We start from the raw sequence: 144,179 nt of genomic DNA, 5'->3' as shown, positions 1-144,179 counted from the left end.
AGAAAATGTACTACATTTTTAAATTAGTTCCAATAAATTACCTGCAGATTCTTTTCGATTTTCACATACACAATTATATATCTATGAGAATGGCATTTTTATTGTTTTCTTTTAAACCTCTTGTACTTTTTTTCTTTGTCTTGCTCTTCTGCACTATCTAGAACCTCCAGAATAGTGGTGAATGTAAAAATAGAAATCAGACATTTTGTGCTGCAATTACTCTGAGAGAGCAGCTTTCAATACTTCACTGTTATGTATGAATTTGTTGAAACTTTTATGTAGCTACCTTCTGGGCTTGCTATGAACTTTTGTCAAGAATAGATGCTGAGGAAGCCAGCCCTGTGGCAGAGTGGTTAAGTTCACGTGCTCTGCTTCGGTGGCCCATGATTCACTGGTCCAGATCCCGGGCGTGGACCTCTACACTGCTCATCAAGCCATGCTGTGGTGGCATCCCACACAGAAGAACTAGAACAACTTGCAACTAGGATATACAACTATGTACTGGGGCTTTAGGAGGAGAAAAAAATAAAGAATAGATGTTGAATTTTGTCAAATGCTTTTCTTCATCTATTCATATGATTATACAATGTTTTTTCTTCTATACATGTGGCAAATTAATTGATAGATTTTTTGTTATTAAATGAACCTTGAATTTTTGTAATGAAGCCAACTTGAATGTGGTTCATTATTCTTTCACTGTGTTGCTAGAATCCATTTGTTACTGTTTTGTTTGGGACTTTGCATGTATATTAATAAGTGAAACTGAATGGTAATATTCATTTTTTATACCATCCTTGTCAGATTTTGGTATCCAGACTATGTTGACTTTAAAACAACAAATTGGAAAGTGCTCCCTCTTTCTATTTTTTGGAATAGTTTGTGTAAGTTTGGCATTATTCCTTACCTAAATGCTCAGTAGAATTACTCATGGAAACCATTTTGAACTTGAGTTTTTTTATTTTGTGTTTTGCACTTATATGATTTCTTACTATTTACTCTTTTTTCCTTTCCTTACTTTATCTGATTTGTCTTTTTTATTCCATTATTTCCCTCTTGTGATTTTTTTAGTTCTACTGTGTATTTCTATTTTACTAATGGTTAGTTTTAAACATATAGCAAATGCACTTAAACCTATCCAAATACAGATTTTAAAAAGTTAGATCCTAATTATGCTTATATTCCCTCTAGAAGAATGCTTTCCCTCACTCTATCCCCCTTTTGTCTGTTAACATGATTGGAATTTTAGCTCTGAGTTGTTAAAATATTTATTTCACTATTCCTCTTCTATTTTAAGAAACGATTTATATTTAAAAAAGAGATTTACTGGATTCATTGAAAATCAGTATTTTTCTTACATACTTCATCTTTCCCAATCTGATCACTTTTTCTTGATTAAATTTTAACTTAGAAGGCATATTTCTTCAATTCCTTTGTAAGACATTTGTCGGTACAAACTTTTTGAATCCGTGCAGTCTTTGGAAAACCAAAGGAATCACAGTCCTTTTCCACTGATATTTTTAAAATATTTCCCAATATCTTCTAGATTCCAGTGTTGCAGATAAGAGCTCTAATGTCAAATTATTCTCTTTCTCCTTGTCAGTAACTTGTTCTCTCTTTTAACATTTGTAAAATGTGCTTTTTATTCCTGGAAATTAAAATTTCACCAGAAAATGCTTGTTTGCATTATTTTTATTAATCATGTATATAATTCTGTGACTTTTAATCCAAAAATGTTGATCTTTATTCAGCTCTGGGAAATGTAAAAGAAAATTTTTTATTATTGTTTCTCCATTCTTTCCTTTTTTTCCTCTGGGGCTGCCTGTCCTTGTCAATTATATATCCTTTGTCTATCCTCCATTTCTGTTTTATTTTTACTAATAATTTTAATTGGTTTGTCTTTTTCCCTCTATATTCTGGAGTATATTTTTAAGTCTATCTTTTAGATCACTAATTCAGTTTTCAGTCCCTCCACATATTTTCACTCCTTCTATAGATTGTTTTAATTTCAGAAATGTTTTTAAAATTATTTTTATTCATTTTTGAGGGTTCTTTCTTATCATCAGCTTTCTCTTCCATAATTTCTTCCTGACTCTCATTGAAACTTTGTATCAAAGAGTTCTCATTCTTGTTTTCTCTTTTCTCCACTCTATTGAAACAGGCTTGACTTTATTTTTGATGTGCCTCCCTTTAGGCTTCTCATTCTCTCAAATTTCTGTATTTATTTCTTCTCCTTCTTCTTTTGTATTTTCGTTCTTATGAACACAGGCCTAGACCTGCCGGCACCGTCATTGCAAATTCCCTCCACACTATTAAGGCTGGGCTGTTGGGGACTTGAAAGCATTGGACCCTTTCCAAGTAGATCAACAGCAACAAGAAGACTGGCTAGGATTCCTGAATTAGGAAGGGGGAAGGCCATTGGGCTCGCGAGCTTGTCCAGGTTCATGGGAGGGAAAAGGGGACAGTGGAAAAGAGCAGTGCCCCTCGGGAGGCCTGGCCCATAGGATAGCTCATGCCAACAGGGCCAAGCTCCTGAGAGGGCTGTGAACACCACACTAACTGGAAGGCCAGCTGCTCCTGGGCTTTGCTTTCTCTCTGAGATGTAAGCCATCGCCCACTGCAGGCAGATCCCAGTGGTTGCCTGAATCATCTCCATGGAAACTGAGGCTTCAGTCAGGCAGGTGGGACCTCTTCCAGGCTTCCTTTCTTCCCTAGACTTTGGCCATGGGGTAAGCCATCTCAAAGGAGTACTGAGACAGGGGGCGAGTTCAAAATATATGGTTAGAGTATTTCATTTCCCTTCGATACTTTTAGAAAACACACGCTACTATTTAAAATGTGGAAGGTATAAACAACTGTTATTTTTAAAAAGGGAACTCACAGGATCATGGAAGTCACCTCATGTGTGGAGTGGGAGATGCTGTGCAAGTTCATAGCTTGGAGCCAGCCAGGCCCGTGCTCCTCAGCAGTGAAGCAGGGGTGAGAGAACAGCCCTGGGCCTCTCCCCAGCAACCTAGTGAAAACCACATGTGAAGCAAATCACTGTGAGAATGCAAGCTGATGTTACTATTAATATCACCAAGAAATAGAGTTACAATGTTAAAAATAGGTTGCCTCATGTAGCAATAAAACTCTCTGTCATTGGAAAAATTCATGAGGAAGTGGCACAACCCTCTCTCAGAGATGTTTGGGGAGATGTATGTGTTGGACTTTAGAATTGTTAATCTCCAAGTCCCTTTTCAATTTTCTAAAAGTCTGTGATTCATCCAGCACTTGGACGTGTCATAGGGCTGGGAACCAAAATTTCCCTGAAGTTAAACTCAACTCCATAAATTTGAAATCAAGTTGGAGCAAATACATGTTCTAAATTGGGGTAAAGTATGGTCTCAATAAATGGCTGATGCACACAGACTTCTCTTTCACTAATGACAGAAAAAAAAATTACAATGGGAATTGTCTAGTAAAAGTACTAGCTGTAGTCCATTGTCATCATCCTGGCAGGCTGAGGGAGAGATGAATCCCAGACTTAATTACCAAAATTGACAAATTCTCTCTCAAGCCCTAAGCTCCAAGGCCACCTGCTCCTGCTGCCTCCTAGGCCCAGACTTTCAAATCTCCAGTCAGTGCCTAGATGTGGTATAAAGGGATGAGGTCACAAGCTACGAGTTATCAAGAAAACACATCCGCCCATACTCAAATGAAACTGAGCGAGAACCGCATCTCTGTCAGTTATCACATCCAATACATTCTGAAAACTAATGAGTCTTGTTAGACTTCCACTGGAAACTGACAGTAGTGCCCCATTCTCATGAAACCAAGTATCAGCATGCAAAATAAAAGAGAAAATCGAATCTGGCTCTGATTTGAATCTGGCCTTTCTTGATTCATTAATTCAACCAACACTTACCAAGAATCCTTTTTGTGCTGAGGCACTTGGCTTAGCACCATGGAGGGGATCCAGAAAAGAACTGGTGACATGTTCTGTCCCTAAGATAGCTATGGTAATAGGTGCTAACAAACTATGACAAAGTAGACAATGACCGGGATAAGCAGAAATAGTTGGCTCTGTTAAGTGGTGAGAGGGATGTGGGAAGGTTATTTCTTACCAAGAGAATCAAAGAACTTTTCCTGGTTAATCAGTGTTTGAGCTCAATCTTGAGGAATGGGAAGAATACTGATGTGCCAGGATGAAAGCAAGCCAAGGCCCAGAGGCAGGTAAGTGTGAGGAATATTCATGGGGCAGGAAGCTAATACATGGCATTTATCAAGTGCTTACTGTATGCCAGGTGCTGTATAAATCTCTGTAAACAAATTATTTCACTCAGTTGAGAAAACTGATGCACAGAGAAGTTGAGTAGCTTCTTCAAAGTCACACAGCTTAGAAGTGATAGAATTGGTATGTTTGGTGGTGGTTATAGGAGGATGTGTAAAAGCCACTGATACGAGATCAAGAGGATATTGGATGCCAAGCTTAGAAAACCAATGCCAGCTCTTGAGATAGTCTCTCTAGATTTGTTATTGAAAATATTCAATGTATTTGTTATTGACTAAATTTCCCACTCATCACAGTGGTCTGGGAAATCTTGAAAATTTAGACTTCTTTGACGGAGGGAAAGTGGTCAACTGCTATTCCTTTCGTCACAATGTGGTTCTTAGCTCTGAATTCAGCAGAACTCTGAGGCGATCTTGGCAAAGCCTTACTATAAGTTGGAGCCACTTTACTCTGGCAGAGGAGGAGGAAGGAGCCTTGAGAAAGTCCCTTCAAGAGATTGGCAACTGAGTGGTATAGAATGGAGTGCCACCACTCACTCCAAACTGAATGAGAAAGTCCTATTCTGTGGAGAACAGATACAATAAACTGGAACAAGGATCAACAAACCCAGCAGACCAAACTCAGCTTGCCACCTGTTTTTGTAAATAACTTTTTATTGAGACAAAATCATGCTCATTCATTCACTTATTGCTACTTTCATGCAATAATAGCAGTGCTGAGTAGTGGCTGCAGAGACTGTGTGCTATGCAGACACTAAAATATCTGGCCCTTTACAGAAAAACCTTGCCGACCTTTGAAATAGAAAAATCAGAGAATTCTAGCATATTCAGATTGGAAAGAAGAATGGAGATTATTTAATCCATTTCCTTTTCCCCTCTTCATCTCCGACACACAGATAAAGAGGCTGAGCCGCAGAGAAAGACAGAGATTTACCTAAAATCACAAAACTGATGAGGGACCATAATTGGGGTCACTAACCATTAGACTCGTGTTGCTTTTAACACATTGATCCTGAAAGACTAAAGGAACTTGTTTTCTAGACAGTTATTCAGTAAGGAATTCCTGAGATGCTGGGTGCTGAGATCCATGCTTTCTCGGGATTCTGTGGGAGATGAGACGAGGAGAAGGCTTGGTGTCTTCCCATCGTGTGGTCCACACTAGAAGTGGTCATAGACCTCACACAGCGGAGTTGTACCTGAACACCCTCTAAGGTCGGCGTATGAGGGAAAATCAAACAGCACCAAAATTTCCCTTTAAACTCCCTCAGGAAGGCCCCACAATGCAAACTGGCTTATTGTCTCTCATTCAGTCCACCAGCTGACCCTTCAAGGCTCAAACTGATTTGTGCCTTTTGGTGATGCGTCAGAAGAAGTAGCTGACTTGTGTTCCGCAGCCATGTAATTCCAGATGCGTTAAACTCCAAGCAGCACACAGAATAAGACATAGTGAGGAGATGGCAGGCTCTCCCCTCCCATCGCACAATCAGCGGGCCTGGGCCCTCTGCTTATGGAGTGGAGACCAGGTGGCACCCCACATCATTCAAATCTCTTTCCTGCCCTCCTTCCCCCCTCAAGCTTGTATAGTTGAGTAAGTGTAAGCTGTGCCTCCACCAGGTATTTGAAGCAATTTGAGGCAGTGTGTGGTGAAGTTCTCTGTGTCTAGGAGAGACAGTGTTGGGAGCGTGTGTGGAGTGTTTGTGTGTGTGCATGTAGGGGATTTGGGCACAAATGTTCAGAGAAGTGAGAGATTTTCCCAAACAGGAAAGTCTTCTTGGAAATGGTGAAACTTGATGTAAAAATTTGGTATCAGAGATTTAGAGGATCTTGAAATTAGAATGTCATTTGAGGGTCAAAGACTCCCAGGCCATGCCCAGTGCAGGAACTGCACCTGCAGCATCTTGAACAGACAGCCTCTGCCTGAATCTTCAGGTGGCACACTCATTATTTCCTGGGGAACCCACCGTGTGCTCAAACAACTTCAACTGTCGAATAATTATTCTGTATATTAAAATGAACTTAGTAGATTCTAGTCCTGCTTCCCAAAGCCACACAGAATAAGAGTCTTCTCCTTTTCCTCATGATGGTTCTTAGGTTGCTTGCAAGTCAATCAGATCCCCTTCCTGCCCCATCTTCTGTCCTCCTGGTCACGGAGCGGCATGGATGGATGGTGTGCATATGTGCACGTGTGTGTGTGTGTGTGCACATGTACGTATGTGCTGGGATGTGTAAGGGAGGGAGAGGAGGACAGAACTCCAGCAGTTCTGAATCAGTAAGTTATAAAAACCAAGTGAAAGAGGGCGTGGAAGAGTAAACAGGCCATACGGCACAGGGCATTATATGCCAAACTGAGGCGATTGGGGTTTAAGGAGGAGAGTAACACAGCCTGAGTGGTAGTTTAGGAAGATTCTCCTGCCTATATAGAGAGGAAACATTTTAGAGAAGGCACATTAAGAAAATACTGTAGGAGTCCAAATGAGAGACGAAGAGGCCTGAGCAAATTATAGGGCACAAAGATGAGGAGACAAAGACACTTTCGAGAAAAGTTCAGGAGAGAACTGAAGACTTGGTGACTGATTTAGACTTTGAGGTGGAGAGAGGGACCAGGGATGATGCCAAGGGGTGATGGGACAGTCAACAGATGGAACATCTCCAAAAGGCTACCACGATCAGAAATTTTCATTCCATGGCCTTGGAGCACACGCTCCCCCCGCCCCAAGGAGTCTCTGCAAAGAGAGAAATGATACATTAACTGCAAGAGCTGGCAAGAAGCGAGGAACAGGAAACACTAATTACAGGCCAAGATAATTAACCAGCAGGTCTGGGATCAGCTGCATGTAACCTCAGCTCATCTGCTCCTGCAAATGGCCAAGGGAGGATGCGAGGGGAAGAGTGTGGGCAGGACGTTTTGCAAATGTTAAGGGAACAGCTGAGCTCAGACCTTGGTGACACTTGAGTTTGATGTGCTTGGCACTTTGGCTCCGGTTTCTGGAGCCCTTGGGGTGCCAAATGCACTGCAGCCAGCCGGCCAGTTGTCCAAACGTCACTTATGCCTCAAGGCCACTAATTACTGGGCTCCCCTTTAGCCTTATTGCTAGACTCCATTAGGGGCTTGTTGGTGACATGTACAGGAAATGGATTGAAGGCCATTAGACCATCCAGGTTGAGAAAGGTCAGGTCTGGCCTCTTGGGAGAAAAGGCTGAACTCTAGTTTTATAGTCTGGTGTTTGAAGCAGGAGAAAGATCTCAGGACTGAGAAAGAGAAATATGGTTTTGTCCCAGGCCAGCCATATGGCCTTGAGTGAGCAAATTGTTTCACTTCACACAGCCTCTGTTTGCTTATCTGTTGCTGGGTCATAAATAATCCCTGAATGTGAAGATTAGATGATGTCAGAGGCATGAGAAGAAACATCTAAGGAGCTATTGTTACTGCTGTGGATGTTAATTGCTAACCTGAACATTTAGGTACATTGGACTGGGAATGGAGAAACAGAGTTTTCATCCTATTTCTGCTAGTATATTGTATGACCTGGGGCGAGTCACTTCTTCTCTCTAGGCCTCCATTTCTTCATCTGAAAACTGAAGGAATTGATCTAGATCAGTGATTCTTAACCAGAAATGTACACTAGAATTGCCTGTGGAGCTTCTTAAAAATGCAGGCACTCACATTTTACCCCAGATATATTGAAGTCAATTCTCAGGGGATATTAGAATCTCATGCTCACTGAGAAGCATTGGAATGGACAGTCAGGCCCTGCCTGCCTCCCACTTCTGCTCCCCCGACACCTGGAACTAGGTGATCCCCACCCGCAGGTTAAGCCTGCCCACAGCCTCCAGCATGGATCCTGTCCTCAGGCCAATGCTATGGACCTCAGCATCAAATCCTCCTCTTGCTAAACTGGCTCTGACCTCCTGTTTCAGTTGTGCCTTGAGCCCTGGCCAGCTGTCAAGATGTGGTCTCACCTTCTTCCCTGGGGGAGCTACATTGCTGGGCTTATCCTCATTAGCAGGGTAATGTCTTGCTTTTCTCAGAGTCTGGGGTCCCATTCCCAAACGCCAGGGTAATGGGAGGAGACCTGCTATTGGCCGAACAATTGCTTACTCTGGACCACCTGCTAGAATCATCCCAAATGGCCCCTGCTCTTGGACCCCTCCTTTTGTCATGCCACACATCTCTGTCTGCCTCACAGAGAACCCCCCACCCAACCAAGATTCATGTTGGACACTGTGATGTGGCTTCCCAGGACTACATGTGGCCTGTTGCCCAACCAAGCAGGTAACATTTTCTGCCTGCAACCTGCCTTAGGCCTATGGCTTCATTCCTGCCCCATGCCAATCTGATTCCTACTGGGTCCGACTGCAGCCAAAATCATTTTGACCAGTTCTGCTCTACCATGCGATTTCAGTGGTTTCTAATACTCCTTCTAGCTGAAAAGTCAGAACCAAAGTGGTTGCTTCGGACCTTAGGAAAAGCACTGGGCCTCTCTGGGCCTGTTTGCTCATCTGTAAATCAGGAGCACCAATATCTGCCTTATAGCAGTATTATCCCTGACTTGAATGCTCCTCCCTATCTATTAACTGAACTAAGTCTTACTTGTCCTCAGGCCTTAGACCTGAGACATTGCTTCATAAAACAGGTTTCCCTTACCAACATTCCTTCACCACTGTTATGTGTCCCAATAGCAACATGTACTTTTCCTTTGCAACTCTTTAAACTCATGAAATTAATTGTTAATTATCAGCTTAAAGTATCTTTCCGCCACTAAATCATAAAGTCCATGAGGGCAGAAACTACCTTGCTCACCAACATTGAGTCGCCCATGCCTGACACATAGTAGACATGAGACATGGCTCTGATGACTGACAGGTGAGATGTTGGATGCATCTGGCAACATAGCACGTGCTCAGCAAGAAATATTGCTTCCTCTCTGCTCCTAGAAAACACAACTAAGCTAATCCCAGGGTGTGAGCCAGCAGCACAGGGGAGCACCAGGGCAGAGCTGAGCTTATTCCTAAGGTCTATGCCGGCCTTCCTTCTGGGCCTTCCTTCTGTGGCAACCCACAACCCTGGCAGGAGCCACAAGCAACTAGAAGTCTAGTGAGAATGATGTCCACATTAGCAGTTATCACCCCTGAAATTCTCAACGTTAAAAGAATCCCATCTGAGGATATTTTTTAAAATACCAGTGCCTGTGCCCAATCCATAGAAACTTTGTTTTAATTCATCTGGAATGTGGCCTGGGCTTTGGTATTGTTCAATAGTTTTCCCAGGTGATTCAAATATGTGGCCATGGATGAGACAGTTTATCTGGTCCAAGGACCATTGTTCAGATATGAAGGTGAAGCACAGGAAGGAAAGGCATTAACCCAAGGATCCACAGTAGTTACGGCAGAGCTGGAGCTAGAACTTAGAAGAGCTCACTTTCCCCCCACAGCTCCTCCCACTGCAGCAAGTAACAAATTGCAATCCCTTTATTAATGGCAGAGGCGGCTTTCCCGGCATCAGACAAGGCTGGGGGCAGAGAGCTTGTTTTTTCCACCCTGGAAAATCTGTTATTAAAAGCCTGTTTATGCAAGAAGGATATAATTAAAAGTGAATGAGTGTAATCCCTTTATCGCAATGAATATTAATTAAAGGTAAACACAGCATCAATATTCATTTAGAGGAAGATGGAGGCTGAACTGCAGATTGCTCATACCAGGGTTGTCAATCACATCAGAAAGTAGCAAGATAGTAGGACCCCAGTAGCTAGTGTTTCTCTATTTTCCTCTAATCCTCTTGGATTTAGAAGTTAGCCAAAATGCAAATCTACTGTCAGCATGGGCTCCATGACCTTGCACTCTGTGTGGGCACAGGTCTGCCTTGCTCAGGACACAGCCCTCAGAAAGTTTTAAGCTGTAAAGACTCTTCCTTATGTGGGGTTGGCATGCTGGAAGGACAACTGTTCTCTTCAGCCATCCTGGAGAGAGAGGGGCCAAACAGACTCATGGGCAACCATGTTATTGTGGACTGTGAGCACTGGGAGAATAGTAGAAGCACTTAATTTCCCAAGGAAGAATCCCCATGGCCACGGCAGGTCCCCAGTTGTGACAAATCAGACTCAGCTGGGGAGGCTATTGAAAACGTGGATTGCCAGGCCTCACCCTGGTCCTACCGAATCAAAACCTTTTTGGACTGAAGACTGGGAACAAGCATTTTAACAAACTCTCATGTAAATTCTACTTTGTAGCCAAGCTCAAGATCTTGGTTTTACCAGGTCAGCTAGGGTCTTAAATCATTTCATTCATCGATTCATTCATTCACCTGATAAATATTTACAAATCATTAGGCACTGTGCTGGTCATAGGTGAAGACATAGACCAGTACTCTGTTTTCTAGTTCCTTCTGGTCTAGCAAAAAAAAATAACACATAAGAAATATAGTACCCAGTGACGACTGCAATCACAAAGGGAGGAAAACAATAGCATAGGAGAACAGAGACAGGTAAACTCAACTCTGAATGGGGAGACAGGAAGATTTCACAGAGAAGATCAATGGAGAACCCGTGTGAGTAGCATGTTCTCCCAGGAGTGAAGGTACGGTGCCTTGGAGACACAGTTGGCGAATGGATTTAACTGGAAGGAGGAGAGAGAGGTTTTTCATAAGGCTGATGAAAACTAGATTGTGAAGAGTGTGAATACCACACAAAGGCATTTGGATTTCATCGTGTCAAAGAGAAAAAGAGACTCAGGAGGCTAACATAGACATTGGAGGGTTATGGTGGGAACGCATTCAGAGACTGCAGATTTAAATGCCTCTTCATCATATCAGACTTAGGATCAGACAAGCGTTTGGAGGATTTTAAAAAGAAATGACAAATAGGAGATTAACATCTATTTAGGAGCCAACACAGTAAGTGTTTGCCAGGAGTTGAGAGAAAGAAGTGACATCTTCCTACAGAAGCTGGAAGTGTCCTGAATAGGTGAGGAGGAGAAGAGAAGGTATTTTAACATTCTATTTGGCAAGGCTTGGCACTGGGACCAGAGCAGTGCTGAGCAAGGGCACTAACCACTATCGTAGGCCAAGAAGGTCTTGATAGGCTTTTTAAGCTATGGCCATGGCAGCCAGCTAACAAGTTCTTAATGAGAAGCTGGCCATGTTTGGCTACAACAGCACAAACAGAGCAACAGCAAGGGGGCCAGCTCTGACAACCAGGAAGGGGTGAGCTCTGTACTCATACAGGTCCCATGTGGGACATTTTAGAAGGGAGTAAACACATTCTCTTCTTTCTGAGACTGATTTTATAGAATCAGAGTTCCTCGGCTTTGGCAGGGCCCATAGAACTCTACCTTACTGACTCTTGCAGCTCAGAGATGAACAAAATGAATGTCTAAGGGTGCAAGGACCCTCCCACGGTCACTCTGTCATCTAATCCCACCTGAAGTGTGACCTTCTTCCTTGAAGTACCTGTCCTCTATGCCCCTGGTTAGCAAACTCAGCTGCACATCAGAGTCACCTGGGGAGTTTTAAAAACTATTGATGCCTGGGTGCCACCCTCAGAGATGCTGACTTAATTAATGTGGAGCGGGGCCTGGGTATTGAGAGTTATAAACACTGCCAAGGTGATTGCAGTGTGCAGCAAAGCTTGAGAGCCACAGCTCCGTTCTTACTCTTAGTTACACAGTCAACTAACAAGCGTTATGAGGAAATTAAGCAGTGATTCCGTAACTGAGGGGTTAGCTATGAGTGCTATTCCCATTTTGTCGGAGGATTCTTTTTTTCTCCTTTTATACATATCTTGCTGATATTCCTTTCAAAGTCTGAAAGCAATTCACACTTATTGCTGCAGTCCAAACAATGCAATAAATGTATTTTTCTATAATCTAAAATTAAACTATATCTGTGTTCTCCCCTATTGATAGCAACAAAAATGTTAAACTCCTCTTCCCCCACGTTATACATAGGGTTCATTTTGGATTTGGGATCTAGAATAATATTGATTTATTTTTTTATAGTCAACAATTATTAAGATTTAATTTAAAATTTCCTTTGCTTCTTTACTCAAGGGTGTTTCTCTTTCTAATGATTTTCTCGTGTATTCCTTTTTTATTTTGCTAGACTAGAGCATTCAGAAATTCCTATAGGGAGAGTTGTTGTACAGACTTTGTATGTCTAAAATGCTTTTATTTTGACCTTACGTTCTAATGACCATTTGAGTCATTATACAATTCTAGGCTCAAAATCATTTCCTCTCCTAACATTGAAGATAATGTTCCATTATCGTTTGTAGCCATTATTGACAATCAGAAGCCTATTGTTTATCTGATTCTTTCTTCTTTGTTGATGGTGTTTGTTTTCTTCCTGAAAACTTTTGGATTGTTTTTTCTCTTTATTTTCCAAAATTTTGCTAGGATGTGTCTAGGGTTGATTTTTTTTTTTTTTCATTTATTCTGCTCAGAGGTCTGGTGTACCCTTTCAAACTAAAAACACATCTTTCTCCAGCACTGGGATATTTTCTTCTAGTATATCTTGGATTTTCTTTCATTTGTCTTGTCCATTCTCTCCATCTTGAACTCTTATTTTATAGATACTGCACTTTTGACTCTGTCCTCAAGTCTCTCAACTTTCTCTACATGTTTTACGTCCTGGTCCTTCTGTTCTAAGAAGTGGCAGAATTGCTCACCACCATCTTACAACACACTCATTTTGTCTTCAGTTATGTTCAGTGTGCTCTGCACACCAATTATTGACATTTTCTTTTCAGTAAGCATCTTTTAAAATAGTTCTAAGATCTCTAAAATCTCTAATTTTCATAACATCTTGTTCTTATTTCATAAATGTAAGTATTAACTACATTTTCCTGTTTTAATTGATTCTATTTTCTCTTTCTTAGGATACTAATTTTTCTGTTTGTTGAGTTTGGTTTCTTTTTTACACAATGCTTTCCTTAAATCTTAAGCCACTCTTGGCAACATTTTCAACTTTGTGTTAGAGATTGCTTTTAATGCCATCTGAGAGTTCTTTTTATTTGCCAAAATCTGACTCTAGTCCTACGATGGAGGGATGGGATGTGTTCTAGATGATGAGTTGTACCTGTGTCCAGTCTTCTGGATGTGCGGGCTCCCAGTTACGCCTGGATGTCACAGATACTGCCCTCTCTCTGCAGCCCCAGTCCTCAGAGGCACCATCCTGTTCTAAGGAGACTCACCTATACAGGTCACCATCTGGCTTAGTGAAGGGAGGATGTGAAGACCATAGCACTAGCAGTGGGTCTTGAGACCGTCCAGATCTAGGGAAGTCTACTGCTGATGCTCACATGAAGAGGAACTGTGCCTCTCTTTGAATTTTATTAGCACTGGGCTCAAATGGGATATATATAGAACCAGCCAGAACTTGACTCAAAGTCAAGGGGACCTTAAGCACTTCACTATATTGCCCCTCCTTATCCTACAGATATATCTATATCTATGCTATCTCTCTCTCTATTTCTATATATCTATATATAGATGTATACTATATCTATAAGTCCATATATTTATATATGCTAGATATCTCTCTCTATATATATCCTTATATCTGTATATACTGATATATACTGTATAGAGATCTATATAGCTCTATAGGAATATATATAAATAAGAATGTACAGTGTTTTCCACCAGACCTGGCACGCAATAAACGAGAACTACTATGAAAAAGCATTGTTAACTGAATGTGTTACTCTCAGCAAAAGTCATATACTCTATGATTATTTTCTCTGTCTCTACTCTTTCTTTCTTTAAAATCAGACTTTGAGCTGAAATGAGTCTCAGAAGCCATTTATTTTAATCCCTTCATTTTCACTTTTTAAAGGTTAATTAATTCATTAGCATTTTAAGGTTAATTAAAACATTCTCATTGTAGAAAATATGGAAATTACAGAAAAGGTAAAATAATATAAAGAAACAATTCATCCATAAGCTCATCACAATTAGCAGTATCAGTTCCATAATTTATAAACTGTGACCCAGGCAGGAGAAATGGTTGGCCCACAATCTATCAGTGAGCAAGTCATTGGTTGATCTCCTCCACACCAGTCCTCTGTGCTTCTCTCTGAAGCAGGAAGACTTTGTTTTTTCCTATTGGTTAGAGGAACACAAGATTGACTACCAGCCTGGATAGAATTATCATCTCAAACCAAAAGCCCAGATAAACTCTCAATTCTGCCTACTCATGCCTTCTTTTCTGCCTGTAATCAGGTTGGTCACAGCTATGTTTGTCTCTTGAATTCTATGGCCCCTCAGAGTTAAAGAAATCATTCTGCTCTTCACTTGTCTTAAAGTATTAGTGTGACACATGTTTTCTCATTACAGGCGTGGAGGCCATGCTAAGATCAGTCTTGTGGAGAGGAAAGGAGAGAACTGTGGGGGCTGTGCAATTAGTCCCCTGCACTGCCTGGAAAACGTCTCTAAGAAACGGAAATATACCTCCAACTTGATGTCCTTCTTCTGCCCAGGCGTTTGCTCAGTCCCAGCTCTATGCTCTTAGTCTTAGTATATACCTCCATATAGAATTTATAGGGTATTTGTTTACAGATCTGCCTTACCTGATGGACTATGAATTTCCTAAAGGCAAGGAGCCAACACCTAGCACAGTTTCAGGCACATAGCAGAGGCTTAATAAAAGTTTGATGAATGAATGAATGTTTGAATAAATAAATTTTACTAAGGAGTTTTACCAAATATTTCAGAAGCACCTTTGTTGATATAGAAAGACAGCCCCAAGAACAAATAAGGTAACTTCATCTACCATACTAAACATGATGTAAACAACAGTGTACTTCACAACTAAATCATTTTAACGAGCCTTTCTTCTATTAACATAGACATTTACTCCATGACTTACTCCAGAGTTAAGAGTGGAAGACATGTGGGTGGTCATTTCCTTTAACACCACGATTATTGCTTGAGTTTATTCTACAGAATCCCAGGAGGGTGCTAATCTACATTCCCGAACGTCCCCCATGTCAGGGATACACCTGCTGTCCAATTCACTCTATTCCAAATTCAGGAAAATTCACTATTTTTAAAGACCATAACTTAGGAGATACAAAGAGAATTGGATTTAACATTAAAAGTTTAGATTTGAAGCCCAGGTCTGCCATTAACCAGTTGTGGGGTTCATCTCTTTACTATTCTAAGCCTTATTTTCCTATCTTGAAAATAGGAATAGGTGGAGGAAGTCACTGGAATTGTGGAATGTTGTCTTACAGGGGACAGGAATGCCTTGCTTATGGGCGTGAGGCTAGTCAGTGGAGAGACCAGTCTCGTAACTCTAATCTGATGCCTCATCCTTCCTGCCTCTTTCCTCCCATCTTTCTGGTCCTGTCTCTAAGAACACAGGTTCTGAGCCACCCTGCCTGGGTTTGGATTCGGTTCTGCCATTGATTGACCCCCACAAGTACTTCACTTCTTTGCCCATCACTTTCCTCATCTGCAAATCAGAGTAATCATAGTATCTCCACATAGGGTCCTCTCTTCCTCCTATTCAATTTTATTTCCACAGTCTATCGTCATAATGTCCTTGTATTTACTCTCAGTTCACTTACCCCCCTTCTCTTCTGTGTGCTGTACTCACTTTGCAAAACCACAACCCTAGTGTATCACAGCTCCTCCTACACTCTCTGCCTGTCCCCATGCAGCTGAGTGGAGCTTGAGAAAAATTCACAACCACACGGACTACCCTGCTTTAGATACAGAACCAAGGACCACAGATGTGCCCTTAAGGCTAAGCAACTGCCATATTATATTTCCTTAGACCACTCTCTCTCCCACCCTGCTAAAAACAACTTCACAACTCCCCTCCCCTCAGTCCACCTTCGCCCCCACTCTCAGCTAATAACCTTGCTTTCCACATGTCTGAGAAAACTGAAGCAATCAGAAGAGCATTTCCAAGGTCTTCTGCAAATATATCTATAAACCTGCCAGCATTTTCAAACAAGTCCTCTCCCTTCTCTCCTGTTACTAAAGAAAAATTGTTCATCTCCTATCTAAAGCTGCTACAGGTTGGATTGTGCCCTCCAAAAATTTATATGCTGAAATCTTAACCCCTGGCACCTCAGAATGTGACCTGATTTAGAAATAGGGTTATTGCAGATGTAATTAATTAAGATGAGGTCATTCTGGTGTAGGGTGGGCCCCTAATTCAGTACGACGGGTGTCCTTCCACAAAGGGAAATTTGTTCACAGACATGCACACAGGAAGAATGCCATGTGAACAAGAAGGCAAGACCAGGGTGATGTGCCTACGAGTCAAGAAATGACAGAGTTCCAACAAACCACCAGAAGCTAGGGGAGAGGTCAGGGACAGATTCTCCTTCCCAGCCCTCAGAAGGAGCCAACCCTGCCAACACCTTGACCTTGGACTTCTAGTCTCTGGGACTGTGAGGCAATGCATTTCTGTTGCTTAAGCCACACAGTTTGTGGTACTTTGTTATGACAGCCTCAGGAAACTGTGACAGTAGCCAAGCCCCCGGTCACCTGCAGTGACTAGATTCTGCCCCGTTTAGGCTACCCAGCAGTACTCCCTTTCTCTCTTAGAGCGTTTGTTTTCCCTTTTCTACTGTATCATTCTCATTAGCATCCACACAAGCTGTTATTTGTCCAGTCTCAAAAACAAAATATTTTTTAACTTCCCCTGACCCTGCTTCCTCTACCTTCTGCCACCTCTCTTCTCCGCAACACTTTACAGGAAAATATTTATGTTGATGTACTTACTGTCTCCAATTCCTCTCCTCCTATTTTTTCTTAAACACTCCATACTAGGCTTTCATGCGCATTACTCCACACATAGCATTTTTGTCAAGGTTACCAACAACTTCCCCATTGCTAAACCCGATGGCCATTTCTCACTTTTGTTCCTATCTGAGCCATCAGTGACATTTGACACAGCAGGTCATTGCTGCCTTCTTGAGGCACTTCCTTCCCTTGGCTTCTAGGATAGCACAGTCTTGGCTTAGTCCTTCTTCTCTGACTATTACTTCTCATTCTCCTTGGGTGGTTCCTCATCTTCTCCCAGACTCAGGATGTGGGAGACCCAGGGCCCTGTCCTTGGTCCTCCTCTCTATCTACACACATTCCCTTGGTGAGGTTACCCAAGCTCAAGGTTTTAACTACCATCTATCTGTCAAAGATACCTAAGTTTGTACCTCCAGCCAAGCCTCTCTCCTGAACTCTAGAATCACATATCCAACTGCCCACTCCAATAGATAGCACAAAAGTAACATGTCCCGGAGTGAACTCCTGAGCGTCCTCCGAAAGCTTGTTCACCGGCATTCCTCTCCATCTCTGCAAAGGGCAACTGCACTCTTCCAGGTGCTCAGTCCAAAACCTGCTATTCATTTTCAACTCCTTGCTTTCTCTCATGTCACAGGTCCAAGTCCTATTGACTACATTTAAAATATATCTGGAATCAAAATGTTTCTCACTCCCTCTGCCGAGCTATCAGCCATCTCTCACCAAGATTACTGCCATAGCCTCCTAAATGGTCTCCCTACTTCTTCCCTTGTACTCTATGCTCTATTCTCAACACAGCAGTCAGAGAGCTCCTGCATAGCATGAGTCACACTAAGTCAGCTTCCTCTCAAAGTCCTCCAGTGGCTCCCTACTTGATTAGAGAGAAAGCCAAGCCCTTTCAGTGGCCCCCTTGGCCCTTCATGGCCTCTGCCCTCCTTTATATCTCTGACCTCATCTGCTCCATCCTCCCCATCCCTTCACTCCAGCCATGGGACTCCTCGCTGGTCCTAGAGCATCCAGGTTGCTCTCACCTCAGAGTCTTTGCACTGGCTGGTCCCTCTGCCTGGAACCCTGGTCCTCCAGGTAACCGCATGGATAATTTCCTTACCAACTCCCCCTCCACTCGCATGCCACTTCCTCAATGAGGCCTACCTGGACCAATTATACAATAAATAATTTTTATTTATTTATATAGTAAATAAATTTTATATATATAAAATTGTGATCCCTACTTTCAAATACTCCCTCTCCCTTCCCCTGCCCCATCACTTCCTAATACACAATAGAGTTTACTTATTCATTATGGTTATCACATATTTTCTGTCTTCCTGTACCAGAATGCAAACTTTGGAAGACAGGGATTTATTTTCTGTTTTGTTTGTTTATGTATGTGTTAAGTGCCCAATAACTATTTGCTGAATGAGTGAATAAATAAATGGCCAAATGTAAAGTGTTTAGAATAGTGTCTGGCCCAAAGTAAGTGCTTAATAATTAGTAGCTATCATCAATATTACCTCCCATTATTCAGATCAGATTTTGCAGCCTGAAGATCTAGGAACCTGGCTTGCAGAGCACCCCTTGAAGGAAAGACATGGCGGGATGGGTGGGGAGAGCTTGCAGATTGATGAAACTTGTCCAAGGCTCATTTGTTTCCAATTGACTGTGTGTGGGCCCTTTTGGTTTTCCTCCTGCTGCCCTCTCGTGGTCGTCCTGGGTGGATCCCTTGGACCTACCCTGACAGGGCCCTGCTAAAGCCTCTGCTCTGCACTTCGCAGGAGAACTTCAGGTCCACGTCAGCCAGTGAGAAATGAAAATTAGTAACCCCAAAGAAATCTTAGTCTATTTCCGCTGGTACCTCATTTACAGGATTTTTTAGTCCTTTAAGGGGAAATAAGAGAATTAGGCCCAAACCCAAGAGCCGGTAATAGTTAATGCTAGAGCTGGTAGTAGTTAATGCTATTGAACAAAGATGCATAGATTCCGCACAGCCTGGCGAGTCATTCCGATGATCAGTAGAGAATACAAATAGCTTTTAATTTTTTTTTTTTTTTTGATGGAAGGGTTTTCAAGGGAACTGACTTAATGTGGTTTTACAGGACCACTCTGGCTGTAAATTTGAAAACAGAGGGTAGGGTGCAACAGTAAAAGTAGGGAGACCAGTCAGGGGACAATTGCAATAATCCTGGTAGGAGAATCTGATAGCTCAGAACACGGTGGCAGCAGTAGAAGAGGTGAGAAATGGTTGGATTCTAAATACGTTTTGAAAGTAGAGTCAGTAGAATTTCCTGACTGGTCGGATCTGTGGCATAAGAGAAAGAGATGGGTCAAAAATGACAGCACGGTTTGGGACTGAGCACCTGGAAGGATGGGAGCCTTCACAGCATCTCACAGAACCCATGGACACTCTTGCATTTAGAAAGTATGTGTGAGAGGGTCCGGGGGGCAGGGGAAAGTTGTATTAAATAAATTGTTTTGTACACAAACATTGCATCTATGGCTTCTGTAAAGCAGAACAGACCAATGTTCTTGAATTTTCTCAGAAACAAGAAAGCAGTGTTCGTCCTGAGAATCATTCATTCATTCATTCCTTCTTTCCCTGCTTTTTTACCCTGCCCAGGAAAATTCGTTTTTTGAATAATTTCCATAGAACATAACAGCTCAAGTCTAACATATTCTTCAATGAAAATGCGATTTTAGTGACGTCCATAAGTCCACACCCCCCTGAGTGAACTTAGACCCTCAACATTCAGGTCTTGTCTGAAAGCCCTAGAGTTGGTTGAAAGCCCGCTTAGCAAGAGGGGTGGGTATTTAAATGGCTGAGCGGAGTACTGGGGAGAGGAGAGGGATTGTATTTAACATTTCCAAAAACTTGGGTGAGGAGGAACGCTGTCTTCTGGTCCAGAGCCCTCAGAGCTTTTGGGCTTCCTGCCCACTGGCAGCATCTCACCCAGAGACAGAGCCTGACCTGGAGGGAGGGCTTTGTTGGCGATGAAAAGGGGGCAAGAGCAGCAAATGGGGATCAGGGGCCTCCCATCCCCTCATTACTAATATGAATTTACCTTGTATGTGTAACTTATGATTATGGGAATTTGGGGCCACACGAAGCAGCAAGATCAAACGGAAACCTTGAACTGGTTGTTTCAGAGATCAATTTGCCTGGAAGACTCAGGGCACTGTAGAGAAGAACACCGATGATGTAAAAGCACGGCTGTCGTCAGCACCCAGGACCCCAAAATGGGCTAAGTTATGGCTGGGAGAGAGCCAAGAGCTCTACCCTGCGACCCTTAAAAAAGTTTGTGCGAGGCCACGAGCATGCTGTGGCCGCGCTCAGAGGGAAGCAGTGTTAGAAAGCTTTCCAATGACTCACTCCTGTCTAAATCAAAGTGCCACCAAGGTTGCTCCTTTGATAATGTCACCCTCATCTCCTTCCCATTTGCCTTCTTAAAGGAGCAAAAGAAGTAGAATTAAAGCTTCAAGAAGCTAGCCCAGGAGCATAGCAGTTAAGTTTGCATGTTCTGCTTCGATAGCCCAGGGTTCACTGATTTGGATCCTGGGTGCAGACATGGCACCGCTTGGCAAGCCACGCTGTGGCAGGTGTCCCACATATAAAATAGAGGAAGATAGGCATGGATGTTAGCTCAGGGCCAATCTTCCTCACCAAAAAGAGGAGGATTGATGGCAGATGTTAGCTCGGGGTTAATCTTCCTCAAAAATAAAAGCTTCACATCCAGCAAGTGGGCTTCATATGTCATGTGTGTGATCACTATAAAGGTTAGAGACAGCTGTCTGAGGATGTAGTGGCTGGCCTGTCAGACCAAGAGGGACCCAGGCTATCTCTGAACACAGCCAGAGGAAGCAGAGGAAGCCTGGACTGAGTGATGGGGGAGCTATAGTTTTCTAAGGGTGTCACTGGAACTGGGCAATCACACATCCGTCACCTTTGACATTTGGGGAGAGACACTTGAACTTTCAAAATGCTCCTCAGTGAATAAAGAGGGTAGACATTTGCTCCCAGGAGACCTAGCATGGGATGGACAATAGAATGTGAGATGGGAATGAGTTACTCTGACCAGGAAGCAGATTTCCAGTGCAGAGAAAGAGGCTCAAACATAGAGTCCAGAGATTTTGATTCCATTCTTGGGGCTGACTGCAGCTGCCACTGAGTCTTTGTGATGTGAACAGGTCATTTCCATGCCTAGGACTCAGTTTCCTCATCTGTGAAATGGACAAGATGAACCTCATGGCCTCTTCAGATAATAATTCAGTTCAGTCCAGTGGTAACATGAGCAGATCACTCTGGCATCTGAGTGGAGGCTGGGCTGGAAGAATATTGCTTGAAGGCCAGAAGATGAGTTACCATTGAATTACCAAAGAATTACCATCACCATGGCCTGAGAAAGACATGGTAATGGTCTGAGTAACACAGTTGTATCAGCTAGGTACTGCTGAGTAACAAGTCACCCTAAAACTTGCCATCTATTATTTTTCATAAATGTACAGGTCACCTGGAGGTTCTGCTGATCTGGGCTGACTCAGTCTCGACTGGGCTAACTCACCTGTCTGTTTTTGGTCAGCAGGCAGGTGGCTGGGGACTCTCTGGTCAGCTCTCCTCCACGTATCTGTCACATCTCTCTAGCTGCGTGGCCCAAACATGTTCTTATGGCAGTGGGAGAGGTCCAAGAGAGAAATCAAGTGTTTCTTAAAGCCTCTGCTCACATAGAGTTTGTCACTGTTCCATTTTCCAAAGTGAGCGTCCTAGCTGAGCTGAAATTCCATGTGAGAGACACAACCAGAGGGCACAGATACAGGGAGGCAGGAAAAGTGACGTTATCAGTCCTCTATGGAGGCGGGCTAAAGAGAGAAGTCAGACACAAGAAACACCAGGGAGAAAGACAGAAGGTGACTTCAAACCAGTTGGGACCTCAGCGCATCTCAAAAACTTGGACTGGGTGAAGAAGATCTGAGCAGAGGAAAGCACTAGTTTCAGATCATTTGGAGTTTGTCCCTGAATAGAGTCAGGTTGCCCCAAGTCTGAGTGACTAGGAAACAAGGTGGGACCTGGAAACCACTTCACACAGAGTCAGTGAGGGGACTCACATGGAAGATGCTAGGCCGACTGGGAGTCGAGGTGGGTGCTGGGGAGCAGATATTCCTGGAGAAGAGAATTCAGAGCCCCCTGCCACAGATTCTTCTGCTCAAAACCCTCTTCTCTAAAAACATGCCTCACTTTGTACAGCTTGTCATTTTCTTTTTTATTTCCCCTCATTTTTCAACAAAGTTCTTTCCCAACGTCATACTGAATCAGTTACACTAAAAAAAATAACAATAAAAACAAGAGGTGAGGGCTCAGGATGGGGGAGGGCATGAAGCCGGGCAGCCAGATCAGACAGAGAAACACTCGATGGATGTGAGATTCCAAGGGTGCCCTGGGATGCTACAGTGCGCCAGCAACATCCTGCCTACGTTCTCTGCAAGATCCTGTCTATCTGTGCAGACCTCAGTGGAGGACTTTGTGTTTTGTTTAAATAATTCTGGTCCCAGTTCCACCAACTTACCTTCCAGGAGAAGGACTGTGAGAGAGGAATGAGGATGGACATGACCAGCCCCACTGCAATTTCCCATTCACCGGGGTTGAGGTCCACCAGTGCTGCTGGGAGGTAACTTTCCCATATTTGCGATGTTTGTAACCCTGAGTCTGTGTCTCCTGCCATAATAGGCCATAAAACCATTTAGACAAAAACAACAGGAAGAGTGTACGTCAGCAGAGCTCTTCGTAGTTAACAGAAGGTGTTCAGATGTGTTTCTTCATTTGATTCTTAAACTACCCTGGACTGTCAGCTTTACCAGGACAGAGAAATCAGGTCTGTCTCATTCATTGTATGCACAATGCTTGGAGCAGTGAGTGGCACATAACAGACACTCAGTGCAGATTTGAATAAATGAAACTTATGAGGCAAGAAAAAAGAGTCATTATCCCCTTTTATATTTGCTGCCCAGAGTCTCAAAGTGGCAAATAACAGAACAAGGACCAGACCGAGACTCCCAATCCCAAGGTCATTGCTAGATATTTTGTCCTATGATGCTTCTAGGTCACTGGCCTCAGGGAGCAACGAACCCCAAAAGCATGAGTGTGTGGAGCAGCCGTGCAGTGCACCGAAAGCAGGCAGATTCCCTGGAGCTTTCCAGCACAGAGAAAGATTTATGGAAAAAAAAAACCCTCAGGACAGAGATGTGGGTGCGTAGCTGGCAAGAAGCTCCACGTCCTCGCTGTGCAGTAAAGGTGCGTTCCCAGTAGGCAGGCACTGGCAGGAACCTATGCAGCTCTTCAGCCTCCCCTGCAGCAGAGTTTCAAAATGCAGCTTCTCTGCGCCGCTAAAGCACTCAGCAGAAAACCCAGATCCAAACACATCATGGTTGTATCTAACTGATCCTTGCATGGTCCACTGTTTAGGTACTGGCCATGGTTAGACTCGGGACTCATCACTCCCACGACTTCTTCTCTAGAGGAAGTAACCAAGCGCTTAGTGTTACTACAAATCAGGAGGCTAATGTACATAGCCGGCCATTGAGAGTGACTACACAACATTAGGTTCTTAAGGCTGATAGGAACTCTGAGGGGTCCACAGCCTAGGTCCCTAGACATGAGGTCTGAGGAGCTGCTGAGATGACGTGCATATCATGAGTGCTCTGGAGGAGAGGGTCCTTGGGTTTCATCAGATCCTCGCAGGGGTCTCTGATTCAAATCCAGACACACAAGGATCCGGAACTACCTCTTCAGGCCCCCAACTGCCCAGCTTTGCTCAAAGCCCCGAGGATGGGATATAGGTCCTTTGCAAGGCAGCCCAGGCCATCTCCTGTCATCAAAGGCTGCCCCTCACAGAGAGTGAGGGGTGGGGAGGTTGTCCCTCGTAGTACCCGAACAAAACGTCTCCCTCCAGGTGTCCAGCATATGGGATGAGAAGCAGAGCTGTAGCATAGGGATGCTGGGACAGCCTCCAAAGTGCATCAGCAGACAGCAAAGCAACTGCTTTTTAAATGTGTGCATTTAAAGACTAGAATTTAATTTATTTAATGTGTTTAAAGGTGTGTATTTAATGCCTATTTCCCCCAAAGTGAGGTTTTTTAAAATGAGAATTTCTGCTCATCAGTCTCAGATCAGCCTTACATAGAGGCCAGGCCTAGAGCTGGTGGCATCTGTCAGCCCCAAATTCTAGTGGACCACCCCCAGGATGAGGTTTCAGTAATGATGGCAAAGCCCCCAAGTTTGTGCTGAAAGGGATCCTCTAGTGCCATCTGGTGGCTGACATGTGTCAATGCATGTTTCACAACACATCCGTACCAAGTTTATTACTTCTGACCTTTTCAAGGATTTCAAAACTGAACTCAGTTCAAATTCCTCCCTTTTCCTACATGTCAGTTGCGCCTCCAGGATGGTATAAGCAATGTGCCACGCAGCTTATCAGTGGCAGAGCCAAGACTGAGACACGTTTTCACACACTCCTTCCCAAGTGTTTTCCCATTCTGTGCAATGTTGTTGTTTGACCTTTCTGCCCACTTCATTCCTTCCCTGGACAGGAATCTCCCGAAGGAAACCAAGGTCTGGGCTGACTGCCCTCCTCTGTGCTCCCACAGTTCCTTCCACCTTCCTCCGTCACAGCATTCTCTTGCCAGGTTACCCTGACCAACTTTTCTGTGTCCTTCCCTCAACAAAAGCAGAGACTGTTTACACTCTGCACCCCAGGGCCCAGCCTGGAGCCTGGACCACATGAAGGGATGTGTGAAGTCACCCCTCACCCAGGCAAGTGGCACAGCATGTGTCTGGGCCAGGGGTACCCTTGCTGTACCTGTCACTATGACCACTGTCCTCCTATTCTGTGCCATGGATCCCATGCGCTCCCAGGGTCCTGAAAGAGCAAGACGTGGTCCCCTTTGGATGGAGCTCCAGCCAGGTGGGAGGCCTGGCAAGGTCAATCATTGAACACAATACCGAGCGGGGCATCTTACACATGGGTGCCCTAAGGACAAAGAGAAAACACTGAGGTGAGGCTGTGAAACTCAAGGTAGTTTCAGAGCAGGATGTTCACGTAGCTTCTGAGACTTGAAGGTGAATTCAGCAGACCTTGGCAGAGGGCATTTGGGCAGCAGGAACAGCCAGGCCCAGAGGTGTGAGCAAGCAGGTATGCTAAGGGTATACCTGGAGAACAGGGAACATTAGTGGATTGTTGTGGGGAGCGGGGAGGGAGCCCAACCTCAGAGCCGCACAGGGCCTTTAATGGCCTTTAGTGCCAGGATATGGAAGCTTAGCTTCTGTTTCTAGGACTGAGATCCCTGTGAAGGATTTTAAGGAAGGAAACAGTGAGATGGGGTCTAGGCAGCAGTGGGGATGATGAATCGGGAGACATTCAAATAAAGAACACGGTGCAGGGAAGATGGTAGAGCCATTATTCTCAAACTTTAGTGTGCATTAGACTCTCCAGGAGAGACAGTTTATAATGCAGGTCCCCAGGTCCCCTCCAGAGATTTGATTCAATGGGTCTGGGCTAGGGCCACAGAAATCTGCACTTTCAGCAGGAAGCAAGCTGTTTGGGTGCTTCCAACATAGATGGTTCGAAGGCTACACTAGGAACCACTGGAGAATGAGAGCAGGAGAGAGCCAAGAACAGAAGGTGGCAAGTAAGGAACGTGAAGTGAAAGAGACACCTGGAGGTGGTGGCTGAGTAGGAAGTCCGAGGGGTGGGAGGGGCAAAGGGAACAGCAGTGGTGCCTGAGAAAGACTGTGTAAGGAGCAGAGACTGGTTCCCCAAAGCAAACTCATCAGGAAGGTTAAATTAGGCTTGAGCAGAAAAGGGGTTGATTGGATTTGGGCCACCTGATCTTTAATGGCTCCACCCAGCAGTGGTTTTACTGGAACAGAGGGAATAGAAGCCAGACAACAGAGGGTAAGAAGTAACTGAAGAAGAGAAATACTGATGCTCAAGAGATATTCCTGCCTCCAGAAGCTTGACTGAGAAAGAAAATGAGAAAAAGGATGGAAGTTGTATAGGAAGGGAAATACTGTGCCACAGAAGGATTTTGTTTTTTAGATGAATACCTTTCTATGTTATGGAGGAGGAGTGGGCTGAGGTCACAAGCAGAGGGTCTAGGAGAGAGGGGTGTTGGAGGAGGGACGCTCCTGGAGAGCAAGCAGAAGTTTGGGAGAGGTCCCAAGCCCCACGAGGTAGGAGGAGGGACACCCCCCTTCCTGAGGCAGGTGGTAAGAGGAAGGGGAAAGCGCAAGTGAAAATAGGTTTGCAGGTTGATTAAAGTCAGGGGCAAAGAAAACAAATATAAATATATCCACTCCGTCAAAATTTGAGTTGATATAAGACTGGGAGAAACAATGAATTCATTAAATAACTGAACAAAGAGTCGAAAAGACATTAAGAGTCTAGAGTGAAGAGCTAGAAACCAGCTTTAATAGTGCAAATGTAAATTCTGCACTGGGTTTAAAAATTAGCTTCCACAAATACAGGAGGACAACTTGACCCAATAGCAGTCAACAATTAGAAAAGAATAATTGATGATATTCCCCATTTGACTAAAAAGGATTATGAGACTTTTAAAAGCTAAGAATTTTGGGTTATCAATCTGGGATCGTGGGGATTGGCAGAATTCTAGCCTACCAACTGTGGCTCCACCCCTTTCTAAGGATATGAGGGCGAGGAAGAGTGGGTGATATGATTGTCGTGACAACTTAGCCTAGACTCTGCTTTATAAATTTCTTTTTGAAGTCACTCATTTGCAAACCTTGATATTTTAACTACAATTGGAAATCAGTTCTTTGTGGTCTATCTCAAAACAGATTACACTGATTTCACCAAGTGACACTCACAAATCTCCCTGATCACCTGGGAAATCTTTGCAAGATTCAAGATTCCTGAGACCTCCCCAGCTCAGAGATTCTCATTGTGCAGGTCTTGGGGGTTGGCGGGAGCTGTCAGTGGATCATTCTGATGGTCACTTAGGTTTGGAAGCCACTGAACAGGTTAGGAAATCTCTGGAGGTGTCTGGTTCCTATCCTAAGAGACTAAAGAGACACAACATTCTTCCTTGTGCATCACAAGCATTCAGAACCATTAGATTGTGCCTTTAGCGGGTATGACAACTTACATGCTTGAAACTGCGGTTAATTATGGTCTACTAGTGGCATTTGTTGGTATTGCACATAAAAATGTAGGAAAACTTGCTTAGATTTGTAAACTCCCTTGCTTAAAGAGTTTAGTTTTCAATATAAATCCAATCACCAGGTATCTAGTTTTCTAATTTTTTCAAATGACTAGTCATTTGTGAGCAGTGTATCTATGCCTAATGATGCCCTGGATGTCACAAAGAGAGACTAATAAAGTAATAAGTGGTGGTTTGGAAGCAACTCATCATACACGAAGAACACAACACAAACAAATCCCCTTTTGTCTTTATCCTTCAGGTTTAATTTTATTAGTTGTCATGTCTCTTTGAGTTATAATTTACATACCATGAAATTCACCCATTATAAGTGTACAGTTGGATGATTTTTAGAAAATTTATACAGCTTTGCAACCATGACCACAGTTGTAGAACACTGCCGTCACCTGACAAAATTCCCTCACGCCTGTTAGCAGCTTTACAGCCCAAGGGACCCTCTGATTTGCTTTTGGTCTCTAGTGTTTTGCCTTTTCTAGAAATTTCATGCAAATGGGAACACAAAATATTTAGTCTTTCATATCTGACTTCTTTCACTTAGCATAACGTTTGTGAGGATTATCCCTGTTGTTACATATACGAGTAGTTCAAACCTTAGTTTTGCTCTTAGATTTCAGTCTATGATCCACTTTTTAATTCATTTTTGTGTATGCTGTGAAGTAAGGGTCTAAGTTTATGTATTTTTGTATGTGCGTATTTTTGCATATGGATATCCAATTGTGCCACCACCACTTTAAAGGCTGTCTTTCTCCATTGAATTGTCTGGGCATCTTTGTTGGAAATCAATTGACCATAAATGTGTGGGTTTATTTCTAAACTCTGTCTTCTGTTCCATTGATGAACATGTTTCTCCTTGTAGGAAGGGTGAGTAATGATTTGCGAAAATTTTGTTTCAGTTATATTTACTAGGTTGCTGTATAAAATGTGTTTATTGTGGCAAGAACATTCTCTTGAAAAATATTTATCTAGGCAGTGCCAGATAATATTCACAATAAGACACAAAAAGAAGGATCCTAAAATAGGCTATCGGGATCCACAAGGATTGTGGAACAGAGTATAGACTCATTCTTCTCAGAAGGGGAAACTGAGGCTCAAGGGGAGGAAGTAACTTATCCAAGATTATGCCCAGATCCAAACCCAGGTGCCCTTCCTGGAAGCCCCCATATTCTTGCTGCACCACCTGTCCCTCCCTGCTCTTTAGCACCTCCTTAAACTTTCTCCACCTCTCGCTGCATTAGCGCTGTCCTGCTGACAGCAGCTGGCAGAGCCCACGAAGACACACAGCTGGGCAGGAGTCCCAGGCGCACAGCCCACTGGTGCTCTTATCTTCTCCCAAATCCTCAACCTCCCCTTTAAGACTCACCATAAACAATCTCCCCCAAACACTGCATTGCCCCCCCACCCTACCCCCAGGCGGGTCTGGCCCCAGATGACTGTTCCCTGGCCTCCTGCCCCTCCCTCTTCAGGGACAGTGGAGTTGGCTTCTCTTCAGGGACTCTTCTCAGAATGGAAAACAGAAAGCAGCACCATCAACTTCAAAAGGCTCTTACACAACGGCGGCATCTTACTGAGAATCATGTAAATAACCCGGAACATACGGATTGAATTTCGGTCAACTTGCCCAGGAATGTAGTAAGTCAGGGGGTGGATAAAGGCTGCCCCTGGGCCCAGGCACTCAGATCACTCCAAAGAGTCATCTGCCCACTGTAGGGAGCTCTCCTGTCCCTCTCCACTTCCAGGGACTCCTACCCTTAGCAAGGCACAGGCACACTTGACTCCGTCCCTGACAGGCTGCGCTCCGTCATGATGGCAGTGTCCCAGGCAGCTCCCCGTCCCCTTCCTTCAGAAGAAGACGATGCTTTCAACCCAGCAAACGGGGCAGAATGTGTGCTCATTACTTCATTCATTCATCCACTCATTCAACTGGTATTTATTGAACACTGTGTGGGGTACGAGGGGGATAGGAAAATAACAGTCAACAAGACAGCACAGTCCTGCTTTCATGTCTAGTGAGAGAACTCCAAGTTATCTGAGTTTTCGAATAGAAGTAAGTTCCCAGCACTGGCAGTGTTCAAGCAGAAGCTTATAGAGACTCAAGCATCCAGTGGAGAGTTGGGTGGCTGACCTCCAGGACCCCTCCCAAGTACAAAGTTCCATGAAGTTCGAAGTTCCTGGAACTGTGTCGCTGCTCCCCTCCTGCCTCCTGCCTGCACGGTGCTCTGGGAAGCTTTGGTTGGAAGGCATGAGCACTCCCCAGAGAAGCAACAGTGGGTCCAGAAAGAGCAGATGCCCATCTTTCCTGCTGAGAAAACCGTTATCATTCTTATTTCTTTCTATTTTCTCTCTTCTCTTTACCCTCAGAAGACAGCTGAGAACTTCCTCTCGAGTGAGGATGAACCTGAAGAATAAAACAAAAACAGCTAAACAAACATAAAAGTTCTAATAAAATATTCCCATTGGGAAAGCTGCAGAAAAGATACATGAGAACTCTCTGTATTATTTCTTATAACTGAATGCAAATCTACAATTACCTCAAAATAAAAGGTTTAATTAAACCCCCTAAAAGTTGTTGATAATTCGATGGTGAATACCTAACATGTTACCTTTAGGGGAAGAGAGTGAGAGATGTAAGGAAAATCTATACTATTTTTCCAACTTTTCTGTAGATCTGTAATTGCTCCAAAATAAAAAGTTTAAAAACAATTTTTAAAAACACAAGAAACTGCTCACTGATAGAGAGGGAACCAGAGCACTGGATTAGGAATTAGTAGACACTGACTTTCTATGTGACTTTGGGCAAGTCCTTTCTCCTCTCTGACCGTCAGTTTCCCCATCTTTAAGATGAAGGTGTTTGACAAGACGATCTTCATCTAGTGTCCTATCCCACCCGTGGCCTGATCTGTGGTCCTATATCTTTATCACTCTCACCTGCTCTTCACCCTTTTCCCAACCCAACTTCTCAGATTCCCCATCTGCAATGTAACGACAAACAACATTCACTTCAAAAAATTGTTAAATTAAAAATGAAACAGTGGATGCCAAGCGCCTAGGGCATAGTAGATACTCAGTAAGCAGTAAGCGTGGGGTCCCTGCCCCTTTGCCCCTTTGACCCTTCTTTCCCACAGAGCAGAGCTCCTCTCTTAGTTCCTCCACCCCTCCCCCACCGCACCCCTTCTACTGGGAGCAAGCCGCAGCCTTTAACAAAAACTTGGGAGGTTGTCACTGTGCTAGGCAAGAGGCAAAGTGGAATGCTCATGTCCTCACCTTTCTTTTCCGTTGTTTCACCAGAACAGTGGGTTTCACACTTTGAGTGCATCTGAATTGCCTGGGGAAGCACAGATGGCTGGGCCCCACGCACCGCGTTCTCATTCAGTAGGTCTAGTGCAGACTTCAGAGAATGTGCGACTCCAGCAAGCTCTCGGGTGATAATGCTGCTAACCTGGCTTCTCTGCAAGCTAAGAGGACACCCACACACCCCATGTTCCAGAGGAAAAGCAGACGTTCCAGGGAGCTTGGCCCCCAGGGCTGGAGCCAAGGAGGAGAAGGAGTTGCAGGCCTGGGGGGACTGTGACATTTGGGAGGGGGTCTGGGAGATCAGAGCAGGGACCACTCCCACAGAGGAGTAGAGGGAGGAATCGCCCCAGCTTTTCCTCTTTTTTCTCCCTTCCCACCCAAAATGAGGCAGTGCCCCACCCTCCCCATCCCTCAACCGCCATCCATCAACTCCCCCCAACCCCCCGCACTCCTCACCCCCACCCCTAGGAAGGCTCCAGAGCCAGATGAGGTTGGGCTCAGGCTGAAGTACTGACTGCGAGGGCAGAGAAAGGGAAGGAAAACAGTGGAGGAAAAGTTCCAAGGCCCAGGACACACAAGCTGGGCGGGAAGTGGAAATTGAGTCAATTCCAGACTGGTTTGTTGGGGAAATGTTCCTGGGTGGTTTGGGAGAAGTGCGTAAATAGGAGCTTGCATGTGGGTGTGTCTGTCAACACCATGTGCTCCAGTGGAAAGTGAGGCAGAAGATGAAGAAGAGCTAACTTACTAAGTTTCTTAAGTAAGTGCTCTGCCATGGACTAAGCACTGAACACATTTCATCTTCATGGTGTAGGCATCGTCCCTCTTCACACGTAGGAACCCACACAGGCTAACACCCGATGTCGGACCCTGGACTCTCTGCTGGTCAGTACTGCCTCATGACCTTCCAGATCTGTCACCCCCTACAAGCTGTGTGGCTTTGACCCAATCAATTTTTCTGAACCCGAGTTTCTCTGCTGGTAAAAAAGTTGATGTTAAGTACTCCCAGGAAGGTTATGAGTACAAATAAAACAGCGAGGTGAAATGCAGGCTGTGGTGTGCACTCAACCACCCACCTAAAGGTTAACAGCAATGACCATGGCCTCTGACTTTCATGAGGGTAGCCACTTAGAGGTCTTATGTTTGGTTCTGGGCACCACTGGGTTGACATTTTCATACTGTTTTAAATAAAACCATTACTCACTGGTGCAACCAATGTTTTATTATTACTAATTCCAAAACCATTGCACCATGGAGCCAGAGTTTAAAGAGAATTTAATTGTAGACCAAAACATGCCCAGTAGCTATGCCTGTTTTTATAAATAATTCCTGTTCTAAATTCTCACTTGGTGCAAAAAGCTTTTTTGGTGTATTTCATTTTTCAGTGTGTGGTATACAATGTTTTCATTGTATCCGTGTGCAGAATCTTGAAATATTCAGAAAAATAACAACAGCAATAATATTCCTCATTTTTATAGCACCAAATGGTAAGCTGAAGAGCAAATTATGTCCCTTCATTATAGACAAGAAAACAGGCCCAGGCACGGGATGCTCAAGTTCTTAGAGCTGTGTCCATCCATCCAGGTGGCGCGGGTGCAGACGCAGTGCCCTTTGTTGTATACCATGCTACTTGCACAGAACATGTGAAAAAAAGAGTGTGCCACTCTACCCAATATCATCCATCCAGCCCCATCTTCACTCAACCAGCTCTCTTTTCATTAGTGTGTATCAGCCATACACTGGGAAATGCCCCCTTAGAACTAAGACTATGCTTGGAAGGGTCTTGGAGATTGTCTAAGGATTAACATGAAGTATAAAAGTTCTGCAAAGTCAAGAGCATGGCTTAAGATCACACTGCCAGAAGGGGCTGGGAGCCTCCCCAACCATTCTCAATGCACAGAGCTCTGAAGAAGCGGTGTTTATCCAGTCAGCCCCATTGCACCATGGAGCCAGAGTTTAAAGAGAATTTAATTGTAGATGCAATTATCAACTGTTGGAGCTAAACAGGATCCTAAATAATGTATTTATTTTTCAAATGGGGATATTGAAGTTCAAAGACCAAATGTGACTTGTCCAAAGCCACATACATTTCATTTTGACAACGATAAGAATCAGTAACCACGATTTCAATTTAAGAATTAAACCATACACCAGGCACAGTGCTAAGAGATTTTCATGTAATGTCTCATATAATGCTCACAACAGAGGAGGAATGGAGGGGAGGAGACAAAAGTTCTTCCCCAAGGTCAAATATCCAGAGAGTAACAGTCTGGATTCACAGCCAAGTCTGTCTGACTTCTTGTCTCCAACTCTATGTACTACGGCCTCTTGTGACATTGTGATGTATTATAAGAAATATGTATTTGGTCTTTATCCTTATTTCTGGTACAGAACTCCTAAAACGCTTGGAATTTCCTAAGCAACCAGAAAGATAAAGATGCTTTTTTGTTATGTTAATGAGGTGACTTTTGGATCCTCCCTAAGATGGGAGCTAGTTGCCAGGGGAACCAACTAGGTGATTAGAGGGTTGGAACTTTCTGTCCCACCTCCTGACTTCCAGGGAGGGAAAAGGGGCTAGAGGTTGAATCAATCACCAGTGGCCAATGATTTAATTAATGGTGCCTATTCAATGAGGCCTCCATAAAAACCCGAAGGATGGGGTTGAGAGAACTTCCCAGTTGGTGAACATGTGAAGATTTGGGGAGAGTGCTGTGCTCAGAGAAAGCATGCAAGCTTGGAGCCCCTTCTCCATACCCTGCTCTACGCATCTCTTCCAACTAGCTGTTCCTGAGTTATATCCCTTTATAATAAACCAGTGATCTAGTAGGTAAAATGTTTCTCTGACGTCTGTGAGTTGTTCTAGCAAATTAATCAAACTCAAGGAGGAAGTGGTGGGAACCTCTGATTTATAACCAGTCAGCCATAAGTACAAGTAACAACCTGGAATTGTGATTGGCATCCTGAGTTGGAGGGGGTTGTTGGAACCTCCAATCTATTGCCAGTTGGTCAGAAGCACAGGGGACAACCTGGACTTGCCATCAGCTTCTGAAGTGGGAGTGTAGGATTGAGCCCTCAGCCTGTAGAAGCTGACTATCTCCAGGTAGATAGTGTCAGATTTGAGTGGAATTGAGTTGCTTGGTGGTGTGGGGGAAAACTCCTCCCCTTTCACACTTTAGAATTGGGTAAGGAACCCAAATTACCTCTCAATCTGCTTTGAGCAGGATCACTGGGAGGCATGGTGGAGGATAGATTGAAAGTTGCAGGCCTGGAGAAAGGAAAGCCAGTTCAAAGGTGCTCATGAAGTTCCCAATGACACAGTGAGGGCTTGAACTAGAACAGCGGCAGAGGGATGAAGAGATGGAGCTATTTCAGCATTTGCCTGATGCACTGCTGAGACTTGGCATAGATGTTAACATGAAGATAAATGCTACCATCCACAGGGAAGCCCGGATGGCCCACAGTATTTGTTCTATGGAAAGAGATATCAGCTATGAAGAGGTTGGTCAAGGGTGTTCTTGATCTTTCTCTGGGCATCATAGAATGGACTAGAGTATATTTCAGATACAGCTTTGAGCCAGGGCACAGTCTCTCAAAGCACACCAATAAAAGTGGCTCAATTTTTTTAAATGCCTCAAAACAACAAGGATGATAATAACATAAACCCATCAAGGGCAATCTCGTGAACATCGCCAGCTGGGTCCAAGGGGGTCTTTCTGAAACGTCCAGTCCAATGTTATTTCTAATAATATTCATTCCAACAACTTTTTATTGATTAAACACGTTTGTGTGTGAAGCACTCCTAAATATGAGAAGCACTGTGTAAGACACCTTGGGGAGATATAGCAATGAGGTAGTTATAGATGTATTCTCAAGGAGCTAACAGTAGAGTAGAAAGTATAAGATAAAGATTTAAATGACTATAACACGAGATGGGCCGAGATAGATGACTTAAAGAGGGGACGTAGAACGGCTCTGAAAGTTGAAAGAAGATGCTTCTAGATGGAGAAGCATGAGGGAGGTGGCAGTCAGGGAGCCTTCCTGGAACAGATGACAAGAGAGTGATTTAGAAGGGTTTTAGATGTGTTCACTCCATATCTCCTCAGTTCTCCAGGAAAACCCAAAAGGGTTCAATGGAAAGGTATTATTATTATCATATTATAGAGAGGGGGACTGAGGCTTAGGGAGGCAAACTTATTTTTCAAGATTCATACCACCAGAAAGAGTGATAAAGCCAGGATGAAAACTCAGATCTTCTGTTCCCCATCCCACTACTGGTTTGGCCATGTCTCTTGGGATATGTGGGAAGGGCTCCTTTATATGTCATAAGTCCCTATCCCAACCGTGAGCAGCTGACTTTATAGACCATTTCTCAGGCTCTGGGAATGACTTTGGGCTGGCCTTGGCCAACTTGCTGTGTTGTGGAGCTTTGTTGACTGTATTCTCTGTAAGCATGTCTCTAGGGAGTTGTATGGATTCACAGGGCTCTGGAAGTTTCCTCTTGAGACCGTTGTCCTGGAAAGAGTCTGGAATGACTCTCAAATGACTTGATTTTTTCTCAGTAACACAAACACGAGGCATTTCCCAGAGTATGTATTCACATGTCCTCTGGCTTTTTAGGTAGTGGAATGTTGTGGTTAAGATTAGAGACTCTAGAGTTATGTGAATGTCACTTTGCCACTTACTAGTTGTACTGCATTGGACAACTTACTTAATTTCTCTGGGCCTCAGTCTCCAATCTGTACAATGCAAATAATAATAATGCTTAACTCAGATAGTTGTTGGCATATGCTAAGTGCTAGACACATGTGAACAGTCATTTTAATTATGCCTTTTTTATTCTCAAAATAATATAGACTTTTCTGCTTCCAGTGACAATACCTTTTAAAAACAAGGGCAAAATAGGGGCTGGCCCCGTGGCTGAGTGGTTAAGTTCGCGCACTCCGCTGCAGGCGGCCCAGTGTTTCGTTGGTTCGAATCCTGGGCGCGGATATGGCACTGCTCATCAGACCACGCTGAGGCAGCGTCCCACATACCACAACTAGAAGAACCCACAACGAAGAATATACAGCTATGTACCAGGGGGCTTTGGGGAGAAAAAGGAAATAATAAAATCTTTAAAAAAAAAAAAAAAACAAGGGCAAAATAAAGGTTTTTTCAGCTATACAAAATTTGAAAGAATTCATCACCAGCAGATCCACACTAAAAGAAATATTAAAGAAACTCTTTCAGGCAGAAGGAAGATCATAATGAATGGAAATATGGACCTGCACAAAGGAATGAAGACCACCAGAAATACTAACTACATGGATAAATATATAAGACATTTTCTTACTATTTGAATCTATTTAAAAGATAGTTGTCTTTTTTAAAGAAAATAAAATCAATGTACTGAGATGTTCACAGTATATGTATAAGGAAAATTAATGACAACAATAGCATAGTGACAGGAAAGGGAAAGTGGAAGCATATTATTGCAAGGTTCCTATAGTACACATGAAGCTGTATAATATCACTTGAAGGTAGTCTGTGATAAGTTAAACCCTAAAGCAACCAGTAAAATAACAAAATAAAGAATTATAGCTAATGAGCCAACAAAGGACATGTAATTAAATCATGACAAATACACTAATTCTAATCTAAATTAATCTAAAAGAAGAAAAACAAAGAGAATAAAGAACAGATGGGACAAATAGAATACACAAAGAGCTAAATGATAGACTCAAATTCACCATATCAACAATCACAATAAATGTAAATATCCTAAGCACAAAATTGAAAGGTAGAGACTGTAAGATAAATTTAAAAAAGCAAGACTCAATTATATGCTGGTTTTAAGAAACATATTTTAAATACAAGCATACAAATAGGTTAAAAGTAAAAAGAAAAAGATATACCACACTAACACTAATTAAAGGAAAGCTGAATGGCTATATTAATATCAGACAAAGTAGATTTCAGAACAAAGAATATTACCAGGAATAAAGGTCATAGTTGTAAATAAAATAGTTAATTGATAAACAGGATATAACAATCCTAATTTTATAGACCTAGTAACAGAGTTTCAAAATATGTGAACCAAAAACTAATAGAACTGCAAGGAAAATAGAAAAATTGGCATTTATAGTTAGAGATTTCAGTACTCCTCCCAAAATCGTTGATAGAACAAGCAGACAGATGTCAGCAAGGGTATAGAACACTTAAATAACATGATCAAGCAACTTGACAGGTAAAGACAACTCCACTCAACTATAGCAGAATACACATTCCTTTTGAGTACACATGGAATATTTAGCAAGATAAACTCTATTTCAGGCCTATCACTAATCTCAATAAATTTTAAATGATTCGAGTCATCCAAAGTAGGTTATTTGATCAAAACGGAATTAAATTTGAAATCAATAACAGAAATATTTCTGGAAAATCATCAAATATTTGAAGCTAAATAACACATATCTAAATAACCAAGAGTCAAAAAAGAAACCAAAAAGAAAATGCTAAGTGAATGAAAATGAAAACACAGCATATAGATATCTGTGGGATGCTGCTAAAGCTTGCTTCTGGGGAAATTTATAGCACTAAAGATTAAACCAAAATTAAACTCAAAGTAAACGGACTAAAGAAAATACTAAAGATCAGAGGAAAAACTTAATGAAATATAAAACAGAAATTGGATGGAGGAAAGCTAATAAAACCAAGAGCAGTTTCTTTGAGGAGGTAATAAGATTACCGAATTTCTGTGTCGACTGATCAAGACAAAAAGAGAGAAGACACAAATTACCAGATTCAGGCATCAGAGAGATGACATTACTAAAGATTTGGCAAATGTTAAAAGCATAATAAGTTAATATTGTGAACAATGTTATGCCAATAAATTTGACTGCTTAGATAAAATGGACAAATTCTTTGAAAGACACAAACTACCAAAGTTCACTCAAAATGAAGTAGATAACCGAATAGCCCTATATCTATCAAAGAAATCGAATCTGTAGTTAAAAATCTTCTCACAGAGGAGAAGGGGGAGGGACACTTAGGCCTAGATAACCTCACTAGTAAATTCTCCCAACACTCACGGAAGAAATAATATCAATTCTACGCAAACTCTTCCAGAAAGTTGAAGAGAAGGGAATCCTTCTCAACTCACTCTGTGAGGCCAGTGTTCTCCTGATACAAAAACCAGACAAAATGTTACCAGAAAATGTCAGAGCAATAACCCTCATAACCATAGATACAAAGTTTTTTAACAAAATTTTAACAAATGAATTCAACAGTATGCAAAAAAAGTAATGTATTACAACCAAGTGGGGTTTATCCCCGGAATGCAAGGTCAACTTTCTGGAGAAGTTAAGAAAATAAATCAATGTAATTTATCACATTAACAAATTAAAAATGAAAATTCATACGACCATCTCAATAAATGTAAAAAAAGCAATTGATAAAGTCCAACAGCCATTCCTGATACAAACTCTCAGCAAGCTAGGAATAGAAAGTAACTTCCTCAGCCTGATCAACGGCAGCTACAAAAAAAAAAAAAACAGTTAACGTCTTTCTTTTTGTTTTCTGATTTTTTTATTGATGTCATAATAGTTTAGATCATTGTGAAATTTCAGTTGTATATTATTTCTTGACTGTCACCATGTAAGTGCTCCCCTTCACCCCCTATGCCCAGCCCCCAGCTCCCTTCCCCTGGTAACCACTGAATTGTTTGTCCATGTGTTTGTTTATATTCCACATAAGAGTGAAATCATCTGGTGTTTGTCTTTCTCAGTCTGTCTTATTTTGCTTAGCATAATACCCTCCAAATCCATCCATGTCTCTTTTTATGGGTGAGTAGTATTCCATTGTACATATATACCACATCTTTATCCAATCATCAGTTGGTGGGCACTTGGATTGCTTCCATGTCTTGGCTACAGTTAACCTACAGTAAATGTCTTTCTTAATGGTGAAAGAATGTATGCTTTCTCCATAAAAGCAATAACAAGGCATTTATGTTCACACTCACCACTTCTATTCAATATTATAATTTTGGTTCTAGCCAGAGCAACAAAGCAAGGAAAAGAAATAAAAAGCATCCAGATTAGAAAAGAAGAAGTAAAACTGTCGTCATCCCTTTGATGATGTGATCATCTGTTTAGAAACTCTGATGGCATCCTAAAAACAAGCTACTAGAATTAAAATGTGAATTCAGCAAGGTTGCAGGATAAGAGATCAATGTATAGAATCAAGTGTATTTCTATGTATTAGCAATAAGCAATCAGAAATTATAATAAAAATATCATTTACAATGAAATCAAAATGTATGAAATACTTAGAGATAAATATGACAATAAGTAGACAAAAACCATTCATTGAAAACAACAAATTATTACTGAAAGAGAAATTGAAGAGGAATTATATAAATTAAAAGATATAATGTGGTCATGGGACAGAGCACTTAATATTCTTAAGATGTCAGCTCTCCCCAGATTGACCTATAGATTCAACACAATCCCAAACAGAACGCCAGCAGGTTCTCTGGCCGAAATTGACAAACTCTTTCTAAAACAACTTGAAAAAGAACAGAATTAGAGAGCTAACACTGCATGGTTTTAAGTCAGTGTTCTTACTCATTCTGCATAATCCTACATCACTGATTTTCTCACTTCACTTTGTGCCATGACTGTATCTCTTGCTCCTGCTTCAGCTGTTGAAACCCTGCTCATCTTTTTAGTACCATCTTGAAGGCCACTATCAACACACACTTTTCGTGATCCTCCTACTCCTACTTTCCAAGTATATTAATAATGATTATTACTGGTCGAGTCCCCATAAGGGCCAGATGCTTTGCGTGGTTTGCAGACAATACAAAGGAGTTTTTAATCACCGATTCTGTACACACCCAGATACATGAAAATTTTTGTTTGAACACACACTTTTCTCTGGAGGTCAAGAGACTTTGTTAGATCTTCAGAGGTGTTACAATTTAAAAGACTTTAAGAAAACTGTGTCCTTGAAACAATATGTAAGAAAATTCTTCTCCTTACTCCCATCTTATGGGGGTAAAAAACAGAACTCAGGCCCAGAGTTGTCATGGCTTACCCAAATAACCATACCACCTTAATGAAGAGAGTGCTGAGCCTCACGTACTAGATGCTTAACTATTGGGGACTACTGGCACGTCTTCAGAAGAGTTACCATTTTTTCTCAGTCAGATATGGGTAAAGATAGAAGACCCATAGAGCTTTGTGTCTCTTCCACATGGTTTTGGGGCTGAAAATATTTTGAGGCCCAACCTTTTAAAACAATTGCCTGAGGAGTAGCCAGCTTTCCTGAGATGTTTTTTGTGAAGATGTATTTTTGATTTTAAAATCCTGCTTTAAAAAAGTCATTGTCATTCCAGTTTGCTGTGTTGTGACAACTGAAGTGTTTAAATTCCGCCCTGTGGTTTGGCCAGAGAATGCTGCCGGCCACAGGCCCATGTGCTCCGCATGGCCCTGAGCTTCAGCCAAGCTGTCCTCTGGGCCAGGTCCAGCCAAGAGGTCTTCCCAGCTCTTTTCCAAAAAGCTTTAGTTTCCTTATGTTTTTCCTGAGCCTGGGAGTGGCAGGAGAATCAAGAGGCCTAGGTATGCGGTTAGCTCCCCAGGTTATCCTCCAGTCTCTCACCAACTCATTTCCATCTCCCACACCCTTCTCAAACACGGATCTTTAAAAACACTAGCTAGCTAATCATATCAATCTTCATTTAAACATCTTTTCTGTCTCCCTATTGCCTAAAATTCAGCAGTGTCCTCAACCCTCTCAAGGTTCTGGATCAGCAGTAAATTTTCCACACGTAGTGTAGCAGGCGAGACTCCTTAAGCTCTGACCCCCGCTTACCTTTCATCTCTTTTCGCATCTCGGTAAACGGTGCCAACATCACCTTAACTCAGAATTCTGGGAGTTATCTTTGCTTTTTCCTTCTCCCTCATTCTTCACTCTCAATTTATGGTCAGGTTTGTTCAGGCTTTCTTACAAATATATTCTTACAAAATATATTATGCATTTGTTCACTTGGCTCCATGTCCACTGCCACCACTCTGATCCCTCCAAGCATTCTCTCTCCTCATCAGGGCTGCTCTATGACTCTCAGGGGCTCTAGGCACCTCTGCCTTGATGGGCCCCTTCATCCATAAAAAGATTAAATAAAAAATATATTTTAGTGCTGCATTGGCATAAAGGCAAATATAATCTAGGCTGGATTCCTTACTATATATTCATTATTATTTTATTTTTTTCTTCTGCTTTTAAAGGAAATTAAAGTTAAGACATTTTCACGGGCCCCAGGCTCTGTGCCCACCGTGTCTAGCAGATGAATGGGCCCTGGTCCTAACTACTGCAACAGCCTCTAACTGGCCTCTCTGCCTCCCCTCCACTAAATCCATTTTCCCCAAAACACCTGGAGGAATATCTTTTGTCATTGTAAATTGGATTGTGCCACTCCCTTCTTAAACACCCTGACCAGTCACTAAGGGCTTTGCATTATAGGGGATAGGAATAAAGCCTCTGGATCATGCCCTCCACACAAGTAACTGGCTGTGTTGATTTATCTCCTTCCGCACCTTCTTCTATGATATGTGGAAAATTATACAAAATGTCTATGATATGTACAAAACATGGATTGTTGGTGAGCCTATTGTTTTTTCATTAAATAAATGGTATCCTAACATATGTATCATTCTTCAACTCGCCCTTTTCACTCAACAGTAAGTCTTGGAGATAAATCCATGTCGATGCTTATATATCTTTCTCATCCCCTCTAACTGGTGCTCCATATTCCATACTATGAATATAGGATATTTAGCCAATACTATACTGAGGCCTATTTTTCAACTTGACAAATAATTCTATGATGAACATGCTTGCACATGTGAGTGTTTCTCTAAGAAATATTTTGAAGTAAGATTCTTGGTTTGTAGGATACATACATTTTTCTTATACTAATAACCCTAGTTTGCCAAGTGGCTGCGTCCTTTTATATTCCTACATGCATTGTAAGAGTGGGCCCATTTCTCCACGTTTCCACCACACTAACCATGTCCAACATTCTCCAGTAATTCTTTCTGAAAGGGCCTGCAAATGGCAAGCTTTTAGAGTCTAAATATGTCTTTATTTCAGCTTCACTTACATGATCCTTCAGCCAGTATAGAATGATAGGTTTACAGGTATTATCCTTTTGGACATTAAGATAGTCTCTATTTCCCTCTTGTTTCCAGGTAGCTGGTGAGAAATCTGAATGTTAGTCTCATTTTTATTCTTTCTCTTTGGTAATTTTTAAGGTTTTAACTTTGTCCTTGATATCCTCACTGAAATTTTACCAGAGGCAATCTAGGGGTAATTTTGTGTATCTATGCCACTGTGGCTTCATAAATCTTTTCAGTCTGGGAATTCATGCCTTTTCTCAATTCTGGGAAAACTGACACCAATGTTTCTTCAAAGATTGCTTCTCTTCCCTTCTCTTTATTTAGTTTTTAGTGAAAATTCTGTCAGACACCCATAGCACCTTCTGCATCTATACTCCCTTTATTTTTTTCGTACTTTTGACTTCTTTACCAGGGAGAATTCCTCAGCTTGGTTTTCCAAATCATTAGTTAATTTTTCAGTTGTGGCCAACCAGCTATTCATATCTATGATTGCACTTTATTTTTAATTTTAATAATTATACTTAACCTAGTTACATTTAATAAATGCAAAATTGTTGTTTTATTTTCATTAATTATCCAGTTGCTGCTTTTTTGCATTTCAACCTGCTTATGTTTCAAAGCTTCCTTCTATTCTTGTTTCATAGACAATATTCCCTCCTTTTGCTGGAGAGAGCTTACTTTAAAATCCTTTTCTTATGGTTCTATTAACTCTATTTCCTTCCATGAAATTCTGCTCATGTTGAGTTTCTTATCCCTTCCCCATAGACAGGCTTTAAAAAAATATTTGTTGATTCTTCTTGGGCAGTCTTTCTGTGGTGGTGGTTCCTACTCCTTCCCAAGCGACTTTGTGCTGCAGCCTTGTCCGTTTCCAGCTTCCCAGTGGGACCTTAACGGCTTCCCACATGGTCAGAATGGGTTCCCACCGTGGCCTCAGCTCACGGCTGTAGCTTCTCATCTGCTGTACTCCTTTTACAGACCTTCTCATTTTCTCATCCACAGATAATTCCTTTTCCTGATTCTGAGTGCAGTTAGTCATTTATTAATCTCATTTTTATGTCTTTCTTATTATTTCTATAAATTGGGTATAGAAGCAGGGAATTTCCATGTTTTGAAATCCAGGTAACAGAGCCCATCATTTTAAACCTACCACCTCTTCACTAGCTAGCTTGTGCTCATTCTATTCAGCTTAAACCACCATGACTTTGCTGACCACTTTGTATAACTGGGCCCTTCTATTAGTCTCTGGCATAGAACACTATTCTCTTCCTGCATGGTTCTCATCACGATTTGTAATTACAGATTCAGTTATGTGTTTATCTGTCTTGATGCTTTCTAAAAGTTTAATTCTTTAAACATCTATGCATTTGAAAGTATGTATATGTATCTATGTATTCAGGCCCTTGAATTATTGTAGTGAAAGTGTGACACAAGTAGACAATTATTTGTTCTATAATTTGACACATGCAATAATTTAAAGTATGTATAAGGAACAAAGGTAATGTTTACTTCTGTGTTGAGTGATCAGAGAAGATTTCCCAAAGAAACTGACATTTGAACAAGATTTCAAAGGATAAATGAGAAGACATTTTACAGACAAATGAGAAAGAGAAAATATCATTAAAGACCAAGAGAATCAAGTCTATAAGTGCGTACAGGCATGAGAGAGCATGAAAGAATCTGGAATATGCAACTGGTCTTGTACAAATTCTAGACGTTAAAGTGTGTATGTGTTGCGGGGGGGGGGGGGGGGGCCCGGTGGCACAGTGGTTAAGTGCACACGTTGCGCTTTGGCAGCCTGGAGTTCGCTGGTTCCAATCCCGGGTGCGGACATGGCACCGCTCGGCACGCCTTGCTGTGGTAGGTGTCCCACATATAAAGTGGAGGAAGATGGGCACCAATGTTAGCTCAGGGCCAATCTTCCTCAGCAAAAAGAGGAGGATTGGCAGCAGATGTTAACTCAGGGCTAATCTTCCTCAAAAAAAAAAAAGTGTTTGTGCCTAAGTGTGCTGGTGGCAGGGAAGAACATGGAAGTGAAAGAGTAACTCCATTTAAGATTCCAAAAGCTCAGTAGCTTCACACAAGTTTTTTTTTACTCAAGCAAAGTCTGCTGCGGGCCCCAGCGACTCTCCAGGACAGCTGTCCTCCACATGTTGGCTGAATACTGCAGGCTACTTCAATCTCTTGGCACCTCAGGTCAACAGGAACCTCCAGGGTTCAGATGCTACTCTAAGATATTTTAACTATATTCTATAAGCCAAAGAGGGCAATGAGAGTTTTGACAGAGGGAGAGAATTAATGAGACTTGTATTTTTATAAGAGTGGTACTAAAGGCGGAGAAACCAATTAGGAGGTTGTCAAAATAATCCAGTGAGAACTAATGAAGCCCTCCACTAATGTGGGGGCAGTGAGGAATGGTGGATCTGCATGATAATGGGTTTGCAAGATACTTGTATATAGCCAATAAGACTTATTAATTGATGGCATATGAGGGGAAAGGAAAAAAATAAATCAGGGGTGACACTCCAATATCCGGCTTGGGTTTCTGAGTTGACAATGGTTCATGTACATAGTTGGTGCAGGAGAATGAGCAAATTCGGAATGGAAAGATAACGACCTCTGTCCAATGGAACCTTCAGAGGGAGGTGGGAATAGACACTTGATTTGCGGGTGAGGAACTGTGGGAAGATGTTTAGGCTAAATAAATAGATTTGTAAGTGATCACTATGTAACAGTATTTAAAACTATAGTGGTGGAGTGTATGAGAAATATTCAGGAAGAATGGTTAAAACCGAGATTCATAGCTTCAGGAGGGCCAGCAGGTCCCAGAAATTATATGCCAAGTTTTAAGAGTATGTGTATATTTAGATTTTTCTTCAGAGAAGGCCCATTCCACTAATGTTTATTAAGGTCCTACTATGTTCAAGTCAAAGGCACTATTCTTGGTAGTGTGAATAGAGCAGTAAACAAAAAATACAAAAATACTTGCCTATTTGGAGATTATGTTATTCAAATGGAGTGGGAAGCAAGCAACAAGTAAATAATTAAAGTAAATAGCATCTTAGCTGGTGGTTAGTGCCATGAAAAAAAATGAAACAGGATATGGGGATAGCAAGTGTGGGTGGAACTAGAAGTAGTAAATAGAGTGGTCAGGAAGGACCTCACTGAAAAGGTGACAGCTTTAGAAAGAATTGAAGGAGTTGAGGAAGTGAACTATGTGGCTCTATTGGGGATATTCCAGACAGAGGAAATCTAGCTTTCGTTAGATTCTCAGTGATTCATCAGAAAGATGAAGAGCCATTCCCCTGAAGTAAAAAGAAAGCCAAGAAACAGGTAGAGAAAGAATAATCTGCAAAGGAGTGCTGGTGATTGGTTCTGGGATTCAGAAAATGTGTAAAGCCAAGAGGATCTGACAGACTGAAAATGGAATGGTGTCAAAGGACTGGACGTCTTGGTGAGGTTGAAGTCTAGATATAGGAGCAAAAGACCTAGAAAGATAAGAGATGGTGGTCAGAGAATGGGGTGTTACAAATTTAAGATTTCAGAGGTGGATAGGGCTAAGTAAGTAGTAAATGGCTAAGATGAAGTTTAAGAAGTCATCACTGAAGACGAGAAAAGGCTCACCCAGAGCCCAGGCTCACCCAGGATGTCAGGAGGAATTGGCAAACAATGGTGCCACATGCCTAAGTTCTTAATGAAAGGAACAAACAGGCAGAGAAACAAAGATGAATGATAGAAGAGCAGGGGAATTCAGAAGGAGAGTGGAAAATTAATGGTCATGAAATAGCAGTAGGGAGTTAGGGAAGTGAGGACCCCGACTCCTCTGTAATCTGAGTCCTTCTCCCTACACGGTCTGACCCCAGCTCTCCTTTTGCCTCTTACGGCCTAATCAGTTCTGTCCTGTGGTTGAATCTGCTGCTCCATGTGAACTTAGCTTCTGGGCAACCCCTAGGAAGAGGAGACCTAATATGAGTGGATTGCAACTATAGTTGGTATAAAATAGATTTAGGTACAAATGTAAGGGAAGGCTGGAGGATATATTGGTTTCCTAGGGTTGTCATAACAAAATACCACAGACTGGGTCACCTACACAGCAGAAATTTATTTTCTCACAGTTCTGAAGTCTAAGATCAAGGTGTTGGCAGGTTTGGTTTCTTTTGAGACCTCTCTCCTTGGCTGGCAGGTGGCTGCCTTCTCGCTGTGTCTTCACATGGTCATCCTTCTGTCTGTGCCCTAATCTCCTCTTCTTAGAAGGACACCAGTCATATTGGATTAGCACCCACACTAATAGCCCCATTTTAACTTAATCACCCTTTTAAAGGCCCTCTCTCCAAATAGAGTCATATTCTGAGACACTGGGGGTCAGGCTTTAACATATGAATTTTGAGGAAGAGGGTGGGAATGAGCTTAGGCTAAGAGATGGGAAAAGGGGAGAGTTGTCCTCTCTTATATAGAGACCAAAGTAGGTTCTGGAACCCGCAGGCCTAATGGCAGCTGAGAAAGAATGAAGATTTTGCTCTTTGAGAGAGGTCAAAACACCTCAGCTTACCTCTTTATTTGACAATACTGTGTGGTAGAGAGTCAGGCTGTGTTGGCCAGGCAAGGACCACTTTGAACCTTTAAAAACACAACTTTCTTTTTAAAGTACTCATCTCAGTTAGAGTGGCCTACAACCTAATATAAAAGAGCATGGGTGTAGGGAAATCTGAGTTCATGGTCTCAGCTGCACCACCTAATTTCTATGTGACCCTGGGGCAATGCATTTCCCTCCTCCGGGACTTCATCACCTCATCTCAGTATTATTAAACATATATGTAAAGCGAAGATGATAATGTATGGCCTTTATTGGTTCTTTTGAGGATGAAATGAGTAAAAAAAGAGAAGCGTTGCTCTCGGGAATACCTTCTTCTGTGTCATCCCAGAATGCACCCTCTTTTTAAAACTACTTTGAGATCTTCTAAAACTTTAATGCAGTGTTAATAGTAGTGTAAGAGTATGTAGTTCCATACACTGAAACAGAGATATCATAAAGTGTTTAAGTAGGAATGTGCTTTAAGAAAACGAAACACGTAATCCAACATCATCATTGTGAATCAGAAATCCAAAGCCTAGATGGACAGACAAAGAACTCAAGGCTTCCCACTGGATGGGGCAGAATGTGGCCTCCATCCCTGGCATCTTGACCCACAGCCCAGTCCTCTTCCAGTATGCTGGGCTGCTTTTACTGAGCCCACGCTCTAGACTGATGTTTCCAACATTTAGTCCTTTACCTCTACAATTTTTTCATATACATGAATACCATCTATACTATTATTTATTTTATATTTTTCTTTCAATCCTCTCAGGATTTTTTAAACTAAAATCCACATATTTGAAAGTGTGTTACTACCATAAATGTGGAAATAAAGACAATGACTAAAAAAAATTGTGAAATTCTAGTAGATTACACACTATTGCCTCCATAAGACTCTGATCCTGGGACCTGCCTTTCCTTGTTGAAAGGAAGATTCGTTTTAATAGCATAATGGCACTACTTTCAGACTTTCTTCTTAAAATTATCAGAAGTGAGAAAGAAATGAAAAAGGCAGGACTTCCTTGGTATATGAGGTGACTCACGCAACCCCCCTTCCAACCTCTGTCTTCCTTGCTGCCTGCCTCTGCTACGTAAGCTGTAAAAGTAAGAACTGGGCTTCCCAGCCTCCCTTGCACTCAGTGGTGACCGTGTGACACAGCTCTGGTTTGTGATACATAAGAAGTTCCCCAGTGCTACCTTTTCCTCTTTTCCTGCTTAGAATATGGACATAACATCTGGAGTTACAGCAGCCTTTTTGTGACCACGAGGTGATAAGTACGAATGTAAAAGCCCATATCCTAAGGCTGACAGAGCAAAAAGAAAAAAAACAATGTTGAGCAGCTGCCCCAGACCTCCCTCCCTCCCTCTCACTTCCTGCTGTGTGAGGAAAACAAATTCTATCTATTTCAGCATTAGTCAAGCTTTGTCTTATTACCTACCAAACAGAATCTTAACTGATCTAGTGTCTGTTAATTCCATGTATGTGGCACCTGAAATCAGCTTGACACCACTGGTGGCATGTGTTCCATGCTTTAGGGGAACCTCACCCAAGAGAGACTATATTAGTTTAATTGGGGTGCCATAATAAAGTACTGCAGACTGGCTAGCTTAAACAGCAGAAATTTATTTTCTTACAGTTTTGGAGACTGGAAGTTCAAGATCAGGATATTGGCAGGTGTTTCAAAATTCAAGGTCATCGTATTCTTTTAAGGCATCTCTGCTTGGCTTGCAGATGGCTGCTTTCTTGCTGTGTCCTCACATGGTCTTTTCCTCTGTGTTGTCTGTGTCCCAACCTCCTCTTACTATAAAGACACCAGTTATATTGAACTAGGGCCCCGCTAACAGCCCGTTTTCATTAATCACCTCTTCAAAGACCTTACCACCAAATAATCACATTCTGAGATACTGGGGGTTAGGGCTCCAACGTATGAATTCTGGAGGGATATAACTCAGTCCGTTACAGAGCCTAGTAGTTTATGTTTCGAACAGATGTCATTTCCCTTCCCCGAAATCTTACAGTCACGTGATAGCATGGCTCATGGATGTTCACAGTCCACAGGCAGGATCAGGAGTCTGCAGAGGAGGGGGAAAGAGTCCTGGATTTGAGGTCAGGAGGCATGGGCTCTAGAGATCGATTGTCTTGATTGTCCTCTTACTGGCACACTTAGTCTCTCTGAACCTCAGTGTCTTCATCTGTAAGAAGATGTGAATATTAAATGCAATAATGTATATGGAAGTATCTGATAACACTAAGGATATTTCATCAAATCTAAAATGTCATCAATTATCAGATACACCATTCCGTTATATGTACTCAAAATGGCAAAATCGTGCCATTTAAAATTACAGATTCTGGAGCCCCACATCAGATTCACTGATTTTGAATCTCCTGGGATGGAGTTCAGGGATTGGTCTTTTTTAAATTTCCCCTATTTTTCTGATGATCTGATAGGTTCCAAAGCAATGACTTTGAGCATACTGTCAGTCCGTGTGTTGTACAACCCAAAATTGACTTTTTTAAGGTGCGAGCTTCAGGGCTGTTTATCAGGTTCTTAGATTTTCTATAGGAAGCCTGGATTTCGGACTTTGCCAACAAAAATCCATTGCCCAAATAGTTTACATTTTCTAACACATTCACGGAATTCCAGAAAGTCTCAGCTCGGGAGTTGCATATAATAAATACTCGAGTGGAAGATGTAAACCAAGCCTGGTTCCAGTGGTTGGAATGCTGCAGCATTCACTCTCCTAGCAGGAGCCTCTGATCCCTTTCCCTGACTACAACCTGGGGGTGCTGAGCCCACATCTGTCATTCCACACTTCTGTGATTCTAAATGACATACTGCGAGTTCCTGATGTGCATATTTTAAGCTTTTTTTGTCAATTTTTTTAAAAAGCTAGTTGAATCTTCTTAACAATTGTTGTTCTGAATTGCTGTGATTGAAACCTGAGTAATGTAATGCTGTGATCACCACAGATAAAGCAAGAGTCAAGAGGAGAAGGCCACTCTGGACTCCCCGATGCTCTTTACAGGTCATTAGCAATCCACCTGACCACCTCCACTGCAGCGTCATCCCGTGGTCCTCACACCCGCATTGATGTGTGCTTCTTGACCTCAACAGAGTCCAATCCTCTGATTTTACAGTGGAGCAAACTGATGCCCCACTTCCTCTCCCCCCATCCAGCCAAGAAAGCAAGTGACTTGCCCAAGGTCCTGTACAAGTTAGCCGACCATATTGAGCCCACTTCCAGACCAACGTTCCTTCCATTGCTCCTACTCCCCATGATCTATCAATCGTGCCTCAGGGAGTTTTTATCAGAAGGTCGGGACAATATCACCAACGCAATCCAACCCCTTGGGAAACTGAGTGCATGCCACTCAGATCATTCACTGAGCCACACAGCTCCTGTTTTCATGCAGATTCCATCTGAGCCTTGGCTAACTCCCAGGGAAGCACATATCAGATCTGCTGTGTATTGGCAGAACTTTGGCTCAGAACATATTTCAAATGCCTCCCATTGAACATTGGCAGGCTTGAAAAAACATGGCCGGGAAATTACTGCAAGAGGCTCTATTGCTCTCTGACACTTTACAAGAAGCTGGTGGCTTTCCCTCCGAAGCTCTTTCCTCCATGCCCAGAACAAAGGACTGCATTTCCCTGTCTGTGCCCTAAATTAGGAGAAGGGAGGGAATGTCTTTAGTGGGCAGGGCCCTCTGCACAGCAGTGTGCTTCACGCCAAGCTCTTTCTCTTTTGGTTTTAAAACCCTTGTGTACCCCAAGAGAAATGTACTCCATGTGTTTCTGATTTGTTTACACTTAAATCATCAAAATGTTGTTTGTGAGAGTTATTTGATGTCTGAGGAGCCTGTAAGTCTTCTTCAGGGGACTTTTAAAGGTTTTTTTCCTACTCTTCCTGAAACAGAAAGCGACACTTTGCTGAAACACTGCCTGAGTGCAACCGTCTTCTCTCATCTCAAATACCTGCACCCACATTATCGACCGCGGCCTCTTAACGCCAGGCTTGGCAAGGCTGACATTCGGAAGTGTTAAAATAGAGAAACTGGAGAGAAAAGGAAGCGAGGAGAATTTCAGCAGGATTCACGCTACAGTTCCCCAGAATACACCAAAGCAAGGTTATCAGAGGGCACAAAGCACGTGTGTTTGCTGCCTCCATCAGAGCGAGTGGTAGCCCTCTCTCAGGTACACCACTGGACAGCCACAAAAGCATTTTCACAAGAGAAGCTCACCCAAGCCTCACAGCAACTTCTATTTTCCAGATGAGGAAACAGGATCAGAGATGTTAAGTATTGGGCCCAAAGTGCACAGCTGGCTTGGATAGAAAGGAAAGATTACAGTTAAATTCTGACTCTGAGACTAACATTCTTTTCAAACTTCTTCAGATTAAGTTTCTCTGTGAATGTTGTGTGTATTCGAAATGCCATATGAATTACAATATATTAGTGAGAAGTAGTACAGTACAGTGGGTAAGAGTTCAGATTCTTCCCTATCACTTTCTAGCTGTGTGACCTTGGATAAGTTACTTAACCTCTCTTGGCAGTTTCCTCATCTGTAAAATGGGGATAACGTTACTACCCACCTATTCAAGATGGAAAGATGATTGAAGAGAATTAACACAATACTAGAACAGTGCCTGACACACAATGATCAATATATGTTAACTATTCATGGTATTGACAGTAAGGAGTCATAAATATCTGGATAATCCTGGCAAGTCAGAGAACCTCTCTGAGACTCAGTTTTCTCATTTGCAAAATGCATGCAGGATAATAGCATGACCCTCACAAGTTTGTGGGAATAATTGAAATGGTGTTTGTGCCCAGCACTGTGCCTAGCACAAAAAAGGCTCTCAGTACAATCTATTTTTTACTCCCAGACATCTCTCTCCCTGTTCAGTATTGGTTGTCATTTGCGGAGCGAGTAATTTTCTTTTTATTCAGCTCAGTTTAGATCTGGTGCTGCATTGCTCCACAAACCCTGGGTCTCTACGTGTCTACAGACCTGGGGAGTGGGGCATGCTGGCCGTGACAGACCCTCTCTGGGCTGGATTAGACCTCAGCACACTCCGAGTTGGTAAATAGCACAAGTACCGCTTTTAAGTGGGGAGGAACAGCTGGCCAGCTGCAGGACCTGGTGCTCCCTCCCATCCCGGGCCAGCAGCTCTGTTCACGGGAGACCCGTGGTTGTTTGCTGACAGACTGAGGCTCTGGGATTTGGATCTCTTTTCTTTCCTAGTGTAGATGTCAGAACCGCCTTCTTGGTTGGTGGTTTCTGTTTAATTGGTGTCCTTTTGCCAGTGTCCTGAAGAAGAGCAGAAAACTATAGCAATCTGGCAACAGAGACTAAAGAGAAACTGGACTTTGTCCCTCTACCCTCCACACACATGCACGCGTGCACACACACACCCGCACGCACACACATAGTGATACAAATACCTATTTGTGCCGCTCAGTTATTTTCTCTCAAGGGCTGGAGCCAGGAGAATAAAGGAGGGAACTGGAGGAGCAGATCTTTTGAGAAAGAAGACAGATTCTGTTCTGTCAGGTTCCTGCGAGTGTGTGTAAGAGCGAGTCAGAGGAGAGAGAGAGAGGAGAGAGGAAGAAGCAGAGGGAGAGAGGGGGAGAAGGGCTCTGTTGCAGGCAGGGGAAGGCGTGACCTGAATGGAGAATGCCAGCCAATTCCAGAGACACACAGGGACCTCAGAACAAAGATAAGGCATCGCTGACACCACACCGGGGACGAGCTCACAGACAAGTCAGGCCAGGGCGACCAAGGCCAGGCAGCCAGGAGCACCCAAGGCAGGAAAATGAGGTGAGTGCCAGGGCAGGAGTGGGCATGGGTGCCCTTTCAGGGACCAGGTGTCAAGCAGCCTGGAAGGTCTGACCTTGTGTCTGGACAGACTCACCTGTGCGTCCTGTGGGTGGTACAGGGGGTTTCTCACCAATCCTTGGGGCTCTGAGAAGGGAGAAGTGGGCTGGGCGCCTTCCCCGGGACACCAGAGACATGCAACTCGAAGTGGGAGACTTTGGGCAAATACTGCCCCACGCTGCGGAAGCTCAGATTTCTCCCTCTGCCAGCATAGGGTGCTGCCGGCTGACAAATGTCACTTTCCTCCTGTTGCCCACAAGGCTGTTTTGCTTTCTTCCTCTGCAAAGAGCATTGGTTTATCTCTTCCAATACTTTGTGAGTCAGATATGTGTTTGTGTGTTTACTTCTTCAGACCGGAAAAGAAACCAGCTTCCGACAGCTCAGCTCTGTGGTTTTTTAAACCTTCAGAAGTTTGCCAGTCAAAACCTCAATTTAGAAAACTATAATCCTGTCCCCATTTTACAGTTCCTTATAAATTTCTGCATTTCTCGCTGAAATCAGAGGCAGCTGGTGGCATGAATCAGGCTATGAATTGCACCAAATGGCTCTTAAAGGGATACCACAAATTTAAAAAAAAAAGAGCCTTCCGAGTTCTGAAACTCTGACTTTAAATTCTAATTTTTTTAAGTTCTTCAAATTTCCTATTCCTCAGCCTATACTTGGAGTTACTGCATCCTTCTTACCAGACATTCCTTATAAGTTTTCCTCTGCAAGTCTCAAAACCCAACCACCATAATTATTTTTACTACTTACAAGTGTTAATGCTGTTAAAAGTCCAAAAAATAAAGAACATTCTGCAGACGCGTTAAATCCCCAAACACCTCTTTTCCCACTAATTTTCCTCTCAATTGGAAAAGCATTTCTATCTGTTTCTCTTTGCAAAGTCGCCTAGCAACTTTTCTGGTTCTGGGACCAATGAGGGGTTTCAGACTGTGTTCAGTCTTTGGACTCAGATTACCTGTGGTTCAGAGAGGTAATCGGGTCTTTAAGGTTAACTCAATCATTCTGTTCTTTTTAAATCCATTGTAATTTCAAACCTGCCATATAACTTCATTTTTCTTTCTCCTAAAATAGATGAGATTTAGTCTCATCTACGTGGAATGACAATTTGATTGATCTGTCACTATTTCAGTCCCTCCCTGCCACCCAGGGCCCCAGCCATTGCTAACTACAGGGCTGGTTAACACTTCTGTGTCTTTGCGTTCACTCATCCTGTAACCCCGAAAGGCTTTCCCTCTTATTTTCCACCTCAAGGACCAGACTGCTCAAGCTGGCTCAAACACCACCTCCTCTGGCCAGCATCCCCAGAGTGAGCATCTCCTCCTTTGTGCTGTCTCTGTCCTTGGGAGCTACATCTCTTCTTGCCGTTGTAATATCTTCTTGTTTAAATGTCTACCCCTGCTTCCAAGACTGAACGTGCCTTAAGGTACAGGGTCTATGTCTTGTTCATCTTTGTATGCTCAGCACCCACCATAACGTCGGTTTCCTATCAGGCATTCAATAAATATTGGCTGAATTGAATTCAGTTGTTGAATAGCAAAGCAGCCACTGGGAAAGTGCTCCACGAGAAGTCTCCAAGGGGTCTTGCCTCACATGGACACAGCACTTCAGAGTGTGCAAAGCACTTTGATAGGCACTGTCTCATCTGATCTTCAGATTTGGGATGAGGTAAGGATTTATGGAGAAGGGAGGATAAAAGCAGTTAAGCAACTTGCCCAAAGCCACACTGATCATCTCAAAAAGGCCTAGACTCACACTTGGGTCTTTGGGCTCCAAGTCCAGGATTTTCCCTACTATATTCCACCAGACTCTCAACCAAGTGTATCCTTCAATGCTGGCAGCCATCAACCCTAGCTGCACATTAGGATCATCTGCACCGCTTTAAAAAACGCCAATGACAGAACTCGCTCCAGACAATTAAACATAATCTTTTGGGAAGGGGCTTTGGTATTAGTATCTTTTTTTAAATTTCCACATAAAGCCATGGATTTTTGAATCATTTTTCACAGCATTAATTGCTTTGGCCAGATGCCTGGGCATGATATGGGCATGGACCCAGCAGGTTCCTCTGTGAGCTTTTGTAATTCCCTTTTTCTGTTGAAGCTAATTCACCATATGGTACTGGGCATGACATACCACCTCTTGAGGTATCCTTTTCATCCTCTGTCAAATAAGGATGTTGTCAAAGGGATCTATATAGTCCTTTCAACTCTTCTACTCAAAAACAGTCTTGGCTAGTGTAGATTGAAGTGGGGAGAGTAAATGAAGGGGATAGAAAGTGCTACTCATTCCACAATCCTTGATATATGCAGGCATTTTCATGCATTCTGATAGCCTGCTCCTACAGTGGAGCCTATGAAATCCCAGCTTTATGTATTACTTTTGACATTTCAAGCAAACGTAGCTAAACTTTAATTAGCTGGAGAATAGATAGCAGGTGTCGGGAATTGTACAGCCTGTGCCTGGTGTACAAGAAGCCAAAAACATTCAGAGAGTGTGATGGGGAATGAAAGCCACCACTTACATTCGTCAGTTTGCAGCCGCTAAAGCAAGCAGGCAAGCATATGTTCGAGCCCATTATGTGCAAGGAGATATTTGTTTCATATGTTTGAAACTGTTTTGAGATGCAAACAAAATAGAACAGAAAGATTCACAGGCTTTCCTCCCATGTTGACCTGTTGGCTACCACCCGGGGGCCGCTGAGGCTAGACAGGGCTGTCCGCTGCCAGCCCTTGACAGAGCTAGCGTTAAGGGGGCTCACAGTCTCCTCCATGTGGTCTGAGAAAAGCAGACATGGAGAAAGCTGACCTTTCAGCCTTGCATAATCTGAGCATTGCTATTGCAAGGAAGTCGGGTTTGGGAGCCAAAGCTCATTCCTAACTCCTGCTTTTCGGGAAGCAGCAAGATGAAGCAATCATAACTAATGTTTGCCTAAGGAAGAAGAGTTAACAAAGTACTTTCCAATCTGTCCTTTACTCCTTTAGCGACCCTGTGGGAAGTCATTGTTATCACCACTTAATGGATGAAGAAACTGAGACCTCACATGACTTCCCCAAGATGCGTCAGATAATTAAAGTCAAAGCCTGGACTTGAATATAGCTCTTATAAGCCAAGATCAGTGCTGTCCCCTCCGCAGGAGGAACTGAGCCAGAACTCCCAGCCCTAGTAACATTGGGACATTTCCTCACTTGAAAGTGGGGCTACCCGGGGCCCTGCAAGTTAGAGTTTCTGGAATCAGCTTTCCTACGAATTCACTGGAGAGCTTGGACCTAAGCTTTCCCTTCTCTCTGCCTCGGAGGCCCTCCCTCCACAGGCTGGTTTAAAAAAATATTGACCCTGGCAATTGAATTAAAACATTTTGTTTCTTTAGTTGCATCTCACTGTTGCTATTGTAGGGGCCTTGGAAAAAACATGAACACTTTTATTTTCTTTGTATTAAAAAACTAGTACAAAACCCTTCTAGACAAATTTGAACATTTCATATATTGTACACAAAAATAAAATAAGAACATTCATGTTCCCAATTCAGAGATAACCACTGCTAATATCCCAGTGTATATCCTTCTAGGCCTTTTTGCACTTACCTATTTACCATGTATGTAAATATTATGTGAGACAGCTAGATAATCTATATATACAGTTATCTTGTTGTGTTTACAGACTTAAAAATTCATGTGTATGCATAGATACACATATATGCATCTGTATACTGGGGAGAGAGGGTTAGGGAGAAACAATTTCCTGATTAGCAAAGATGTAATTATTAATCCAAAAATGCTGGTATAATTTCCCAGCATTGACTTTTTAGGATATTTAAGACACTGTCCCCACTTTCATTCATTCATTCTTTCATCCACCGTCTATTATATACCAGCTTATGTACTAGGTCCTTTGCGTATGTCATCTCCAATGCTCATGTGAGTCCTATAATCAGAGATTATAATCCCCATTTTACATATAAGGAAACTGGGGCTCAGAGAGACTACTTACCCAAGACTTCACAGCCAGTAAGTAGAAGAATTGGGATTTGAACCCAAATACATCTAACTTCAGGGGCTGTGCCCGGAGTGTGATACATGCTCTACTGGAAGCACGGACAGGGAGCTGTGGAATATGGAGGAGGGAAGGTTACCCCATAGCCTGGGAGGCTCTGAGCTGGATGGTGGAGGATAAAGAAGACAAGCAGGTGAGGAACGAGCAGGGCATGTGCAATGGGGCCAAGGCATGGATGGGCATGGCACGCTCCCAGAACGGCATGACAGAGCGTTGCTGGCACTGAGATGAGGCTGGACAGGCAGATCAGCACTAGATGAAGAAGGGCTCATCAGCTGTCTGGGAGCAGATGCTTTATCCCACAGGCTAGTGGAATAGCATGGTCACATAGGTGTTTCAGCAAACCAACTTTGGTGGAAGATTGCCGAACAGTATTAAAGAGGGGAGAGGGAGATCACTCAGGAGGCAAGAGCAGTAGGCCAGGTAAGAACGTTTAAACTAACTCACTGGAGAGAAGCAGATGGAGCTCCACACCACAGGAAGCAGGATAAATAGGACTTTGGAGAGAAGTTGATGAGCCAGGTTTGGGACGTTTGAGTTCAAGGTCCTTGGGTCTTGCAGGGGGATCAATCTATTAGGTGCCTGGTGTGGTATATATTGACCATTAGGGTTTTGACTGGCCTTGGACATTCTGCCTCATTGCATCAGCCACTTTGGGCATGCTCTGTAAGTTGTGTTGAGTTTTCCCTGCCCTTTATGCAACTCTTTGAATCTTCCATTATCTCTCATTGATACACCTGAAAATAAATTGTAGGATTTTGATCCTTTTATATGAACATTTACCAAGAGGAAAAAACACTTGTTTTGCTCATTTTTCTTAACTCAAAATTTTGCATTCCTTATTGATTTTGTTAAATCTGTGTAAGCTACTGCAGATCGCATCATTGTGTATGTCTCATCCCAATATTACCGTGTTACTATTACTGACTTTTTAGAAAACCGAATCAAGAGTTTAGGATTCTTAAAATAAAGCTGAGCTGAAGAAATAATATCAACTTTCACCTAATTATGAAATATACATTTTCAACAGTCAAATGATATATGTCAGAGTCCCAAATGTGATACTTTCTGGGAAAGTTTAATAGTATTATCAAATCTTCAAAAGAACACCCAACTGGAAGAAACTTTAGAAATCCTCGAGTTACCATCTTCCTGTGTTATAGGCTGGGTAAGCAGGGCCCAGAGGGGAAAAGTCATTACAGCAGGTCCGCGGCAGAGATACTGAGAACTTGGTCTCCCGGCTGCTGATTTAGTTAAATGGTGAGCACCTGTGTCCGCGAATGTACGTCGATCCATTCCTGTCTTTCAGGCGGCTCCTTCTCTGCCATGCTCTGTGCTGCTTCTTGCTGAAGGCTGAAGCCCACACTGTGGAGCTCAATGATATGTTTGGCCAGATCCAGTCACCCGGCTATCCAGACTCCTATCCGAGTGATTCGGAAGTGACGTGGAATATCACAGTCCCAGAGGGATTTCGGATCAAGCTTTACTTCATGCACTTCAACTTGGAATCCTCCTACCTTTGCGAATATGATTATGTGAAGGTGAGACCCCTCATGTTCCCTGACTGGGCCGGTGTTCTACTGGAGAGTCTGCTGGGGGTTAGAGAAGCCCAGATGAATTAGTTGTTGTGCTTCTCTTCCCAGGGTGGCGGTCCAGTGAGGGAGAGACACACAGTTACAAGGTGATCAATGAGGTTAGAGGTGATATGTCAGGTGCAGGCAGAGTGGGTAGACCTAGAGAGGACCATGAGGGAAACTGAGGCTGGCGAGATGTGACTCAGCAAAACACAACCTCCTCTTTTTCTTTCTGTTCTCAAAGTCTTTTTAATATTTTCACTAACCTCTGCTCTAAGGTCACCTTTAATTCAACAAATAGAAAAGGGCAGAGACCCCGGAGTAAGCATTAATCAGACTGAAACACGGCCATCATTATGTCCAAAGATGAGGCATTAGAAAGCATTGCCCACTCTCCTAAATAATGATCAAGTGTTAGGGAAGGGTAGGGTACACGTTAGTAGACAGGACGAGGTGAGGTTGGAAGGTTGGATTGGGGTGCGATTCTGAAGGGCATTGAAAGTCACATGCTAAAAAGTTCAGATTTTATGAGCCAAGAGTATGGACAAGAGTAGGGGGTCAGGGGCCAGCCCCATGGTCAAGTGGTTAAGTTTGCGCACTCCACTTTGCGGCCCAGGGTTTCCCTGGTTCAGATCCTGGGTGGGGACGTGGCACCGTTCATCAGGACATGCTGAGGTGGCATCCCACATAGTATAACCAGAAGGACCTACAACTAAAATATACAACTATGTGCTGGGGGGATTTGGGGAGAAGAAGGAACAAAAAAGAAGATTGGCAACAGATGTTAGCTCAGGTGCCAATCTTTAAAAAAAAAAAGAGTAGGGGTCACTATCAGAGGTAGATGTAAAAAATGTATTAAAGAAGAGCAGGAAATGATTACAACGTCAAAACAATGTGCCCTAGAATTTAGAGAGAACCCACAAACGATGCCAGGGGTGGGAAGCTGTTCTCTTTTAAAAGTGGGGCTGAAGGGGTTGGTTTTGCATGCTCTGCTTCCGTGGCCAGGGGTTTGTGGGTTTGGATCCCAGGCATGAATCTACACACTGTTCATCAAGCAACACTATGGCGGCATCCCATACACAAAAAAATAGGATTGGCACAGATGTTGGCTTAGGGACAATCTTCCTCAAGCAAAAAGAGGAGGGTTGACAACAGATGTTAGCTCAGGGCCAATCTTCCTCACACACACACACAAAACAAACAGTGGGGCTGAGAAAGGTTGGAGTACTTCTGAGAGATCATGTTTATTAAGATTGTATCTGACTCACGAAGGTGTAGAGACCTAAGAACCTGCTTTCTAAGCTCTCTCTGGCTTCCTGAAAGAGGTTCTCATCAATCCACTCTAGAGTAGCCTTCGTATATTTTTAGTATTAATGTAGCCTCATTTTGCCACAGTCAGTAATTCAACTAGTTAGCCTGTACTAACCATAGTGTTTGATCAACAGCAGAGCAGTGAGTTTACAAGGTGCTTTTACACTTATGATACTCATTCAACCTTTAAAGCCATCCTATGAGATAGGTACAACTATCCCATTTTGCAGGCAAAGAAACAAGCCTAACAAGGTGAAGAAATTCACCCCAGGTTGTCCAGCTAGTGAGTGGTAGATCAAGGTTCCAAACCCATATCTCATGACGTTCAGTCCCATGCTCTTTCGGCTACATCAGCTGTGCTCCACTGAGTCCCAGGAATACTGCAGGAGCTTACAAGACCACTAGAGGGGGGCAGGGAGGCCTGGTAAGTGGAGCTATGAACCCCTACCCTGCTGAAATTCATTTTAAATGTTGGGTATTGCGTACCATATATTTTGGGTCTGCGTCAAATATTCCATTTACAACAAGTTTTCCATGACTAAAAATTTTCCAAAATTGGTGCTGCATGGCAGGGTTTCTCAATTTCAGGACTATTGACATTTGGGCCTAATAATTCTTTGCTAAGGAAAGCGGTTTTGAGAATTATAGGATTTTTAGGAGCATCCCTGGCTTCTGCTCCCTAGATGCCAACAGCACTCCCCCTCCAGTTGTGACAACCCAAAATATCTCCAAAAGTTGCCAATATCCGCAGAGGAGCAAAATCTCCCCATCTGAGAAGCACTGCTCTGTGGGATGCTGCCCCTCTTTGAATGTCCTCCACTAAGGACTATGAGAATTTAAGAATACAAAAGACCTGGTCCCTTACAAAGAGAGATGAGCCTAGAAAAATAGCCATTGTACAAGATGGAAAAGAATAATAACAATAAAGGACTGAGAGGTAAAGAATGAGAAGAGGTGGAGCTGGTTGCTCTAAGAGATGAAGTGGGTTGGTAATCTAGATTGACATGCAGTTTCTATAAATTCATTAAAGATGGAGCCCACTTCTCAGAGTCACAAAGATCGAGCAGGGGATATTCACCGAGACCGTAAGTGTTCATCATCCTAAAGTGAAATTTCTGAGAAAGGTCAGTTATGTCTCCCAGGATGTAGCCTAGCCTCTGATAGAGCAAAGCTCCAGGAGAAGATGCATTATGGGTAGGGGGCAGAATCCCCCAGCCCATTCTCCCAACTAATGCTGGTCATAAAACCATGGCATTCTCAAATATTTGGATTCAAGCATGGACTTAACCAGGAGGAAAATGACCAAAGATTGGCTTAACATGGCAGTAAGTTCCATGGATTTAGACAAGCCTAGATGTGAATGTCCCAACTTCTTTATTCTCTACTTTCAAACACGTGTACCATCTAGAAATTTTATCAGTGAAAACACTTGCTTTTATTGGTAGCTAAGGCTTCAAGACCACAGAAATTACAGAATTTTTTTTCTCTAGTTGTAACCATGGCTTATTTTCATGATTCCCCCCTCCCTCCACCCCAAGAATTGACTCTCAATTCATAGGTACTGAGCAATCGTTTCTCACAGGTTTTCCTCTTGTTCAGACAGTTGCCAACTTTGACCTTGTTAGGACTCCTTTATCAAGATGATAAACACACAATAGAGGATTTAACTCATTCCTTTGCCCCCAAATAAATCGAGTCTCCTGGCAAGACAGATTAAGGAGCTGACATCAGCTGTATTTTGTAGTGGAAAAAAATGACAAGGTACTTTTCGAGGACAACAATAGAATCTGAAGACCTTATGTGACACAGAATTAAGGGCACTGGAATACATTTCTAGCCAGAGTTTGGCCTTTCTGGCTGGAGAATATTTTGGAAATTGATTGATGGTTTCAATCCTAGGTGGTGAGGCACCTTCCTGAAAGCTCAAGGAGATGGAACTAGGCCTTCTGGAAGGGCAGCATGGTCCCGGGTTCTTGCCTGGGATTCAGGAAATGGCTGTTCTAGTCCCAGATCTGCCACTAACTCCCAAATGATCTGGAGTGGATGAGAAAATCTTATAGCACACTCTCTGCTCCAAAATTAGACTTGTGACCTCTGGGCATAGCAAAGAAGCAGTCTTGCGGCAACACTGGGACTGAGCTGCCCACCTGAAGTGCCCCATAGTCCTTGCAACTCTGATTTGGACACATTTTTCCAGTTTCTTTGGAAGAAGGAATTAACATATTGGGCAGGGGGAGCAGGATGTGTTTCTCTGCTTGTGCCCTTGCCCACATGTGCCCAGCAGAGTTCCCCTCCTGGAGTTGAGAGATCACAGAATGTCAGGCTATGGGGAACCCTGGAGACTCATCTAGTCTCATGTTGTTGCGGTTATTGTTTTTCAAATATTTTCTCCCCAGTGCACATTTTCTTCTAACAAATCTTCTAGTAGGCCCGATACAGAAAACAGAAGTGGGCTGCTCAGGTTGAAGGTGTCTCTGAAGCTCACTCTGCTCACCCGTCCTCCTTGGTCACACCTTGCAGGAATTACAGCTTGAATGTTGCTTAAGTTCCCGTGGGACAAAAGAGGAGACTGAAGCTCAGAATTCAGGGACAAGACTAGTACTGTGGCCTCTGAACTCCCCAACCCAGGATCCTTCCACATATGGTTGACACTCATTCACTTTTTCTAATTGTCTCCCACCCTGGCACCTCTAGAATGTGAGCCTTTCTTGGCTATGAATGAGAGGAAAGCTCCTCCCTTTCCATCCGAATATGTGGGCATGCTATGTCACCCCTGGATAAGTCAACGTCATGCTACAAAATCCTGTTTCTTCATCTATTCCATGAGGGGGCGAGATGAGATGATCCCTAAGGTCCTTTAAATTCCAGAGTTCTAATCCTAATCCTCCTTGCCAGAACTTTCCAGATGCCCCCACCAAACCCTCATTGTCCTAGTTAGGGTAATGCACTTCAGGTAATAATATGTTACAATGGCCACTTCTCAAAGTTCCATTGCCACAAGCACTCCAGTAGGAGCCTATAGTCTGCTGGGGATGCCTTAGTGACATGTCATTTAAAGAGGACTTGTAAACATATCATGCCATCACTCTCCTTTACCAAGCAACTTTATTTCCATTTGATGGGAGAATATCCCCTGTTTTGAGGTTTTTTCGCTCTGCAACTGAATTCCCCTGGCAGGCCTAGGAGTGCATTTAAAGGAGCCTCCAGCTCACAGGAATGCTTTCCAGCCCAGCCCAAGCCCACAGACCACCTTTCCCACCCTGGCCCATAAGAGTGATGATGAGAGAATGGCTGATGCTGCACGTCAGTAGCTTGAAGAAGAGCAGGACCCCAAGGCTGTGGGCCGCATGCTCTCATTTTATGAAAATTCTTCTCCAGCCTGATTTTCCGCAGTCCTTGGTCTTCAAGGCATGTGCACATCTGTGAGACAGCATTTGCTCCCTTGGAATGTGGCTGCAATATGTGGATTCCTGCAGTGCACAGATGGGGTGTATGAATCACAGCTGGTTAACGCTGCAGGGGAGGTGCAGGGCACAGACGCTGGCCAGGAATCGGGAGGCCTGGATTCTTGTGGTCATTCTCTACTATCTACGTAACTTTAGGCAAGTGACTACTTCTAGAGGAAACTCTGTTTTCTCTTCTCTCAAATACAGGGTGTTGAAACAAATGGTCTCTAAGGCCCACCTAGACCTAATATTCTATGGATCTAAGACCTCAGAAATCATGGTTCAGCTCCAGGATCCTCATGACCAAGGCCCAGGGAAGGGCAATTCATTGGCCAAGGTCACACTGGGACCAGAATGTATATCTCAGGACTCTCAGTCATTTCGTCTTTTAAAAAAATTAAATAACAGTGGAGTCTCGTCTTGTGGATGCTTAGGTTTTTAAGTGTAATGTGATATAAGCAAGTATAAAGTTAGGCAAATATTGTCTGTAGTCAAACTTAATCTCTTAAGTATAGCTGAGCACTATCTTTTAGTATGTCCAGAAGAGACTTTTTTTTCAAGAAATGCAACAAATTACAGTTCCTTTGGTTGAACATCAGATGAAGTGGTTGGCTTGTATTTAGAAAGGAGCCCTGGAGCTATAGGTACTGAAGGATGTTCTTAGAAACCAGAGCCACCAAGGAACAGAAGGTTTGTACATCCTACTTTCAAGTTCACTTCATCACATCTGTTCATTGGAAAAGCAGACAGTCAAAACCTGTGTTCAGTTTTTATTCTCTCTCTCTTTTTTTCACTGAGTGTATACAGCTCAACTGTCATCTGTTAAGCACTCATATGATGTCACATCACTGTTCTCCTGTTAACCCTATATCCTTGATGTAGTCAATGTTTCTTTCATTCTTTCCGCTGTTAGCTCCTTAGCTTACCTCGTCTATGGCAATATCCTCCTAAGTGTCTACCAGCTGTCAGTCTCTGCCTGTCCGGTCCACCCTCTACCTGTGTCCAGAGAGATCTTCCTAAAACATCGCTTTGATTGTTCCACTCTCAAAATGTTTCAGTGGCTCTCCACCACCTACAGAATGAAGTCTAAGAATCCAACTGAAAATCTACCGTAAGCTGGACACTGCACCAAAGACAGGGCCCATGAAGATGAATAAGACAGTACCTGCCCTCAAAGAATTCACAGTTTCGTAGTGTGTCATGAGACGAGTATAGAATTAATAAGTTAAAGGTGGGCAAAGTAGCACAAGGGGTAAGAGGCAGAACATAATTTGGAGAGTGGTCATTTCTGGATATTCAGGAAAGGCTTTAGATGTTTGAGATAAGTCGTGAGGGGTAAATAGGAATTCAACAGTGCAATTCCCTAATTGTCCTCCCTATGCATCAGTTTCATCATCAGTACAAAAGAAAAGGTGTTCATATGACACAGTACCTTTCTCACAAGTTGTGGGAGGGTTTAAATGAAACGATGGCTCTAAGTGGACTCAGTATTGCAGAAGGAAATCAAGCTCAAGGGTTCGGAGACCAGGTTTTAGAACCAGTCAGGCTTGAGCTCAGGTCCTGCCTCCATCTCTGACTGCAAAATGGGGATAATATGAATGCCTATGTCATCGGCTTGTCGTGAATGCCAAATGAGATAAATGCTTTAACGACATATGTCCAACACATAATGTAATTAGCTCAATAAACACTGTTATAGTGGTAATGGTGGCAATGGTGTGAGTGATAAAGTACCTGCTGGTATCACCAGACGCTCAGTGAATGTCCATTTTCTCATCTACTCTGACTCCACCACTAACTTGCTCCCTATGACCTGGCTCACGTCACTCAGTCTTTTCAGGCAGTTTATGGAAAAGTCCTTTGAAAGGATGGATCAAATGCAGGAGGTCGTTTATTTCTCCCGTATGTTTACCTTGTAGTGACACAATTTGTGGCAATTTCTAATCTATTGGTTCATTTGATTCTTATGGAATAGGAAGAGCAGAGATTATTAGACTTAATTTACATAAAAGGAAGTTGAGGCACAAGGAACTTAAGTGGATTTGCCAAGTCTCTCTAGAAAGCCAGGTCTTAATCCCTGGTCTTCCTACTCCCAAGTCATGATTTTGTCTCTCTGTTTGGCCCTTCTCGGAACAGGTTTTACTCTGAAAGGGACCTTCATATGCTTCGTGCCTATGCATTATTCCTAAGGCAACACTTCCTATCAGAATAATTTAGTAAAATTTAATAAAACGGGAGGAACTTGAGGGTCCCTGTGTTGTCCAGATTTTGTTAAAGAACTTTCTCTTTTATCCTGACTTTGAGAGGAAAAGTATTTTACAAAAGTAATAGGAAATGGAGTCTGAGCTGTGAAGCGTGGGAAAGTGCTCAGTTTCTCTGTTTGGGGTACCCAAGTTCTGTTGGTGAACTCAAGGTCATTCCCCTAGGCTGTCAGCCCCGGAGTTTAGGGCCCATGTCTGTGGTTTTTTCCAGCAGTGAGCACAGCCCTGGGGCAAGACAGGAAAAGGCATGTGTCTCCTGGCAGTGAGCAAAAAGGAAAGGGCTCTGGTTAGGAATCAGCCACTGACTCCTGCTGAGATGCCGGGCAAGTCTCCTCTCTGCTCTGGGCCTCAGTTTCGCCATCTGCCCAGTGAGGAAATTGGACTAACGGGCCTCTCCAAGCCCTTCCAGTCTTGATGGTCTACAACTCCGAGTCTGGAGTCTGGGGCTCCCTTCCGCAGGCCTCACGGGGTCAGTCGCTTCCTGCTGTGCAGTTGAGAGATAAGTCGTCCCCCGCCCCTTGTGGCCCTGCTCCAAGCCTGGCTCCTCTGACCCCTGGGCTCCTAAATTCTGTGAGTGCTCTGCGTTTACTCAGAACGTGCCCTCGACCTTCGGGCTGTGGCTGACCCCAGCTGCGGCTGCAGCTCTGCCAATTCTCTGGGAGTGGACAGGAGGCCTTGGCCCCTGAAGGAAAAGAGAAACAGATGACCGCGTCTCACGAATTTCAATTGTAGTCCCCAGCGGGATCCTTCCACTCCAGAGACACCAGGTCCCAACTACCAATTCTAGCTGATTCAGAAGGATCAGGAGGTGAAAATGAGCTTCAGAAAAGTGTGACAAAAGCTCATTTTATGCAGGAAGTGCAACAGCACGGGCTCTGAGTGATGGAAAACAGAAAGAAGGTGCCAGGGCTGGGGCAGCGAATGCGAGTGAGTGTGAGGTGGGAGTGCCCCCAGGGTGTGGGTGCACCTGGTGTGCAAATCTGTGTGCTGTGTGTGCACGGAATGCTCTTGGATGCACCCTGGTGAAAAACAGCTTGAATTTACTTTGGTGTGCTCATAGAGGAAAAACCTAGGGAAGAGGAGTTACTTATTTATTCAACAAATATTCATTAAATGCCTACTATTTACTAGAACTTGGGGTATAGAAGTAATTAAAACAGACAGAATTGCCTGCCAGCCAGGTATTTACGTTGTGCTGCGGGAAAGAGACAATAAACCCTAAACATAATCCAACAAGTGAATTAGGTAGTGAGTAGCCGATGACAGGTGAAGAAATGAAACAGAGCAAGGTGAAGAAATGAAACAGAGCAAGGTGAAGAAATGAAACAGAGCAAGGTGAAGAGGGCCCGCCAGAGTCGGGGTGGGGTCATGCTGAAATATGTTGGTCAGGGTTGTCCTCATTGAGAGGGCGGCATCTGAGCAAAGGCTTGAAGAAGTTGAGGAACTTAACCCTGTGACTTTCTGGGGAAAAGCATTCCAACCAGAGGGAACAGCCAGTGCAAAGGCCCCAATGTGGGAAAGTGCCTTGTGTGTTTGAAGAACAGCAAGGATGGCACTGTGGCTAGAGCAGGAGAGACAGGGATGGGAGATGAAGACAGAGAGCTTTGGGTAGGGGACAAGGAAGGAGGGCCAGATCTCCATGGGGAAATAGGATCCCTGCTAAATGCTGACAGGCAATGGCAGACTTTACAGGCTGCCTTCATGCCCATGTTTCATTTGACCTCCTGACTCTTAAGAGGCCAGAATGAATGTCCACCCAGTATGTTTGTGAAGACTGAGGACTGAACACAGAGGTGTGCTTGTAAATGATTAAGCCCTGGCCCTGAGGGGTAGGTTGCATAGAGGGGGTGTGGGGAGAAGTGTGCAGTAGCACAGCATTCACCACTCAGATATCCCAGACATTATTAATAACCTTGACAGCACAGGTAATAGTAAAATGCTAAAATAGGAGATGATGAGTTTTTATGTAATTTTTTATTTGCAATATAATTTATTTGACTGTAAGTTTATAAAACACAATATGGCTGTGTTTAACAACAGGATCACAAAAATCCCTGAAAAGTTGACAGTTGGTTCCTATAAGCTGGTATGAGCCAGCTCCAGCACACTGCTGCCTGGGGAGGTTAAAGTGACACATGACATAAGTCGCAAAGCAGTGACCAGAACCCAGGTCGTTTGGTTCCTATTCGAGTTCTCTCGAAGGATACCCATGGGCAGATTTGAAGATGCATAATGGGCTGGGGCAGGGCAGGGTCGCAGGCAGTGGCAGATTCCAACTTGCACATTCCGGGAAACTCTGCCAGGCAACCCTGGCCCATGGTGATTCCCTTCTCTCCACTTGGTACTTACTTAATCACTGCTTTCACCCTGGTTCTGACTGTGACATACCTTGAGCCAGGCTGCCTCTGCTGCAGAAGAATACAACAACACTTTGTTTTTTCCTGTCCTTAGGCTATTTTCGTGTCCTGAACTATTTGGGGCTCAGCCTCCCTGTCCCCGAGGGAATTTGCATGTAAATTGGCCTGGCTCTGAAGTCACAGAAGGAGTGGGGTGGGGAGTCTGAGCCATTCACAGGCCAACAAGAGCATAAATCCTTCCTGATCCTCCTTCCCAGCCACCATCCCAGACTCTCCCCGCCCCCAACAGGACTGCTCCCACTGAGACGGTGGGCACTGCCAGTTTCCCACCTGCGGGATGCCTGCTTCCCAGGCTCGCGGTGACCCCTCCCCAGCCAGCTCTTTCTTCTCCCCGTGCTTCTGCTGCCTGGAGACGATCCCCTCTGCTATCCAGAGCCCTCCCTGTGAATGGGCAATCCTGCCTGTAGCAGTGGGATTCTTGGACTCCAAGGACCTGCCAGCTGTCTCTCAGGCCCCTACATTGTTGATGTGTCTGACATTTGCATGTACACAATACCTTCTTAGCAGGTCACCCAGCGCAATTAGGTTTTTACTCTGATTAACAAGTAAATAAGAACACTGTACTGGAACTATCATATACCTGGCTCCTCACCCTGACTCTGCCATTATCTGGTCATGTGACTTTGAGCCAGTTACTTCTCTGAGCCTCAGTTTCCCCTTCTAAGAAAGGAAGAAGATAGACTGGGTCACCTTTGGTGTCTTTTCCATCTCTGACTGTCTATGGTTCTCTGATTCCAATTACTGAACCAGGCCTGGAAGTCAGGACATCTGGATTTTGTCTCAGGTCTGCTATTCTTATGCTGTGTGGCCTTTGGGACTCATGCCACCTCTCTGGGCCCAGAATCACAATGTCTGCCTGAAGGGCATTCATTACAAGACTGCCATCAGAAGCAAATAGAACAAAGAAGGTGAAGACACTCTGTCAACTGGAAAGTTTTACAATTTCAACTACTATTACTCCTCCACCTCCTCCTCCTCCTGTTGTTATTATTATTATTATTTTATGGCCAAATGACTTGGGCCAAGACTGAAGCATCAACCTTTAGCCTCTTTCAAATGAGGCCAACTTGAGTCTTAGACCCACCAGCTGTGCTATTTTTATTTACATAGCTTTCAAGAACTTCTGAAATGTAACACGCGCGCACACACACACACACACGTTTCCTATTTTTCCTAGTCCCTGGTTTTTGTCTGGCATCTGGTGACTTTAATTTGCTCCTTCTCATGATCTTTAACTGTAATTTGAGTAACTGGGTAAAGTAGCAAGGTTGGGCTCTTAAACCCTGGGACAGTCCCCAGAGGTGACAGACTTGCAGTAAGGGTGACCTCAGGAGCACAGAGCACTCACTTGTGAGTCAGGAGTCCTGGGCCCAGGGCTGTCACTGAATCATTGGCCTAAATTCACACATCTAGAGAAATCCTTTGAAGCACAGGCAAGTAGAGAGATTCCTGGACTTACTGCTATTCTCTTGTGGATGGAAGCTTTCAGAGATCCCGTACATCACTCTGGTTCTCTCTCATAAAATAAGGGTAATAACCTTTCCATGTCACCCACCTCCCAGCACTATTAGAATGCTTGTAAAATGCAGAACTTGTAAAATGCACAGGGACCTATGATGCCACCTGCCACCTGAGGAGACCAGGCTGAAGGACTCTCTGGGTTCCCTTCCTGCTCCATCATCCTGAGATCCTGGGTCCTTATAAAAAGGGAAGTCTGTGCTGATGGCTTCAGCGAGATTAGGGAGGAAGGAGTGGAACCTGGAAACAAGAGGGTATCCAGAGTCAGTTTCAGTCTCTTAATTCTTCAAACGTGTGAAATTACCCATGCCTGACCTAGCTGGGAGTCCAGCAAGGCATCTTCTCAGTTGGTTGAATGTCAGTGGTCCTGTTCTTCTCGCTGATTGTCTGAGCGCTGACTGTATTTCGGTCATCTTTGTAGATGTTTTACACATGTTAACTCATGTCATGTTCACAACAGTCCTATGAAATAAGTACTATTATTTTCACTATTTTACAAATGAGAAAAGCTATCTACAGAGGGTATTAATTTCCTAGGGCCTCCATCACAAATTACCCTAAGCCAGGCGGTTTATAACAGAAGTTGATTCTCTCACTGTTCTGGAGGCCAGAAGTCTGGAATCAAGGTGTCAGCAGGGCATGCTCCCTCTGGAGGTGATAGGAAAGAATCCTTCTTGTCCCTTCTAGCTTTCTGGTGGTTGTTGGCAATCCTTGGCATTTCCTGGGTGTGGCAGCATATCTACAATCTCTGACTCTGTCTTCACACTTCCCTCTGTGTGTATCTCTTTGTCCAAGTTTCCCACTTCTTATAAGGATATCATTCATTGGGTTAGGGTGCACCCTAATCCAGTATGATGTCATCTTAACTTAATTACATGAGCAAAGACCTATTTCCATATAAGGTGAAGTAAAGTCTAAAGGTTAGACTTAGACTTGTCTAAGTCTTTTTGGGGAATACAATTCAACCTACAACACAGAGAATTTAAGCACTAATTTTCCCAACATCTAATAATTGGTAAAGCCTCGTGTGCAACTCATATAAAGATGAAGTCCCACATGATTCAGTCTCGGTAAGGGGTTCCACCGAAAAAACAGAAAACAAAAAATTGAAAACAATTGACAGTTCAACTCACTCTCTTGAGAAACCAGAAGGACAGAGATGTTCCTATCACAAACATTCTTAAATGTTCAATTCCTCCCCCACTGATCTCTCGCTCACTCTCTTCCTTTACCCAAAGTCTTTGTGAACTCCACAAGGCACTCTTCCGCCTCCCCTCATCCGTCCTCCACACCCCATACACTGACTCCCTCTAGGAGCTGACAATCGCAAAAACTGTCCCCTGACATGAGACTCTCCCTGCCATGGACTACCATATGTGAATTTCAGTTATTCTGAGTTTCTTGATGGTTTTATCAGAATTTTATTTTTCAACATATTGTTTGTGTGGAATTAAAGATTTTCAGCTCTGTTGGGACCCAAGGGCTAGAGAAAATGAGAGGAGGTGAGAGGGTGATGAGAAGCTCCCATAGCATGACGACAAGGATGGGAAGACTCAGGTGCTTATGAGCGATGAAGGGGCTAGAAACCACCCCTGAACTTCCAGCTGCTTTAGTTGCCCCTCCTGTGTGTTCCCTTTGTTTGTTGACTTGAACTAACTCATTTTATGCCATTGGGTAGAAGCTGGAGAGAAGTAACTGTGGGCCTGAGTTTCTTTTTTCAATACTTTTAAAGTATAAAAACAGAGGACGAAAGAAAAATTACCTATAGTTCTGCCAGCCACTGTTAACTATTGGCTCTAACTCCTACCACTTTTATGTTCAATGCAAACTTTCAACATAGTTGTAATTACCCTATACATTCAATTTTTCCTGCTTTGTCACTTAATATAACCTACTAAGAATATTTCTAGATCATTGCAATTTCTCCATTAATGTGATAATTAACAGCTGCTTAACTAGGTTAATGCCATTTTAACTGTTCCCCTAGAATTGGAAATTTACATTCTTTCTAGTTTTTTTATTATTATGTATAGCTGCTACACACATCAATCTTGGAAGGTAGTGAGTTTCTCATCTCTGTAACTGATTGTGAAAAAGTGGGATGAGTTTTTTTGTTTGTTTGTTTGTTTGTTTTGAGGAAGATTAGCCCTGAGCCATCATCTGCTGCCAATCCTCCTCTTTTTTGCTGAGGAAGACTGGCCCTGTGCTAACATCCATGCCCATCTTCTTCCACTTTACATGTGGGACGCCTACCACAACATGGCTTGCCAAGCGGTGCCATGTCTGCACCCAGGATTCGAATTGGCAAACCCCGGGCCGCCAAAGCAGAACGTGCAAACTTAACCGCTGCACCACCAGGCTGGCCCCAAAGGGATGAGTTTTTGATAAGGGTGTGTTACAAAGATGTGAGGTTAGACTAGGTACCTTTAAAGCCCCAAAGGAGCCATGAGATTGCAATTCTCCAAATTTCAGTTCACAAATGTCAGTCTTATTCTTTGTCCAAAATTGTTTCCTTACTCCCCATATCAGTTACCTATTGCTGTGTAACAAAACGCTCTAAAACTTAGTAGCTTAAACAATGTCCATTTGATTTACCCATTATTCTGTGGTCAGGAGTTTTGGCTAGGCTCAACAAGATGGTCCTTATGCTGGACTTACTTGAGGTCATTCACATGGATACAGTCATTTAGAAGCTTCACTGAAGCTGGAAGGTTCAAGATGGCCTCCCTCGCCCATCTGGTAGTTGGGGGTACTGTCAGCTAATTGGTCCAGAGACCTCAACTAGGCCTACTCATCTCTGCTCTGTATCACCTTTGTTTCTCCAGTAGGCCTGACATGCCTTCTTTACATCATGGCCTCAGGGCAGTACTCCACCTAGGAAAGAGCTACAAGTCCCATTGAGGCCTGAAGGAGTTACAAGGCCCCTTGGACGTGGCACACCATTTCGTCACATCATGTGATTTTTGTCAAAGCAAGTCACAAGGCCAATGCATGAGCAGCAAAGCTGCTTTGCAAAAAGGGTCTGTGTACAGGAATGGAAGGGATTATTGTACGTATTTTTGCAAACAATATATCACAGCCTATCCTCTGGCCAAAATAATTCATGTGCCTCCCATGTGTAAAATACACTTTTTCCCCATCCCCCCAAAGTCTCATCCCATTAGCATGTCAGGCTTGAAGTCCAGGACCTCATGATTTAAATGGGCTCCAGAGGCAGATGAGACACCCAGGATATAAATCCTTGAGTACAGTTTCTCTTGATCCAGAGACCTCTGAACCCCAAAGTCATCTGCCCTCCACAGACCCAATATCTTCCTGTCTCGGTGATACAAGCACAAGACAACCACAATAGAACTCCCATTGATAAATGGGAGGAATAGAGGCATATGACAGTTACTGCTCCATAGCAATTCTGAAATCCATCCAGGCTCATGTTGCCTACTCCAGAGACCAGGAATACTCCTTGATTAGAGCCCAGTTCTGCTCCCTGGGGGATTCCTCAGTCCCTTGCTCTCTGTAGCTCTTGACTCTGCCCTCTGGCTTCTCAGCTTCACCTTCTAAGACATTCTTCTTTTTCCTCCAAAATGTCCCATGTTTACAGCTGAGTAGTCCTTTCCACCTACTTCCTGTGCATTGAAACTTGGGGCCTAGAGGCCTATTTTCATTTTAAATTGTCTCAGTCATTTCTAGTTCATGCTGGTCAGTACATCTCCCTTGAAATTTTTTGTGTGTATCTCTTATATGTCAGAATGTAGTACACGCCACTGGACAAAAACAAGACCCACAGTTCTTTTCAAAGTAGGCTGTCTCTACTTTGGAAGGCGTGTCAAGGTACTATGGGACCATGCCCTTCAAGTTCTTCATTGCCCTTTTGTCTAGCTGACGGGAGTCCTAGGCACTGCCTTAAATCTTCTACATCCTCACGTAGTGTCTTACAGCCACATCTTTGACTTGATTTTTATCCTGCAGCCATTTTGCTTTTAAAATAATTTGCTAGTGGAGAGACTAGGTACGAAAGATAGTCTTAGTTTCCAACCCAGGTAGTCCTAGGCCCTCTGTATTTCCTCTAATTTCTGCTTGCACACTGAAAATGTACCTCTTCCTGGAGTACCTTGCCATATACAGCTAGAATCACGTATCTACACTTTCAACATTCTCTCTGGTGATCTCCTTAGCCAGATCCACAAGTTCGTTAAGTACATTTTTCTACCTTCTAAATCGCCATAGACAAGTTGGGCCAATGGTTTTACCACTACGTGACTCAGGTTACCTTTTGTCAAACCTCTTATAGCAGTTTTCTCTCTGCTTTTCTAACCTCTACTTGCTAGACGATCCCAAAAGTGAAACCACGTGTTCTAGTTTTTTGTTACTACAGCATCCTACTTCTGATACCAATAACTGTATTAGTCAGAGTTCAGTCAGGAAAGCAGAGCTTCTGTGAGTGTTGTGAGGTAATGGATATTTATGGGCATTAGAACTCATAATTATCGGAGGAGCTGAGGAAGTGAAGCTTGGGGACAGGGAGTTGGAGGACCACAGAAAGCTCACTAATCAGTTCTCCTGAAGTCCTGCAGGAATGGAAATGTTGGCATCTGCAGAGGAATCTGAGAATTCAAAGCCCATCTAAGGAGCCAAAGTGGTGCCATAAGGGGGAGCCCACAGGGAGAGGTCTGTGAGAAGCTGTTGGCTCTGAGCAGCTACCACCTCTGTGGGTCTACCTGCAAGTGTCTGGTGGTAGGTCTGGGCCACTGTTGGCCATCAGAGCTGGTGGTTGAAAAGAAGAGCTGGATGCAGAGCGGAAGAGAGTTAGGACAAGTTAGAACCTACTACGCACATCCACATCTGTCCATCTCTGTAACTGATCACAAAACAACCTTCAGAGCATAAAGACTGTTGACTTCTAAACTCACACAACTCCTTTTTTTGGCCAACTCTACCCTGGAAGTACACAGCAAAGGAGAATCTAGGGAATTGACAATGGGACAACCCCACACACTCCTTGAATGTCTGCCTAAATTAATTCTGAAAGACCCTTCAAGGGCCCAGAGAAGATGTCAGAGGGCCTCCAGGATGTAGCTTGGGAGCAGTGACAAGCAAAGCCATGAGGCATTTGGATCTATAGGACAGACAGCCTTTGTTTGCCTTTAATGCCTTAAAGGAGCATGAGCATTATCAGCCAGAGAATTGGGATGCTGCTGTTGTGGACGTGGAGCAACCACTTACTAGATAATGACCTTGCCCGATTCATTTAAATCAGAGCTACATTCTCCATCCGTTGGTCCAAGGAGCTGATGGGGAGCTGTCCATGCCTTTGTTGAACTCTGATGAGATGACTTTATGCACATGTGAAGAGCAGCCATAGCTGTCCTCCAACTGAAATTTGGCCAACTTTTCTGCTTCCCTGCCTTAGTTTTGCCTAGGAGGCTTGTGCTGTTTCTACTAAGGTAGAAAATTTGTGGAAGACAGACTTTGGCTTCTCCTCCTTGGATCTCTCTTCCCAGCTCCCTGTTCTCAATAACACCCCTTCTCTACATCAGGCTGTGGTGGGAAGGGAGGAGCATTGAGACTGTGAATACCCTCAGGCCTCCTCTATTCCTTCTGCCTCCATGATCTCCCTACTCCCCACAACCCTCCACCTACTAATTCTACCTGCCTAAATGTCACTCACTTTTCCATCCCAGCTCAAAAAATATTCTCTTCTCCTAAATGTCTTCTGACTCCCCTCAGCTGGATGCAATTTTTTTTTACCTTCTTTAAACCCCTGGGGCTACACATCTTTCATTGCAATAACTATACCCCAACAATACCCAACACATACACATTTCAGTACTTATCTTATTCTCCTAAATTTCACATTCCCAGAGGCAGAGGACTTGCTTATTAAGCTCATGCAACAAATAAATAACTTTTGGCAACTTCCACATTACACTCCAGACAGGACTTGGTATATAAATATTTGTTGAACTGAGTTGAAAGAAAACAAATTAGGGATATGCATCCACTTGTCGGTGTTCTAAATAACAATAGTCTGAAAGGACATGGCTGCCCATCATAAATAGAAAAATGAAGAGTCTGTGATCCTCAGCCCTATGGTTCTCTATTATTATGAATTTTGTGTCTTTGTTTTCGTTTGATAGGGTATTTCTCTCCATCATGTTAATATGATGGCTCTAGAAATGGGACAATCCACATGGAAGCCAGAGCTCAATCCTGTGCCTGTACTCAGACGCAAATGATTTTTGTAGAATTTTACAATTCATAGCAGGGGCTGAAAATATTAACCAGGGCCAGTGACCCCTCTGTTTAAGTTACCCCTGGAGCTGTCGCTGAGCCACATCCTCTCTGGGAGATAGTCCATGCACCCAAGATAAGGTTTCAAGAGACCCTTGAGCCAGAAAAATTGTCTGGCAAAGTGTCTATGTCTTTTGTCGTGTATTCTGTGAGTTGGTGTTTCCTTTCCAGGGTCAGAACAGTTTCCGAAAGCAAAACTGATATCAGGAAATGCTTGTAGTTATCTCTCTACCCTTGGGCAAGTCACTGCCCCTCTCTGGACCTCAGTTTCCTCTAGAAGGAGGGGGATTGAAATAGCCCTTAAAGGTTCCTTCCAGCTCTGACATTCCAGGACTCTATTCTGGGCTCCAGGCTAAATTCCCAGGGTCCCAAGCTACTGGATTCCTCTTCCCTGCTTCCAAAGGTGTGTATGGCTCAGATTTTCCCATGAGTCGGCTGGGGCATGCTTACCTGTCCTCTGGAATAGTGTGGCTCTGCGGGTGATGACTACTTATCTGCCATCATGAAAAGATCCTTAAGCCTGGAGGTCATTTATCACAGAACTCTTCATTAAATCTCTCCCTAATCCAAATTATCTCTAGTTGGCTTCACTTGAAAGTGTCCATGCTATAGGCGTTACAGAAGCCAAGAGACCTTGGGGATGCCAAATTACAGGAAGGAGGCTGCTGTGTCTGGAACTGCTAATGCTCAAGGCGTGACTATTCATTGGTAATTGATTTTATATTACACAGTTATAGACCACAAACAAGTTCAAGTCCACCAAGTTCTTCAGCAGGAAGCAATCTGTGTGTTGAAACTCCTGTTCACCATCTTCTAGTTGGTTTATTTGATGTATGGATGTGATGACTAGTTAGAATACCTGTATGTCAGAATTGGAAGAGAATTTAGATGTCAGCTAGTTCAAACCCCTGGTTTACCAGGTGGATAACTGAGATCTAGAGAGAACGTGACCATGTAACAGTTTATAGCAGAGTCAGGAACAGGGCCCAGGACCTCTAAGGTCTATACACCTTACATGACTTCAAAGCAGAAGTCACCAACATAGTGCACTCTAGATCATGTAGTTACTCAAAACAGAATCCCTTTCCCAGGCCTTTAGTCTAAATCTGTTCAGTCTCATTTTTATTAAGTTCTAAAAGACCAGCTTAACTGGTTTCTATTTTATAGCATATTTCACCTAATAAACTGATAAAAAGACAGGAAATAAAACACTACATGAAGAAGACACGAGAACAGCAAAGGTATTACAGTCTGGGGATGTTCAATACAGGGCAAGCAACATTGCACAACTCATATCCCCAAGACGGTTGACCTTCATAACAATGTCCCTGGATCACCAATGAAGGGATAGCATGATTCACTAAGAAAGCAGGGATTTCTATGAAGCATTTTAATAACCACTACACCTAAAAAAATATTTTCTAATTCTATTTTAGGTAAGATTTCAGCTATCTGGAAAATTCAGTTAACCAAAATAACCATCCAGCTGTGATGTTCAAGGAAGTGACATTTCAGCTGTGTTCAGAGAAGCACATTCTACAGTTATAAGGCTAGAGTGAGCTCGGCTAGTATCTGCAGAAAAGGAGAATAAATAGCAAAGCTGTGATCTCATCTTCTGTTTACAATTCAATTCCCAAAGTTAGTGATTAATTGTCCCTGTGTTTTGTTGGCAGGGAAAATTGTTTTTCTTCAAAACTCCCACTCATTTTAAATAAATAAATCATTAATTTCAAAACAGAAGTGTCAAATGTCAAGATACCTCTGACATTTGAAGCTAATGAACAAAACAATGAATTCATTAGAAGCTACTAGAGATAGGCAGCCTTTGAGAACTTTCCTTTAGTGACTTTGAAAGGCAGAGGAAATCATTCTTGGTAAGAGATTTTTCTCATGCATCTTGGCTAAAACATTAATCTAGAGGTTACAAACACAAATATGAGGTTAAAAGAATCAGGTTAGGTGTAAGATGATGGAATGGTGGGCAGGCCAAGTATTGATAGTCAACCACATATACCAACCAGCTACCATGCTGTGCTTCCCAAATCAAACGCACATAAAATCAGCTCTAGGCAAGCAGTTTAGGATCTCTGCTTGGATCTCAGAATTTACGCAGGGCCTCTGGCTCTTCCAAAGTAGAGAATTCTTTTAGCAAATAGACAACTTTTGCATCTGGGTCTTGACACAAACATCATGTCTGGATGATTTCAGTAGTTTTTGTATTATTAAGACTACCTATAAATATAGTTCTGATTCCATGACTTCCCTGCTCAAAAGTTTTCAATGTCTTCCCTTTACTCATAGACTTAAGAGTCACTTCTTGTTACGGCACTCAAGGTCAACTGTAATCCAGTTTCAAACTGTCCTTCCAAGTACATCTTCTCCTCCAATCCCTACAGAATCCCTGGCTTCTCGTTGTTCTCAGAATGGGTCTTGCACTTTTAGTTCTTGATAATAAATATTTATTGGGTAACTGCTATGTTCTAGGTCCTGTTCCCCACACTGAAGACACATCTGTAAAGATAATAGTCTTGTGCTTCTGTAGCTAACATTCCAGTGGGGACCATTCACCCCTGAGTGTACTCCCAGTGCTATGTTCCCATTAAAGCACATGTCACACTGTGTAATAGCTCTATCTGTGTCTGTTTTCCTCTCTCTGAACACTGCCTCCCCTGCACAATTCTATGTCTTCCTCATTTCTCATCACCCTCTATCCCATGCTTTGTTCAGTGGCGGGTACGCACTGAACGCTCAATGAATGATTTATATTGTATATAAAGGTTCTTTTCTTTGGAACAGTGGTAAGTTTCTGTTACGTATAGAATCCATCCATGAGCTTATCTAACTATTTCTGAATTTTAACATTGAGTTGTTTTCAACAAATAAGCCATTTGGTTATTAACAGGAATGACAAATGTCAAGTTACTTTTGATGGAACTAAACAAAATGAATGAAACAATGATTGGATGGTCACATTGCCTTATCCTGTAATGCATCTTTCCTCAAATCCCAGAATCCCTAATCTCTTTCTTTATATTTCCGAGGTCTACTCATGGGCAGCCCCTTCCTCTTTTCTCCTGGAGACCAGCAGAGAATCTAACTTGCAAAGCTGCTCATCTTGTTCCCTTTCTCTTTAACCTCAAAGGTAGAAACTGAATACCAGGTGCTGGCAACATTCTGTGGCCAGGAGACCACAGACACAGAACAGACCCCTGGCCAAGAAGTGGTCCTCTCCCCCGGCTCCTTCATGTCCATCACTTTCCGGTCAGATTTCTCCAATGAGGAGCGATTCACTGGCTTTGATGCTCACTACATGGCTGTGGGTAAGTTGGAGAACTGGGTGACTCATCCACAGATCTCCCTTTCTCCCCAAAGACTAAAAGTGCCTGGTGCTGTCTTCTTTACAAGGAACACCTGTATACTCACCACATAGATTCTACTGTTAATATCTTTCCTCATTTGTTCTATCACATACTTATCCATCTGTCCTCTATCTATCCATCAATTCATCTTTTCTGATGGATTTCAAAGTAAATTGCAGACATCAGTATACTTCTCCCCAAATACTTCAGCATGCTTACCATTTTGCTAGAGTTCAATATCTATTCACAGGTTTTTTTCTTTTAATATAAAATTTACATACAATGAAACATCAAAATCTTAAGCACATTTGTTGAGTTGAAAAAATTTATATTCGTGTGTAACCTGTGACCCCAAGAAGACGTTGAATTTTACCATCAACCCAGAAAGTTCCCTCATGTTCGTTCCCAATCACACTCCACTCTCACCTCCCTTAGAGGCAACAACTGTTCTTATTTTGTTCCACTTAGACTAATTTTGCCTCTCCTAAAACTTCATATAAATGAATGCGCACAGAATATATCCTGGGGGCGTGAGAATTCTTTTACTCAACATAAAGTTTTTGAGATTCATTGACGTTGTTGCAGTGCGTCAGTAATTTGCTCCTTCTCCTGGCAGAAGAATTTTCCATTGTATGAATATGCTATGATTGTTTTATCCATTCTCCCTTTGATGGACACCTGAGTTCTATCCATATTTTGGCTCTCACTAACAAAGTTTCTACAAACTTTCTTGTACAAGTCTTTTTGTAAACACATGTTTTCATTTCTATTGCATAAATATCTAGGAGCAGAACTGCTGGATCATAGGGTAGGTGTATGTTTAGTTTTATAAGAAATTGCCATACCTTTTCCAATGCGTTTGCACCATTTTATATCTCTCCAGCAATGTATGAGAGTTCCGGCTGTTCCTTATCCTCACTAACACTTGATGTTATCAATTTTTAAATTTTTAACCATTCTCCTGAGTATGTAGTGGTGCCTCATTATGGTTTTAATTTGCATTTCCCTGGTGACTAGTGATGTTGAGCATCTTGTTATGTGCTTGTTGGACATTCGTGTATCCTTTTTAGGGAAATGTATATTCAAATTTTTAAACCGAATTGAGGACATACATCTTTTTATCTTTATACTTGTAATGTTTTGGACAAGGCTTGACCCACAGTAGGGACTCAGAAAAGAAAGAGGAGCATGGAGTAAAGTTCAAAAGCCCAGACTGTGGAGCCAGGCCCCTGGATTTGAATGCTGGCTCCACCATTTACTCTTTGTGTGACTTGGAGTCAGTTTTTTAATGCCTCTAAGTCTCAGTCTCATCGTCTGTAGAATGGGGATAGTAACAGTCCTGCTTGCTATTGTTACAACTGTTAGAGGATAGCGGCACCACCAGGAATCAGGTTGCCTGGGTTTGATCCTGGCTGTCTGTGATCTTAGGTAAGTTACCTCACCTCTCTCAGTTTCAATTTCCTCATTTGTAAATGGAGGTAACAGCTAATTCTGGATTTTATGTGAAAATTAAATGAGGGAATGCATGTACCTCCCAACAAAGTGAGTGGCCCATACTAAGTGTTCTGGAAACGTTAACTGTTGTCTTCTTCATCATGGCTGGGTTGATTGACGGAGAGACTCTACCTGCCCCGCAGATGTGGATGAGTGTACGGAGCGTGAGGACGAGGAGCTGTCCTGTGACCACTACTGCCACAACTACATCGGTGGCTACTACTGCTCCTGCCGCTTTGGCTACATCCTCCACACAGACAACAGGACCTGCAGAGGTGGGGCCCAGGGGTGACTCTATACATCACCCTTCTGTGCCACATTTTCCAGTAAGATTGGGGGAGGCTCAGAGGAAGGACTGATATGTAGCAGGAACAGTTAAAAATGAAGTCAGAGAGCTGTGCCTCAGATACCACATGGATGAAGATGCTAAAATGCCCACTAGTCTGGAAGTCCAGGTGCAGGTTCCCAAAGGTCTGCATTTGAGAAGCCCTGGCCTCTAGGCCATTTTTCTTCCTGGGCAGCAGGAATTTCTAGTCTGTGGTCCCTGTCTCCTCTCCTACTGAGGGAATCAGCCTGGCCGGGTTAAGGGAAAACCTGGGTTTCCCAATCCTCTCCCTCTGAGCCATGAACTAGACCTCACATGGCAGTTCTATTTTCTCTTCTCTTCCATGGCCCCTTAAGTTCCTCTGTGATAGGGAGAAAGGAAAGAAGAGAGGAGAGAGAGGCAAAGAGAGAGACAGGAAGAAAATGTCCCATTCCTTCTATCTCTCTCTGTGTTCATCTCTCATCAACGTGCCTACTTTGCTATAGTCTCAGGCTGGGGCAGGGGTGGGGAATTGGAAGCGTTCAGCCACTTTTCTGTGAGGACCTCCCCGGCTACTGGGGTAACAGCCACATAAGCAAGTGGTGAACTGTAATAACTGCTGTACAAGGAGTGTGGACACATTCCAGTCAGGCCTGAGTCTGCCCGGAGAGGTGGGCAAACCCCTCCCAGAGATGGTGCCCCTGACAGAGATGAAAGGACAAGAAAGAGGGGGGCATTCCAGCCAGAGGGGACGGCTTCTGCGAACATTCAGAGGCATGATGGAATTCGGAAACTTTGGGGAACTACCAGTAGATAGCATGACTGCAGGGCAAGGATCTGTGTTCTAGAAAGATCACTTGGAGGCTGAGTGAGGGATCTTGGAGGAGGACAAGGCTGGAAACAAGAATTCTTTTCCTTCTTCCTTCAGAAACTTCTACTTGCTTCTGAATAAAATCCCTATATGACCCCTGAGGATAAAGCAGGCACTCACAGGCATTTTCTTGAAGAGGGTTATATTTCCTACGGCTTTCATTCAATAAGTATTTATTGAGTATCTACTATATGCTGATTTCAGTGGGGGGCTAAGAATGAGCAAGTTTTCTCAATCTTTTTTTCATTTTCATCTCTGCCCCCAGAAGTCTTTTTAAACATTCTGTTCTTAATTGTCCCTACCCATGAAATTTTAATTCCACAGATATACTGTATATATGTTCATGTGTCATATGTCTGTCTCTGTATTACATATAAAAAGAGTAACAACTCCCCCCCCCAAAAAAAACCAACTTTATCCCCCGTGGGGGTGATATTACCCCCATGAGAGTGAAAATGAAAACAGATGGGGATTCAAGAGACCTCATTCTAAACCCTGTTCTGCAGCCCTAGCTGTGGGATTTCAAGTTAGTCACACCTCCTTTCTGGGCTGCAGTTTTCTTATTTGCAATAAGAGGATAAACAAGAATTTAGAAAGGATTGGCATCCCCAATCGAGGAGGGGTCAGCCCAAGGGGAAAAGTTCAGTGACAAATGAAGGGGCCTTGGGCAGGGCTAAGCCATGGCCAGGGTCCCGGGATACTGGGTCCCTGGTTGCAGCTGCAGTGGGGACAAAGCAGAATCCCTGAGGTCAGGGAACTTACAGTCTAGATGGGGGAAAGAAAACCCACAAACAAATGTATTACATCATGTCAAGTAGTGGTCAGCAGCATGCAGAGAAACCAAGCAAAACCAGAACCCAAGAGGGAGGGTGTGTGGAAGGTCCTTTGTTAGATGAGGGATCAAGAAAGGCTTTGAGCAGAGACGTAATGGAGTTCTGGGCTGAGGGGGAGCAGACAAAAGAGGACCAGACATTCCCCAGACACTCCATCTCAAAACCTTTCCAGCCCAGACCCCTCCTGTCCCCGCCAATCCCAGAGAATCTGATGCAAAGGTCACCACACTCACTGCCTTTGAGTCTTGACTCAGCAAATTGCTTGGTGTGTGACCTTGGATAAATCACTTCCCCTCATTGAGCTTCAGTTACCCCATCTGTAAAATGGGGCTAATGATTCCTCCCTTGCTTGCCTGTGGCGACCACTGGGAAAATTGTACAGTAACAGATAAGGAAGGGGTTGCCGTGGCCATGGTTGTGGCGTACCACTTGGCTTGGTGTGTTTCCCGCAGTGGAGTGCAGTGACAACCTCTTTACCCAGAGGACCGGCGTGATCACCAGCCCTGACTTCCCCAACCCCTACCCTAAGAGCTCCGAGTGCTTCTACACCATCCAGCTGGAGGAGGGCTTCATGGTCAGCCTGCAGTTCGAGGACGTTTTCGACATTGAGGACCATCCTGAGGTGACCTGCCCCTACGACTACATCAAGGTAAGCCTGCAATGGACACTTGCCCTGGGGATGCTGGGAAATCTTGGCTGAATTGGGAAAATTGATGTTCTTGGCCCTCTACCTTCTCCCAGAATAGAGGGCCAAGCAGCTTGCTTCCCCAAAAGTAATTATTTGGAATAACATCTACCAGCTTAATGAGATCCAGTCTAGGGATCTTACCTGATCCAAAACTAGCCCCTTGGCCACCTGCAAAATCCCTTTTGTCATGGAATGTAACATCATAGTGAAGTAACACCAGGGGTGAAGGTCATAGGGACCATCTCAGAATTCTGCCTACCACACATACTATCCCAGGAGCTGTGCTATGAGCCTGATCCAGGCACTTAACCTCTTGGGGCTTTACTTTTTCCCCTCGCCACAATAAGGGTGACAAGATGAAGCTGTCGCCCAGGATTGTAGGAGTCACTGAATGAGGGTTAAGGAGTGCTGGTCCTCAGAGATGGAAAGAAAAAGAGTTAAAGGCATAAGAAGGACCCAGGACTGGGAGTTGGGAAATCCAGACCAGCTAATAGTGCCTGTTCTTTTCTCTCCATCCTCACTGCCTCTATCCTAGTCCAAACCCTGTTATCTCCTAGTCAACTGCAAAGCTTCCTAGCTGGTTTTCTTGCTTCACCTCTTGCCCTACACAATCTGTTCTCCTATAGCCTCAAGGAGGATCCCTTTTTTTTTTTTTTTTTTTTTGCTGAGAAAGATTCACCCTGAGTTAACATATGTGCCAATCTTCCTTTATTTTGTATGTGGGTCACTGCCACAGCATGGACACTGATGAGTGGTGTAGGTCCATGCCTGGGAATCAAACCCCAGGCTGCCTAAGTGGAGCACACCAAACTTAACGACTAGGCCATGGGGCTGGGAGGAGGGTCTTTTTAAAAGCCAGATTTGATCAAGATGGCCTGTGGAAATAAACATGAATTCCTCAACACAGTGTGGCCCTTGCCAGCCTTTCCGACCTCACGCCATGGCCCTCCCTCTGTTCCAGACACACTGGCCTCCTTCTGTTCTTAACACTTGCCAGGCTCTCTCCCACCTTTGATCTTGATCTTTGCATATGCTCTTTTCTCTGCCTGGAGTATATTCTCTCCTCCCGTTCAAATGACAAGCTCTTATTCATCCTACGTGTCTCAAATCCAATGTCACCTCCTCAAAGAGGCCTCCCCTGACCACCTATTTAAAGTTGTTATCTATTATGTTACTGTCTATTATAGAAATGATGAATTATATAGGTTACATAGATTTTACTACATAAATTATAAACATAGAGTATGTATTTGTACTACATATGTATATCATTCCAATTATTTTTTATAACCCTTACCACAGCCTGTAATTATTTTGTTTGCTATTTATTGTTAGTCTTCCCCGACCGGACTGCAGGTTCTTCGAGAGCAGAACTCTTTCCTATCCTGTGCCCCTGGACAGAGCTCTGCTCTGCCCCTGTCTAAGCCACAGTATGTTCATTCTTGAGCAGAGAATTGTTAGCCTGCCTTGTCCACTTCCAGGGATGTGGTAAATTATAAAGGGGAGAGTGGCGATGAAACTGATGAATGGTAAGACCCACTAAAAGCATCAGTGGATACCATGGGTTCACATAGAGGCTTCCAGAAAACTCTGGGGTGCAATGTAGAGGTCATCCCTGTAACAGCCACCACTGCTCAGTTGTGATCCTCTTTTTTTCTCTATCTTGCCCCTCACAGATTAAAGCTGGGCCGAAAGTTTGGGGGCCCTTCTGTGGAGAGAAAGCCCCAGAACAAATCAATACCCAGAGCCACAGTGTCCAGATCATGTTCCGCAGCGACAACTCTGGCGAGAACCAGGGCTGGAGGCTGTCATACAGAGCGACAGGTGACTCAGCCTCCTCCCTCCTGGATCACCCTCGGTCACTGTGCTCAGCCTCACGGGACAGTGGCTGAGGGAGGAGGGGTGCAGGCCTGGGACTCCCCTGGTGATCTGGTGGGATTCCCAGCTCTGCCACAGAGTAGCTTGGAACCAAGGTACATTCTCTGTCTTGACTAAGTTTCCCATATATAAAATGGGGGCAACGGCAGCAATGACAATGGGTTTGAACTAGACTAGTAGTATTCAAACCTTGCTGTACTTCAGAATCATGTGGGGAGATTTTTTTTTAATTTTGTTTCCTGAGCGCCACCCCTCCACCCCCTGATTCACTGGACCTAAGAGGACCCTTCCAGCTCCAGCTTTCTCCAAGTCTGGGGCAGGAATCAGTGTGGGCCCTGTAGCTCAGAATGTTTCATTACGGTGGTTTACGCCCTTGTGCACCCCCTCTCAGACTAGCGAAGCCCATGGGTCTCATTCCCCAGTAGATTCTGGCACAAACCCTGGTAAAGCCATTTGACTCAAGGGGTCTACAGTAACTCAAGGAAGAAGAGGATGAACATCAGTGACAAGACCGCAGCTGGGTGTGACTAATCCAATTCATAGACTGAAATCCTGGCCCTGCCTGCATTGTCACATTCAGTGCCCAGTTCAGCAGAGAGGAGTCAAGAGGATATGAACAGAGGAGAAAACATGTCAGGGTAGGACCAGGCTGGGAATCCTATCAGATTTAGTCTTTTGAAGAGAAGGCTCAGAGGCATGTGATCCCAGTCTCTCCGCCATTTTGAAGAATGATCTGGAAAGAAAGAGCAATTGGGGTCATTCGGAGTGGCCCAAGAGGGCAAACTATGCCCAAGAAGTAAAAATTACAAGGGTATAAATTTCCGCTGACTAAGGACACACTATTCCTTCAGTCAGAGGAGTCCAGCACAGAAGGAACATGTTTGGGAGGCATTGAACTCCCTGTCACTGTAGGGATGCAAATAGATGTTTGATGTCATTAAGGAAGCTTCAGACAAAGGTTATACCCATTGGCATTTAATATCCTTTCCAATCCTGAGTTTTGATGAAACCCTTTGGCCAACTACCTCATGTTACAAATGAGGAAATAGAGGTCCAGGTTGGAAAGTGACCTGCTCAAGTTTCCAGAGTCTGTCTCCTTCAGGCCCTGGAGGTCCAGGCCCACATAACCCAGTTCTGTGGTTTTTCCACCTCCATCAGGCCCTGCATTCTGGGGTCTGGCCTCTGGCTTCCAGATTTTCCTTATGTTCTCACCAGCTGTCCTTTCACGGTTCCCCACAGGGAATGAGTGCCCAGAGCTCCAGCCTCCCATTCATGGGAAAATCGAGCCCTCACAAGCCAAGTATTCCTTCAAGGACCAGGTGCTCATCAGCTGTGATACAGGCTACAAAGTGCTGAAGGTACCGGGCCCTGCCTGGGGAGGGGGAGCCACCAGGCCAGAGAGATTCTCCAGAGCCTCCCAGGGCAGGTGGGCTTCCAAAGCTTGTCATGGTCCCACCACAGTATTTCCCAGCTTCCCCATAAACCTCCAAAATGACCTAGAAATTCCAGTCTTCTGAAAATCCAACGCATGTTTCCCTGACTCTCACTTCTAGAAGTGGCGTAAGAGTCTTTTATCAGAGAACTGGCTGGTTTGAATTTCAAAAAAATCTAGATCCACTCAGCCCTACAATCAGGACAGCACAACCTTAACAAATTTCCTCAGGCTTATGCGGGGAAACTGGGACAGGAAGCAGAGACTTAAAGGAGGCAGATGGGCATTGCTCACTCTCCCACCCTCTGAAACGGCAGTTCTCCTAGCACTTACCTGGTTAACCTAAAAAACAAAAACCACTTCCCAGGCCCCACCTGAGACCAGGAAAACCAATCACTGGTCCCCACCCAGAGGTTCCTGTTCTGTTGCCCAGGTGAGTCTGATGTGAGCCAAGCTAGAGGACCACTGCTGTCACAGAATGGTTCTCCAACAGGGGTCCCCACTGCAGCATCACCTCACGTGTTAGAAAGACGAAGTCTTGGTCCCCAGGCCAGACCCACTGAATCAGAAACTCTAGGGGCTGTGCCCAGCAGTCTGTGCAAAAGCCCTCAGGGATGCTGATGCTTGCTCACATTTGAGAGCCACTGCTCTGAAAAAGGAGTCAAGCGGACAGGTTCCCCTTCAAAGACAGTTGCCCAAACCACTTCTTGTACACAGTCCTTGCCTCTCTCCAGAGTCTGAATGGGGAATTTGAATTCAGCATCTCTCTTTCCCTTCTCTTCAAGCTTTCCCTTGGAGGCTCATGGTTGGAAAATCTCAGTCGAGGACAGCTGGATTTGGAGCTTGAGCTGGTTTTTCTGGGAAACAGCCACCAAACCACTCTCCTCCTTCTTCTCACACCTTCTTCATGTTTCTTCCTAGGATGACGTGGAGATGGACACATTCCAGATCGAGTGTCTCAAAGATGGGACATGGAGTAACAAGATCCCTACGTGTAAAAGTAAGAAAACAAAATCGGGTGATTGTATGGGTAATGAGCTCCCCAGCACTGGTGGCATCTGAGCAGAGACATACAAGGCTGACATCTTGGCAGATGAACTCTAAGAGAGATGGGGGCAGGAATTCAACAGACACATTAGGGTTGGACAAAAAGGCTATTCATGCCCCTTTCTGTAATAAGACTTTAGGATTCTCAAAAAAACTTCTTGTGGGTCCCAGTTTGCTTTCTAAATATTAATTTTACCTCTGCCTACAGACAGGTTGCCAAACTTGCTAAAGGAATAGCATGTCTCCATGTCTGAAACTAGCTCGGGCAATTGCTAATTCAGGAAACTATGTTGGCACTGGTGCCCAGAGCTGTGACCTTGCCAGTCTCTATGCGGCCTTCTGCCATATCCACTAAGTCTTCCGGGACAGCTCATGCCTTAGGGCTGTGGAGTCAGCACAATGGACCTGTGTGAAGCAGGGGTCACAGCTCTGCACTGGTTCTTGGAACCCAGAGTTCTTGCCTTAGCTCTGCTCCTAACCCATCCTGTGACTACGGACTAGATTCTTCACCTCAACTGTAAAATAGAGTTGGGACTAGCTTTAATATTCTACAATATGGCCCCATGGTTCTAAAATAACATAATCCATATAAATCACTTAGTGAGCTCTGTAAAAATATAAATTGCCAGCCACCACTGCCTCTCCCCCTACCAGGTGATTTCAATGCAACACTTGTAAGGACTATGATTTTAGGAAACTTATCTATGGCAACAGTGATGTCTGGAGGCATGGTGACAGAAACAGTTAGAGAAAGAAAGAAGAGAGGGAGGGAAGCAGAGAGGATGTGCTTTGGAATGGAGAGGTGAGAAGTCAAGAATTCGGGTTGGACCTGCCCACCCCCATTTCATGACTTCATGCAAACTTTGGAGTGGTGTCCTCTTCCCTTCTAAATGGCTTGGATCCAGTAAGCAGGTAGATCCACTCCCATTGGCCCAAGGGGGACACTCTCAAAGCAGGGCTCCCTTGAGGCAAATCCCAGGCAGAACTTTGGAGCAGAATATGCTTGTTTTTAATTTTTTTAAATCTATATAGATGATGTGGCAGGAGTCAGAGCCCAATGTGGTGAAAGGGAGATGGTTTATGGGTTCAACAGAAAGTTTCCACAAAGATTTACTGGATACCTGTGCAGAGGTCTATAGGGAATTCAGATGGAAAATACAAGGTCCAGCCATGGAGGAACTCACATGATGGTAGGCATATCCACCATCTCCTCCAACACACAGCTTATGTGTAGTGCTGTGACTGAGTTCTACCCAAAGCACTTTGCAGGGCAAAGCAAGGGGACGTTCTAAAGGACGAGGTAAAGGAGGATGTGGGGTGTAGATGACAGCGTGTGCCTTGGAGCCAAGAAGTTCTAGATTCAAACCCAGACTCAACCAGTTGAGGGTCCCTAAGCAATTTACTCAGACTCTTTTGGCTTCGGTTTCCCACGTTCTAGATTTTTCTGAGAACTGAGTTAATGTTTGTATCATACCTGTGGAGCACGAGGAAAAGCTCAATGAAAAGCTTATTTCTTCCTCCCACACAACCCCCTCTCTAGGAAGAGGTTTGGTTCCTCTCACTTTGCTTTTTTAGAAAGTAGGAAAACTTAATAATATTTTTTTTTCCCTGATGAAACACACACACTTTTGATTGTAACAGAAATGTTGGTAGAGTACGGCACTATGTATATGATGGTTCTATTTTATGTGACTTATGTTGGTATACAAAAGAATGCCTGTCATTTTGAACTGAAGAAAAGAAATGTTTTTTTTCTCCCTAATATGACCCAATTGTCCCAGCATAGCCTAGATTAGGACTATTCAAATCCCCAGACTCCTGACATCTCTGCTCATTCACTAAGTAGGTATTTATTGAGCATCTCTCCATCCCAAGCATGTGCTGGGTCCTAGAGGAGATGCAAAGACAAAAACGACTGAGAAATTGAGAGTCCTCAGAGATTATGGGATTAGGAACAGACAGGAAGTGTGAGTATGCGGTGAAGAAACTTGCACTGGAGCAGGAAGTGGAAATTATGGGTGGTTGTCCTGGCCCTGCCTCCACCTTGCTGTGGTGACCCCGGATAAGTCCTCCTCCACTCAGAATGCCATCTGTCAAATGAGAGTTGGTACGAGATGACTGCAAAGCTTGCTCCGAGGGCAGAATATTATAATCCTCATGACCCAGGATTTATGACTGTGCAAATTTTCAGAGTGGTACAAATTCCACAATCCCAAACTGTCCTTCACACTGGCTGTACCTAAACTGTGCGTTCTTAATCAATTCTGGTGGAATGATTTCTGTATTTCCTGCGTGAACTGTTTCTGCTTTGCTTGCTAATTTTTCTCTTTCTCTTCTTTTTCTCTCTCTCTTCCTCTTTCTGCTTCCTTTCTCTGTACCTCCTGACCCCTCTTTGATCTTCACCATGGTGGCAGAAACCGAAATGGATATGGAGAGCGAACTCGAGTCAGAGCAAGTGACAGAATGAATGACGGGACCCCACACAGTGCAGACATCCGGGAATGGATCACTCCCAAGACCCCCGGGGTCCCAGAGCTCCTCCACCCCTCCCCACCCCACCAACACTCCAATTCCCATTGCAGTGTGGATTAGAATGGATGCTGGGAAGACAGCCCAGCCTCAAGCAGCTGAAACTGCTGTGTGTATGAGAACAATTCTCCATGTCAGGGTTCATGCGTCATTCAAACATTACTCTGGAAAATAATGAAAAGACAATGGGGGATGTTTTTTAGCACCTCTAAGTGGACTGTACTCTTCTCAAAGGAAAAATGACTTTGGTCCCAGAGACACAAGATTTAATATACAATCACATGGCTGACCAGGTCAAATGGGCCCTGGTTTCTAGTCCACGCCACAGCTGAATTTTAATTGGGGCAGAATGCCTGTGACTTTATGACTTTAATATTTTTACCCGTTGCTACTTTCTTAACAACCACGAGTAGGTGAAACTAACAATAACTCATATAGCATGGATTTTTAGGAAATCTAGACATATTCTTTTGCCAGAAAGTTTCTCTTCCACCTACACCTTACACAGGGCTTAAATTCCATCATCAGATGTTTTTTCTTCTGGAGCGTGCAAATTTTGCATTTCTGAAAATTCCTTGATTAAAGTTTTTCAAAACATAGGTATCACACTGGAGAACAGCGGTTGTCAGTTCTGGCACCATGGAACATCACTGGGTCATAAATAATGATAAAGAAAGGGCTTTGGAGTGGCAGCCTGCATTCTGGGAATCTCTGCTTCAGCCTGAACAAAGTCTGGGTAGACATATCAGAGAACTCCTGCATTACAGGGTGACTTCTCAGTCTATTTGGTGATTTAATGGCCTCTCAATGAGGGGAGAACCCCGCAAGCGTAGACAGTGAGAGGTCCAGAGACTGAGGTGCCATCCAAAGGCAGGGGAGCCCCTGAGAGAGGAGATGGGGCAACCAATAAAGACAAGTGTCAGCTGGATCAATATTTTTAAGGCCACAAATTATAATAGATATTGTACTCAGTGTGATAGAGGGAGTCATAATTTAGGCAGAAGATTTGATATGGACCCAAATAATTGCAATACCAGACAACGTAAGATACATGCATCTGAGAGAGATGAATAAAAGTCTCCTTAGGGAGAAATGAGGAAGTAGCCTGATCTGATTAGAAGAGTGAGGAAAGGCTTTCAAGAAGAAGCAGTGTCAGATCGAGGCCTCGAGGGTGAGTCCAGAGCATGGACCACAGGGTTTTCTCCGTGTGAGGAAAGCAGCAGGTGAGACAGCAGCACAGCTAGGGGTCTGTGATGCTGGAGCACCAGTGCACTGGGGGAAGGGATGAAGATGAGGTTGGAATGGGGACATCCCTGGGGCCTGAGTATAGGGTGAGCTGATTGTATGTAGTTCTCTAGGAAGCCCCCAAATTGTGGCAAAGCATGCTCAGGACGGCAGGTCAAGAAAGGTGTGTCTGAAGGAAAGTAAACGGTAACAAGAGGTGACAGTGGAGACAGGGTGTGGGCTGCTACATTGCATCCCGGAGAATGATGAGAAAGAGAGGCCAAGGGAATGGAAAAAGGAAGAGCATTTTGAGTCCAGAGTGTGGAAGTGGCCAGAAGAAGCTTCAGAGAAAAGGATGAGACCCTTCACAGAGCGGAAAAGAAAAGACTAGCTGAAGAGGCAGGGTCTGGATATAGCATCTTTGATTGTGCCAGGCAGAGCTTAAAGGCCACTCGAAGGGCAAGTTGTCTCCAGGTTCCAGAGAGATGTGGCTCTCTGCCTGCCATGTACACTTGGGGAGAGGTGCACCCTTTCCCTGCTCACTATACCCAGGCTGAGGTCACCTCTATTTCCACTATTTATCACTCTCCCTGTCTGGTTGTAGGACCAGCTTTATCCATGGGCAAATTTACTTCTCTAGAGTTAAGTGAAAGTAGGTCCTCTATCCAGAAAATCTCTGCCCACCAGTGCTGGCCATGTAACAGGCTCCCAATAGTCTGACCACCTCGCCATGTCTAAGACCAACCCTGGAATTCCTCCACCTCGAACTAGGTAATAAGTCTTAAGGATAGCTTCAGCAAAATGACCTGCTAGACCAAAGTTAAGATAGACAAGAGTCATACTACCAAGATCCAGGAACACATCAACGGCATTTTCTAAAAGAGGAAGAAAAATCTGCTGTGAGACCCAACAGGAAAATGCACTTAAAATTCTTTGTAGCTTCACTTAATAAACATTATCGCCTCTTGTTATCCTAGTGCTGACCCTCCCTTGCTTTCCTTGCAGAGTAGTAGTGTGTCTCTACTTTGGGGTGATCAAAACAGATGGGAATGATTTGACCAGGGAGCTGAAGGCCAGGACAAAACACTAAGCAGTTCTCTTGGCTTTTGCCTCCCTTGTGGATAGGAGTTACCTGCATTTACTCTCATCCTTCACCCCTGTCCTCCACCCTGGAGGACCTGCGAGTCACCTATAGTTTAAGTTAGCTCTGTTCAATCGGAAAGATGCATTTGTAGTCCTAAAGCTAAAAATCACATTTCTGAGTAGCATCTCAGGTGTAAAGTGCCATCTCTCTTTATGACCAGATGAGGGAAATTCGGGAAATTCTGCCATAGTTTTGGAACGCTGTCTTCTGAAATTATCAGAACATTGACAGCTAATGTCTGCCGTTACCCAGCTAATATTGATTATAGGCCAATTTAGCTAGAAAACAGATCCTTAAGAACTGTCAGTTTGGTTTACTTAAAAGAGCACTGAGTTTAAGGTCAGTTCTAGTTGTCTGACCGTAACTCACTGTGTGACCTTAGACCAGTCAAGTCTCCTCTCTGGGCTCACCTTTAAAGACGGTATTCTAGATTGGCTGCCTTCAGGTTCCTTTTCAACTGTGAAGTTATATGAGTCTTCTATGATTCTTCAATTCCGGCAGAGGCTGTTAGACCTAAGATTAGGATTTCCTTAGAAATGAGCACCATCCCCTAATGAGGCCCCTGAAGAGACACTGACAAACTGGGTCCTCATCCTCTGACCTGGCTCACAGCAGACTCATGCTGGACTCTATCAGTGCTGGCAACTCCCCTAAGATCTAGCTGGACTGGCAGCACCTCTAAGACCACCTCTGAGAAGCAGGCATCTTTGGTCTTGTTCTGCAGCCATCCCCAATGTCCCTGCACCAACAATTGGAAACAATGAGCAGATGAAGACTCAAAGTTGGTCCACGCCTGACTCTACCCCCTGCCTTCTGTGCCTGCAGAGAGCCAGCAGGGTGGGGCTGTGGACTCATGCAGGAACTGGTTTTCTTTTGGTTTGTTTTTGTTTTCTTTATGCCAAGCTCCACTGTGAACACATTAACTGCTCTTATTCAGCATGTGTTGGGTCTGGAAGAACTGAAGATTCTTTGGTTCACATGAGCCAGAATTTTCTCACTGAGCCACAGGCTTCATGCTTGGGCAGAGGAGGCTAAGAGGATTGCACAACAGAACTGGAAGTCGAGGAAAGGGCCCTGGCGGGGAAAGACTGTGGTCGGCTCAAATCTCAGCAGACCTGCTCCTGCCCTGGAATTGACACCAGGCCAGGTGAGTTGACCACACGATAGATGAGAAGGACCCCAAAAGTAGGGCCACTGGTGACTGCTATGGGAATGGTGCCCCATCTCATAGACTATAGCACTGCTCTCTGGAGTTGCGCACATCCATGTGAGACAGACCAACCAGATGGCCCCAAGAAGAAGAACAAAGGGTAGTTGAGGGGTCTCATTCTCTTCTCTCTCAGTTGCAGACTGTGGAGCCCCAGCAGAGCTGGAACATGGGCTGGTTACCTTTCCTACCAGGAACAAACTTACCACATACAAATCTGAGATCAGATACTCCTGCCAGCAGCCCTACTACAAGATGCTCCACAATACCACAGGTGAGCTCCCCATGCTAAAGCAGCCCACTCCTGCTTCACACCCTCTGAGTCTCAGGGTTAGGCTGGAGGCTGAAACAGCCAGTCCATTGGCCACAGTTTGGGAGGAATTGGGAAGAGAAACTCTTAGAGACATGCCTCACCTCTCCCTGCCTCAGGCTAACACCCCAAGAGTTAGACTGTATGGTAACCCAACACCCACACATACACACTCACAGCCTCTGGCAGAGAAGTAACCCTCAGGGAGATGGGAAGGCCAATGGGCTCTGCCTCTGCCACAGACTAGTGCTAAGAAAATTCTCGTAATTTCTCAAAGCATCCAAGTCCTCACTTCAAAAAAGGAGCAGTAAAATAGCTCACGTTGCTATTGTAAGGCTCAAACAAGATGGTGGACACAAGTGTGGGTTGCTAAAAGGTTTGTTAGGTGGAGAAGGGAGGGAAGGGACAGTGCTCCACAGAGAACGTGGGAACCTAGGCTGTGTGGCTAATGAGGAGACGTGTCTGCTAGGGCCCGGGCAAGGATCGATCAGCCCCCAGACAGGCAGGGGTCAGACTGCACAGAGCCTTGGACCCCATGCTGAAGAGTCTGTTGTTTATTCTGAGGGGAATGGGGAGCTATTGGTGATTTTGAGCAGAGGAGGGACATGGTCAGATTCTCACTTTAGAAAGCCCTTCAGACTGCAGAGAGGACTAGCTTAGAGAGAACTGCATCAGAAAGGCTGTTTGGAAGACTCGCAAGGATCCACAACAGAGGAATTAAGAGCCCAGCTCTGTTTTCTACGTGCTACAATCAACCACTTTCTCTCTCTGCCCCAACCTTTCCTGACTCTCCCAGGTGTATATACCTGTTCTGCCCAAGGAGTCTGGATGAATGAAGTACTGGGGAGAAGCCGACCCACCTGCCTGCCAGGTACCTCACCCTCCAAGTCCTCTGCCTCATGGTCTCCCATTCAAGGCCCTTGGGGGCCACAGGTGCTCTTGTTAATGGAGTAGGGAGTGAGACCATGATGCTTTATTGTTTTTTAAGAGATCTCTTCAGAGGGTCAAAGGTCAGAGAGGCCCAGCCTCACACCTTCTTTCAGCTTGTTCTATCATGCCAAGAGCCTTCTTGTCTCCTCTGCCTGCAGTTCTGCTCCCTTTCCACCAGGTTTTTCACCCCACACAGTTTGTATATGCACCTGTTGTGCACCAGGAAAATCAAGAAAGTGGGCACCTTGTCCTCAATCACTCATTATGCTGTAGAGGAGATGAACAGCATCAGACAAATAACAAACAACTCTAGGAGAGAGTAAGAAGTTCTTCCAAAGAGCGGTGTGTTCAAGTCTTACCGATTGCTGCCGCTCCGTGGCTCACCTACTGACCTCACTTTAAAGTGAAAAAAGAATTTTGTGGTAACAGAGAGTGTCACTGTGCATACAGATTTGGGGGATATTTTGTGGATATTTGCTTTAGCATTAAAAGTATGGATGATTTGCATTGCAACCATAGTACATACATATATTCAAATCTACGACTTAGAAAATTATAGCCCCAAATGCACACTGTAGGGTTAAACAAAGAACCCACAAAAATTAAATTTAATATTCACCATACAGAAATTTACACTTTAAAAAAAAAGCAGGAAGAGCAGTAATTGAAGGATATAGCCGTTCAAGAAAGCGCTGAGGAGCCGTGCTGATTCTGTCCGTGCGTTTGCTCAAACAGCCGGAGCTTTGCTGTATGTTTAAGTGTTGGGTGGCATTTGTGTTTTGCTGAATTAGAGTGTTGGGTAAACTGAGATAGTGTGTTATTTGAATGGTCCATTTTAGTTACCCTTGATATCTCATTAGGCTCCTAGATGTTAGATGAGATGTTAAAATGGAAAGGCTAAGGAGTCGTCTACCATTATACTTAAGAACTGATGAAAGTGTTGGTGTTTGGGAGTCAGTTTTGGCCGTCATAGGTGCTATGAGATCCCAGAGAAGGAGGAGTCCCTGCACGTGGCTGTCTGGGAGTGGAGGGATGAGGACTGGAGGGATTGGGGAGACTTCACTTAGAGGGGTTTTATGGCTAAGAAGGAACTTGTGAGGAGGTGACACAGGGGAAAGGTCAACCTCCCCACTCTGCTGACCTCCATCAACTCATTTAGGCTTAGCCGGAAGCATACCCAAGGGCCACAGTGAGTAAAGCCTCAGAGATGAGGAATGGTGGAGCTGTGGCAAACTGGAGGGGCAAATTCCCATTTGGCTAAAATACTATATGGCCCAAAGAAAACAGCACTGCAGGTGGATTCCATGCTGGGCAGCCATGCTGCAACCTCTGGAGGGAGAAGAGGCATTGAACTGGGAGTCAGAGCCTGGGTCCTAGTCCTGGTGCTATAATTTCCTAATTGTGGTATTTGATAAGTAATCTCACCTCTCTGGGGCTAGGATTCCACACCTCAGAAGTAAGGGAGCAGAACCAGGTGATCCATGACATTCTATGACTCTGAATGATCATCATCCTCTATATTTAAACAAAACATCTTGGACACAATGAGTCATGAAATTCTTTTAATATCTGGTATTGGGAAGAACAATGGTGTATCATTGGACCAGGACAGAGATTTCTAAATTCTGTCCTCCTAAAACAATGAAATTGAACCCAAGCAAGCAAGAATGGAGAAAGCCATTTCATCTAGCATCATAATATCTACCTTTCCAAGGAAACTGCTAAGCAAATGTTTTTTGCCCCTTATTTTACACGTGAGAAAACTAAGGATCAGTGAAGTGTAATGATTTACCCAAGGCTACCCACAGAAAGCTAGGGGCAGAGCTGGAAGGTGAACCCAAGAATTTTGATGTCAACACCAGCAATCCTGAGCCATTCTTGACTCTGATTATGTTTCATGCCATCTCATGAACCCAGAATTCGAGAATATCACATTTTTTTAAGGGCCCTCCCTCAATACCTCTAGTCTTCTAGAGTCCAAGTCTGGCTTCAGCACAGCTGAAGTTCTAGTATTTCCAGAAGGTTCTTTTGTCCCAGGAAAGACTGGATGGAGAATGCTAGCAGCCAATCAGAATGGCCCCATTTCAATGAGCCCTCTCAAAGTTTTGTTGCATCATTCAACCTCTTTAAAGGACAAGAGAATATCAAGAAGAAAAACAGACATTAGTGGAAAAAATGAAGCTAAAATCAGAAGAAATGGGCTCCACTTCTGGCTCTGCCACTAATGACTTTGAATACCTCACTTGTCTTCTCTAACCTCAATTTCTCCATCTGTAAATTAGCTGTTCTCCAAGCTTCCCCAGTTCTGACATTCTGTGACCTGGGGCATGATACTAGCACCTTGGTTGAAGAAAGGCATCCCTCAGTGCTGGCTTTGTTGTGACCATGGACTGAGCAATTGGCATGTCCCTCACCAGAAAAGGGCCTTTCAGCACTAAAGGAGTTGTGCAGGGCCAATCATCGACTTGCCTTGAGGTGTCATTTGTAGGCTTCTGCATATAGTTGGGAGTCTGGCTGTCAACTCTCAAAGGCCAAGCCACAAAGGGTTAGCAAAAGCCAGCTCACATCTGGCCTGGGGTGAATAACAGAGTGTCTCAGGATCATGTAAGAAGCATTTGGCCTCAGGAAGCGGACCATCTGCAAAGCATTCGGTTACTGAAAGCATGACCTCCTCAAGTTGCCAAGAAAACTCAAATGCTCCTTGGTCTTTAAAGGATTGTTGAAAATGTCCAGGGCCAAGGAGTATAGCCTGGCCATTTGCAACTAGGAGGCCCACACTCACAGGGGACTTATCTCCCAGGCCTAAGAAATCCTGATGGGAATGGCCCATGTGAGCTTGTTCTTAGTCAGTGATGGGCTGGTACTGAAGACCCTCTGCTCATGGGCCAAAGCATTTTGCTGCAGGAGGCTGGTGGTGCATGTGCATGCTCGGGGTACAAGTCGGTGGAATGAAGTTTAAGCAGACCTTTCTTCTTCCCCTGAAGGTACTACAGGGTTTCTGGGTGCAATGATGGGTGGCTCGGAGCAGGGTCCATGCATCATTGCTTGTAGATTATGCCACCTTTCCTTAACCTTGGGTTCCTTGGGCATCCATTCATAGCATGAGTCCTTCAGGCCAGAGAAGAAAAGGTTAGAGGGCCCATGACTGTGATCTTCATATGTAAGGAGGCGTTGTGGGATACAGGATAAGACATTGATCTTAGAATCTAGTTAAGCCCCTGCTACTCAACTTAACAGCCATGTGACCTTAGGCTAATCACTTAACCTGGAGAGTTTTACTCATCTATAAAATGGGGGTGGCCAGGACAAATAAAATAAAAATGAAAGGAATTTGGAATTGAAGTATCCTTGGAAATCATCTTGACCAACTGCTTCATTTAGTAAATCAAAACTTGAAATCCAGAGAGAGAAATTTACTTATCCAGAGTCATATAGGACATAGGAGAGAAAAGCTGAGTCAAAGCCCCAAGTGTCTTGGCTCCCAGTCCATTGTTTGCTGTGACCTGCTAGACAGTCCTTTAGCTTCCTTCCATCTCCCAAAGCCCATGATTTATGGTTTTCAGAAGTTTTCTAAGCTCCCACTGCATGGCCCACTTCTGAGTTATGAGATGCCTTTCTAAGGAAGAAAAGGGAGAGGCGGCCACTGTTAGAGATAGGCATGGCTAAAGAAGATCTAGGCCAAAAGTGATCTTGGCTAGAAATGGTTCGGGATGGTAAAGCCCCATGTATGAAAAGGTCAGTTCCATGATGGCCCTGGCTCCAGAAGTCCAGACTATAGGTGGGCCAGATTAGAAAGACATAGGCCCAAGATGACCCCACGCAGAACTCTCCGAGGGTTGCATGGCCCTGCATGATGTAGGGTAGGGTCCTGTGGTGGCATAATCTACAGTGGGTGAGGTGTGAATTTCTTTCAGTGGCTCTTTTCACATGGCTGACCTGACCAGTCTCTGTCTCTTGTCCCCGTTCCCTCCTTCTCCTTACAGTGTGTGGTCAGCCCTCCCGCTCCCTGCCAAACCTGGTCAAGCGGATCATTGGGGGTCGGAATGCTGAGCCAGGCCTCTTCCCATGGCAGGCCCTGATTGTGGTGGAGGACACCTCGAGGGTGCCAAATGACAAGTGGTTTGGGAGTGGGGCCCTGCTCTCTGAGTCCTGGATCCTCACAGCAGCCCATGTGCTGCGCTCCCAGCGCAGAGATAACACAGTGACACCGGTCTCCAAGGAGCATGTTACCGTCTACCTGGGGCTGCATGATGTGCGGGACAAATCGGGGGCTGTCAACAGCTCAGCTGCCCGAGTGGTGCTCCACCCAGACTTCAACATCCAGAACTACAACCACGACATAGCTCTGGTGCAACTGCGGGAGCCTGTGCCCCTGGGACCCCACGTCATGCCCGTCTGCCTGCCGAGGCCTGAGCCCGAAGGCCCTGCGCCCTACATGCTGGGCCTGGTAGCTGGCTGGGGCATCTCCAATCCTAACGTGACAGTGGACGAGATCATCAGCAGTGGCACGCGGACCTTGTCAGATGTCCTGCAGTATGTCAAGTTACCCGTGGTGCCACACGCCGAGTGCAAAACCAGCTATGAGTCCCGCTCGGGCAACTATAGTGTCACGGAGAACATGTTCTGTGCCGGCTACTACGAGGGTGGCAAGGACACGTGCCTTGGAGACAGTGGTGGGGCCTTCGTCATCCTTGATGACTTGAGCCAACGCTGGGTGGCTCAAGGCCTGGTGTCCTGGGGGGGGCCTGAAGAATGTGGCAGTAAGCAGGTCTATGGGGTCTACACAAAGGTCTCCAACTATGTGGACTGGGTGTGGGAACAGATGGGCTCCCCACAAAGTCTAGGGGAGCTCCAAGTGGAGCGGTGAGCTGACTGACTTCTTCGGGGCCTGCCTGCCATGCCCCAGCCCAACTGAGGCTGCACACCACTCTTCCAATGGCACACTCCATGCTACCCACCAGACCAAATGGAATGGAACATGCTGTTCCCATCCTCCCGAGACAGCCCCCTGGACCCTGAGAGGCAGGAGTGTGGCATAGGAAAGGGTCTCTACACAGGAGACTTGGGTCCATGGCCTTGGGCAAGTTGCTTCCTCTCTCTGGGCCTCACTCTCCCCAGCAGCACAATGAGGGAGCTAGACCTTGGGCCTGCTCAGCACTCCTCTCCACCCCAGGGCCTTCTTCACTCCTATTCACTTACCACACCCATTGGTGCCACTGTCGGTGTAACTGAGCTTGGAACTGGTTGTTAGAACATATTTTCTTACATTGAGCTGAATGCTGAGTCCATGTATCTTCCCAGCGCTGCCCTCTCGGCGCAGACAGGTCTAGTCCCTCTTCTAGGAGAACGCCACTCAGTTTTGGGGAGACAGGGGTCGTACCCCGGAGGCCCCTCTCTCCTAGTGAAAGGCCTTACGTACTTTTGTCCCTGAGCTTTCCCTCCCAAAAGCTTCTGGCAGTCTAAGCCTTATTGCTTACGTTCCCTGCTAAAGGAATTTCAAAGGACAAAGAGAAAGCTGGGAAGGTTCACAGAGACTGGGGGAAGGAGAAAAGCAGTGGGAGGCTCCCCAACCCTGCTAAATTCCTACTGTCAACTCAGAACAGTAATTTGGGTCCATATGTCACTCTTGAATACCAGCTGACAACACAGAGTGTCCACATCTGCCACTCCAGACAAGCATGAAGCAATCTTCCAGCCTTGAAATACGTCATCTTAAAAGGCTACTTGAGCCAAAGCTCTAGGCTTGGAGACTCAGCTGGATCCTGGGAAAAAGAGAAGGTACACGCTATGCCCTGCTGCGTTTCTGGGCAGGAGAATGGAAGAAAGGTGGCCTTAGGACGTTAGGAGTGACCTGATCCCACCAGACTGCCCAGTGTGCCCATGGTCTGAGCCCTTCAGAGAATCCACCGTGGATTCTGAACATCTATCCATGGATGCTCAGAGGGATCCACTCCTCCAGTTTCCAGGAACCAGAGTCAAGACAAGCAGAGACTTGCTAGTGAAAGGCAGTGAGAAGAGATGGAGAAACATGAGTCCTGGGTTCTAGCCCCAGCTCTGCCTCTAACTGGCTGTATAACCTTTGACAAATCACTTTCCCTCTCTGGGCCTCAGTTTCCCAATCTGTAAAAGGAAGGCATTAGATCTCCCTCAGGGTCCTTCCAGCTCTAGCGCTCAGTGCTTCTGATTGCCAGCAGCCTCTCCCTCACACACACCAGGCTTATCGTCCTCCTTCTTCCCGGATGTCCCTCTCCTACGGATTCTCCATCAGAGAAAAGAAGCCAGAGAAGGCCCTGAGAGGGATTCCAAGAAAACAAGTGGGAAGTGTCTACTTTTCCAAGGCAGTTCATGAAAGCACACTCCTACGTCTACGAATGGTGTATGTAGAGGATGCTGCATTTGTCTATTTTCTATCACAGGCTTCACTGCTCTGTCAGGTGCCTCTGCACTCCGTTTCTCCTGTCAGGGGTCTAACGTGGAAATAAACCCTCTATGGATAACCAACAGCCTTTGTTTTAGAGTTTGGTTATTGTTGATGTTTGGTTTCTTTGACACTTTAAAGAGAAACTAGCCTCTCATTAAGCCAAAATCTCTCCCATTTCAGAAAAACTACAACTTTTGCCACCTGGACATCATCTAAAAAGGGGTGATGAGGAATGGGGTTGATTCCTGACATGTGTCCTCTCAGGGGCTGCACGTTCCTTCATTGAACCAACTGCCTTTTAGGTCCTTGACTTCAAAGAGCTCAAACTAGCATGCAAGGCAGCGTCGTGTGCATGTAGGTCTCAGACAGGCTAAAGGAGTCAAGCAACATAAGAGATTGCAGTATTATGGGAACTTAACGGAGGGAGAGATTCATACTCTGAAGGGGATCTGGAGAGCTTTACAGGGAGGTTTCAAAGGATGCACTGGGAGATGGGACAGAAGGGTCCAAGTGGACAGTCAAGCAGGAGGGCATGCATGAGCAGAGTGAGAACAGTGGGGACTGAGGGAGAACGGAGTCTTGAACACCATGCTGGCACTCTGACCCATAACCAGTGAGTCTCCAATTGGGGTCTATCAGAATCATCTGGGGTGCTTGTTAGCAATGGAGATTCCTGGGTCGCACCCACAGGAAGTTCTGTATCAGCAGGTCTGATGAGGGCAGCAAGGTGTGGAAAGTAGGGTGAAGCTGAGCTAGAAAGAGTGATTAGGAAGCTACTGCAACTCTGGAGAGAGTTGGCAAAACCCTACCAGACCCAGGGCTGTGACAGTGCAGACATGGAGGCAGGGGGAGTTTGCATATTTTGCGTATTTAAGTGCTGTATTGACAGCTCTTGGTATAATGGCGTCTTGTGAAATACTGCAGGTGCAGGAGTATGGGAGAGGCAATGACTTTGTTTGGGGTTTATATCATAATGAAAACATCATGCTTTTTACACTATTGAGAACTAAATTTTGCTTTACACATTATATGTAGCTGGTTTCAAGGATGATCATGTCTTGTGTTCTATTACATGTCAGATTTTTACTTTCCTCTAGATATTTGGACTTTTATGTTGTAACATATTGAGACACTGAGGTGTCATGAGGTTACCTGGAAAGCACACTATGACATGGAGTGGAGGAGACACGTTACCCTCTGCTTCTCCCAGTAATATTTTTTACTGGTTTAGTGGCTGATTGAATAGGAGGGTTGAAGAAAAGGGAGGCAAGAAGAATGAGGTCCACGCAGACATGAATAGACATCTGGAATAACAAAGAGGAGAAGGTTAGTGAAGGGTGGAGACCAGGGCTTGGTTTTGCTGTGCTTGCAGAGTTTATGAGCAATTCAGCTGGAGATATAAGGAAGGAATAAGGAAGAAAGGAATATTTCAGAAGAGAGGGCAGATGAGAGACACTGATTTGAAATCCATCAGGGTATAGGTGGGATGATGGCATGGGAGGAGAGGGTATTATCTACTGGAAGTTTGCAGAAAAGAAAAGGGGCTGAGCACTGAGCAAGGGTAACACCTGTGTGGAAGACGTGGAGAGGAGAAGAGAAAGCCCAAGAAAGAGACAAAAAAGAGGGATCAGAAACACAAGAAGAGATGTGCTTCAGAAGCCAAGGAGGGAAAATGTCAAGAGGGATGAAGTGGTCAACAGAGCAAGTGCCACAGCCAGTCCAGAGGAATGCCTCCACGCTGAACATCCCTGGGGATAGGGACCAGGCAACTACTGTGAACTCTGAGGGAGGAGCCATGTTTAAAGTCCCTAACCTTCCCTCCGTCTCCTCCTCTTCCTCCTCTTCTTCCTCCTTTCTCTTCCCTTCCCTTCCCTTCCCTCCCTCTCTCTTTCCCTCTCTTCTCTCCCTCCCCCCATCTCCAGACTTCTCCTGTATTTTTTTCTCTTTCCTGAGGCAGGAAACTACTCTCCATCCTCCCTTCTCTGTGGCTTATAGTAAAAGCTATATGCTCAGTTCTCCAGGTTTTGATTCCTTGAAACCTACCAATCTTTTATCACGATGCCTGACTCTTCAAACGAAAGTCTGTGTTTCCATACTTTGGTTTCCACTTTTCTCTTTCAAAAGTCAAAGCTCTATCTAGCCTCACCTAAAACAATGGACGCTCCAACTTCAATAGTGGGGAGCCACAGGGAAAGAAGAATTCCTAGGGGTGAAGAATACATGAGCTAAAATTTCAAACAGTATCCTCCTATATGTGTAAATATCACTGTGGAAGTTCCAGGTATGGGCCCAGAGCCATTCTGTCTCCGTCAATGGTTGTGGATCTATTAAATATTCAAATGGCTGCTTTATTTCCATGTTCGTGCAAGGCATGGCACCTTCTTCTTCTGAATCCTCCTCCAAAGAAGAGGGAAGGATATGGAGACTGAGTGTCAACTCCTCGTGGAAGGGAGGAGAGGGAGAGACTGTGGAATGAATGAGAAGCACAGAAAGAATTTTGACTTTAGGAGAAGAAGGCTTGACCATGTTTTGGAGGCATAGACAAAGGAGACATGCAAGAATCAGGAGAGGGGGCAAGAATCCCCAAAGTCAGGTCCCCAAGAGTTTGGAAGTGAGGAGATCCAGAGCCTAGAATTAGTTCTGAAGAGAAGAAAGTTTACAGAGGAAGTAGGTTGGAGAGGTGGATGGTTGGGGAAGCTTCCATCCAGCAGGCTTGGAGAATCTGCTGGGAATGAGAACAGGAGGTTAGCCTGGGGCAGTTGGCCAAGGGCATCCAGAATGATGATATTGGAGATGTTGAAGACGCTGCCAAGGTTGCAGGACATTCATCTATGATTTTCCCCAGCCCTACTCAGCATCCTGGTAACAGTTACAAAGAAGGCAGAGGGCTTGGGGTATGAGTGCTCTGGGAAGACATGTAGGTAAGAGTTAGTGGTGCTGGCCAGAGTGGGTAAAGCCCAGAGTTGGAAATCAAGAGACTTCAAATTTAGAGTCTTGCCACTAACTCATAGAGTGACTTTTGGCAAGTCAATTCCCTTCTCTAGGCTCCAGTTTCTTTAGCTATAGGGTAAGAAGGATAGACTTGATGGTCTCCAAGATCTGTTTACCTATAAGGTTCTGCATGTCTACGTCTGTGAATCCAAGTCAATGGAAACTGAGTACAGAGCAGGCAGGTACTTGTTGTGGGGGTCTTCAATCCCCCATGGCCCTGAGGAAGGGCTTCTCTGAGGAGGAGAGATCCCTGTGGATGGAGCATGAACATTCTTTATTAGTCAAGACTCTTTCATTTATGTGATGGAAATCCAACATAAACAGCTTAAGGGACAGAGAGAGAGAATTAGAGGCTCACATACCTAAACAGTCCATACCAAAAGGCTTCGGGTAAGCTTAGATCAAATACCAGGATAAAACCTCTCTTGCTTAACTCCTCATCTTCTAGCTCCACTTTTTTCTCTGTTAGTAGCATCATTCTCAGCAGACTTAAGTGATCATTGCCAGATCTGGGCTTATAGCGAGCAGTTTAGCAACCCCAGCAGAGAAAAGTCTTCTCTTTTTCTAATATGTTTAACAAAATTCCCAGGTCAGGCTTTTATTGGCCTGACCAGGGTCACATTCCCATCTCTGAGTAATCACTGTGACCAGAGGGCGAGAGGCTTTAATTACTCAGGTCTGGGTCACATTCTCTCCCTGAGAACAACAGGTAAGGTCATTCCAACTCATGACATATGGACTAAGAATTGGGGAAGAGGAGACTCCAGAGCGAAATTGTGGTGCTGTTAATGAAAGGTCCGATGGGTATTGGGAGATCAAAAATAACAAATGTTCCTAACAGAGGGTGATGATCTGGTAGCCCCAGCAAAGGGCAAGATGGAGCCCAGAGCGTGATCTGTGCTTCCCTCCCTTGGCTGCAGTGTGTGGGATCCCCAAGTTCTCCCGGAAGCTGATTGCCAGGATCATCAATGGACGCCCAGCCCAGAGGGGAACCACTCCTTGGATTGCCATGCTGTCACATCCGAATCGGTTGCCCTTCTGTGGGGGCTCCCTTGTAGGTAAGGAGAAGGTAGAAGGCATGGGGGACCCAGAGTTTGGGGGCAGGGTGGAAGCAAAGGCATCTGACCCTCTTGCCAGAGACCCACCAAGATTACCTCACTGGCAATCACTGTCCACACTAGCAGCAGGACCCAGAAGTACAGTGTGGTAGAAAGAGCCCTTAGCTGGAGCCAGGAGACATGTGTTCCTGTTCTACCTGGCTCCTTCAGTCAATAAGCACCTACTGAGTCCTGGTCAGTCTCTGGCACTGGGAAGAACTAAGTTAAGGAGTCAGTCCCCCAAACCTGGATCACAACACAAGGTACTTAACATGCGGCTCAGAGGCAGTGTGTGCCAGGGCTGTGGGACCAGGGAGAACCAGGACACTCACCCAGGAGCAGTCAGGGAAGGGAAGTTATGAAGGTCTTGAATGCCATGCTTAGGAATATAGATTTTATCCTGAAAGCTGCTGCAGGTTTATAAGCATGTTCTGGAAGAAGTCCTCTCCAGGGGCAGAATAGATTGAAAAGAAGGTGAATCCAGAGGCCAGGAATTTGGTGAGGGGACTATTGCAATAGTGAGGAGGGAAGTCATTAGCCTCAGAACAAGGGCAGGGGGCAGGGGATGAAAATGAGGCAGATTCAAAAGCATTGGGACACAGCATTGTCAGAATTTTGTAATGGAGTGCATGCGGGTGGGAGTGGGAGCAAGGACAGGAAAAGAAGGGCTGCCAGCTCTTCCTGCTGCAGTTTGCTCTGGATAATGTAAGGTCCGTTCCATCTCTGACATCATGAGAAAAATGGATAGCATGCCAGAGTCCCCCGCCAATTCCTGGTCTGATCCCGTCACAGAGGAGGAAGGCCTGGAGGGTTTGTCTGTGTCTGGGCAGCTCACGTGCTGCTAGCTTGCCTCTCACTGCATCACCTCCTCCAGGGTGCAGTCAGGTAATGACGGCTCCACATCAGGGATCCCCAAGGCGAGGCACCAGGCCTGGATGAGGGCTTCAGTCCTGACACCCTGGGATATGTGAAATGGCAACCAAGCATTAGCCTTCCTTTGCGAGGAATTGATCTTTATAATCCCGAAAACACAAGGAAGAATGGTCTCACACTGTGGAGCCACCCAAAGGGGCATGGAGAGTGAGTCTGGGTGTTACAGGGGCAGCCCAGTGGGAGCAGGCAGAGGAGAGGACCAAGAAGGAGGGGGAAGGGGCAGAGAGACAGGGCTAGAAGGACAAAGATAGAGAGAACGGAGAGGGAGAACATGCCAGAGACATGGAAAATAAGAGGAGGAAGTGAAAGATTAAGGGAAAAAGAAAAGGAAACAAGTAGACAATAGGAAGAAAGACTGGCGGGGCACAAGAGACCTGACAGAGAGGAGAAATTGAGAAAGCCAGAAAAGCAGGGTGGAACCAAAGAGAAGACAGGATCAGAAGAGGAGCAGAGAGATGGTGAGGGGGAGAGGCATGGTGAGCAGAAGGGAGGGGAGATATTGCTGATTTTGCTAAAATGTGAGTAGGAGATGTTGTATGTGCCTACAGTTTTAAGAATTAAATTAATCTTCTTAAGCCTTGAGTTTTTAAGGTCAATAACATCCAACACTTATTTGTGTCTACTGCATGTTTATTCCCTATCACTCATGCACGGAAAGATGTTTGAAGTATACTTCTCTACCCTCAGCCAAGCTACACCTTCTCTCCCACTTCACCCTCCCCACAGGTCTCCTAATCTAGACTCTCTCTCCTCCTCCTGTTATTTGTAGAGCAAGGGAGGTGGGAGAGGGCAGAGGAAGCAGGAGAGGAGCTGAGGGACAGAGGAAGGGGGAAAGCATGGTTTCAATGCCCACACCGAAGCCTGAGCAGACAAAGTGACTCAGGGACTCTGACAGTGTTGGCAGAGTAGGGAGGCAAAGCTTCATCTTTGGACTTATCATTGCACACCCCTGGGTTCATCGAAATGGCCCAGAGCCCTGCTTTGAAGCAGGCTCTCTTGCCTCATCCCACTTTATCCACCTGGAAAATTTGGCCAACAGTCCCCGTGTGGACAGGGATAAAAATATCTCCAAGGGAAAAATTGTGGCCTATGTGGATCTCTTTCCAGAACCCAGTAGCCCGAGCATATAGCTGCTCCTGAGGGGGCCAAGTAGAGCCTGCAACCTGCTCCAGAAAGGTCCCTCTGCCCTGAACTCTGAACTCAGACCTGATGCCCCCACCCTAAAGCCTTGGTGACTTTCTTTCTGCTTGGCTCATCCTGGTTATGCCTTTGTGCTCAGCTATTTATAGGTTTCTTTTCCACTCCACCTAAAGTATGAGTCAAACTTTGACCCTATATTAAGCAAAGGGCAGGAACCTGTCCACTGAGGGAAAAAGACAGTTGGAATACAAGAAATGCACTAGGCTGACCATCAGGAGACCCAGGGTCTGGCCCTGGCCCTGCCACTAACCTGCTGGGTGACCTTAGACATCCCTGCTTTCCTCCAGGCTTCATGACCCATATCTATAAAAGGAGAGGTTTGGGTCAGAGCAGTGGTTCTCAACCCTGGTGGCAGTAGAATCATCTGAGGAACTTTTAAAAGGCATTTGAGCCTGGGCTCCACCCCAAGACTTAGACGGTCTGGCTTCAGGCCCAGGCATTGTTTTCTGTTCATTATTTTTTTTAATTCTCAAGGTAATTCTAATGTGCACCCAGAGTTGAGAAGCACCGTGCTAGATCAGTGCTTTTCAGACTTTAATGTGCATAGGAAATACTTGAGGATCTTCCGAAAATCCCCAGATTTTACTGATGAATGCAGATTCTGATTTAGTAGATCTGAGGTGGGGCCCGAGAGTCTGTATTTCTAAGAAGTTCTCAGGTGAGGTTGCCGCTGCTGGTCCAGGGGCTGCACCTTGATTAACAAGGCCTGAGGGGCGGCCAGTGAGCACAAGGTTTTTTGTGGACCCATCTTGGGCTGTCTGGAGCTCACCAGCTCCATGGGTTTAAGGCAGCCCTGAAATCCACTATAAAATGTTCAGTCTTGGCCTGCGTTGGAATAGGCAGATGAAATCACAGATTTAACTCCTAATCTTCAGATTAGGGTCTCACGAGTGTCTGACTTGGGACTACAATATGCAATGGAGAGGAGTGCCAATGGAGAAGAACAGTGTAAGGGCCCTCAGCTCGGGACAGTGGGAGGCAGGCTGGGCAGTGCAGGATAGCATGCGTTCACCATTCTGTCCTCAGGCTCCAACTGGGTTGTGACTGCGGCTCACTGCCTCCACCAGTCGCTGGATTCAGAGGACTCAAGCTTACATGACTCAGACCTGCTCAGCCCTTCTGACTTCCAAATCATCATGGGTGAGTGAGCTGATTCCTGAAGCTAGGGGTGGTTCTGAGAATGGGGTGTGTCCACTCTCTCACTCACTTATCAGGGCACGGAGCCTGGGGTGCAGAATGAGCCAGGACTGGAGTCTAGGGACCCGAGTCCAAGCCCAAGCCCATGATTTTCAGGTGGTGGGACCATGAGCAAGTGATTGAAGTCTAGGCCTCGGTTTTTATAATGGTAAAATCAAAAGCCCAGTCTAAATAATTTCCAAAGATGCTTCAGGTTTCTATAAACCCATGGTTTCAAGTGGATCATACACAAACAATCCAAGTTTCCTGTCTCCTTTATAAAATCAAGACCACCAGCTGATTCAGTTCAGTTCAACCCATAGTATTTACCTCCTGACACTAGGCCAGGATCTAAGGACACAAGCATAATTAAGACCTAGTTCCTGCCCACAAGGACCTTACAGTCTAATAACAGAATAAAATATGAGCATGGAGACCTCTAATACAAGATAGAAAGCAGCAAGTTCTATAGAGAGGAAGAGATCAAGCGCCATGGGAGTGCACAAGGGAGAGACTTCTAACTGAAGAATCTAACTCAAGAATCTGAGAGGCTTCATGGAGGAGCCAACACATGACGCAGGCACTGAAGGGTGATTATATGGTTTGAACATGTGGTAGTCAGCATAGGAATGAGCATTATAAGGCGATGGGATCAGCTTATGAAGAAAGACAGAGGTGGGAGCCCATGAGAAGATGGGGGAAGGGCAGATGGGGGAGTTGGCTGGAAAAAGGTGAGCGAAGGGCAGTGCAGGGGTTAAGAAACATGGGCTGATGGGGCAGGGGCCTGACAGGGAACAAGGTGTGACCTAACCCCCATGCCTCATGTTCCTTGTTCTTGCCTAGGCAAGCACTGGAGGGTCCGGTCAGATGAGAATGAACAGCAACTCAGTGTCAAACACATCTTCCTCCATCCCCAGTATGATCCCAACACATTTGAGAATGACTTGGCTCTGGTGGAGCTGGCAGAGAGCCCAGTGCTGAATGACTTCGTGATGCCCATCTGTCTGCCTGAGGGGCCCTTGCATGAAGGTACCCCTCCCCACCCCTGGTCTCACCTCTGCAGAGCAGCAGGTGCCCCCACAGGGATTTCCTCTTCAGCATTGGTGAGGCTCCGGTGCCAGCTGAGCCCGCTGACGGTGTCTGTGTGATTCCTCAGCTGCCTCTCCTAAAATGGCTAAGTCAGAGCTGGTTCTGAGGCAGCACAAGTAGCGGCAATGACACAGTAAACAGGCTCGATCAGTACCATAAGTACCGTATCAGTCAGGGTTCAGATGAGAAGACAGAAAGCAGGCTAGTTCTTAGAACAGAGAAAACTTAATACAGGGTGTTGGAGGACGGGAGAAGTAGGAGGGGAACGCTGAGATGATGGAGATAGTACTTGTAGGAAGAAGCCACTGGCCCTTGGGCTGTGGGAACAAAGGCAAGAGGTTGGAGTCACAGAACCTGGAAGCCTGGAAAGGGGCCCTGTGGAGTGGGAACTCAGACTCTATGGAAGAGGCCCTGTGCCGATGGTGCTGGGGAAATTAGTTGGAACCAAGTGCCACTGCTGGGTGAGGAGTCTTTGCCAGGGTGATGCCAACAGTAACGGCAAGACTTCCTGGAAGTGCCTGCTATTTTCAGGAAGCCCCCTGAAAAAGCAGAACTGCCATTTCAGAGTCTTATCCACAGTATCACAGAGTAGAGTATAGAAGGGTAAATTTGGAGCTGAGGGACAATAACTTGATCACCAGCAAAGGTTCAAATACCCACGGTGCCATTACCTAGTTGGGTGCCCTTGAGGAAGTTGCCAAACCTCAAGCTCCTTACCTCTACACTGGAGATAACATGCCATGAGGTGGTTGTGATATTTAAATGAAATAATATACTCAAACATATGCAACGTGGAGTACAGGCCAGCCCATGGCAGCTGGCTTCCTTTTCATCTGTTCTAAATCCAGTGGTGCCATGTCATACCTAATCTCCTTTAGTTCAAAGATGTTATTAAAAATGGCTGAATGGAATCTGAGAAGTTTCTAGGGGCTGTGAGCCAGAAGGAAAGGCACAGGTATTGTTCTGATTCATCAGATGCCACGTGCCTATTATGTGTCCATTGCTTTGCATTCATTGATTTACTTCCCGGTTATAAAGCCTTGAGAGATGGTATTGTAGTCCCATTTTACAGGTGAGAAAACTGAGGCTCAGCAAGGTGAGGTAACTTGCCTAAGATACAGCCTGTAAGAAGCAGATCTGGGGCTAAAATCCAGGTTTTCCAACTTAAAGCCCAGTGCTGTTTTCAGTTTCCAGGCTCTTTTTCAAGTGAAGAAATAACTGCTCTATCATGCTCAACCCATTTCCACATCATCCCAAGATCTGTCAACTTCACAGCCTTCCAAAACATTACAGCTGGGTGGGGTTTTAGAGGATACCAAGTTCACCTTCTGCATTTTAAGGATAGGGAAACTGAGGCTCAGAAGGGGAGGAGTGAGTGCCTACTAAAGGCAGCCTAGCATGTTGTTGACTAGGCTGGACTTTTTATTTATTCACAGTTATAGATTGAGCACCTACTGTGTGCCGGGACTGCTGTGGGCATGGGGATACAGAGCGAACAAGATAGATGAGATTACTGCTCTCGCGGAGCCTAGATTCATCCTAGTTGGGAATGGGAGAGAAAACTGAATAATAAGCCAGCTAACGTCTCAGAAAAAAAAAATGCCCAAACTCTGTGGCAGGTAACCTCCAACCCAGCAGTCTTCCTCCCTACCATGCTGCCTTTCTCAGAGGGGGCAAATTCAGTCCCTCCTCCACAGGCAGAGGATGACAGGACTGCAAGATGTAACCCTTGGAAAACCCCCTTGACAGCCTTTCTGCCCTTGCTGTGTCTTCTCTCTTCCAGGGGCCGTGGTCATCGTCAGTGGTTGGGGGAAGCAGTTCTTTCAAAGGTTCCCAGAGACTCTGATGGAGGTGAAGTTCAATTTATACCCTACAGAGAGTGACACCTCTGCCCTGCCTTGGACCTTCCTCCTCCCAATCACCCTCAGGGATTTGGAGGCTGGGGCAGGGGGTGGGTGGGAGATGCCAGGAGGCCAGACTCACCTCCAAAGTTAAATGAAACTGAATCCCAAAAAGCTTGACTTGTTGGTTCAACATATCACGGGGCTCTAGACTCTAAACATTGTTCAAGGTTTCCATAACTTAATAAAGGCTCCATTTATGGAAATTCTTCCAGAAAACAGCAGGCTTGGACACCCCAAAAGGTGATTCGTCTGTACACCGTGAAGAATCACATACCAGAGTAGTCAAGAACGGGCCAAAGAATGGGCCTTTGGGAGCCACAGTCCTTGCAGTAGTGAACTTGACTGTTGCATTTAGAGGTTCACATTCATATTATGTCAGAAAAGAACACTGAACTAGGAGTAAGGAGCCACGGCCCCAAGTCCTGGCTCCTATTAACTTGCTGGGTGATCTTACACAAGTCACCTTGCCTCTCTAGACCACAGGGTAGCATCTCAAACTGCAAAGTCAGGGGCAACACTAGGTGTCCTCCAACAGCTGCGTGGCTCCGACATTACGGAGTTCCATGACTGCCTCAGCTAATTCTAAATCTTTCAACTTATGTTATTTTAACATACTTTAAAATTGGGCGTTTGCAACAACCATTCATCCCTTCATCTATTAACTCCCAGGTGTTTATTTGGTGCCTCCCAGGTACCAGACGTTGTACTAGCTACTAGGTATGCTGGGGGGTAAAAGGACAGGCCTGGTCCCTGGCCTCCTTAGGCTTACAGTCAGGTGAGAGAGAGGGAAAAGGGTCACCAATGTGAAGATGTGATGATGAAGAAGTATGGATGCTCCGGAACGTGTAACAGGGGATCTGATCTCCTCTTGGAGTGCAGAAGGGCTTCCCAGAGGAGGGGACACTTAAACGATCCTTGAACAATGAGTAGAGGTTAGTCGGGCACTTCACGGTTTGCTGAGGATTTGTGCTCACGACCACCCTGCCCTGACTTCCTCTCCCCACTTATCCAGGAAGGCCATGACCCAACAAGGACCTGAATGGCCTCTGGTCCCCTCTCAGCAAGGGCCAACAGGAGTGTACTTTTGGGGCATGTGACCCATTCAGTTCTCGGTTTGGCTGAATGAGACTCATGTGTTTCCTCATTTTATTCCTGACATCTGCTCTAATATTTACCCCCAAGCTGAATCAAGGACAATAATAATTACAATACCTTACTTTTATGTATCAGTTTATCATCTCAGTTCAAAACAATATTTCCTTAGTATCAACTATGTTCCAAGCTATGTAAGGTAGACATGGACAAGATACAGACCCAGTATCTAGAAGCTCCGACTGCAGCGAGGAAGAACGGAAGCAAATGCTTGCTGTGAGGCGAGCAGTGGTAATGCCTACAGTACCTAACAGACATATGGTGTTAGTATTTACAAAGCATCTGCTCATTCATCTCTTCTTTGTATAATTCCATGTGACTAGTATATCAAATATTGTGACTTCCTTTTTTCATATGAGGAATCAGACGTAGAGGTCCGAAAAGCAGCTATTAAGCCATACACCCCAGGTCCCACAGCCAGTAATAGTAGTGGAGGGGGAAAAGAAGACTAACCACAGATTTTGCATATATTGCCATATTCAAAATAATGCATGTGCTAGGCAGTATTATTATCTGCATTTTACAGATAGGAGAACTGAGGCCCAGAGAAGGCATATGAGTTGCCTGAGGTCACACAGAGAGTTCACAACTGAGACTGTACCAGAACATGGATCTCCTGACTCTCCATTAAGTGTTACTTTACCTGCTCCATAGGGCAGTTTCTGAGACCAGGTTTAAGGTCCACCCAGGTTCATCCAGGAAGGGGACAGGGAGGAGCCAAGTCTAGGGATGTCAGAACAGCAGGGACTCCTCAGCCAAGGGTGGGGACCAACAATGGCCTTGTGTTCTAGATCGAAATCCCAATTGTTGACCATGACATCTGCCAGAAGGCGTATGCTCCACTGAAGAAGAAAGTAACCAGGGACATGATCTGTGCTGGGGAGAAGGAAGGTAAGTCAAGTGGCTGGCATACAAGGGCAGCACCAGCCAGGCTGTGGTGCAGAGCCCAGCAATGGAAGAGCTGGAGACCTCGGAGGCTGAACAGTGGAGGGAGGGGGAGGAGAGGGCAGAGGAGGGGGGCAGGCAGGAGAGGAAGGATTCCAGTGGGGAAACTGTGTCAGAGAGAAGAATGTTACGGAATTTCCATCATTGCCCTCTCCAAGCTCAACTTGTCTCCTATTGAAATGAGAGTTCTGAATGTGCACTTTTAAAATCATTGCGCTCTGAGGAGGCCTGCCCTGGCACTGCTCAGCCCAGGTTTGGGTCAAATGGTCTGCTGCGCCCCCCCGTGCCCAATTCTCTGAACTACAAGTCAGACGTGGGAACAAGGAGGCTTCCTCGGATCGGGGCTAGGGAAGAGGACAATTTAACCCGCATCTCTTTTTCATCCAGGGGGGAAGGATGCCTGTTCAGGTGACTCTGGAGGCCCTATGGTGACCCTGGATATAGAGAAAGGCCAGTGGTACCTGGTGGGCACCGTGTCCTGGGGGGAGGACTGCGGAAAGAAGGACCGCTACGGAGTGTATTCCTACATCTACCACAACAAGGACTGGATCCTGAGGGTCACCGGGATGAGGAATTGAATTCAGTTTCTCAACCCCGGCACCACCTGTCCATGGTCAGTCAGCAGCAGAGGATAATTATATGATGGAAGATGCCCCTCGCTCTTCAGCCACCCACCTCATTCAGCCCAACCATTACTGGCCCATAAAGGGGGTGTCTCAGCCCCCTTTTCACTCACTTTAAAGAAGCAGAGTAGCTGAGTGATCAGAACACATGGCCAAATCTAGGCTCACTTACTTACTATCACTTACTAGCTTTGCAACACTGGGCAGGTGACTTCACCTCTCTGAACCTCAGTTTCTTTGTCCATATTATGGAAATGGCATACCTTACCTACCTCCTAAAAGTCTGATGAGGATCCCATTAATTAATATATTCAGAGCACTTAGCACAGTGTGGGCATAAAATAAGTGCTCAATAAATGTGACTTAGCAGAAGGTCAGTGTGTCTACCAAGCAGAAGAAGTTGTTTTACAATTCCCAGCTGGGTCTTAGGGCTGATTAGTGTACACCCTTCCCCCCAAACTTGACCTTCTCCCTCATCTGCCCCCAAATGCTCTATGCTTTTTGCTACTGTGCACCTTTCCGAACCCAAATCCCTGCCCCCATAAAAAAGTAAAAGAAGGTTCTTAGTCCTATAGCACGTCCCATAGCAACACACATATAAACATGAGCTAGACACCAAATTGTGAGAATGCCTGAGAGACTCAGGCCAGGGAGGGAGGTTGGGAATGGCGGATTGGGAAGTTAGACACCAAGTTCTAGAACTAGCTCTGCCCCCAGCTCCCTGTGTGACTCTAGGCACAAGTTCCTTCCTCTCACCCCAAAGTACCCTCCCAGCTCTGACAATCTAAGATCCAATGAAGCCATTTTCTCCTGGTGAGATGAGTTAAAGCCAAAGTAACCAAAATGCCAAAGTGACCTTAGGCTTCAGTAGACCTTTGATGCAGACCAAATACTGCTGCTGCTGCTGCCACACCCACTCCATCCACCACACCCAGGTTCCTAAGGACAAGGCTCAAAGTGCTAGCCAAGGGAACTTTCCTTATTCCCACCTGGAGCATCTGCTCGAGGCCAGGGCCTCCTTCCCTTCCTGAGAACCTCAGCTGCACAAGGTCAGCCTTGGTAGGCTAGACCCAACCTCTGCCCTCCCCTCCCTATGTCCACAGCTGACCCCAAGCAGCCGTTCCCCTGATTCCTTGCCCTGGACACCCAACCCTGCAAGGTCATAAGTGTTTCCTAAGCAGAATGCCTTTCCCTCCAAGAGCCACCTCCTCTCTCAGGAAGCTTCCAAAGACCTCATGCCCCCTGAATTCTGAGATTAAGCCCTTTGAGGGATCAGAAGCCCCAAGTCCCTGTCTTCTATTCTATAAAAACTGGTCTTCATGGGATATTTCAGTTCTCAACTTGCACTGCAGCTGCTGGAGTCATTCGGGGCCTCTTGCTGAAAGAAGATGCTGAGGAATGAGAACTTACGGACATTAAGCCCTTAGTCTGAACACTCAGGAAAAGCAATTCACAGCCTTCTTCTGGTTCTATGAGCAAGTCATTCTACCTCTCTGTGTCCTGCTGTTTATTCTACAAAGGGAGGATGGCAATGTGTCCCAACTCCAGCAGATATTTGTCAAGCAAGCTGGAGCTCTATTTCAGATACTGAAAAAGCATTGCGATGCAAAGTTTTGGAATTCTCCTAGGGCATTCCAAAACACCATACTTGCCTGTTTCACTGCCTGGGCGCCCCCGTGTACCTGGCTGTGCTGACTGCTATGGAGACTACTGAGACGAAGACTGAGATTCATCCCTTCCGGGAGCTCCTAGAGGGAGAAGTGACACATACACAAGTGACTACCCTGTAACAGAGTGAACCCCACCAAGTACTATGTTTTGGAGCAGTGTGGAGGCAGAAGAATGGCCATTCTGGTATGGAGGGATTGAAGGAGGAGACATCAGGAAGCTGTCCCACAGGAGACGGTGTTGGAGCTGAACCTTGAGGAGGGTGGGCATTTCCACAGGTGAGACAGAGGGAGGCCTTCCAGGTGGAAGCAGAATAAGAGTAAATGTCCACTTAGGCTTTTCTCAGATTATGTGACCTCTCGCAAAAATGTCATGTCCAGTAGACCAGTCTTCTGATTCTGGGATCACAGCTGTGCATCTAGAAAAGCATTTCTCGTTAAAGTGAAACAACTATAGGACTCAAAACAGCCTCAGGATTTGTGTACAAATATTGATTTCTGGCTGGAGCAGTTTATCCTGTGTATTTCCCCCACTGCAACTTCATCTTTACCCTGTGGAAATGTCTAGATGTGCCACGGGACTTCAGCTTACCCTTGATCTACAAGCACTTGTTAGATATACCAGCCCCTGCACTGCTGCTAAGGTCCAAGAAGCCCAAATCTCTCACAGTCATAAAAGCAGAGGGTTGGAGTGTCTGTTAGGACCATCTTGTCCAACACCATGACCTCATTCTTGAACGTTTCTAGAGATAGAAAACTCACTACCTCCAAATGCAGCCCATTCCAACTTCAAAACGTGCCGCATCTTAAGTTCTCTCTTCTATGCAACTCAAATCCACCTCCTAGAATATAGTTTGTATATCTAAAGCTGTGATTCCAGACCATGAATGTCATTATTAGCAATAATGATCATGCCTGATTTCATTAGCAACAGAAGCTGTTGTTCTTGTGGGTAACTATGAATTTGTTCCAATAAACATCTGCATTGAGTCAAAGCATCCTGTTTGGCTTGTATGTTTTTCCTGTGCTGATGACTCTGGTGAGTTGTGTTTTAATTTATCAATGTTTTGCTGTATTCGATTAGAGATTATAATGGAAAGATGGTATTACCAATACAAAAGCATGTCTTGGGTTTTTCAGGTTAGTTCTGATTAAATACCTTGTCCTATAGTTCCTGTAAATTATCAAAATATCCCAGGATGCCAATCTTTCAGCATCCAAATTACATTTCTTGATTATCGCTCCCACCCAGAATAGAAGAAAATATTTTGAGGGGATCACGTTCTCAATGTTTGCTTCAGAAAATGTGGTACCATGTCTATGAGTGGGCTATTCTGGATTGGAGTATGTACTTTCCTTCTGCCATGAGTTAATCTTGTTCCCCGGGGGCAGGAACCAAAGAAATAGCACTACAAAGAAGTCCTTCAAGCAAAGGTAGGCAAGATTCAGGGAAGGGGAATCTAGACCACCCATGTGGCAGAGAATGGCCAATCTGGGTCTAGAATGAGTCTTGAAATCAAGAGATTCAGTTTCTAGTGCAGTATAGGTTGACTCCCTTACCCAGCTAATTTCTCCATCTATAACTGGCAGAAAAATCTTTGCCCTCCCCCGTCTGAGGGTTGTTAAATCAAATGAATTAGCAGATAGGAAAGAACTTTGGAAACTAAAATTAGTTCAAATATAAAAACTTCTATGGGAAATAATGACTAACATTTTCAAGCATTTACTATCTTTTTTTTTTTCTGAGAAAGATTAGCCCTGAGCTAACTACTGCCAATCCTCCTCTTTTGCTGAGAAGGACTGGCCCTGAGCTAACATCCATGCTCATCTTCCTCTACTTTATATGTGGGACGCCTACCATAGCATGGCATGCCAAGCGGTGCCATGTCCGCACCTGGGATCGGAACTGGTGAACCCTGGGCTGATGAGAAGTGAACGTGTGAACTTAACCACTGCACCACCAGGCCAGCCCCAAGTATTTACTATCTAATTGAGACCGTATTAAGCTCTTACACAATTCTCCAATTTAATCCTCACAATAACCTGTCACAAAAGTACCATTATTATGCCCAATTTACAGGTGAGAAAACTGAAGCACAGTGAGGTTTAAAATGTGGGCCAACCTAGAAACAGCAACACCTCAGTAGCAATGAGCACATCTACTGTCCAGATTTTGATTTCTAATACTTCCTCCAGTAAAAGGAACAAGGGCTCCTCAAAGAAATGGCTGATTCAAGGACTAGGGCAGGAAATGGACAAGGTCAGCCTGGAGCATCTTGCACCGGAAAGTAAGGAAGTCACACAATGACAGGGGTATGTCAAAGTGACACAGGGCCAACTAGAAGCACTCCAATGGCCTAAGCTGGGACAATTTGAGCAATAAAGCAAATGAAATAGTATTGTATTATAACCCAAAGTATAAAGTAAACATCCATGAACATAGACTTATATGAATAAATTACTGAATAAATAAATAAATAGAGGAGAATAAATAAATGTCCAATGGAGAAAGTCAAATAATTAATGTTATACTTTACCCTAAAGGAGAAGGAGCATAACTCCCCACCCCGTAAGTGTGGGCTGTACATAGTGACTTCCTTCCAAATAACGCATATGAAAATGGGGGAGGAAAGAGAAATGTTATAGTGGAGAAACCTGACAAAACACTACCCCAGCTAGGTGATCACAGTTAATATCAACAGCAATAAGTCACATTGATAAGCTGTGATGACAATGGCACTGTACCTCTGGGTTCTTCCTCCTCAAGTCTCATAACCCCAGTCTAATAATGAGAAACATATCAAAAATCCCAATTGAGAGGTGATGTCAGCATCATGGTGGAGTGAGCTCCCCCAGGACTCTTTCCCCTCCGACATACAACAAAAAGGAGCAACCACATTCCAACAAAAAATATTCTAATAGCACAGGAATCCTCAGAGACCCACAGCAGCCAAACAATGGAGGGCAGAGAGGCTGGAGCCCCCTCAGAGAAGCTGGAATGGGGTAAGAGAGAACTTCGCTCCCTCCCCTAGAGACTGGGATCGCTGCCACCGGAGGATCTGAGAGGAAAGGAGTGGGGGCGGGATCCTGCATCAGGGGGATTATCCAGGACTCCCACCACCCTTGCAGCCCAGATGGAAGCCTTCTAATGGGGTGAAAGCTTTCAGGTGGGGTGATCCCATCAAGCCAAGTCACCAGGAAACCAGAGAGCGAGAGCTGATCGGGAAACCAGGTCTGCGCGCAAAAGAAAGTGTCCCCCCTCCCCCAACTTGCACTGTGCACCACCAGCGCAGCTGAAGGCAGAGGGCTCAGAATACGTGGCTCTCGACCCCCATCTAGTGGCGACAGGCTGTAACTGCAACTGAATAATAGTACTATGTGCAAAAACCATTCCTCTACCATCCAGCAATTTATAAAAGTTCCAGACCAGAAGGAAAACAATAAAAACGCAGAATTATGTCCTGAGGACTTGGAAATAGGTAAACTAAGCAACAATGAATTCAGAATAGCTATCATCAAAAAACTTAATGAGGTAAAGGGAAATATAGAAAAACAAGTCAACAAGTTCTGGAGTTACTTCACAAAAGAGATTGAAACTATAAAGAAGAATCAATCAGAAATACTAGAGATGAAAAATACAATGGATCAGATAACACAGAATACAGATTCCCTGAATGCCCATGTAGACACCATAGAGGACCAAATTAGCATAATCAAAGCCAGGTTGAATGGCTCCAGACAGAGGAAGAAAGAGAACTAAGACTAAAAAAAACTGAAGAAAATCTCTGAGAAATAGCCAACTCAATGAGAAAATGCAACTTAAGAATCATCGGTAGTCCCGAGGGTGTGGAAAAGGAAAATGGAGAAGAAAGTGTGCTCTAAGAAGTAATAGAAGACAACTTCCCAAATCTAGGGATTGAGAGAGAAATGTGCGTGGAGGAAGCTTTCAGATCTCCTATATTTGTCAACGTAAAAAGACCTACTGCAAGGAATATAGTAGTAAAAATGGCAAAAATGAATGATAAAGAAAGAATACTCAGGGGAGCAAGGCAGAAGAAAATAACCTACAAAGGAATCCCTATCAGACTTTCAGTGGATTTCGCTACAGAAACCTTACAAGCTAGGAGAGAATGGAATGACATATTCAAAACTTTAAAGGATAAAAATATTCAGCCAAGAATACTCTATCCAGCAAAAATATCCTTCAGATATGAGGGAGAAATTAAATCTTTTCCAGACAAACAAAAGCTAAGGGATTTTGTGGCCATGAGATGAGCTCCCCCCCCGCCCCCGCTGACAAGAAATCCGCAAGAAGGCCCTCATACCTGAAAAAGGGAAAAAAGGAAGAAAGAGGTCACAAAACACAGATTAAGTAGACAAATAGAATCAGAATAGGATAGCAAATATTCAACTATAGCATTAGGATAAAGGGAAGGAAATCACCAAAAACAAAGACAATCTTATCACTATAACCACAAACTTACAACACAATTTGGAATAAGAGATGAAAATAATAACTTAGGAGGGGAGGAAGAAAGGGACTGAGTCAATTTAGGCTAACAAAATAAGAGGTCATCAGAAAATTGACTATGTTATGCACGAGATTCTGAATACAAACTTGAGGGTAGCCACTAAACTAAAAAACAGAACAGAGACACAAAAAAGAAAGAAAGAAAAAGCTAAGAAACCCAGCATAAGAAATTGCAGAAGTCAATGGGTAGGCTAAAACACACAGGACGAGAAACAAAGGAAACACAGGAAAACCAGAAAATGAGCAACAGAATGACAGCATTAAGCTCTCATGCATCAATACTCACCCTCAATGTAAACGGGTTGAACTCTCCAATAAAAAGACACAGAGTGGCAAGATGGGTTAAAGAACAAGATCCAACAATTTGTTACCTCCAGGAAACACACCTCATCTCCAAGGACAAACACAGGCTCAGAGTGAAGGGGTGGAAGACAATACTCTAAGCTAATGGCAAACAAAAGAAAGCAGGTGTTGCAATGCGTATATCAGGCAAAGCAGATTTCATGATAAGGCAGGTAAAGAGAGACATAGAGGGCCAATATACAATGATCAAAGGGACATTTCATCAAGAAGAAATAACTCTTATAAATATCTATGCACCCAACACAGGAGCACCAAAGTTCATATAGCAACTATTAACAAACCTAAAAGAAGATATCAAAAATAACACAATAATAGTAGAGGACCTCAACACCCCACTCACATCAGTGCAGAGATCATCCAGACAGATGATCAGAAATCAACAAGGAAACAGTGGAGCTAAACGAAAAGCTAAAACAGTTGGACTTAATAGACATATATAGAACACTTCATCCCAAAACAGCAGAATGCACATTCTTCTCAGGTGCACATGGAACATTCTCAAGGATAGACCATATGTTGGGAAACAAGGCAAGCCTCTATAAATTTAAAAAAATTGAAATAATAACATGCATCTTTTCTGATCATAATGCTATAAAGCTAGAAATTAATCACAAGAAAAAAGCTGAGAAAGGCACAAAGATGTAGAGACTAAACAATATGCTATTGAACAAGCAATGGATCATTGAAGAAATTAAAGAAGAAATAAAAAAAATATCTGGAGACAAATGAAAATGATAACATGCCATACCAACTCATATGGGATACAGCAAAAGCTGTATTAAGAGGGAAATTCCTCGCAATACTGGCACATCTTAACAAACAAGAAAAATCCCAAATAAGCAATCTCAAACTACACCTAACTGAATTAGAGAAAGAAGAATAAACAAAGCCCAAAGTCAGAAGAAGGAGAGAAATAATAAAAGTCAGAGCAGAAATAAATGCTATTGAAACAAAAAAGGCAGTAGAAAGGATCGATGAAACAAAGAGCTGGTTCTTTGAGAAGATAAATAAAATTGACAAACCCCTAGCCAGACTTACAAAGAAAAAAAGAGAGAAAGCTCAAATAAACAGAATCAGAAATGAAAGAGGAGAAATAACAACAGACTCCGCAGAAATACAATGGATTATAAGAGAATACTACGCAAAACTATATGCCGACAAAATGGATAACCTAAAGGAAATGGATAAATCCTCGGACTCCTACAATCTCCCAAAGCTAAGTCAAGCAGAAGCAGACAATTTGAATAGACCAATCACAAGGAAAGAGATTAAAACAGCAATCAAAAGCATCCCAAAGAATAAAACCCCAGGACCAGCCAGCTTTCCTGGGGAACTCTACCAAACTTTCAGAGAGGATTTGATACCTATCCTTTTCAAGCTATTCCAAAAAATTAGAGAGGATGGAAAACTTCCTAACACTTTCTACGAGGCCAACGTCACGCTGATACCAAAGCCTGACAAGGACAGCACAAAAAAGGAGAACTATAGGCCAATATCGCTGATGAACATAGATGCAAAAATTCTCAACAAAATTTGGCAACCTGAATTCAGCAATTCATCAAAAGGATCATACATCATGATCAAGTGGGATTCATACCAGGGACACAGGGATGGTTCAACATCCACAAATCAATCAACGTGATACACCACATCAGCAAACTGAGGAATAAAAACCATATGATCATCTCAATAGATGCAGAGAAAGCATTCGACAAGATCCAACAGCCATTTATGATAAAAATTCTGAACAAAATGGGGATAGAAGGGAACTACCTCAACATAATAAAGGCCATATATGACACACCTACAGCCAACATCATACTCAATGGGCAAAAACTGAATGCCATCCCCCTGAAAACAGGGATGAGACAAGGATGCCCTCTATCACCACTCTTATTTAACATAGTACTGGAGGTCCTGCCCAGAGCAATTAGGCAAGAAAAAGGAATAAAAGGAATCCAAATAGGGAGGGAAGAAGTGAAACTCTCGCTGTTTGCAGATGACATGATCTTATATATAGAAAACCCCAAAGAATCTATTGGAAAACTTTTAGAAATAATCAACAACTACAGCAAAGTTGCAGGGTATAAAATCGATTTACATAAATCAATAGCATTTCTATACTCTAATAACGAACTAACAGAAAAAGAACTCAAGAACACTATATTATTCACAGTTGCAACTAAAAGAATAAAATACCTTTGGGTGAATTTAACTAAGGAAGTGAAAGACTTACGTGACGAAAACTACAAGCCTTTTCTGAAAGAAATGGATGACGACATAAAGAGATGGAAAGACATTCCATGTAGATGGATTGGAAAAATAAACATAGTTAAAATGTCCATTCTACCTAAAGCAATCTACAGATTCAATGCAATCCCAATCAGAATCCCAATGACATTCTTTACAGAATTAGAACAAAGAATCCTAAAATTCATATGGGGCAACAAAAGACCCCGAATTGCTAAAGAAATCCTGAGAAAAAAGAACACAGCTGGAGGCATCACAATCCCTGACTTCAAAACATACTACAAAGCTACAGTAATCAAAACAGCATGGTACTGGTACAAAAACAGGTGCACAGATCAATGGAACAGAATTGAAAGCCCAGAAATAAAACCACACATCTATGGACAGCTAATCTTTGACAAAGGAGCTGAGGGCATACAATGGAGAAAAGAAAGTCTTTTCAACAAATGCTGCTGGGAAAACTGGAAAGCCACATGTAAAAGAATGAAAATTGGCCATTCTTTTTCACCATTCACCAAAATAAACTCAAGATGGATCAAAGACCTAAAGGTGAGACCTGAAACCATAAGGCTTCTAGAAGAAAATGTAGGCAGTACACTCTTTGACATCAGTATTAAAAGGATCTTTTCGGACACCATGCCTTCTCAGAGAAGGGAAACAATAGAAAGAATAAACAAATGGGACTTCATCAGACTAAAGAGCTTCTTCAAGGCAAAGGAAAACAGGATTGAAACAAGAAACCAACCCACTAACTGGGAAAAGATATTTGCAAGTCATATATCCAACAAAGAGTTAATCTCCATAACATATAAAGAACTCACACAACTCAACCACAAAACATCAGACAACCCAATCAAAAAATGGGCAGGAGACATGACCAGACATTTCCCCAATGAAGATACATGGATGGCCAATAGGCACATGAAAAGATGTTCATCATCAGGGAAATGCAAATCAAAACTACACTAAGATATTACCTCACACCCATTAGAATGACAAAAATAACCAAAACAAAAAGTAACAAATGTTGGAAAGGTTGTGGAGAAAAAGGAACCCTCATACACTGCTGGTGGGAATGCAAACTGGTGCAGCCACTGTGGAAAACAGTATGGAGATTTCTCAAAAAATTAAAAATAGAAATACCATATGACCCAGCCATCCAACTACTGGGTATTTATCCAAAGAGCTCGAAGTCAGCAATTCCCAAAGTCCTGTGCACCCCAATGTTCATTGCAGCATTATTCACAATAGCCAAGACGTGGAAGCAACCTAAGTGCCCATCAACTGATGATTGGATAAAGCAGATGTGGTATATATATACGATGGAATACTACTCAGCCGTAAAACAACAAAATCCTCCCATTTGTGACAACATGGATGGACCTTGAGGGAATTACGTTAAGTGAAATAAGCCAGATAGAGAAGGACAATTTCTGTATGACTCCACTCATATGAGGAATTGAAACATGTAGACAAAGAAAACAGATTAGTGGCTACCAGGGGAAAGGGGGGGGTGAGGGTGGCCACAAAGGGTGAAGGGGTGCACCTACAACATGACTGACAAACAATAATGTACAACTGAAATTTCACAAGATTGTAAACAATCATTAAATCAATAAAAATTAACTTAAAAAAAGATTTTAAAAAATCCAAATTGAAGGATATTCTACAAAATACTTAACCAATATTCTTCAAAACTGTTAAGGTCATCAAAAACAAGGAAAGTCTAAGAAACGGTCACAGCCAAGAGGTACTTACAATGGGTTGAACTTTATCCCCCAAAAGTATGTGATGAGTCCTAACCCTCAGTACCTCCAAATGTAATCTTATTTGGAAATAGAGGCCTTGCAGATGCAACTAGTTAAGATAAGGTCATATCAGAGTAGAGTGGGCCTTTACTCCAAAATCACTGGTGTCTGAGACACAGACACAGATACATGAAGACAGAACATTATGTGATGACAGAGGCAGCTGTAAGCCAAAGAATACCAAGGATTGCCCGCAACCACCAGACGCCAGGAAAAGGAAAGGAAGGATTCTCCCCAAAAGGTTTCAGGGGGAGCATGGCCTGCCCACACTTCCACGTCAGACCTCTAGCCTCCAGAACTGTGAGACAATAAATTTCAGTCATTTTAAGCCACCCAATTCGGGGTGCTTCAGGTCACACAGCTGATGCCAGGCAGAGATGAGGTGGGCACCTTGCTTCTCTAGCCCATGATCCAGAACTTTTCCCTGACTCTCAGCGGCAACACCAGTGTCAAGATGTTTCTAGGTTAGTGTTTTCCTGGAAAGAACAGCCCCCCTTTACTTTGCAGTGGTCAACTGAAGAAGGGGAAAGCCTTCCAGGCACGGGGGAGAGCATATGTGAAGGGGCAGTGGGTGTTTGGGGGAAACTGCATGACCTGGTGTCCCTGAAGAGCCAGACAAATTGGGAGAAAAAAAGACCACCACCAGGAAGATCTGAAGTGTCAGCCAGGGATGCTCCATTGGTTTTGGAAATAGGGAAACATTTGAGGTTTGGGCACCAAGGAGAGACATGATCAGCTTTACCTTTCAAATGAGGCATTAATGCAGAGGGTAAACTGAGGGAGAAGCGGCTAAAGGCAGGGAGACTCAAGATGGCTTCCGAACATCAGGCAAAGGACTCCCTGGTCCTGAAGGAGGGCAGGCCTGTGGAGAGGGGGAGAGGAGTCTGCTTCCTGGAGCTCTGAGAACCTAGGGCTGGGCCTGAAGAAGCCAATTTAAAGAGATTCCCAACCTCTCTTAACACTTCGGTGTGAATTAGTGGAGAAGTAGAGAGGAAACAAGGAAGAGGCAAAAACTCCGAGGCAGTAATGGTTTTCCAGGCCCCTGGTCTTTCTGTGACCTGTGGCATCATTGTTGGTTTCCAGAACGGAAGCCATGGGGTTCTCTGAACTTGAGGGCAAGAGACAAAGATGGTCTTTGCAACCATCTCCTGCATCTGTTACATGTTGGCCTTTTTTTTCAAGATTAGGAAAATGTCTTTCAGATGTAAAAACACTGGCTTAATTCACAGCAATGGGCTTCTGATCACAGGAAAGAGCCAGGACCCTTTCAACACCGAGGCAGATCACAAAGGCTCCAGTCCCCTCTGAGGAGTAGGGTGTCATACAAGACAGTGTATGACCGGGGAGAGGTGTCATGCCTGGAGGGTGCCCAGGGAGAGCATGCTGAATGATGAACAGATCGGTGCGGGTGGGAACATATCTTCTCCATCAACATCTGCCAGTCCCAGGGGAGGCCCCTGCAAAGTAACAGGTTATGATCCCCAATCCATACCAACAGGCTAGCACCAACCAAAGCAAGGCCCAGGGATCTGAAGAGCACAGTGTAGATGCTGTCCAGTCCTGAGGTCTCAGAAGATTCTGACCCATTTTGAAAGTGAACACTTTCATCTTCCCTTGAGTTGTTTATCCGGTGACATTATTCCACCTTGCCCATCTCCTGGGACTATCTGGCTTATTTAATCCTTGGCCATTAAATGCTCACACGGTGGCCCAGGCTTGCCAACAGGATCCAAGACAACAGAATCCTTGCTTTAAACAACTCCGACAAAGTCTCCCTTCAGTCTGAGTTTGCATGTCCAATGCCCAAATCCATGTTGGCAGTCTAGGCCTCCCACTGTCTTTTTATTTGAGAGCATTTTAAAATTAAGATATACTTCAAACACACTGAGAAAAACAAAGACAAAAATCCTCAACCAGACTTGATGAAGCAACACATCCCATTCAAGGGACATGGGCAGGATTCCAATCCAAGGAGTAAGTTGGTGCCATGAGAGAGAATATGCTTTGGGCCAGTGGAAAGAGTCCTGAACCCTAACTTTGAAGCCCTGGGATCAAGTCCAAGCTCTGTTGCCTAATGGCTCTGAAAGTCCACGCAAATCACGCCCTCTGTTCCTCAGTTTCCACAGCCACCCTGTTGAATTTCTCCTTCTTCCCAACCTCTCTACATGGAGAGCCCAGGGCTCAGTCCTCGGGCCTCTTTTCTGTCTACCGTTACTCCCTGAATAATCCCATCTAATCTCATGATATTTAATGTCTTCTAAGTGCTGATGACTCCAATTTTATCTCTAGCTGGGACCTCTCCTCTGAACTGCAGGTGTAAGTATTCAACTGCCTCCTTGGCATTCTCACTTTAATGTCTAGCAGAATGCCTAAAATGCACCTCACACTTCACATGTCCAAATCCGACCTCCTGATATTGCCCCCCAATATGTTCCTCACACAGCCTTCCTCATCTCAGAAAGTGGCAACTCTATTCTTCCAGTTGCTCAGGCCAAAAAACTTTGGGCCTCTTTGCCTCCTCTTTCTCTCAGATCCCATATCTGAGTCATCAGCAAATCCTCTCAGCTCTCTCTCTCTCTCTCTCTCTATATATATATATATAAAATATACAGAAAATTATATGTTTATATATAAATACATATATAAATCCATTATTGCAGTTATATATATAAATAAGTGAAAATGTATATAAAATTATATATAAAATATATCCAATCTCAATCCCAGTTGCTGCCATCCTGGTACGGCCGCCATCCTGGTACGGCCACTGCCCTGGAATAGGCCACTATCGCCTCTTTTCTGGATTACAGCAGGAGCCTCCTGGCTAATCTGTCTTCTTTCATTCTTGTCCCCTGTGGTCTATTCTCCACATGGTGGTGGTAAATTGGATTGCATCACCCCACTTCTCAAACTCTCCCAGTGGCTTCTTGTCTCGTTCAGATTAAAAACCAATGTCCTGGCAATGACTGGTAGCATAGCTTCCAGAACCACAGCAACACACAGCCACCACAATATGAGAACTGACAGAGGGTGGTGTGGTTCCCCACCAGGATGAACCTGGGCTGTAATGATGACAGCACTGAATCTTAACCACTGTAACACCAGCGCTGGCTCTTCCCTGCCTATCTAATCTAACATTATAACTCTGTCCCCTGCCCTTCCTAGCTCCCTTGCCTGCTTCATTCTTCTCCTTAGTACTAACACTAATACACCACACATCTCACTTGTTTATTGTCTAGTTCCTTTGTTATCCATAAGGTCAGCAATTTTGTCGCTTTGCTCTCCACGATATCCTGAGTGCCTAGAACAATGTCCAGCACATAATATGTACTCAATAAACATTTGTTGAATGAATGAATCTTGAAAATATGGAATATCCCATTATGTCCTCAAAATAGTACTATGACCCTATTAAGATGGGAGTGAAGAATGATTGGGCTTATTTTAAAAGTGAGAGGATAAGACACAGACTGAAATTCCATCACTACCACCCAAGTCCTCATACAAGGCCACACCTCTCAAGGTGACCACCTTTCAAAATGTGAATACCTTTAGAGAGAGGTCTAGTCAGACTAACGTGTAAAAGATTGCTTCCAGAAGGAACAGAAAGAAAGATATTATAGATGTTCAGATAAGAGGGTCAAACTCCAAACAGACCTAGGCAGACTGAAATCCTGGGGTCACAACTAGGTGACCTGCTGGAGGGGTCAGGATCAGGGCAACATCCCACATGCCTGAGGGCAAAGAGGGCTAAGCAGCACTTGGTGAGCAAGGTCAGCACTAGCAGGGACCCTGCAGATCTCTGCACCTCTTTGCTTTACAAATGAGGACACTGAGACCTAGGGGAGGGGAAAGACTAAGTCACCCAAGGTCAGCACACAGATGTCTAGACAATGGGGAAATCAGGGCTGAAACCAGGTTGTCCAGCTCCCAGGCCAGTGAGCATTCTATACCACGACTACCACCCTACCCAACCTCACAAGCCCTTCCCAGAATAGCCATACAACAGGCAGCTTTCATTTCCCTGATGCATGTGGCAGTATCCATACAATGCCAAAAATGATTCCAAAGGAAATTCCTTAGTTGGGAGTCCTACAGAGAAACAGAATGGGACTTGGAAAAGAACTAAATTCTTTCTGGGCTATGTCAGCCAATGGGAATGGAGCCCAGAAATCACTGGTGTTTTCTGTTTGGGAGCTTTCTAAAATAGCTATCTTTGGAGAATGAAGAGTGGCTACCATGATGCTGGAAAAATGAAGTCATTGCTTTGAAATAAATATGAAGAGAAGAAAAGAAATGACTTCACATATATTAAAATAAACCAGTTCTAACCCTTGAGCTGGGAAGTTAACCCTTGCCTTCCATTTTTTTTCCTAAAGCATTTACCAACAGAGCTGAAATAACAAAGAGAAAGAGCACTTCAGGACTCAGAGAGGAGGCTGCCAGTTGAAATGGAACGGGGAAACAAGAAGAGGATGAGCATGCGCTCTGTATCAGGCAATGTCACAGGCAGTGTATTATTTATTCCCTACAATAGCCCTCCATTTTTGACAAAGAGGAAAATGAGGCTCAAAGAGATTAAGTAACTTTCCTAAGGCCATACAGCTGGTAAGTAGCAGAGCCAGGACTCAAGTGTTTCTTGACCCCAAATTTCATGATTTTCCCTTACTGCCTATTGGACAATGCTGGTCAATTTCCTTATTTTCTCTAGGCTTCAGTTTCTTACCCATAAAATAAGGGCCCTAGATGGAGATGTCTCATATCTGTCTTACAGCTCTGGTGGTTTATGGACTTAATACACTGAGATTGTCCTTAGTTGGCGATCTCCTTGGTTCTCAGGGCTCCTGGCCCCCAGAAAGAGTTCTCCCATTGGGCTGGTCCCCTGTCCTGAAGAGTTTGAGGGAAGTGAGGATTTCATCCTCTGGAACCACAATTCAGTGCCTGTGAGTCTCTTCCTGGCTTGAACATCAAGACCAGTGCACAGAAGCTCTAGTGGGAGAGAGCTTGGAATCCTGGAATGTCCCTTAGTTTATTTATAATACCTAGGCTACATCTAACAAGTTCATCATGTGGCATGTGGCCATGTTCACAGAGAAAGAACTGTCCCAGAGAAGTTCTTTGCAAGACAAGGTCTGAGCCAGTGAGCAAGGCTAGATCTCTCCATCTGTAGCAAGTATAAGAGATAATAAGGGGAGGCCTCCATCGATTGCAAACATCCTCCTACAGAGCAGGAAGAGTCTTAATGCTTTAGAAGAGTTCTGGACTAAAATTAGGTGAGGGTTCGACTCCTTGGACTGCTACGACCTGGCAATGGGACCTGGGGTAAGTCACTTCTGCACTGTGGTCACATTCTAGCAGGAAGTATAGCCATAGACAAGTAATTATAACAAAGTTTGATGGTCATCTGGGCAAAGTGGCAGAGCTCAATACTGAAGCTTCTCAGAGCAGGATAAAGCCATCAGAGCAGGCAGACAGGCTGGAGCAGGAAGGTTTGAGGGAGAGTCAAGTCCCCAGGGCAGGGGGTGGGGAGCGCACAGGGAAGCTGAGCCCTAGTCCTAGAAAATCCAAGGCAGGTCCACGAGGAAGTTCTCAGGGCTCATCATTATAAGACTGGGTGCAAGGGGAAGTCTGCTCCTCAGTGAGAAGCATTATACCAGGCAGCACAGGTGGATCACCTGTGAGTCTTATTCTAATTCAGATGCTCAGGCCTCAGGCCCAGAAATTCTGACTCTATTGGTCTGGGCTGGAGGCTGGGCACCGATATTTCCTTAATAGCTCCCCAGGAGTTCTAAAGTGCAGCCAGGGTTGAGAACTTCTGCAGTAAAGAGAGATGGCTGAGAGACAGGGCCTGCCCACTGAGTGCCCACTGGATCCCAGCACCCAAATCAGGGCTTGCCAGATAGAAGGTGCTCAAGATATGTGGCCTGGATAAAGGAATAAATACTGCATGAATGAAGTGAAGGAAGTCACCAGCCAGTCACTAGAAGCAGAGCAAGGGCAGGAGTAAGACTGGTCTTACGCTGAGTCCCCTAGAGGACTGACCAAGTGCTGCCTACACCCCTCCTGACTACAGATAAGACTGGCCCAGACTTTGAAGCTGGAGCTAGATAAAGCCTTATGTGGGGGCCCCAGAAGGGGATGGAGGGGATGGGGGAGGGTGATCCAACAGCCCATTACAGATCAAGGACTGCGGTGAATCCCAAGCACACACATTAATGACTACTAAGCATGACAGAAGATAGCTCGTCTTTATTAAAGTAGCCCATCTTCATATAAGCGGCCCTCCTCCCTCCACCACTAGATGGTGGTGACTTTCTATTACAAGGGGAGTGGTGGGGGAAGGGGGAGAGGCAGTCAACTTACTAACAGAGGTGGGGTGAACGAGGACCCTCAGAAGTGCAGGGTGGCATCCCACTTTCTCCTTTCTGCCTCCCCCGACACCCCACTTCATACCCCTACTAACAGAAAGTCTTCTCTCCTTCCACTCCAAACCCTATTGCATCCCACTTCAAAGAAATATAAGATTCACCCACATACCCGTGCACTTCACTATGAGCAAAGCACTTCACATCTTTAACACTCCCTTCTTACTAATGACCCCCATCCTGGTGGTTCTAGGTGGACAGCTGATCTTTGGTGAGAGGGCCCATGCATGGCCATGTAGGAAAGCCCCCCAGTGAGGGTTGCAGCAAAGGGCCCAGGAGGCCAGGCCCCTGCTCCTATGTTCTGGCCATCAGAGCCACTGAGAATCAGGCAGACTTGGTCCCTGACCTCTGGTCCCTGAACTCTGAAGACTCTTCATTATAATGGAAAGTCATTATATTTGTTTCCTAGAGATTTTGTGCTTTGCTTCTAACACTCTACCTTCTAACCTCCCCTAAATTCTGGGCCACTTCATATTCAATGGGTGGAAAGCCTAGCTCTGTGGGACTCCACCACAACCACCATCTCTGAGCCAGGCAGACCCCAGAATCCACCTTGAGTGGGGGGAAGCTGGGAGTGTGGGGAACAGAAGGGACCCTGGGTGCCCAGCAACAAAGGGACAGCCTAGAGCCCCCACCTCTCTCTCTTCAAGAGGAACCTCTGCTGTGTGCATGGAGGCAGAGCCGTGGATGAGACTCACACACTAGGCAGAGGCTAATTTAAGGCTGCAGCTCCAGGTGTGGGAGATAATGAGGGGTAGGGGTGCAGAGTTAAGAAAGCAAGGATGAGCTCATCACTGTGGAAAGACCTTTGAGATCACCTCATCCTGTAATTTTCATAATTTTTTAAAGCAGTTGAATTTTTTCATACAAAACTCTCAAATGGAGCTCCATCTAAGACGGAGCTGTTCTGATTAAAGCAAGAGAGGAGGTAGGAGTTGGGGATGGCTGGTTTGACCAGGATAGGAAGCCCACTTACTCAGACTACCTTCCAAATCCAAAAGTTCCTGAGGGACCTATGCAGAACGTTGAGGCCCTGGGTTTCACTTTGAAAAACCAATGGTCTAGCCCAAATCCTTAATTTTATTGATGGAAAAACTAGGTGATTTGTCGAGGGTCCCCACCGAGTCAGTGGCGGCACCAGGGCTAGAATTCAACCCCACTCCCACCCAACCCAGGTCTCTCTTCGCCCCCTCGCACTAGCTGGCTGGCCCCTACCGGCCTTGGGACCTTAGAGTGCCCCCGGGCCCACCAAGGGGAATCCTAGAAGGAACTGCGGAAGGAGAACTGCAGGTAGATGATCAGCAGCAGGACCGTGGCCCAAAACAAGCACCACGGGATAGAGAAGAAGTTGCAGCCTGAACCCTCCTCGGCTTGCGGCTTGGTGGGGCTGGGCGCCCGGGAGAAGGTGTAGGTGGTCGCCTCCTCCTCCAGCAGCTTCTCGCTAGGCTTCCAGTGCACGATGCCCTCCTGGCAGGCCTCGCAGAACTCGCCGCGGTGCCGCCGGTTATCTTGGCGGCTGGCCACGTGGATGCGGTACTGGCCACCACGCTCGCCATAGCACTGCTCACGCAGGCTGGTGATGAGGTTGTCCACCAGGCTCTCGATGTTCTCCTCCAGCATGCTGGACTCGTCCAGCCGCGAGGTGCCGCACTCGTAGCACAGCTGCTTGAAGACGCGCATGCGCACGGAGCCTGCCCGCTGGGCACGGTCCAGGTGCATGTGGAAGAGGATGACCACGTGGGGCGACTGCCAGGTATGCCAGCACCAGGAGCAGTGGAACCTGCGGGAAGGGGGAGCAGTAGGAGGAGAGGATGGAGTGGAGGTGGTGGAAACAGCTCCAGGAAGGGGGTTAGGGGAAGTAGGCAGAGCCTAGAGGTGGAGGTAAAGGTGGTGTGTTTACTGCCCCATGGGTTCATTAGCTATCCCCAGGCTGCCACCCAGCCTGCCCCTTGTGCCCTGTAGGACCAGAGCGGGCACCTCAGGATGCACCTGGCATCCAGCAGAGCTCTGTCCTTACCAGCCCACCTCCTCGGTGCTCTGCAGAGGCCTCGGATCTCTCCATCCCAATACCCGCAGGCCTTGCCCTTGGGACTTTGGTTCTGGGCATCTTTCCTCATCTGTAAAGTGCTCACGGTGCACTAGTGAGTCCTTCCTGCTCAGATTACCTTTGAGTCTGATAGCAGGGAATGGCCTGCACCATATAGGAAACGCTTAAGCCATCCACATATTCTTAGCTGTCAGCACCGACTGAACAGGCTAGACTCAAATCAGGAGAAAATGACACCATCACCACTTCTCACCTCTGGGCCAGTGGCAAGGTTAATGCATCCCAAGGCTCAGAGTGAGCTGACTTGGGCCAGCTGGGGATCACAGGTCACCAGCCAGGTCTGGAGGGGCCATAAGCCCTCCCCACTCAGCCCCACAATCTTTCCAGGTCTTCAGAAAGCTCCTAGGCCCTGCCAACAAATGTCCAGCCCTTTGAGCCCCTCTCATCAGCTAGTTTAGGGGTTTCATGTTTTCATTCTCATCTCTTCTCTTTCACTCACATCCTTTGAGGACTGTTTCCCCTCTCCCAGACTAGACTACAAAACTTGGCTTGGAAAATAGAACTGGAGGGACCTTAGAAATCACTTGATTAACACTTTGTTCTACTCTGAGGCACAGAAAAGATGGTGATCCGTGTACACACAGCTAGTTAGAGGCAGAGCCAGTACCCAGCACATAACAGGTGCTTGATAGATGTTTCTTCAATTGAATTGAATGGACTGAACCAGGGCAGGAAGGAAGGCCTTGCTTCTCACCCCCAGGGTGCACCACCTAGCCTCCCATCTTATGTCCCAAAGGTAAGTCTTTACGTAATAGACCTGTGGACAGTAGTGCTGGAAAGTCATCTCAGATATGATTTTACATACAAATCATCTAGGGACCTTGTTGAAATTCAGATCTGTTGAAATGCCGATTCTGAGTGAGTAGGTCTAGAATGAGGCCCGAGATTCTGCATCTTTAACAAGTTTCAGATGATAGTTATGCTGCTGCTCCGTGAACCGGAAGGCAAGGATCTAGGCTAACCCCTCCTTTTGCAAAAGGGGAAAATGAGGTCCAAGAAGGTAAGTGAATTACTCAAGAGCTGTGGAGCTAAGAGAAGAGGCATTTTCCAGTACACTTCATGTGTACAATACTTTATATTAAGTCAAGCTAAATTAAATAGACTGAAACTGAACTGTCCCAGGACCAGAGCACAGACCTTTTGACCCTCAGTGGACCTGAAACCCTCCTTCTCTTAGTTTTCAACCATTTTTAAGAGATTATTAAAATCTGAAAATAGGTAAAATGTCAGAGTTTAGAACGAATAAATATATTCCATCTCTTTTTCTAGAAGGGGAAACTATGGCTCAGAGAAGGAAAGTTACACATGTGCTCAGGGGAAGAGCTAGAATCAAGTTCAAGTGTCCCAATTCCCAGGGAGGGACCCTTTCTCTGCCTCCCGCTTAGACTGACCCTAAGCACCTGGGTTCTCCAGGTCTCCGTCTACTCTTTGAAGGTGCCCCAGGGGCTGCCTCCAGGGCCTCTACTTACTGAGGTACTCACCTGCCCGAGGCATGCAATTCCAAGTACTGCTTCCAGCCAGGGGCCAGCACATTGTGCTTGAGGTTGGGATCTATGATGAGGTCCCAGCTGTCAGCCGGCTTTGCCTCCTCCATCTTCTCGTAGAAGACTTTCTTCCATTCTTCGGTGGTCACGCTTTTACACATGGTCTCGTCAGTGGCGAGGGTGGGCAAGCTCCACCTGAGTGAGAATACAGAGAGCGAGGGCAGGTGCAGGGCAGGGCAACGCAGTCTCCACGGTCTAAAAATCCTCATCGACAGGACTGGAAGCAAGCAGGACCCAGCTCCCTCCTTTGTCCGCAGTGGAACCTGTTTCCACGGCAACCAGGCAGGGTGCCAAGAGACAGAGCTTGGGGAGAAGAGAGTCTCCTAGGGGGTGTTTCAGGGCCCTGAACTGAGTCTGCAGAGGCAGGGTTTGTCGGTCTCAGTACCCGAGGCAGGATGGGGGGCCTGAAAGAGGCTGAGCTTCAGCCCAAGTCACTCTGGCCTGCAAAGGGCATGTGGAGGCAAGGACCTGGGAGCTGGTTCAGCTTCACCTTCCTGCCCCTGAAGGCATCATCAGCATCTAGCTGCTATGGTAACCATGATGCCTTAGGGAGCCAAAGAGAATTAAGGGATGGGAAGATATAGACCTGTTAATGGATGCAGCAATAATAATAAACTCTCTCTGCACCCCCACACATCTCGTGACCAGCACTTGCCATTTACAAAAATGACTGGAGGTCTCTTTACCCACAATTGTTATTGCCACGGTACAGATCAGGAGCCTGGGACTCACTAAGCTCTTGAGGCCATACCAATTCATTAATTCATTCATTTCAAACATATGCCAGGTTCTATGACAGGTGGTTGTAACTGGGTATGTACCGAGTAACCAGAACACAACGGGATCTGTGCTGTGACAGCCAAGTGTAAGACCAGCCACCTGTGCTCAAAGGTGGGAGCCATTCCATCAGCCTGGCAGGAGCAGAAAAGATGATTTTCAACTTGATTGTAGAAGAGGAACACAATATCCATGGGAAAAAACAGCCTTTTCTATAGGTGCCTCTCCTGCTATTTTTTAATAAATCATTTTTCCTTTATAAAAGTCATACAGGTTTATTATAGAAAAATTGGAAAATATAGATAAAATAAGGCAAAAATAAGACTCTTCCTAAGATCCATGCTCAAGATAATCACTGTTAATGTTACGCCATATGTACCCTGCCTGCTGTTCTTCTGTATGCGTGTGTATATGTGTGTATATGCATTTATGTGTATAAACCTACACATATTCTACATACCACGCTGTGATCTATTTTTTAAATAACAATATATCATGAATATTTTTCTAGCTCATTAATATCACTCCAACCTGTAGGCTGCCTGTATTCTGGTGTAGGGCTAGGCATAATTTATTTAGCCAGTCCTCTATTTGGGGGCATTAAATTTATTTTTTTTTTCAGTCTCTCACAATTATACTCTTGCTATCTATTTGTATAAAACCTATTGATGAAGCTCATGGACCTGCATTCCAGGCATCAGAGATGATGCTTCCTGTAGCTGGAAAACACATCTCTTCACTCTACTCTCTACGGAAGCTTGATGTGGCAGAAGAATCTGAGCAGTCTCTTCAAGCAGTGTGACTTGTAGACAGCCTGCAGATCCTGAGTGTAGGGATGAAAACAAGGGCCTAAATCTCCCGTCTGGTACCGGAGACCGTCTTCCAGTTGCTCCTCTGCCTCTGCATGAATGCTTGGTGCCTTGACCTACTTTATTTTAGCCTCAGTTCATTCATCTTGGCAATGGGATGATAAGGAAGGAGTATCTGTAGTGATTAAAAGCAGGGTCTCTGGAATCACTTGCCTGTGTTCTTTTTGAATTGCCTTGTATCTTTCTAAGTAGCTATTTGATGTGTATCATTTTATTCTGGCAAAACATGTATCGATGTTCTTTGTGAACATATCTTTAACTTGCATAGTAACAGTAATCACTGTATAGTACTTACTAGGTATCAGGCATTGTCCTAAGTGCTTTATACATATTAATTTATTTCATCCTAATAACAACCTCTATAGGTAGGTAATAGCAGCAGCAGCTCCATTTTGCAAATATGTAAGCCAAATCAGAGAGGTTAGGTAACTTGTCCAAGATCCAACAGCTAATAATCAGTGCAACTGGGATTTGAACCAAGATGACTGTCTTCAAAGCCACAGCTTTAATCACTGTACTGCCCAGCATGGAATCTAGAACAAGACATTTGCTAAATAAATGTGTCTTTCTCATCACTGGGTATGGTCATTCCGGACTCTGAGAGTTGAGATTCGTGTCCTTGCAGCAAATGGCTCACTAGGCCACACTGAGGCCACAGCCCCTGGGAAGAGGAGTAAAGCGTGTTTGACCCACCAGACTCCCTGTTACTACTGCAGATACCACCTCTGCTGCTGAACTTAATGGAGCAACAGTGTCCACAGACCCCTGATGGCCAGTGTAAATATTTTAGAGCTGAAAGAGAAATTCAGCTTGAAATCTTACCAAAGAAAAGATAGCGCATGAAGCCATTCCTATGAAGCCATAAGCATTTGGTGATAGGCACCCTGGTTCAGTGGAAGGAACACTGAACTGGAAGTCTGGAGATATAAATATATATCCCAGCTCTGCTACTGGCTGACTTTGTGATCTTGGGCAAGTCATTTCTCTTCTCTTGGCCTCAGTTTGTCCACCTGTTTGATGAAAAATTAGATCAGATGGTAACATTAAGGCCCCCTCTGATTGGAACGACATATGGTTTCAAAGACCTTTGTACCTAGAAACCTGAATCCTTGGGGCAGAAGGTAGGATAGAGGCCAGCGGATGGAGGAGGGAAGCTTCTAATGAGGCATTGCAAGTAGTGTCTGGAGTCAGGGTCTGTCTCCTTGGGGCCTGCTACATAGCTGAGGAGCTCTGGGGAGGTGTCACTCCACTAGCTTTGTACTGCACACAGTAAGAAGGACAGAAATTAAATCGGAGCCTTTGACTATTAACACTAGAAAGGATTTTTAAGTTCATCAAACTTTTATCCTTCAAGTCACTATTCTTGCCTCTGAATTAAGGCAGTCAATGCCTAATGAAGTGAACTGACTTAACCAGCCTCAGAGGGATGAGCTAAGCTAAGGGGTGCTAAGGTTGCAGCCATGGGCCAAGGTGAGAATGGAGGCCTAGGACATTCCCAGAAAGTTTGTGAAACTAAGAGAAGCTTATGGAACTTGCCCTGGAGCCAAAGTGTGTTACCCAACCAGGAACGAATTCTCTAGAAGTATTTTGCAGTTGTTACTACAATAAACATTATGATGAAAAACAAGAACACAGAAGGTAAGAATTACCAGCATTGTGTGTGTGTGTGTGTGTGTGTGTGTGTGTGTAATCAGCTGATGCAATTCCCATTGGCACAAGTTATGTTTAATTTAGGACCTGAGCTTGCTATGCAGAGACCAATGTAACACATCCTTCTGTATAGCAGAATGTTTTTTCTAATAAAATAGAATTTCTATCAAGATGGGTAACCCTATTGAAACTTGTTCTCTGTCAAGTGAACTCCGATGCTATGAAATCCACAATTTAGAGATTGCCAATCTAAACATCTTTAAAGCCAATGGCCTCACCTTGGCCAATTTCTTAAAGTTTGTGATCATGATTTAAATCCATAAAATGGTTTAAAACTAAATCCCTAACTATTATTATCCTGTAAATATCCCTGAGATTTGGAAATGATAAAAAACACTAAAATGCAAGAAAGAAAAAAAAAATAAACCAAATCCCCAACTAGAAAATAGAATAGTGAAAAAAACAGAAAAGAAAACCATGTCTCTAATTTGTTATTTCATTCAATAAGAAATACTTTATAAAGCTTATTATTCTATTATTGCTTATCAAAATGTTACAAAATAAACTCTGTCACTCTTGAAATGATGCATTAATGGAAAGTGATTTTCATCCACAGGCAATTCCATACCCCTAAGGGGCATTTGGGAAAGGGGAGGGGTATTTGGGGGGGATGAGTCAATTACTAGAATTTCTACTGGCACTCAGTGCCCAGGGACCAAGGATCTAAATGTGTCTGACAGTTCCACAACAAAGAATTTTTCTTCTCAGAATGTTCCACCCTTGCTGAACCCAATAGTAAGCACCTCCATAATCTGTTGGTTTATTGGTATAAAGAAAGAGTCCAAGTAGTAGTCTCAGCTTCCAATTCAATGGAACTACTGTTTTGTTCCCTGGTGGAAACATCCCTCCATTGGGAACCAAGACCTCTAAACCAGCAGAGTCCAAAGTTGTCAGGACAGAAAGCAAAGAATCAAACAAAAAACAAACAAACAAAAGCACTAGTGTACCATTAGGGGTAATTTTGAGAGAGTATTTCCACCTCTTAATTCTTGGGTCTGAGAAAAACAGCACCAAATCTTGGTTGCTAATTCAGAGCATATGCCACATCCTGGAGAACATTACCCCAGCCCGGCAAGGTGCTGTCACGTAGATGGTTCTATAACTGAGTCTTCCAAAGGCCATCCTACTGTTCAATCAGACCAGATGCTTCAGGGGGATATGGTGAGATGAATGAATTCCATGTGCATGAGCCTATTGCCAGGTTTCATTCACTTTAAAATGAATTCCTTTTCAGAAGCAATGCTATATGAAATATCACCGTAGTAAATAAGGTACTCTCTAAGTCCACTGCTGCACGTCTAAATGCCTGTAGCAGAGAGCAACACTGAACACTTGAGTGGGGCGTGATTCCTTGGAGAATCAGCCAACCACCTGGTGGCAGTTTAATCATACTGGACTGTTTCCATCCACGAAGGGGCAGAGCTTTGTTCTCACTGGAACAGACAATTACTATGCACATAGGTTTGCCTTCCTTCTCCACAATGTTTCTTCCATTTGTGGACTTTCAGACTGCCTTGTTCACTTTTCTGATACTCCTCTGCTTAGGCCCTCAGCTTAGCTGCTTAGGCTTTCTCACTGCATGGTGGTTGGTTTCCAAAAAGGAGGATTTCAAGAGGAAACAAATGGAAGCTGCCAGCCCTCTTAATATCGGGGTCAGAAATCCCAGAACATCACCCCCATCATATTCTATTGGTCAAAGCAATCACAGGGCCAGATTTAAGAGGATGGGAAATAAACTCAACCTCTTGGTGGGGAAGTGGCAGGTGCCTACAGAGAGGGAAGGAATTGATGGTGGCCATCTTTGGAGACCATCTTCCACAATGCCCAATCATTTCTTATCCTGCAAAAAGCTTAGTGCCTTGAGAAAGCTATGTCAAATTCTATGATGTAAGTAGAGGTTGACGTCATTTTGCAAAAAAGTAAACTAAGGATTGGAGAGGCAAAGTAGCAAAGAGTAAACTAAATCCAGTAAGCCCAACCCCAAAACATAACCAGAAAAGTACTCAGCCTACCGCTACCACCCACCCCTGCATGCCAATCATGATGTATAACAATATTTTCCTCTCCTTCCCCTCCTTCCCTCACTACCACCATTGAGCTGTTCTTCCAAGCCGTCACTCAATTTTGTGAGTCGCATGTGCCACTGTTGTGCAGGGCTCTATCAGAGCTACAGCCATGCCTCATCCCCATTTGTCACAGCCCAAATTCTCAATTCCCCCAGTCTTCATGCTCTTGATCTCTTATCCCCACAAAACTCTGTTTCATTTTTGTGCTTATTTTTATTTTCTGCTCATGACCTGACCTTTGGCCAGGAAACATTCCATAGCTTGTAACAGAGGTACTGTGCCATGGTCCGGGAGGTAAAAGAAGGGCATATTTGAGAGAAATTACCAAGTCTTCAAAAACTGTTGTCCTCATTTTCAGGATATTTGATCCAAAATAAAAGACAGCTTCTTTCCCCTTATTCTGAAGAAGGGGCAAGGTCCAGCAACATTACATGTCAGGAAGCAGCAAATTTTTAATTCATTTATGGATTCAAAAAACTGAATTCTCAACCACTATGTATCAGGCTGTGTACTAAGCACATGGATATGAACTGCATGAGTCTCATTCTTTCCATGTCCAATGACGTCAATCAACCAGGTCACCTAGACTAACTTAGAGCCTTTTATAACCTATGACATGAGAACTTAGCCTAATGTATGCTCCTGTTGTTGGTCAGCCACTACCATGGAAATGCATCCTCTTCAAAATTGAATTGTGTCCCGCTCCTAGAGATTAGCATCCCAGGGTGGTTCTAGAAAGATATGCAGCTGTTCAACTCTAACAACTTGGTTTTTCATGGAATGTCTAGAAAAGAATAAGGGTGCAGTCCATTATCAAAAAATCTTACACTGTGGTTGAATATCATACTCATAGAATTCAGAGGACAGTGCACAACTTTCCTTTACTTTTCTGTCAAGTCACCCATCAGCACAGTGAGAGTCCACCAAGGATGCATGTCCAGAATTTTCCCTTCCCTCTCTGATCTCCTTTCTGTCTTCTCCTCTGCGATCTCTTCTGCTCTTCAGGTTTATCTTCAGGGCCCTGATTCAGTCTTCAGAATGGAGCATCTTCAAGCAAATAAAGTTTCCTTCTACTAATACTGACCACCTATCACTGCATAACTTTGATTCGTTAGCCAAGTTTCTCTCCTTTCATTCTATTATATCAAAGACCCTTTACTCACCAAGGGAAAGATGAGAAGGAAAGTAGGGGATGAAGGAGGAGGAAAATTCCATTGTGCCACACACTGCCCTCTCTCCAAGCATGACCTCTCCAAGAAAAGCAATGAAGAAAAACTCTGGTTCTTTCCTTTGAAAGTGAGGGGCAACTTCTCTGGAGAGCAAATGTGTATTTCATGGCAGTTACAGAATAATCCCAGATCATGGTTGCATTCAATTACTTTGACTGAGCCTCCACCATGTGACCTGGAAATATAAAAGTGTATAGAACAGAATCAAGGAGCGGAAGGGGTCTGGGAGGTCATCTAGCCCAACCCTGATCAGACGCACCAGTGACTGATTCATCTCATATGAAGCCTACAATAGGCCCAAGATGACCAGCTTTTAATTTAGTGTGAAGGGGACTCTTCACTCAGGGTGAGGAGACTATTCACTGTCAATCTGCAGACAGACCCAGTGATCCACGACTATGGTGACTACTGAAGTCCAATAACCACCGATGCCTGTTGACAGTCAAGCGGTCACCCAGCCTCAATGTGAACCCCACTGCCATGGAGCTCACTCTCTCCAGAGGCAGTGGATCTATCTAACCTCTGGCTGTTAGACAGCCCTTCTTGGCTGTATGCCAACCTCTCCCTCCCTGAAACCTCGGCTCACTGTGCCTTGCAATTCAGAGCACTTAGCAAAGTGCCAGCCCAGCGTAAGTAGTCATTAAATATAACCACTTTTAGATGAGGAAAAAAGTGTTGTTGCTTTTCTGTTAGAAGCTTCTATGTAAATAATTTGTAAAAGCTGTATTGCCAGACTGTCACTGCTTGTTTTATTTTTTAAACATGAAAGCTTTTATTAAGAATATGTAATATTGAGGTGAAATACAAGTTTAGGAGAAAGAGTATTATTTATTCTATTTGCTGACATAATTTTCTGTAATGGTAAAAGCATAAGTCTCTATTTGTTAATCTGTGTATTATGGAATCCTTCAAACACATATAAAAGTGAAAAAAAAACAATGAAACTCCACATATCCATCACCCAGCTTCAACAACCACCAGCTGTCTACTATTCTAAGACATTTTCTTCATCATAATAGCTGAGATTTCCCTCAAAATCATATGGGTAGAGGTATAGATAAAACATGATTAACCATGAGCTGGTCGTTGATGACTCCAGGTGGTGGGCACATGGGCATTTATTATACTATTCTCTTCACTTTTCTTATGTTGAAACTTTCCATAATAGAAAGTAAATCAATAAACAAACATTCTTTTTCTTTTGCTCATTGTTCTCTCCTAGTTTTTTGCTTTCAAAACCGTGAACTCATTGTTCTTATCTCTTGTGGCTGTGGGTTTCTAGTTTAACCCTTTGTGGTCTGAATTTTTCCATACATCTTCCTATCCCTGCAATGATAACCTTATAAATACAAAATAGTCTAAACTTGTCCTCTTATGGCTTCACAAATACTCGCCAACAAATGTCTATACTTGAAATACATGGTGTACACATACTATCTAGGTAATTAGCAGTTTCATTTATCAAGATGCCTAGCTTCTTGGGCCAAAAGAATTTTTTATTAAAGCAACTGGACAATCCTGGTAAGCCATAAAAGTTAAATAGAGTTCCATTCATTTAACATCCATCCATTGAGTAACTCTTAGATGCTAGATGCTGCACAGACTGTGGGGCACCTACACAAATTATTCTTCACTCAGCTCAGAGTAGTGTTGATGTAAATTTTATAGTATTGATGAAAGGACCACAAGCACCCTCAGCATCTAGAATATTGTTCAGCATGTAGTAGATCCTCAATAAATGTTTGTTGCATGAATAATGTATAAGCGCATTGCTGAACGTCACATTCTAATGCCCAGCCTTCTAACAATAGATTAATTATTGAGAGGTGGCTTTTGTACTCAGCGAGGATTTAGTCTCCCATATTCATCTTTCCAGGGCCTCATCTTTTGACTGGCTTTGGCTTGGAGGTTAATTTGGAAGTTTAAATGTAACTTTTTGGTTGCAATATTTGATATAGGTGAATGGACTTGGAGAGTTATGTGCTACATGCGAACAGGACAAAAGAACAGTGAAAAAACCAGGTGCATCCTTCACAGCCAGCCACTTTAATTGTTAAGTCAACTGCTTTACCAAAAACTGCTCTCACTTCCTCATAGAAGCTAGCACTGATCTTTCAAGAATTTAAGTTAATTTCTTTGCAGATCTGATTCAAGAACAGAGGAGTAAAGGGGTCCTCACTTGTTAGCCACATGGGAGCCCAGAATCTTCAGACTCCAGATTCTCTCCTCCCAGAAGAGTCATTTTCTTCCCCGGGATCAATTCTAGACCCGGATTGACTCCTTGAAGAGTGTGACTTCCACTCTTCAATGAATGAGAGAGAAGTTCCAGGGAGAGGGTTTCTTTCCCTGAGTGGGTTGGGTTGGGTGGCAGATGTTCAATGCCAGACATAGCCAGGAAGAGAAGTAGGCAAGTGAGCCCTGAGTCTAGAACTGGCAAAGTACCAGGACTGGAAGGCCGGCCTTCGAGCAGGTGTGAGGTCTGTCTTCCAGCAGGCTGTCTGGGGCACCATCTCTAGAAGCTGCGGTTCCCCTCCATCAGCTTCCAGAAGCCAAGCCCCCGCTCAGGGAGCCCTGACAAGCTCCACCAGAAGGGAGGTGACTTTCACACCAGGTAGAAGGCCCAGGGTCTGAAGCCCCTTTTGTGAGTGCCCATGGGGAACATCCAGAAGGCCCAACAGATAAACACTCCAGCCCAGAACTGGCCAAGTCTGCACCAGAGTGAGCTCATGGGTCAGAGTGGCCCAGGCATTGCCCTACATGAGAGCCACCTGTGCCTGACTAGTCCTTTGGCATCCGTATCCATTTCAGTTTAGGTGGTACCTTGACTGTTTTCTTTGGACAGTCTGTCATTGTTAGACTGAACTGAATTTCAGACATCTGGGGCCCACACTTCTGGAAGCAACAGGCATCTGGTATAACTAAGTATGCCACGTACCTCTGCATAAATATACAGGTCTGCCTTAGGTGTAAATATGATACTCAGTACATATCTACGTACATAAACTCTCAGAAACTGCAGGAGAGAGACGGTGTTAG

The 144,179-nt window shown here is 44.4% G+C and overlaps 2 protein-coding genes and 2 long non-coding RNA genes across 15 annotated transcripts; 1 reads left to right on the top strand and 3 right to left on the bottom strand.

The window, feature by feature from the left end:
- Positions 1-27,465: 27,465 nt before the first annotated feature.
- LOC138919161 (uncharacterized) lies at positions 27,466-32,925 on the bottom strand. The gene is made up of 2 exons (XR_011429135.1): positions 30,505-32,925; positions 27,466-29,638 (listed from the first exon to the last, which is right to left on the bottom strand). It is a non-coding gene; the product is annotated as an uncharacterized lncRNA (long non-coding RNA).
- A 14,939-nt stretch (positions 32,926-47,864) lies between these two features.
- Positions 47,865-51,853, bottom strand: LOC111769054 (uncharacterized). Its single transcript, XR_002801791.2, has 2 exons — positions 51,713-51,853; positions 47,865-48,453 (listed from the first exon to the last, which is right to left on the bottom strand). It is a non-coding gene; the product is annotated as an uncharacterized lncRNA (long non-coding RNA).
- MASP1 (MBL associated serine protease 1) lies at positions 51,448-130,653 on the top strand. 12 transcript variants are annotated; one of them, XR_011429132.1, is made up of 18 exons: positions 51,601-52,088; positions 57,508-57,739; positions 78,159-78,336; positions 80,013-80,144; positions 82,330-82,526; positions 84,242-84,389; positions 85,683-85,801; positions 86,797-86,875; positions 89,337-92,966; positions 93,163-93,300; positions 94,133-94,207; positions 104,599-104,736; positions 107,935-108,048; positions 108,928-109,113; positions 110,957-111,024; positions 113,021-113,120; positions 113,562-113,787; positions 115,131-116,459. XR_011429132.1 is itself a non-coding variant. In XM_070243459.1 (17 exons), exons 1-16 carry the CDS (start codon positions 52,084-52,086, stop codon positions 113,750-113,752), a joined length of 2,100 nt encoding a protein of 699 aa, XP_070099560.1. In that variant the 5' UTR covers positions 51,657-52,083; the 3' UTR covers positions 113,753-113,787; positions 115,150-116,459. The 12 variants fall into 12 exon arrangements, 10 of the variants coding, with proteins under 10 accessions (XP_005601936.1, XP_001499679.3, XP_070099560.1 ...); XM_070243459.1 differs by lacking the exon at positions 89,337-92,966 and having other exon boundaries at positions 51,657-52,088; positions 115,150-116,459; XM_070243460.1 differs by lacking the exon at positions 89,337-92,966 and having other exon boundaries at positions 51,657-52,088.
- Positions 130,646-134,751, bottom strand: RTP1 (receptor transporter protein 1). The gene is made up of 2 exons (XM_001498092.5): positions 134,430-134,751; positions 130,646-132,621 (listed from the first exon to the last, which is right to left on the bottom strand). Exons 1-2 carry the CDS (start codon positions 134,699-134,701, stop codon positions 132,102-132,104), a joined length of 792 nt encoding a protein of 263 aa, XP_001498142.1. The 5' UTR covers positions 134,702-134,751; the 3' UTR covers positions 130,646-132,101.
- Positions 134,752-144,179: the final 9,428 nt, after the last annotated feature.

Source organism: Equus caballus, chromosome 19 (genome assembly GCF_041296265.1).
Source record: "Equus caballus isolate H_3958 breed thoroughbred chromosome 19, TB-T2T, whole genome shotgun sequence".
Taxonomy (NCBI): domain Eukaryota; kingdom Metazoa; phylum Chordata; class Mammalia; order Perissodactyla; family Equidae; genus Equus; species Equus caballus.
Note: the sequence above shows the minus strand (reverse complement) of the source record. Positions and strands in the feature narration are given on the sequence as shown.

What these genes read in the sequence shown, in the direction of transcription:
- MASP1 (XM_023623490.2), top strand. An exon ending in AGACAACAGGACCTGCAGAG is followed by an intron (nt 80,145 to 82,329) that starts GTGGGGCCCAGG and finishes TGTTTCCCGCAG; the next exon opens with TGGAGTGCAGTGACAACCTC. An exon ending in GATGCTCCACAATACCACAG is followed by an intron (nt 93,301 to 94,132) that starts GTGAGCTCCCCA and finishes TGACTCTCCCAG; the next exon opens with GTGTATATACCTGTTCTGCC.
- RTP1 (XM_001498092.5), bottom strand. Translation starts at nt 134,701, where the DNA reads ATGAGGATTTTTAGACCGTGGAGACTGCGTTGCCCTGCCCTGCACCTG. An exon ending in GAATTGCATGCCTCGGGCAG is followed by an intron (nt 132,622 to 134,429) that starts GTGAGTACCTCA and finishes CCCTTCCCGCAG; the next exon opens with GTTCCACTGCTCCTGGTGCT.